General features: G+C 39.4%; 4 protein-coding genes across 4 annotated transcripts; 3 read left to right on the top strand and 1 right to left on the bottom strand.

Moving 5' to 3' along the window:
- The first annotated feature begins 733 nt into the window (after positions 1–733).
- LOC141004828 (GTP cyclohydrolase 1 2-like) lies at positions 734–2,697 on the top strand. The gene is made up of 6 exons (XM_073476494.1): positions 734–1,007; positions 1,277–1,386; positions 1,887–1,942; positions 2,050–2,081; positions 2,185–2,269; positions 2,568–2,697. The coding sequence occupies exons 1-6, from the start codon at positions 734–736 to the stop codon at positions 2,695–2,697; spliced, it is 687 nt and encodes a 228-aa protein (XP_073332595.1).
- Positions 2,698–10,242: 7,545 nt separating this feature from the next.
- Positions 10,243–19,375, top strand: LOC141004827 (phosphatidylinositol 3-kinase regulatory subunit gamma-like). The gene is made up of 11 exons (XM_073476493.1): positions 10,243–10,480; positions 12,705–12,845; positions 13,764–13,869; positions 13,970–14,068; positions 15,282–15,462; positions 15,816–15,938; positions 16,088–16,230; positions 16,372–16,548; positions 17,937–18,008; positions 18,510–18,671; positions 19,186–19,375. The coding sequence occupies exons 1-11, from the start codon at positions 10,243–10,245 to the stop codon at positions 19,373–19,375; spliced, it is 1,632 nt and encodes a 543-aa protein (XP_073332594.1).
- Positions 19,376–28,464: 9,089 nt separating this feature from the next.
- ifi30b (IFI30 lysosomal thiol reductase b) lies at positions 28,465–34,031 on the top strand. The gene is made up of 7 exons (XM_073477032.1): positions 28,465–28,780; positions 30,611–30,799; positions 30,923–30,994; positions 31,079–31,168; positions 32,055–32,207; positions 33,357–33,425; positions 33,764–34,031. The coding sequence occupies exons 1-7, from the start codon at positions 28,643–28,645 to the stop codon at positions 33,821–33,823; spliced, it is 771 nt and encodes a 256-aa protein (XP_073333133.1). The 5' UTR covers positions 28,465–28,642; the 3' UTR covers positions 33,824–34,031.
- Positions 34,032–34,040: 9 nt separating this feature from the next.
- Positions 34,041–75,173, bottom strand: LOC141005230 (3',5'-cyclic-AMP phosphodiesterase 4C-like). The gene is made up of 15 exons (XM_073477031.1): positions 74,735–75,173; positions 56,377–56,568; positions 54,251–54,287; positions 49,078–49,151; positions 48,945–48,994; positions 48,440–48,552; positions 45,020–45,113; positions 42,073–42,245; positions 41,888–41,986; positions 41,410–41,574; positions 41,105–41,204; positions 40,645–40,799; positions 39,839–39,961; positions 39,143–39,325; positions 34,041–38,845 (listed from the first exon to the last, which is right to left on the bottom strand). Exons 1-15 carry the CDS (start codon positions 74,866–74,868, stop codon positions 38,288–38,290), a joined length of 2,250 nt encoding a protein of 749 aa, XP_073333132.1. The 5' UTR covers positions 74,869–75,173; the 3' UTR covers positions 34,041–38,287.
- Positions 75,174–131,887: the final 56,714 nt, after the last annotated feature.

Here is a 131,887-nt window from a genome sequence, read left to right as displayed (position 1 = left end):
TTTTGGCTGGTGAGTGAATCAAATCTACCACCACCTTGCATATCTGAGCAGCACTACACTGGTGGCCGGTGCTATTTTCGTTCCTTAATTATGACCAAGATATTTGCTAAGTGGGACATTTTACAGCTGTAATTACATGTAAACACTGTATCTAAATGACACATGATATTTCTTTTGTCACTCAGTGGCCAGTATGAATACCGTTTTCTGTGACATAATATGCAGAACATTTGTTGGCTGAGATCGGCCTGGCCAAGTAATCAGTGTAGCTCTCCATCACCCGTTTCTATTAGAATTAGGCTTTTTATGTTTTTTTGTCTGTATTCCTTATATTTCATCTTATTCCTATTATATCCAATAACCCTTTATTTCCATGAGTGCCCCCCTCTTTCGTATAGTTTTAAATGTGGGATAGTCCAGGCACATCAAGGCTTGCACACGAGTGGTGGTTATTCCAAGCATTCAAGCCTTCTGTGACATCACATCAGAGCAACTGACTTCAAGGTATTTAAACTCAAATCACAGGATCAGTCAAATGCTGCTCCATGGCAGTTAACGCAAGGGGATCTGAAATTGATTTATGTGGTCAGTTGCTCCTGTGATGCTGTTCCCTGAGGGCCCCACATCAAGCTTTAAAAACAGGGGATGTCCTCACTGAGATCACTGAGCCAACGGCTGACTGTTTTATTGTATCCTGCAGCATCTCTGACTGAAAGTACAGCAAAGAGCCAGAATGGAGTACCACAATGCTTCAGCAAAGAACGGAGCAGCTGCTGAGTATCAGAACATGTGCATCGAGTCTAAACATAACGATTTGCACAAAGAGGACTCCAAGGACTCCAAGGACTCTGCAGGCGCAGACAAGCTTGCTCATATTGAGAAAGCCTATACCACCGTATTGAGTGAGCTTGGAGAAGACGTCAAGCGGGAGGGCCTTCTACGTACACCACTACGTGCTGCCAAAGCCATGCAGTTCCTCACTAAAGGCTACAAAGAAACAACCCAAGGTAAGGATACTTTTTTTCTTTTTGAAACTGAAAACTACTTAAAACTTTCAATAGTGCTGACACTTTCCATATTAATTTTGAAAATAAAAAGGACAAAGTTCATTTTGATGACTATAATACATTTTGTGACTACCCTACAGCACTGCCATATGTTTAAAGCTTGTCTTGGGTCTCATTTCTGATTTGTAAAACGAAACAGTCCGTCATTCTGTCACTTTCTATATCATCCTTTGCTCCAGTATGACATAGAATGAATATCTAATCCACAGATATCTTAAACGATGCTATATTTGATGAAAACCATGACGAGATGGTGATTGTCAAGGATATCGACCTGTTTTCTCTCTGTGAACATCACCTGGTGCCCTTCTTTGGCAAGGTAATTATTTGAGGTCATTGGATTCAAGTCAAGTCATTTTTATTTATTATAGCCTAATATCACAAATCACATTGCTATGTGACACCCTCTGTCCTTAGACCCTAGATGCCAGTCATTTTATTAGGCCAATATGGATATTTGATAAAAATGTACTGGATAATATTAAATTGTTAAGATAAAGATATACGAATCCCCTAAATTTGTTTTTTATATAAAACATAAGTTTGTCAGTGACAAATCAGTGATCTCTTTTAAATAAAAGTCATGGTGGCACTTTTTCTTCAAACATACCGTCGGGATGTTTGTACTGCAAATTCCTGTTAATCATCAGCTGACATCTACACAATACCAATTTATCTGTGATCAGCTTGAATAAATTGATGATTTTCATGTCTACTACTTACAGATACTTTTATTCTGATCTATCATGTATTATAGACCATATTGAAATATATATTAGATAACAAATACATTGATCATACTTTGTTTGAATGTTCCAGGCTCACATAGCATACCTCCCAAACAAGAAAGTGGTTGGACTCAGTAAGCTTGCTAGGTGGGTGATTGGAAGACACGCGCACACGCACACGCACATGCACACAGACACACAGACACAGACACACACACACAGACATTACATTCTCTTTGTTTTTATTTTTTCAGAATTGTCGAGATCTACAGCAGAAGGCTTCAAGGTAAAAATGACTTTAATGCTTTAATACTGAATACTATTATGTATTTCTTTGTAATCATATGTTCAATTTAATTTTGTGACATTTAATATGCGACTCTCTACAGTTCAGGAGCGTCTAACCAAACAGATTGCCTCAGCCATCTCTGAGGCATTGGAGCCTGCTGGAGTGGCAGTGGTTATTGAGGCTGTGTGAGTATTTTGCTTTTATTTCCTCCACATTAGACAGAAAAATATTTGAACTTGTTTTTTTTCCTAATCTCTTTAAATTGAAGTATTTAACTTTATCATAGCTACTTAGGTATTGTCAGACATATTTGTAAGCAAGACACTAAAAGAACGTGAAACTGGGAACACAGTTTAGACAGCACCTACATTTATCCTGCGTCTTACCTCCTATTTCTTAAATCTAATAGGTTCAGTGCAAATCACTGACTTGCTCTTTGAAGATTCACAGTGATTTCCGCATTTTCCTTGTTGTGTCTTTCAGCCACATGTGCATGGTGATGAGAGGAGTGCAGAAGATGAACGCCAGTACTGTTACAAGTGTCATGTTGGGATCATTTAATGATAATTCCGAAACCAGGAAGGAGTTTCTTGCCCTCACAATGCGGAAGTGAAGAGTTTTTTACGTCAGCAGAAAGTTCAACTGTGATAAAAGAACAGATGAGACACTATATTTGTCATTGTGGGCATACAAAGAAATTATGTTTGGTATCTCTCAGCCAGCAGCCATAGCAACAAGATAAATATGATGAGGTAGTGTCCTCTCTATATGTAGAACAAACACAGAAACTTGGATACTTGCATGATGAATGAGTCGATATCATAACCTTACAATATGTAGTATAAAAATGTTATATTACAGATGTAATATGGATTTTATGAAATGAAGAGTTTGAAGTACATTAGCAGCTGTTTTGGGGGATGTGTAACGTACATACCATACTGACTAAATGTATTCTGGACTGTGAAATCAATTAATGTAATGGTGCTTCAAGTACAATTTCCAATGCAAATTTACATTGAAAATAAAAACATGAATCTATTCTTATTCCTGTCTATGCTTGTCCTTGATATAATGTCCACATGTACACGGGTATTTTTCAAAACAGTTTTCTTTTTTTTTTTAAAAATGGATCTCCACCCAAACAAATGTTTCGGATGTAATCTCTGTCTTTACAAACACACCTGAAAACGCATATCCCATGGCTGTATGGCCTCGTACACTGGGCACGCGTGTGCAACTGTAAACAGGAGCAGATTGTAAACTGTGGTTGGTTGCTTAGTCACAGAAAATACTATAAGCAAGGCAGTGAAACCTGACATCTCTTTACAGAATCTTCCTGAATAATGCTATTTTGTCAGCAAAACATTATAAGCAGCCGTTATTGTCTCAATTCCACCACTGTATTATCAATGTCCGTTTGTGTCTTTCTAAATATAAACATATAACATCCATTCCGTCGACGTACAAACTCAAACAATCCAATATCATAACACATACACTACTCAAAATGAGTTAGGCATATATGGATATTTTACTGTTTCACTTGATTGTTTATTCTGTCACATATTGAATTTTTATTTTGTGATATTTTTTTTTTGTTCCCTAAAAATAATGAAACACATTTCATTTGACTCTTATCCCATGCACAGGTATATTTGCACCCATATCCCAATATCCCTAACGTGTGTTCCTGCGTCATCATTTCCAAAAATCTCTGTTTCATAGTTTCTATATATACAGTATTTATCCTCGGAGGAGTTTTGCAAAAGGTCTGTTTTCAGTGACCAAAAACATTGTTTCCCTGTGTATAAAATGCCAAGATGCAGACAAAAATGTTTGTTTTCAGAAATACCCATGTACGTGTGGACAGGTCCTAAAATCTCTCATATAGCTGCACCTATACAGGCAGTTACTGTGTAACAGCCCCACCATCAGCTGAACATGTAAAACGTATTTACAAGCTTGGTAAGCAGATTTGTGGAAACATCACATTTCTAACCTCTTTACATCTAATTAACATACCATTAAATTTGATGCCTCAGTCACCACCGCATCAGGAGCACTTACTCAACAGCTGTTTGAGACCATCACTGCAGAGAGATAACCAAATCATCTGTAAATAAAGTCAGTAATTATGAGATTATCAAAAACATAATCTGTTATATATGTAAACAAAACCTTAAGTATAATCTCCGTTTTAAAATAACAGATAAGAAATGGTATATTTTCATGACATCGTAAGACCGGATGATGCATCCATACGACGGTGGGAGATGAGAGGATCTGTGTATACTGTGAGCTTAATGAGGTGAAAAATGTGATTCCCTGCTTTCCTCTTTATGTTTTACAAGAAATGTTTACAAATTCTCAAGCTCCAGATTTAGATGTGATAAGAAATAAGGATGCAGCTTTCAACATTATCTAATATCTAACTGTCATTTTAATAATGTTGTCATGATTTCTTAATGTTTTAACATAACATTGAAATAGAACAAAAATAAGCTATTCATTTACCAAGACTTCTTATACATACTGATTAATGTCTCAGTTATTGTATAATTGAGCAATAAAATAGGATACAAAACAAAATTCACCAGCCCAGATAAGTCATCCATACAACATCAGAACCATCCCAAACATCTAATCTGCATCTCCTTACAAATATAACATCATACAAGCGTTATGAGTAGATATTTAAGAAATGTATTATGCCTGATTCCCATAAGAGCCATAGAAGAATAAAAGCTGCACATATCTACAGGGCTCTATAATATCACATGTTGGTATCCTGTGAAATCCATTTATATGACATAATCAAGTTTGTCAATGTGTTTTAAAAAATGTACAAACAAATAATTAACAGATAAATACATGATGATGAATGTGTTGGACATGTACTGCCAGAAGCTATGACCTCAAATTAAAGAGATGGAACTACATGTAAAATCAGTTGATCTGAAGACAGCTTAATGTGCGGAAAATGTATAACAAATGCAAAGTATGAGGGAAAATAGCATCAAGCATGCTTTAAAAATGCATTTTTTCGCTGCTCACTCGTCGCAATTTGTTTAAATTTTAATGCAGGGACCTACTTTATTACAGCAGAACCTGCAAGACCACAAGAAATAGGCGGGTTTCATGAGCTAAATTTCACCTTAATAACAAAATCTATTTCACAAGCTGTATGTCCAGAAAACCAAAATGCAGAGAAACCACAACATGCATCGGAATTTCATGAATATCAGAAACCCGATCACAAGATGAATCTGTTTTCTCCATCTCTGTCTGTTTGTAACTCTACTGGCTGGGATATCACGGAGGCAGTTGTGGTGGTGGTGGTGGGAGGCTGTGTCTGCGGTTTTGTCTACAGTGGCGTAACATTTTTTTTAACCAGTTACTTCCACACCACTTCTTTCATTATGCTGATCTGTGAAGTGGAACGTAACGCTGGCGGAGTTGAGAGGTCAGGGGCTCCCGCTGCCTAGATACATACAGTCTAATATTAGAACATTTCCTTGATTTGTTAGCAGCATCTCTGCTGACTCCCGAGCACATGGCAACAGGCCGGCCAATCGGATTTCAGGAGACCACTAAGCCCCCTGCTCTGTATAGCAACAGTGGCATCCCTTATTTATTTATATAAGAGTTTTTTTTCCCACCGACTCATTCTCATGCCTCTGTCCCCCCACTGTGCAGCCACACTGAGCTCTCAAACTGTGAAAAAGAGTTACGGTGCGAAGAGTAGTGCTGCTCTTTTACTTTTGCTTTTCCTTCACCTGCTTAAGCTCTTAAACCTACACCATTTTTATGGATTTTTTTCATACTTATATATGTTTTTATAGATTTGTTTTATACTGCACCGCACAGATGACTGGAGTTGTTTTTTTTCTTGAACATAGCATGTGAAAGTAAAAACAAAGTGGATATTGTCTTGGAAAAAGCTTTATTTTTCATGAAGACATGAGGTGTATCGAAGATGAAGAGAGGAAATACCCGCAGGAATGGCATCGTGGGAAAATGTGGCACTCGGAGGAGACGGACAACCACCAAATTGAGAGGATCTTTAAAAGATGGAGGACACAGGGGGAGAGACAGTACGGGATAGGAGGAGTGGGGGGGTGGAGGGACACAGGATGGCGTGAGGACCGAGGCCTGTGGTTGGTTTGAGCTGAGCCACGTGTGCGTCCAGCCACGTCTCCTCACCGCTTCATGGATGTGGATGAAACGTTGGCTTCCCCTGCCGTCCGGTCCCTTCTGTCTTGGCCCAGGTAGGTGCGTACTGTCCCATCCTGCTGAGTTTCCTGATGATGTTTAATTTTTTCAGGCTGTTATCTACATCAGAAGTTGCCATTTTGAAAGTTCTGTGCATGTTCAGCCTTCATATCTCTTCGTCATTACAAGCTTAGGTATGGGACGATGGAAAGCTTAAAGGCGTTGGGGAAATATGGCGTACATCAGCCATCCTGTTTTTGGGATGCAACGCTGATTGATAACAGAATACAACCGAATTAACGAAGATATGTTTATAGGACAGTCATCATTGGCAAACTTAATACTTTCAGCATTATCTGTTGTATGGTGGATTGACGTTTTCAATTGCCAAACACTCGTTGAAAGTATGTGACATTTTCAGCTGAGCGCTGCTGCTCAGTACAACGTACGTAATAGATTTGGAGGTTCAAGATTTTTATGTTCCAACTTCGCTTTTCGTAATAGATCCACCATCCAATAACGGTGCATGACATCAGAGCAAACACCATTGACATTGTTTGGATCAATAAAAACACAACGTAGTTTGGGACGGCACTTTTATTTTTTTACTTTTTTAAATTTTTTTACAAACATACATAGCAGCATTAATTGATACCAAAAATGTTATAAATGAGTTGAGGGATAACCTAGCTATGTGTCGTCCAATGGGTACTGGACACAAGTATACAAGGCACAAGGCTAATCAGATAAAGATCACAGGTCTTTGTTTTAAATTGTTTATTATTTTGTTTCACCTTAACAAGAACTGGACACAATGTACCGTGAACATCGAGCCGTGAAGACTTGATGGCTGCGTACCATTCTAAGTATTTTGATGCCGACGCCATTTCCAACGCCTAGACTTTTGGTCTGCAGTGTTGCATCACTCAGTAAAATTTGATACAACCGCTTTGTTTATTGAAACGGAACGCAACACCAACTATAATCAGTATTTTTTAAACATTTCAATACCTCTGGCATTTTAGATTGACACTGAAAGTATAAAGTTTTCCAGATTTAGAAGTAAAAAATTGCATGTCAGTGAAACCAAAAGAGATTACCGTTTTTTTTTTCTATCTCAGTTGAGCGTTCCAACAACTATGAACTCTTTTTTTTCTGTTTCCTTATCCATTGTGATAGGATCAGATCAATCATGTTAACAAAAAAATCTGATCTTTCATTACAATAAATTTTGATAAAGTTTCCTCTTGTAAAGCAGCTGGATGATACCCCTACTTCACATCCCTTCAATAGGATATCATATTGTAAAGGGTATAGGAGGATAATAAACCGCTGACTAATCCCAAATGCTTAGGAGAGGAAGAGGATTTATCCGCAGTCCCCCTAAATTCGTTACCATGTAATGGGCTTCATGATATAACCACACAGTCATTATATAAAAAATAGTTTACACAGACTTCTCAAAAAGGTAAAATCCCATGAAATCCATGATATCATAAATGGTAATATCCCACACCCTCTTGGACTTGACATGACCTTTTTTTCTTCTACATTCTAGGGCAACACTCGTAAAAATGAATGTGTTCAGGGAAAGATATACTTGAGTCTTCTTGTGAGAGAATTTATTTTAGTGCAGATCATCACTACATGGTGAGGATGGTAAACGTTGATACTGGGACAAATAAGGTCAAGTGCTGAAGCAAAATAATTTTGAGTGTTACACTGAATCTGCTTAAACATGATTCCAGTTTTTCTGTCAGAGCAGATCTTGTCTGCTGTGCAGACAGCAGAAACTTCATTCCCAAATTAACCTTGCATTTTTAAAAAATATTTTCTGAGACTTGTTGTGGCACAGCTATTTGCTCTGATAGATGACTGTATTGGGAATTCCTCACAAGTTGGACCAAAAACTAAAAAAACACAGAATGATCATGATTATTCACATAGTCTGCATGATATAACCAGCCTCTGCATACAGCTTGGTCTGCAAATAACCTGCTCCTCTTGATCACAGTGAACATTAAGAGTGGGTGATAGTCTTCAAACACATTACAGTATGTATAATTTTAGATATAGATCAGGGCTGCAAATTAATCTAAATATTATCGAAATCGCAATGTTGTCAAGTGCAACACTAAATTCATTGGAGCTGTAATTTTTTGATTAAGGTAAAATGTGTCACAACATGCCTTTACAAATGAAGCACTGTGGTGCCACAGAGTAGCCAGGCTTATTGTATTCTCCAGATGTAAGCAATAAGAGATCATGCTTGTTTGGTACACACTCCATCAAATATCGCATCATCATCATTTTTATATTTTTCAGTGAAATTAACTTGACTTGTATCATAATATCTGTTAAAATAATGGCAATGTGATTTTGATGTGAAGGCCCAATTTGTAAGGTCGTTTGTTGAGTCTCATTCCCAACTCGTCAAACACTGATGCTTTGGGTAGGTAGGTCGGGCCGGCCATCAACTAGCAGTATTTAACAAGTTGGGACTGAGATTCAACAATCAGCTATCTTACAAACTGGACCTTTAAATATTTTTCAGCCCTAAAATAGATGTATACTGTCATGTGGTAAAATTCCTGGCAAATCAATTGAGAAACTATTTATGGAACACAAACCCCTACAGGAATGTTACTTATTAATTAAGTGGATTACAAAGCTAAGAATTCAAAATACTTTATCCTGTAAACATAATTTAAGAAGCCAATGTTGCAATAAAGCATTCACACTGATTTATTTGAAGCATTGCCCACAATGTTCTAATACAACCAGATTTGTAAATGGATATGAAACACAATATAAAACTAATGGAAAAATCTCTGCTGGGACTTTTTACTTTATTTAAACCTGTTTCGCAGCAAGCCCTACAAGTACTGACAATGCCAGAGGTCAAATTAAAACATTACTGAGCATCAGCATTCTGGGCAGCAAGTCTGGACCATGAAGGGATAATAGATAAATGATCCTGAATAACAAAATAACAGCCATGTATCAGCATAGGGGATAGAGTTGTCAAACAGTGCATATTGGGGCTGCACAATATTGGAAAAAAAATGACATTGCAATATTTTGGTTTTCTGCAATATATATTGCCATATGATAAAATAGAGGAATTTTCATTAGACAACTTGATTTGGAAATTATTAATCATAGGCCCTGCTTTGTTTCATAAATTGATCAATAATGATCAATGAATGTTTCTCACAAGCAACCATCTCCCATGTATCCAATTATCTAATATCTTACTTGATATTACACTTTCTGGGAAAGTCGATGCTAAAACGATTCTGTGCAGCCCTAGTGCAGATATATTACACTATTATATGGCCAGATGTTCGCATTCAAAAAAAACACCAAAAAAAAGCAAAAAAGTGCATATTTTCCCATTTCTACAGTACTGAATCTGAAACTTTGTGCCTTTTTTGTTTTAGGTTTTCTGATATGAAATGAAGCGTGAGTCCTTGAGGAAGAAATCCGACAGTCGTGCTCCGGTTTGTCACTCTCCAGTGGGTTTACAGCTCAATAAATAATGTCAGGGTGTCTATGAGGGAGGCACTCAGCTGTTCAGTAACCAACTGTGGTTGTTCTGGGTAGCTCCCAGGTATGAAGCCCTTTAAGCGAATGACTGTGAAGCAGAAAAGTGCTCGACTATAGAGAATTCTGAGTATATAAAAGTAAAAACTCAGGATCTACTGGCAATGTCATCGCTCTGCTCTGTGATGAGGTTAAACCGTGGGTTCCGGCTGAGGAACATGCTCTACCTCCACAACACAGGGCAACCTTGAACTCTGTACCGTCACCCTCTCTATCCTCAGCCATGAGTATAACTATAAGCTGATAGTATGTGATCATCAGCACCGTGGCACCTACCATCCTGCTACTTCAGCACCTTAACAAAACTTAGCAGGACAATTCAGTCAATGTTGTGAAAATGGCAGAGGAGGGTTTCGAGCTCAGAGCGGAGGACAACGATCTCCCAACATCATCACTTGCATGCCTCCATCTCAGGGACGAGGCTGTGGTCATCAACGAGGGCACCAACCATATGGTGGATAATCCTGAGCCCCAATCTGTATTTCCTGTGATGATGTCATCACCGCTTAACCAATCACGACAGCAGATGGACATATCCATGGCTACTAGGCCTGAGCATTCACCAGCAGTTCAAGGTACGAATCATTTTTAAACATCGATACTGATATTTTGGTGATAACACTTATTCTGATGCATTTGATCAATTATAATAAACAGATGAAAATGATGATGTAGAAATATTGTCACAGAGGTGCTGGCTTTGCGTAATTTCATCCTTTTTTGTGCAAAACATTTTCAAACCAAACTACTGTTTAGTCTTCAGACATGCTGAATACTGCAAATGTATCTGATGCTAATATATCCAAAACAATATGTGTAACTGTTTCTGCACGTTAAGCATCGAGTATTAGTTGACCAGCAGTTAGAACCATTTCAAGGCCTAGATTATCATTTGATTCTCATGAAACATAATGAGTGTGTATGAAAATAATACAGTTCATTGATTAAAAAAAAAAGATAAAAGAAAAAAGGAGATACAATGACTGCGTACATAAAAAATTAATGAGTAAGTCAACTAAAATACCCAAGAAGCATTGCTGTCAGACACATCCAGTCAGTGGGAAATTAAAACTTTGTAGAATCCAGTTAAGACGTCCAGCAGTTTGAATTTGTGATTTTGGTCAATTTTTAAATAAATTAATTGATTATGAGGCATAACATTGCTTTTAGACTGTAAAGCGGAAGTTTTCTCAGGTTGTCACAGGTCTGATATGCATCTTCTGCTGGCACTGTTGCATTGTTGATTTCTCAGAAACACAGTCAAACCTTTTCTAATTAATGACTACAATAGAAGACTACTACAGGAGACCATTATGATGTAATTAACTGCTTTCATGATCATGATTAATCTGCTGGTTACCATCTTGATTTGCCTATTAATCATTTAGAGTTTAAAATATTAGATGCCATCAATTGTGGCATCTTCAAAACAAATATTCAGTTTAAATATCAAATACTCACAATTGAGAGGTTAGGACTATGGAATGTTTAAACAACTAGAGTGTAGAGTGCATACCTCCACCAAGGCCCAACTGTCACCTTTACTTGAATCAAGCCTAACCACTGTTGTTACCTTTCTGAATCCCCATTATTTACATTGTAGGTAGCTGCAGGTTTCTACCCCTATTTGTTACCTATAGCGACTGGAGAAAGACCCCCCTTTATAAAAAAAAAATGTTTAAATCCCCTAGATGCATAGATACCAGCCACCTAAATACGCCTAATGTTAACGAAGTCTATTCTGGGCCAAGACCCATCCTCAGCCCAGCTTTGTGGAAATGCTGCCTGTTGACAAACCCACAAACTAACCAACGGAAACAGTTGAAAAAATAAACTACTTGGCAGATGTATTACATAAATTATTGCAATATTTGCAAATACATTTTGTGATGACTTAAAAATTCATCGACAAATTGTTTCTGCTCTAGACAACAATACTTTCACAAACTCAAAGAGAAATGCTAATAGTTGGGATCACATGGGTTAAGGGCTTAGTGAGTTGAACGATTCACCTTCACTCAAGATTTACTGCAGCCTTTATTAGGTTTTTATACCAGGCAAGTTTTGACAGAGCTTCAATGTTTGTGGGACCTGGGTTAATGAGTTTACGCCCTTTCTAATTTTACAACAGCATACATATGATTCCTTGAACATGCAGCACTGTCTGCTGCAGCAATTTAATGCATCTCCAGGCATGCCATCACAAGTGCTGAAGGGATGATTTACATCACCTGCTAACAGCACGCCCCTTACAACACACATGCAACGGCACATTTGTGCATAGCCACATACTGGTAAACGCAACAACTTCACACATAAATGTAATGCTTTCAGGAAATGCCTGACAGGCAGGTTCTCACCTTTCCCTGCCTCCCTAATGCCACATTAACACACAGGGACAATAAACACAAACAGGCACAGTGGCATATCAGCTCGAGTCCTTCAGGCCCACATGGCATCTCGCTGCAGACAGCTGTTGTTTGTTAGGCGAGGCGAGGCGAGGCAAGGCGAGGTCGAGCACCAAGCAGCACTGACTCTGGCTGAGTGTGCCTGAGTGTTGAGGAGTGCCCGTTCTGGTATTTTAGGCAGTCAGACAGTGTCACCTGTCAGCAGACTAGTCTGGACAGAGTCTCCCACATGGTGCAAGACTAAGCAACACAAATGATATCTCCCTCTGGAGTCCTTGTCAGTGGGCCAGCAGTGTGTGCTGAACAGCCACAAAGTGCAGATAGCCACATACAGACTGGCCTCAACTGACATCAGGAGTAACACTGGGACACTGTGCAGTTGATTTTGCAGAGTTCTTGGAGCCGGAGATGGGCCAAAACGACAGCGAGGCTCAGTCTCACACCCTGACAGCGTTCCTGCAGGACCCTTCCTCCCCTGTTGATCCTGATGATGTGTTTCCTGCCCTGAGAACCAACATTGCAAAGGAAGGAGGTAATCTCCACCATCTCTTTGTTCTGCTTGTTAGATGTGAAACAGATCTTTTGTAGCATATTTAAATCGCTTTTGTTATAAAATAAGGAAAATAAGGAGTGTGAGCACAAACTGCTACTGTTTTTAATTAGTTTTCTTAATACAAGTTAGTGTTGTCATGATACTGGAAATTCTTACTTCGATACAATACCTTGAAAAATAACTATATTCTGCACCATCTTAGATTTTTATTAAAAGATAAATATAACAAGGCTATGACATAACGACATATAACTTTTCTTTTCTCTGTGGCAGTGAACAGCAAAAAAGACTTAAGTAAACATTAACTTTTGACAAACAATGATTTCTTTTTCTTTTTCTTTAGATTAGGCCTTTAGAAATACTGTGTGTGTCAAATTGTGCAGCTAAGCAAAGGGTAGTTTGCTGGAAGCTAGAAAATTTATATTGAAACTGTTTCAGATATTCAGAATCAATATGTATTTATATATCTATCGTTCACAACACTAATGCAAGCATCCTTCATATTTGTAGCTCAATTACCTGTTTTGTAATCTTATCATTTTAGAAATCAAAACTTGAACGCTGGGAATTATTTGCCGTTGATCAATAAGAAGATGACGTTATGTAATGAGTGTAAAAAGGATGGAGAATATGATGAATCATCTTTTATGGATGTAGTTTTTTATACTTAAAAATGGATAGAAGCAACAGGGATTTTTGACATAGAAAATAAGCCCTGATATCTAAATTCAGTTAAGTTCAATTCAGAACATGCACGGTTTTATTAATAATAATAAGAGTGAGGATAACAATAAAAAACGACATACAATAATGCTTGGTAATCCTGCTAATCTCTGTATTTTTGTGTTTGTAACTCTATGTTAGTAACCAAAAGTTCTAATATCCCTTTGTGGTCAGAACTTCAACCCAAGAACAACATAACCAAAGCGATGGCAGCATGTGGCACCGGCTCTGATGACAACCATTTGTCTGATGCAGAGTGGTACTGGGGAAATATCTCGAGGTAATAATAATGTCACAGTACGTGTTGATGGTTTTCTATGAATTGCTTTTCCTAAAACTCCTACATGTTTAAAACCATACTGTGTTTCGTTGCTGTCCAGAGAGGAAGTAAATGAGATGATGAGAAACACTCCTGATGGCACATTCCTGGTCCGAGATGCTTCCAGTAAGGCTAAGGGGGAATACACCCTCACACTAAGGTAACTACTTTTAGAGTCCATTTTGTGACATGTACACAAACTGTATACACAGTTTTCATGTGGACTCTGCATGACTTATAAAGTGTTCTTATCCTTTGAGCCGCTGTTAACATAATAATTATCTGTGCTCTGTATGGAAAGGTTGTGATCGACCCAACTTGCATACATGTGGTCAGAGATCAGTTAATAGTTCCTGGTTTCAAAGTCTTAATTTAGTTTTACTGGTTTAAAAAGGTAACTTTAGACATGGCCTGGTTTCTGGCCAATTTTAGCTGAATAAGGGCAGTCTGGGTTTCTGATTCAAAGCTTTGTTGATTAGCATCTGGCGCAGACACCAGCGGTCAGCAACATAACACCCTCCTGTCTACAGACGGTTTCTTTCAGTCGTGTTTTTCTAGTCACCCCTCTCACATTTGTCTGAAGGAAGGGACACGCTCCAACTTCAGTCAACGCTGTCTACACTGTCTTCTTTACACTTGGCACCTGCTTTATACACAGTCTGTATGCGACCCAAAGCTCCTATTAGATTTTAAGTCTATATAATTTGAGCGTCCACTGGTCTGTTAAATTTAAAACTTCCTTTCTGAGAGCACAATAAGACTGTTGTTGAACAGACCCAGTTTAGACAGTAATGGAAAACTTATTTGCTGCTTTCAGTCCACAGTCAATGTAGAAAAGGTGTTAATTTGGATTATGAGATGAAACTGTGTTGTATGGATGTTAGTATCCAGGTATAGGTCTGTGCAGGACTATGGTTGGGTGTTGAAGACAAAGCATTTACATCAGTAGGTTAAGCTCAATAAGAAGTGCGTACCATACTTCCATATCTGAAATTCATCCCACACTGATCCCACAAGTTTGATGCTGACCGGCTGCTCCTGTCCGCATTAGAGTAAATATATCTCACACCAGCAACACTTGTGCTAGAGTTCTGCAGGGCCCGTAAAATTTTTGGATCACACACCAGGCACGTGAAATGTCCACTTGCCAAAGTATTTAACTTAAAAGGAATCCAAAGTATTTGTGAAGCTCCATTTTTTTTCTTCTTTTATTCTAAAGAGGAAACAAATTTTACTGTTACTTGCTTCACCATCAGATATTCAATTTGAAGTAAACAGAGAGTGGGAAGTGTTAACAGAGGGGTATTTTTTTCTTTGTGCTTCAATGGGAGTATTGGCAGTTTGGTGTGACAGTTATACTCTCACTTTTGCAGAAAAGACAGCTCCAACAGACTGATAAAAATTTTCCATCAAGAAGGGAAGTACGGTTTCTCTGAGCCACTGGCCTTTCCCTCTATGGTGGACCTGATCCAGTATTACCAGAACAAGTCATTGGCCCAGTACAACTCTAAACTGGACACGCGGTTACTGTACCCCATATCAAGATACCAGCAGGTGGGTTTATGAGGCCTTGAGCTGTGAATGTGCACTGTCTTATATTACAACAATTATTCTGCACTTTTATTAATTTACTTGTACAATTACTAAATACAAAGACGTAATTCTTTTTATCTATTTATTATAGAGGTTTATTGTTATTGTTCTGGTTTTACTTGAATTTCTGTTGGCTTATATGTGGTTTTGTCTGCATTAGAACTGGATGGATATTGAACATGGAAGCAATTTTACATTGTCAAATGGTTCTCCAACCTTTTGTTATGGTCATTTAGATCAGACTAACTGAATTATAGGAGCTTTAAAAATGGACCTGGTCCTAAATATATTTTACATTCTTGTCTGTAAAGCAGCAGGTTGTGATGGAAGTTGACATTGATGCAGTTGGACAGCAGCTGAGGATATTCCAGGATCAATACAAAGAGAAGAGCAAAGAGTATGACCATCTGTATGAGATGTTTAACCAAACTGCCCAGGTACAACAGCATCCTTATCACTCAGAATTCATTTTACTACACAAATCTGTGGTTTTATTGGATTAGAGTTATATATTTTTACTTCTAAATGCTTTACCACAACACAACCTTGACAGTAAAAGTAAAGATTTGTGTCCTCTCCTCTCCAGGAACTGCAGAGCAAGCGGACAGCCATAGAGGCTTTCAGTGAAATCATTCGGATCTTTGAGGAGGAGTGTGAAACTCAAGAACGCTACAGCAAGGAGTACATCGACATGTTTCTCACATTAGACAGCAGTACAGAGACTGACAGGTATGCTTCCTAATGCCAACCCCTTTTTCCGATTCCAAAATGTCACTTTTTGTGTATTTTATAATGGAAAAAAAAAAAATCATGCTCACAACAAGCTAGCATAATTGTTCACTGAAATTGCTCCTCGTATTCCTCCTCCAGGATTCAAAACAATTCAGATGAGCTACAGTCAAGGGTGGAGGAGATCCACAGCAGCAAGAAGAAATTGGAGGAGGAGCTGAGGACGAAGGCTCTGGCTCACCTGGAGGTCGACAAAAAAATGAACAGCATGAAGCCCGACCTTGTGCAGCTCAGGAAGATCAGAGATCAATACCTGCTGTAAGTTCAACCCTTTAGCAAATGATCATGATCTAGATTTCATACTGATGGAGAAAGATTCTTGTCCTTTACTGGCCTGTGTTTTCATGTTTGCTCCTAAAAAACTCTTTTCTACTAAGTATATATTGAAATATATATCAAGTACATGATAAAGGGCGAAAAAGGCAAAAAAAAAAAAAAGAAGCTTTGTGCGCAGCGTACACTGCAGAGCAAGAGGTGCTAGCAACCATAGAAATAAAAATATATTCAGAATAAATTAAAAACGAGTTAAATTGACCGTACTTTTCTGTATCAAGCAGGTACATCAGTCGTCATCACTGTCGCACAAATCTGTCTGCATATCAGGTGACCCCACATGTGGTCCCAAACCCCAGTGCAAATTTGGTGTGTTAACACAACTCTGTTTAGTTAGCTGACAGGCTAACATGAGATGAAATCCATCTGAGATATCACTGATAAAATGTTTGGTTCAGAACAGTCTGTCACATACCAATGACACAGCTGAGTTGTAAACATAGAAAAAGCAATCAGCTGTTCTCATTGCGCTCATTGCCACAGCTGTGGATCTCCAGTATGCTCAGTATGGGGCGTTATTATGACCCTGATGGGAAGAGCTGACTCCTACTCATTTCTTTCTTCAGTAAATTCAAAGAAGCAGATGTAGCCTATTCATGTTTTGACTATGACTGAAAAGTTTACACTCTCAGCCTTGAGTCTTTACACAGACAGGTGCTGTCACTTTATAGAAATACAACAGGACTCGAGGTCTGATAAAGCTGATGACATTATTACTATCCATTACCAACTCTTTAATGTAGGAAAATTCATCTTTCTTTGGATGGTGCCCCACAGATGTGTTGTGGAAATACAAAAACACTACAATCAAAACACTACACTGGACACTAATATAAACTGCCTTTTGTGAAGCTCTCTTGTCTTGTGACAAGAGCCTGCTGTCTCATCTTCAGGATTATATTTAATATAATAAAAAGAGAAGAACTGATAGGGTACTAGGAGTGACATTGCCATGATATCGGATGTCCAAATCAGTTTTAGAGTGTTTTTTGTTGTTGTACACGTAACAACGCAACATCAAAAAAGAGGCAAAAGACTGGTAAAGAGCAAGAAACAGAACTCTGGCGTTTAATTATTCTCAAAACCCACACAGATAAAAACCTGGTGCATGCACGTGATCAGAGAACAGGTTCTGCAAGCTGAAAAAGTGTCCTTGCAAGCACGTGTCAAGCTGTGACTTTAAATATTCACGGGAAATTCTCAGTGAAGCTTCGAAGCCCAAAATATTGCGTGGTTGAGTCCCATAGGGTACATCTTTCAGAATGCTTCGCACATACTGCAGCCTGTTTTACTAAGTTTTGTTTATGTTTCAGCTGGCTCACCCAGCAAGGCACTAGACAGAGCCAGATTAATGACTGGCTGGGCATCAGGAACGAAGAAGAAGAGTGAGTATCTTCATCTATCCAGGTCAACTGAGCTTATAGTTTTTAAATCAAAACAAAAAAGGATTTTTTTTCCATATCATACAATCTGCCACTCACAAGAACCTGAATCATGCTTCTACTATAGATGTAAATGTTTTTAAATATCCGTACCATGAACCATAGAGTACGTCAGCAAAGAAAATACACAGCACACAAACAATATGGTTCAACAATACATATTACAAAATGGCCTAAATGCATCTGTCCAACAGTGCTTGTATGCAACTCTTCTGTTGGTAAGATCAATTGGCACAGGTAAGTGGCAAAGAACCCAGGTTCAGTTGGCCACGTTTGTATGAAGGACAGGTCAAGACATTCACCTGCTAAAGCTTTAGATAAGAAATTAGTACTGATAGCTGTGAGAGGCATTGCATCTTAATAGAATTGTATGTATTGTATTGTATGTTTTAAAAATCTATTTCCTAACTAATCTAACTCTTCTACCTCCCTATCATTCCCAAGCCCATACACCCTGGCAGATGATACCCACCAGGAGGAGAGGAGCTGGTATGTTGGCGGTATGAGACGAAAGGAGGCCGAGGAGCTGCTAAGGGGGAAGAGGGATGGGACCTTCCTCATCAGAGACAGCCAGACTCAGAGAGGCTCCTTTGCCTGCTCTGTTGTGTGAGTACATTCCACTTTGCATCTTTTAGGCATTCAAAATTCAATTAATCAGGGCTCCTGACTTTTTCATTTAGGTACACTAGCACATAGGTGCAACCAATAAATGTTAATGGGTTTGTTGAGTTGTGTACTTACAATAGCCCAAATATTTCCAACAATGTTCAAACCCAGAGAAATCCATGAGCGTACTCAAGTTAATGGTGCGTTTCAATAGCTCGCCGCTGCTTCTTCCGTGATAGGGAAGTCGGCGAACAAGACTACATTTAAGGTGAATAAAACTTAAAAACATTATCTCATTCTGCCACGCACACGCGCTGCTCACGCAGGCAGTGTGTTCAGCCAGTTACAGTACATTAACACCCGAAAACAGAGTTCAGTATTAAATTCTCTGCAAATGTCTTTTGTTTTGATAGAAAGTTAGATATTGCACAATTCCAAAACTACCCTAAAAATATCCATATTATTATCACTTGTTGTGTTGTGCATAGAAAGTGACAAATTTCCTCTCATGCAGTGTGGATGGGGAGGTGAAGCACTGTGTGATCTACAGGACGTCCACAGGTTATGGCTTCGCTGAGCCCTACAACCTGTACTCATCGCTGAGAGAGCTGGTCCTCCACTATCGACACACATCCCTGATCCAGCACAACCAGCAGCTGAATGTAACCCTGGCCTGGCCCGCTCTCAGCCAGCAGCCCAGCTGAGACACACCAGCATGCCACCCTGATGGCACTTTCCCAAAGCTTCACTGTATTAGCACTGAGGACGCACCAATATGGACACAGTTACCACCAGGCTCTAACAGAGCACCGGTTAGTGTTGTCACCATACGAGAAAAACAATACTCACATTTAGATGTCTAAAAATCCTACACTGGTAAAAACTTTCCTGAGTAACAATCACTGAAATTGCTTAGCAAAGTTACTTGGAACAGATTTTGAACAACAGCAGTTTTAAAGACGTTTAGGTCAATGTCAGCTTTATCAGTAAACTACAATAGAGGAATATGTAGCTCCTAGCATCTGCCAGACAGCTGTTACCTTCTAATCTACTTTCTTTATTACAGCTATTATTACAAATATTAAAAACCCCATTTACTTGCCATTTGCACAAACAGCTTGCACAACAAAATTGGGATTAAGTACTTAGCAATTACAGCATTAAACGTTGAATTAAATCTTTTGCAGCAGTACTGAGGTAGTACTGACAACAATAGTACTGGTATCAGTGAGTTTTCCAAATTAATGGAAGTTATCCACTATTCCAGACACTAAATGTCTCAAGATTTTTTTCCTGAAAGGCAGGCACAAGAAATTCAAGAAAATCAAGTTTCATACCGTTCAGTTCCAGTCAAAGTCATTCTTGCCTTCTCTTAAATATTTCAAAACAATTTTGTCCAACAATCCAAATGAATGCTCCATATTGTGCTGTACCTGACATCAGACAGTACGTAGTACTCCATGTCTAATTCACTTCTTAGGAATTTGTTCAATCCCTCCAGCTGTACATTTCTTAAATCCATATGTAATCAGTGCAGTTGCAGTGTTTAGGTGCTTCTGGGAAACTGAGCTCAGGATGGGACTCTGTACTACCCAGCAGCACATATGCATTATGGGTAGTAGAGAAACACAAGCACTTTATCCAAAACAAGACACACACAGACACAGAGATGGGAACTGTGCACCGAAATACTGACTTCACATATGATGTTGCTGGTTTAGAAAAAGGTGAAAGTATTTATTTTAGTGATCAGGAATATAAAAGTTATTTTCTTACTGACATAAGTGTTCACTCAGTGGTAATTAAACTCATGTCCAGTCTTCATTCTGCACATTTATCTTCAGGACATAAAAAATGAATTTGTGAATTCTACCTCTGGGGTGTATTTATGCTTTACAGCATTGCCATTATAGCAACTTTATTCAACATTATTCTAATGGCAGATGTTGATTTTGTTTGTAGAAAAATTGGACAATCACTGTAAAGTTTGAGGAATCTGTGTTGCTTTAAGCTCACTCGTTAATATCTCAAGTGTTAGTAAAACTATATGAGCGTGTATTTACTGTGAAGTAGCACAAGGCAAATACTGAAAGCATTTCTGTGTGTTGTGTACATACAAATCCAAAAAAAAGCACAGTTTCTTAGGTATATGTGAGATTTCAGTCTGGTTCAGATCGGTCTTTGATGAGTCAGACAGGTGTTTGTAATGATTCTGTTTTGTTCTTAGGATTTTGGTTGGAGTCAGTGATCCAAGAGCTTTGATAAAATCCTGGATTTGTAGTGATAATAGAAAGTATTTTCAGATTTCGGGTTCTGGTTGAAAAGTGCCCTTAAGTGTTCTTGTTCCAGCCAGTATAATTTCCTTTGTGTTACCCTCAGGACAGGTGTCTCGTCCCGTACATAAGACAATGTTGTATTTAACCAAACACTGATGTTGTGTCTAGCTGGACACAAGGCAACAACAGCACAAGTACAACGAGAGTATAATTAACAAAGATGGTTGCTTTCATTTAACTCACTGCTTTTAAGCATCAGATTTAAATCAATATATTTAATCATTTTGTGAAAGTGAGTGTCAAACAGACCTTATTCCCCCCGCAGTTGCCAACTGAATTTACATCACACTTGGTATGAGAGGCTGCTGACATGACATAGGCCTGTATACCCATTGTTTATAATGTTTGTACTCCAAACTAATCAGGAAAACAAAGAATTTAGATCGATGTTACATTTTAGCCCCAACCAAGTACCGCTAGAAACTTGAAAAATAAAGACACAGACACTAAAAATGTATATCAGAATTATACATAGTATTTAAAAAAATACTGTTACTTCAACTTCTTCACATAAAGACTTATGATTGACCAAACAGGTGTAAAATTATTAATATGACTGCTTGAATTATGCAGCCATTTTAACTAGCTTTGCTGGCAAATGAGCTACCAGCTAACAAGCTGTGATTCCAGCTATAGTGGACCAAATAAGAGTATATTACCATAAAATGTGAGAAAATTATGATATTTCATTTCACTTGTTAGATAAGTGTTGGTACATAGCCTTCTGTGTTAGGTATAATCAAAATGGTTTTGGAAAATTACATTTATAATGATAAATATCATTTTGAAATGAAAATTGTTTACATTTCAGCCTGGAGGGACTAACAAGGACCCCTTTGATAGTGCACTTTGTGAGCAGAAATGAAGTGGCGCTTGTGGGTTACAGTGATTCATTCAAATTATTTTTATAGGAAAAAAATACATTGGTGATTAAATATAGCCAGTATAGGTTGCCCATTAATTTGATAAGCATCTATGAATCGTTGCTTTAAATTTTGTCACTGGTTTGATAACAATTTTTTCCTAGTTCAAGTATTTTTTCTGTTCAATGGGTTTCCTAAAATGCACTTCTATCTTCGGTCATTATTACGCGTATGTACACTTGAAGTTATGAGTTTAATGCCATTAAGGGAGTTGGAAAAAATGAGTCAAGTTCCTACTTTGTGGCAGTGAAAAGGTGTAAATGTTTGATTTTGCATGCCACTGTTGTGTAAAGGATTACCTAGGTATTAGATGTATTACTAATCACATTATGGACATCATGGGTGGGTACTGTTTTGATATCGGTTCTGGTACTATAAGTTCACCACCAGCTATAAAAGATATGTTTTGTTACCCTTCCTTGATTTGGTTAGCCGTAATATGTGATATACTCAACTTTTTCCTCTCATTTTTGTTGTGTTTTTGTTTTGTTTTTTGCTTTGTCTCCATCATTGGTGCTAAGCACTCATTGCTGTAGTTTTCCTAAAACACACCTCTCCAAGGTCACGTGTCAGTCATACAGTACGAGTGATACTGCAAATGGAAAAGCTTTCTTGTGGGGTTGTGATCTGTTGTACTTGTAAACCCAAAAATCTGAGATAAAGTATTGCACCTTAGTAACATGTCAGGCGTTACCTTGCACAGAATGTGGACACAGCGTGCCACAACCACTAGATGGCGGTGCAAGCCGGACTTAACCTTTGTTACGTTACTCCTTAAAGCAAAGAAGCAAATTTTGAAATTGTGATCAGCAGTTCATGCTGTTTTGTAATACTCAGTGCTTATGTTCAAGCAGTACTACACTTTGTGTATGTGTAGAAATTAGGACTCTGTAACAGTGGTGTAGTCTAAAATAAAATAGAGGGAATACTGGTAAGGGACACATCACTCACATCGACTGAGCTTTATTTTTTGTTAATCTAAATGTATTAATTTAAAACACTTTTTAAAAAAAAATCTTATTGTAAATTGTTACACAGTAGACATGGGTGGATGCACCTAAATGACTATTATTATATAAATGGTGCACGTCTGGCATGTGAAACCTAATCTTAGGCATCTGTTCCTCTGTCATTTAGGATATCTGTATATTTTTTACTTTTTGCACACTGAACAACTTAATTGGGTGTCAATTAAGTCCATAACTTGGAATATACTATAAATGTGAATTTGAAAAGAAACTTTACAAATCCCAGTTAATTATGTAGCAGGAATACAGAAAAAGCTTTTATGTGCACAAACATAGACTACACCACTGCTCTAGATTTAAAGCATAGCATTTGCACACAAGTATCTCATATGAGGTGGAGATACTATGACTATCTTCATGTACATCCACCCTGTTACTGAAACAGGTGGACATGTGGTGCTGCTAACTATGGACAAGTTGCTGATGAGATTGATATGTCATAGCACTGATAAAGCACTGATGAGTTTTTATGGGTTTTCAAAAAAATTCTGTCTCTAATAGGCTGACCACTTAGTAGTATTTAGTTCTGTAAAGTCATACATTTGTCACAGTGTGTGCACAATCTGGGTCTTTTTCTGTTTATACTGTCTCTTTTTGTAACCTTACTGTTTTATCATTGTGCAAACTAAAATGAATTAGAGACATACCGAAAACACACTACAAAATGATCACTGTAGGAGAATAACTGGTGTCTCATATCATAAAATGTGTCATGAAGTACTTGCAGATGCAATCATGTTAAGTCATTCTCTGTCAAATTAATATTTATATTATAGGTTTCCAGGTGCTAGCTATCTTGGTAAGCTATCAGGCTAGCTTGCTGATCTTTCAACATCGTAAATGCCATGTTTATGAATAACGAGAGGAAAAATTAGTGTTTGCTTTTTATGTTTTTATTTTTAGAGTCCTGTTTTCTTTATTTAAATTTGCCAGTTTCGTAGCATCTCACCAAGGAGGTTTAAAATCAATGAGATCTGTTCTTATTTCAGATTTCTTTTGTGCCGGATACAGTGGTTTATGGCATGGAAGATTGAGTCAGCCAAACTGGTGTATGATGCTGACTTCAAATAATTAAGACCCACTTGGATGTCCTTAGGAAGGACTTCCAGTTTTGTTAATCAAGTCCATTAACCTGGGTTGCTGGAATTGATTGAAGATGGAATTGATTGATGAGCTTGATATGAGGAGATGCAGAAAAGACATGACAGCTATGGTGTACGTGTTGAAAGCTCTGTGGTGTAATGAAATGGTGATGGTTTTATCTGTAATAATGCTAGGTTTAATTTGTAAGGAAGTTAATTTCTAGATTCTGTAGGACTACAGGAAGTAGAGTGTCACAGGTAGAGAAGCAGAGGGTGTGGGCGTGAAAGCTGGGATTGTGGATGGACATGTAAATGTTTGATACGGATACTGTTTAGGTACAACGTTAGACATAGTTAAGTGAAGGAACTGGTAATGTAGGTACAGTATAAGAGGTATATAGATGGGTTTGGTATTATGTTGGAGATAGATAAAGTTAATACGTATTGGAACAGGGAAGGTTAAGGGTTTTTTGTGGTTATGTGTACGGTAAGAGGAGGGAAGTCGTATGTGCATTCACACTAGGGCTGCACAATTAAATCGCAAAATAATTAAAATGTGTCACAAAACAGTGTTTAAATTACATTTTGTAGTGCTGCAGAGATGCTCTGGCCTACAGATGCTTGTTCTCCAGATGTAATAAAATATGTTTGTTTGGCAGAGACTGGAAGAAATGCCACATCATCATGATTTTACTAGTTTTTCAATGACAATGAAAATCGTGATGTAAAATTAAATAATCCATAATTATCATGAATTATATCAGAATATCTGTATAAATAATCGCAATATGACTTTTTGACCATATCGTGCAGCACTAATTCATACACTCCTCAGCTGTCATTCTCCATCAACTCTCTTCCATGCCATAGACACGGTGGGATCTAGCAGTCGAATTTGTCAAACAGAAAACACAACATTTCGGGGGATCAGATTGTTTTAAGGTGGGAAGATCATGAAGGTTTTTTAATGTTTGAAATCCAGTGAACTAATATATTTAGACAGGTTTTGTTTCACTTTGAGATGTGCATATGATCAAATACCTCGACTTGTCTCTGCATCACATAGTCAACATAGAACTTGTTGAAAATGTTGTTTCTGTAACTTTGACTTTTAATTTTCCCAATGTGGCTATATGGACTTGTCTTTCTGCTTTAATCTGAAGCATTTAGCTGCCCTTCGTTTATAGCCTGTTGCTGTGAGAAAATACTGTTATTGTAAATGTTCATTTACTGTACCGATTATGCAACAACATTCAACTTTTTGGAAATAGCTTGTGTTTTCTTTAGGAGTCATATCTGAGGAAAAGTGATGGTTTCAAAAAAATTTTTTGTTGGTGTGAAACCTGACTTGACCCACTTCAGAACATCATTGTTCATGTATGCACTTTCAGATCCCCAAATAAATTTGAGATGATGGTTGAATGAAAAGTTGTGAGTATATTTTGATAACCTGAGGATTTCAACACACTCCCTTAGCGGTGGTGTTTGATTAAACAGGAGGGGCCTGGATTAACAATGTATATACACACATCACAAACACCATTTACTAATAACATAATAAACCCAGAGCAAAACTGCTAGATTACACACTACAAAGACTGGAGACACCATGTACTGTGCCACTGTGCCACATGCTGTGCTTTACAAGCATCAGAGCATTTAATGCACATAGATTTACTGTTTGTAGTAGTAATACTCCTAGACCCTGCTCTTCGTATGTGGAAAACCGAATTATCCAGATTATAAAGTTGATGATTTGACATTAATCTGGATTTTTTTGGGATCTTTAAAGCTGGTTTAAAACCCATCTGGAACTGCTGTTAGAGCAAAAAATCCTACGGCCCAAACCTGCAAAAGTGCAGGTTTATTAACAGATCGCCATGAAGAGAGTGAACCACATACGCACATTAAATAATTTTCAAATAGGAATGGCATGCTGTCTTAGATTAACAACAAGTGTTGATATGAATCTGATTTTACATGGAACATGCTGGTAACTACACTTTCTATACAACTCATACAGTATACAACAAAATAAAAATTTGTACACTAAAAAGACAAAAACATGACTTCCCATTGATTGTTTTGCTTTAGGGTGTTTTAGTCTGGTTTGGTTCAATAATGAAAGTTTGGTTAAATAATGAATTTATTATAGGTCTTCTGAAAATGTGACCAAATCTGCTGGCTCAGCAGAAGGATTGGAGATAATCCTCCTTCTTCATTATTCCATTTACTTTCTTTAGAGCAGCAGATCCACTGGCCATCAAAACAGCCCCACAGCATAATACTACCACCACCATGCTTGACAGTAGGTACGGTGTTCTTAGAGTTAAAGGCCTCCCCTTCTCTCCTCCAAAAAACACTGCTGCTCATTGTGGCGAAACAACAAAATTTTTGTTTCAAACGACCACAGAGTTTTCCTCCAGAAGGTTTTTTCTTTGTCCATGTGATCAGCAGCAAACTTCAGTCGAGCTTTAAGGTGAGTCGAGCTTTATTTTGGAGCAAGGGCTTCTTTCTTGCACAGCAGCCTCTAAGCCCATGTTGATGCAAAACACACTTGACTGTGGACACTGACATCTGTCGTCCAGCAGCTTCTAATTCATTGCAGACTTGCTTTTTGGTCGACTCTTGACCATCCTGACCAATTTTCTCCCAGCAGCAGGTGATAGTTCGTGTTTTCTTCCTGATTATGGCAGTGACACAGCTGTGCCATGCCTTGCAATCTGCAAAGTAACTAGTAACTAAAGTAATCAAATAAATGTAGTGGAGTAAAAGTAGCTACAATACTTGCATAGAAGTATAAAGTAGCAGAAAATGGAAATACTCAAGTAAAGTACAAGTATCTCAAAATTGTACTTAAGTACAGTACTTGAGTAAATGTGATTAGTTACATTTCATCACTGCAGATCTATGTAGGTAACATAAAAAAACTGCCTGATTGAGGTTCACACTACAGTTTTATCTTTTTTCTCATTTTTTGTCAACTTGAAATCCTTTGTTGTCACTGGGGCTGAGACAAAATCAAAGTCAAAGAGCAGGACACCAACCACTGACATCAGAATATAAGAGGTACAACCATGTGGTCAAAGATGAAAACTGAAGAGAAGTTGGACTGGTAGAAGCACGTTGTGCCTGGAAAACACACTGACAATCACCAAACACAGCACAGACATGGTCAACAGAGTGAGTCTTACCTTTGAATGAAGCTCTCCTCAGGCCATCAGGCAACTACATCTGTTCATGTTGGTCATGTTCCCAGGCTCAGGGAGCATTTCATGTTCCACCTGCTAATGCCGAGTTAATAATCCATTATTTTTGAAGCATTTTGTCCCGGAAATGGCAGTGAAACAGGTTTTTAATCAGAGAACACGAGTTCACATGGTGAATTAATATGTTGACAGCCGGGCTGAAGCTGCTGAGTTGCCGTTCGCCTTCTCCTCGTAGCTTTCCTCCCGCCATTTTAGTTACGTGAATTAGCATAGAGCTGCTCAGCTTGTCGTCCTGACCCACCGAGCCCCGGTCTCATTTACTGCCTGATATCGTCCACCAGCATCCAGAGGAAATACTTGCTTCAGAGGTTGTCCGTGTCCCAGTGTTTTCACCGAATAACAAGTAAACATATGGGGACTTTTCGAGCTCTGTTGAGGAGACATTTAGCTAGGTTACAGACTCTGAGCGGCCCAACCATTAGACAGTGGTGGTATTTAAAAAAAGTTGCATATTTGGTGAAAATAAAAAAAGGACAGGGCAGGTGAGCGTCTCGGAAACAGTTTAAGAGATTTTACATCAATGTCGGACGTTTGTAAAGTAATAAACTCCGGCCTGAACCTGAGCGCAGGTGAATTCAGGTTGAATCCGAAATCCAAGAGAGCCAGTTTCCTCCTCGTGCATTAGCGGCTGTTTTTCCATTTAATTCTGCAAAATGTTGAAATATTGTGGGTTTGTGTCCTTATTTTTTAATTAAATAGATATCTACTGTTGAACTGGCTTATACATTTTAAGCTAATCATTGTTTAAACAAAAAAATAACAAGATTTTTCATTAACATACAAGAACTACACTTCCCATGAGACTTTGCTCAACTTCAGTTTGGAGTTTCTGTACCGTTCAGACGATTCTTTGTTTTTTATGCCTTTTAAAAAATAGTATTTCATCTAATGATGAATAAGGGTAGTTGCTTGTAAACCATGTTCTGCTCGTCTGGGACCACAAGAGGGAGGCCACTTACAACAACCCCAATAATACCCAGTACTTCAGTTGGAGATTTGATCAAAGAGTTGTCATAACATTTGCGAATCTTTTTTTTTCTTTTTTCGTGTTTCATCATGCATATTTGTCACTAACATCAAGACTTAATTCTACAGGATTAAAGTGCTCCAATTAATCCTAATTTGGAACAGCCACAAACTATTTATTGTCGTTTTCCTCCTATTCATGGAGCGAGAAGTAGGAGTGTCCGAGGATCCTTGAAGGCAGCAGCGGTCAGTCACACCTGGTGTTGATCGTGTGGTGATGGCGCTGGTTTATTAGAGACGGTCCTGTGGAGGAGGAGCAGCTTCAGACATCTCCCCTCAGTCACTGTGTGGACAGCTGATCTCAAACATGAAGCAGTCAGGACTGTTTGTGGTGTTTCTGCTCCTCTGTGTTGACCGGAGAAGCTCCGGCTCTCATCCCAAACCTTCCTGCCGGTACCCTCCATCTCAGTGGTGTCGATCTCTGGAGATAGCGATAGAGTGCAGGGTGAGTAGAAGAAACACACTGGGGCACATCTACAGTCAGTGGAGGCATGTCGGTCATTAAACATGTTGGGTCACTACAAAAAATGCTTAAATATTCACTTTAATGGTGAACACAAACAAAACTCAAGACAATAACTTTATTTTTTGTTACTGGGTGAAAATGTGGAACAAAACGAATGAAATAAAAGTTTAAAATTTGAAAAGGATTCTATCCTTTACCAGATTATTTGCAGGTATTTCTTAATTATTGCTTCAAATGTTATTGAAATGGTAGAAATATTAAGTGTGCAACTGCAAAATATTAAAATATGTTTTTATTGTTATTTTCCATTTTGTCAGCTGTGGCCTACTTTTCAGATGCATTTTGACATATTAATCTTAAATCTTATCTTATTTTCAATATCTGAAATCACCTAAACAGTTTACCAACTCTTCCAGAAGAAATGGGGAAACACTGATTGTTGTTTAATATTAATGAGTGCAATAATGTTAATATAATTGAGCATCCTAGTCCGAAAACAGGAAATGTTGAGTTCAAGGTCTCCCTGGGTTTAAATGAGAGTCATGCTTCAGAAATTGAACGCCAGTGGTTCTTCATGTGACCGGCGGAGTGGCTCTAAGGTCAAACACTGAATCAGTTTAAACTGAAAGGCTGGAAAATAAACGGTACACAGAGTGCTTTATGTTCATTGTTGAGCTCCAGACTTTATAATCAGGCTTTTATTGATTAATTAGGTGTCATGCTGCAACTCCGCATGTACGTGAACTATACTTAAGTCTGCTTTTATCTGAAGAGTAAAAATGTAGAAAATGCCTGCAGTGATATCTTTAAAAAAGCCTATTTTACACCCACAAAACTCAGTTTACAAGAGAAAGAAACAAAGAGAAAGCTGTAATCAGTCAATCTTTTCTTTTGTAGACTAACCTGTTGGATTCATCATCCCCCTAAACAGGATCTACTCCACTCTTACTTTCATTAGTGTGTGGGAAAAAAATTGCCCCCCTTCTTAATGGCATACTTGTAAAATGAGTCAGTATTATGTTTTCATCTGTGACATTATTTCACAAATTTTAACCAGTTAACTAATTTAAATGTCATTTTCTATTTTCTTTTTTACCAAACTTTTAAAATGTAACTACACTAACAATAAAACTAAGAGAATTTACCATTTTTTTTTTTTTTTTTTTTTTTGACAAACTGGGTCATAGGTACACCAGTGCTTATGTTTTTATTAAATATGTATTCTTTTAGTAATTTTCATTGATTAAAAGTCATGACTGAATAAACAAACTGACCTTTAAGGACGACACAGGTTCATACTGTTTTACTTTGTTTGTATGTGGCAGACCCTGCCACCTTTTTCTAGCTTCAAACAGTGTTCTGGGGAACTTATTTTCCTCTGAGAACAGCTTGTTTATTCAGTTATGGAAAAAATAAATATTTCTGAGTTTTATTATTACCTCATTAATATTGTAAATATTAAAATTGATATTAAAAAGAGTTTGAATCTCTTCTTAAAAACTACATTGGGCCCCTTTTTTAAGAAGATACACAGGTTGTGCAAAGGTAGAAACTGCAGTCGAAATGCAGAAACAAAAGGTTTTTGGTTTTATTAATGTTTTTGATTTAACTTGGAAAGAAGTGTCTCTTTTTCTAAAGTTGTGGCCAACACAGCGAGCACGGTTGCAGGCGTAAAACAAACATATGCAGGGCACTTTAGTTTTTTAAGGGCAGCATGCAGGGCTCATATATCTGTATTTCTTTTTTTATAAACTTGAATTTTAACATATTTTGGCACAAGTTACTGTCTTGTTTTGGGTTTTGTTTCAGGTTCAGAAGCAGTGTATGGAGGTGAATGCCACTGGACCGAACAAGTCTGTTCCTCCAGTTTCTGTCACTCTGTACTATGAGAGTCTGTGTCCAGCCTGCAGAGTCTTCATCAGCCAGCAGCTCTTCCCCACCTGGACCATTCTGAACGACATCATGACCGTCACTCTGGTCCCCTACGGCAACGCTAAGGTACACTGAACCTCGTTAAAGTGTCTGAAAGTGGAGAGAAGATTTCATGTTATCATTTCAACAGGAATATTGCTCTCCAGTTAATTATATAAATATCACAATATCACCTTCCTTCTGTTGTAGGAGCTTCCATCAGCAAACTCTCCCTTCACCTGTCAGCACGGAGAGCCTGAATGCAGAGGAAACATGATCGAGGTTTGATCACCTGTTCTGCAGCTCTGTCACGTTTTATTAACACAGAAACACAATGACTTTAGATTGACTGCTGCTGTTCCTCAGGCCTGTATCATCCATCTCACGGGACACTCAGCATTTCAGATCATCCACTGCATGGAGTCTGCTGCAAATGTTCTCAACGCTGCGCAACCTGTGAGTATCTACAGAAAAAACAATAGATTGTATCTCATCTGCATAGTTTTGGCCGTGAATCTCATTTTCATAATGAAGCAGAAATGGATAAAGAAAATACAGAAAGAAAATAAGTTTGAGATAACTGATGGAAGAAAATGCAAAGGGAGATGAGAAAAATACATTTAACACAGAAAAAAATTATAAATGAAAAGGAAAATTAAATGGGAAAATAAACACTTGAGTTGATACAAAGGTAAATAAAAACAGAGGCAAGTGACAACAGAAATATTAATTTGTCACATTTTATATATTAAATAATGCCTACACTCATTTCCAATATTGTTTTTGTTGTATTTAATGGCATTAATTTATTCATTAACCATTTATTTCTTTGATTTTTGGAAGTTTGTCCTCCATAAAAGACTCCTGTTATGACTTGAGTCAAAAGTATTCAGGAGGAAAACCAGTCGTATGAGCTGTGTGAAGTGGAAAGTGTTTGGTATAAATTCCGATGATTTAAAGAAAGTCAATGTTCCACTAAATGGCCCCCAAAAAAAAAGCAAAAAAATTCTTGCCTTCAGATGAGTAAAAAGTGTTTAATTTGTACTTTTACGTATTTTAACTTTGTCACAAAGTCTGAAAAAAAGTCAGATAGATTACCGTATTGATTATTTATTCAAATTTTTCCAGCGCTTTTTAAAATTTTTTTTTTTTTTTTTTTACTTTTTAAGCAACACAAAACATACCAAAAATGCAGGAGCAGTAGGTAAAACTTAAAAAAGCATCAGGACAAACATCTGAGGTGTAACCGTGAACCAACAGTTATGAGGTGTGCAGAGTTAAACGATTTTAAAAACAGACTCTGGATGTGTTTTGTTGCTGACGTCCTGTCCTGTCATCTCAGTGTCTCCAGCTGTACGCTCCCTCTGTCTCCTGGTCCACTGTTGACTCCTGTGTGAGGGGAGGTCTAGGAAAACAGCTGATGCACGACAACGCCGCCATGACCAGAGCCCTGAAGCCCGCCCACACACACGTGCCCTGGGTCACCTTCAATGGGGTAAACACTGAAGGCACTCTGGATAAACGGTGTTACAAAGAAGTGATAAAGAGTTCTAATTATGGCTTTTTTTTTTTTTTTTTTTTTTTTTATGAAAAAGGCCAAATTATGAATTTGTAAAGTCCAAAGCCTTGCAGCAGTGGAGGAAGTATTGAGATCTTTTAGCCAAGTAAAATTACTAATACCACTCTGTAAAAATACTTTGTTACAAGTCTTGCATTGAAAATGTTACTTTAGTAAAAGTATATAAGTATTATCAGGATAATGTACTTAAAGTATTAAAAGTGAAAAGTTAAACGTCCCCAGTGACTGTTTTACCATTATATCATCAGATTATCAATACTTGCATGATTTTTCTTTAAAACATTTTTTTGGACTGCACCTAATTATCATCATTATCGATGAATCTGCTGATTGTTTTCTCCATTCATTTTAGTTTTTGGTTTGTAAAAATTCCCCAAAAAGTGAGAAATGCAATAGGACACCTTCATGATGCTTCTTTTGTTAAACAACTAGTACAAAATTATTAGAAAACAATACAATTATTAAAATAATTTAGAGGAAAAACAGCAGATCCTCAGATTTGAGAAGCTGGAAGCAAGAAATGTTTTACATGAGAAAAAATTGCTTAACGGATTATTAAAATATTTGCCAAAAAATTGTCGTTTCAGCGCTACCTGTTTATTTTCTATATATTTATGTGCAGAACTCTTAATTTATCAAGTAACTAAAGCTGTTGAATAAATGTAGTGCCGTTAAAAACAGACGGTGTTTGCATGAGAAGAAAGGACTCGAGTACAAGTACCTTAAATCTGTACAGCACTTGAGTAAATGAATTTAGTGACATTACACCACTGTTGAGTTGTACAGAGACCATTTTAACCATTTCCACTACATTTTCAAAGAAAATCTTGTTGCTAAAATTGTGATTAATTAACTGAACAAATATTTGGACTCAGCTATGATATATTTTGGGGTGAGCTGAAAAACAGTCTTGATGGTGCTGATTAAAAGTTGAAAAGTAAAGAAGAAACTAAATGTAAATGATCTCGGGTTCATCATGAAAAATGTAGTTTGGGATTAAACTCTCCGTCTGACATGATGTTGAATAAACGCTGTTACTGATCAAAAATCAAACTGTTGTTTCAGGAATACACAGAAGAGAAGGAGGACAAGGCGATGTCGTCTCTTTTCCATTTGGTTTGCCAACTTTACAAGGTGACCACTTCAATGTTTCTTCTTTTCTTTCTTGTTACTGAAACTCTACTTTGGGATATTTGAGTAATCAGTAATGGTATAAATACAGGTGAAGGACTTTGGAGAATCCCAAAATAATATTATTTAATTAAAGGAAGGAAGCCTGGGGGAGAGGAAACTTATATCAGAATCTCAACATAATAGTTAAAAAAAAAAATAGATCATATATGTATATTGTGTATATTTGTCACTTAGTCTGATGTTTCAGTACAGTAACATCATCTTCACCTGTGACTGAAGTGATTGTGTTTCTGAATATGTGTGATGTGACTGTTTCTGTGTGTTTTTTGTGTTTTCAGGGGGTGAAGCCTCCAGCCTGCACTGGAGCCCCGGTCAGACTGAACAGAGGCTTCTGCTGAACAACTTTAACCTGCAGGAAAACAACTAAATATAACATACATACAATAGTGTACCAAATATCTCCATAAAAACCATACTAACATGCATGTGAAATCATACAGTAAATGTTTGTGTCTTTTGAAGTGTAATAAATCCGTCTTGTCTTGCATAAAAAATTTTGATTGGGTTTTTAAAATGTAAATAAAGTCAAAGAAAGAACAAACACAACCAGTCTGATAAATTTCCATATAATTTATTGGCATTTTCCACTTAAAACACCCTGAACTCCCAAGACTCTTTTGGCTTAAAATAAGGAACAAAAATATAGTTATTTTCTTTGACAAAACATTGGAGTGGCAGATGTATACATACTCGTAAAGTATACTTGATTTTTAGGCTCCAGAACATAAAATCAAATGTCCTATGTTACAGTACTTTGTCTCAACAGACACGTTTTAAAGAATAAATATCCTTTATAGAAGTTCGCACAACACAGAGAGGCTGAGAAAACGAGACAGCGTGAACATTAATGGTGGCAGTATCAGCGCGACACGATAACGGAGCGAGAGCAGGAACTCTGCTGCTCGTTAACACATTTAACACTGTATGGCACTGATGTCTTCCTGTAAAGAGCCACAGCTCTGTGTTTAACATGCTGCTGTGACGCCTCAGATCACCGAGCTGCAGACGGTATATTCAGCTGACTGGAAACTGTTAAATCGACTGTTAAAGTGACGCGTTTTCTTATTTCAAGTTTTATTCATGTTAAGCTTAGTCGTGTTCATGGTCTTCCTTCCTCACTGACTCTCACCATTACCTCAAATTAAATTACGTTTGAAAATCTTTGAAACATTGGGGATAATGTAAGTACACAGCTCAACAAAATTTTTAACAAGGTTACTACTGTAAGATGTTTTCATGGTGGCTGTCGCTGCTAGTGGGCTTTGGTGTTTTCCAGACTAACTGGAAATGTATGAAGTCATCACTCGATCAAAACTAACAGATTGTGTTTACAATGGAGTGGATCACTGCTGTGTTTTAGCTATCACTCAGAGGGAAGCACAGAGTTTGATTTAGATAAAACATTTTTAAAGATTTTTACTTTTTAGTTTGCTTTTTTTGCTTTAAATTGTACTGTACTGTTGTATTGTTAAGAACATACTTTCTGAAAACATTGATAATTCAAACAACTATTGGACATACGACTAGGAACTTTGACTGGCTGTTTCTGTTATAGTTATTAATGCCTGTCGCCAGGTGGGATAAATCATTAAATTAAAACACTATTTATGGCAGAGTATGAGGAGAGAAGCAATTCTGTATTCTGGTGGTATGGCACTAAAATAAGGTTTCACCATTGTCATCTACATCCTGCAAACGGTATTAAATGTCAGATCAAGATCTTTATTACAGGACGTGTTGGTGCTCGTACCACTTTTGTCTACAGGGGGCGCCACAATCAACACAAAGTGAAAATTACTTGTAGCAGCATTAAGAAGCCGAAGGTGTAATGATTTTTTAATGACTGTTGCTTCATATTTTTTAATATAATACAAAGTCCAGCTGTATGAACTCCTTTATCTCAATTCTAGTCAAACTAATGTGAAGAAATGTGCTTTTTAACCAGTGTTAAGCAAGTATTATAACAGCAGACAGCAGCAGGGTTATTGGGTCCATGGGACTGGTAGTTGAACAGGCGGTGAAATATTCAGAGACATTTGGTACCAAAACCTAAATAATAAAAGTTTAAATCTAGCTAGGCTGCTTTCTTAACAATACAATAAAAAAAAGTGTTTAATGTAAAACAAAAATAACAGTGATGGTTTTGCTGTTTTTAGACCTTAAGGTTTGTTGCTGGAGTGATGCTGAAGAAAAGGCCACAAGGGTCAGAAAACAGAAGGGATCATCAGCTTTCAAGGCAATCTGCCCTCTAGATTCTGACATTTCTTCTTTTTAACTTCTACTTTTGCCTGTTGAAAGAGGTAACGTCTCAACACGTCTGAATAAACAACACATTAGAAAACTCAAGCTGCTGAGGATTACATGGCGTTTTCATCGTGGGGTTTTGAGGGATTTTGACACTAGAAATCTCAACATAACGCGTAATCAACAAAACTCGGCGTCATGTTTAACATTTAACTTAATCTCTCAGATTATCACAACAAATATTTCTATAGTCAAAATGACCACAGAATGATTACGAGGACAGAACCAGAATATTGCCCCTGTCTTTAAGAATAGTTTTCTATTTGTATCCGGATTCTTTGTGATTCCTACTTTTCCAGTTTTCCAGAACTGCAGCTCAAACGATTCTCTGAGTCTCTGCATGTTAAAAACAGCGTAATGGTCCTTTAACATTCGGCTCCAACCACTCCTATCACATGTAAGGCTGATCAATAAAGCTTACTAGCTGAGTTAATGAAATACTGTTAGACTAGTGTTTTCTACAACTGCCTGACCAGGAAGTGCATTGTTTCTTGTGTAGTGCTCGTTTGCTTCCTGGTCTTTCTACCTCGGTGACGGCGACATTAAACATTGCTCTACACTGAATGTGGACAGAAAGAGTCCTGAACTCCTGAAACTACACACATTCTCAAGTCTCAGCTGTCTGATTAGGAAAGAGCTGAACAGACTGATCATAAGTTGCACAAAATCTAGTAAATTGTCTGCTTTAAATACTGTTTACATGTATCATTCGTAAAAACTAACACTATAAAGTCAATGACTCTGATACAATCATCAGGTTAAAATCTCTAGTGTAAAAATGTACAGCATCGTAGGCTGGCAGGTGTTTGTGTGTTTTCAACACTTATGGCACACAGTTATCCCCGTCGAGCACTAACTACCAAATAAGACTGAAAACCTGATGGGACACAATCTGTTGAGTCTGAACTACAGGTGATTCATTTCTGTCAGAAACTGTGCTCCTTCTGATCTTCTGATCTGGAATTATAAGAAAAAGGATATAACTTTACATTTAAAATAACAAAATCAGCCTTAGACATCATCAAAATTGTTATTTTAAACATCAGTATCAGCCCAGAATCTCTTTCTTCTACAACTGCTTAATAGTGTTGCTTAAAGCCTCTGCGCTACTTTGAGCCTTTGGACATAAAAACTGATTGTAGCCAACATTTGCAGTTATAAATCTGACTTTAAAAAGAAAGTGCAGCCCAGGTGGATCCATTTTTAAGTTGACAGAGTTGTTTGTTTTTTTTACTGGTTAACAATAAAAACTTTGAACTCATACCTCATGAAAGGGAGGTGCAAATACTTCACTAAAGAAGTCAGAAGGAGTCTTATAATTCCAACAGTATCTGACCACCAGGAGGTTGTGAATTTTGGTGTCCGTCTAATCCTCTGAAGTTATTTTCCTGCCTGGCCTTCTGGTACCTCGAGTCAGATGTCCTGTGCTGTGTTGGTGTGATCAGTAGGCCTACAGCGGGTGAAGCCCTTTGTGTGACTGAATAGAAGAGCTGAAGGGCAGAGACGGTAAAGTGCTACTGCGGACCGGAGGCACCCTGATAATAAAAAATGCTTTTCAAGCACATAAACACAGACGAGACCAGCAAATGTACAACAACAGAACAATGACACCGTTTCAAATCATCTCAGGTAAAAAAATAAACTCATTATACAGGTGGTGTCTTTTTGTATATTCAACAGGTGAGACTGGGCTACAGTCTTCTTCAGTGTTCAATCTCTGCGCTGCTACAAGCTGGTTTAAATATATATTATTTCATTGCTTCAGTTGCCAAATTTTCTCTTAAAGGGATTTAATTAACTGTAGAGACACGCAGGTTAAACAAAGTCTCAGGTGTCTCTGGTTTGGAGGTAAATCAAACAGGACAAACAGTTTGGGGTCGGGGGTATCCACTACATCCATGCTACATTAGATTTATGTTTCTCTTCATACCCTGAGGTTTAGGTCCATCGATTCTCTTGCTTCAAATCTACATTGTGTATTTGGTAAAATGATTCATCTCTCACATCATTCTTAAGCAAAGAAATCATTCGCACTTATTCCAACCGGACTCTATCTCTATCTAAAATGAAAACTATGGTGCAAAATAATTTCCAAGACCCTGTCGAACCACAGCGATCCTCGCTCGCTGCTCATGTCTGAATGTCTCAAACAGTTATTTTGGAGGAAGACATTTCCTTTACCTTTTGTTCTCGTTAAGTGCTTCACGCCTTCACTCCACTCTTCTTCCCAGTTAAAATGCAGCAGTCTTTGTCTGGGACGCTCCGAACTGAAGCTACAACGAAGCAGGACGGGACATGAAGGCCAATCAGGCACCCAAAGAGAGGCTAAAACAATTTGTCTCGTTAATATAGAAAATAAAACAGTTCTCCAGAGAGGGTGTCTCCAGTGTAAAGGGACTGTAGTGACTTTACAGACTTTATTGGTGAAGGCCTGCCCTGCCTCCGTCTCACTACATTCAGCACTCGTGTCTCTCAGGCAGGGCAGGTTGTGCTGGTTGTTACGTGCCCATACGCAGGCAGGCCACCCCGTCGCCCTCCTGGCTCAGTTCTGTGTCCCTGTCGGCGCCCTCCAGCGTCCTGTGGGGGCTCCGCACCGACATGGCAGCCAGATTCAGGGTCCGAGACGGGTGAGGCGAGGGTGGACGGTACCTGCTGGTGCTGCGGCGGGGGTCTGGAGACAAGGAGGGGGAGGAGGAATCCTGGTGTCGCTCCCCGCCTGAATGGGGCTCCTCCTCTAGGGGGCTCTCCAGGTCCGACTCCACCTCCAACTCCTCCTCATCCTCCTCTTCCTCCTCCAGAGTGAGTTCAAACTGGAACTTGTCCCCTCCTCCTCCTCCTCCTGAAGGGATGGCTCCTCCTGCTCCAACAGCTTCTCCTCCTGAACCAAGCTCTGCATGGTGCTCCTCCGGGCTGGAGGGCGACGGACTGCGGGGGATCATGCTTTGGTACCACTCCCTGTTGTCCTCCAGCGTGTCCAGGATGTCCTGGGCATCAGGGTGCACCAAGTCGGCCCAGGTCTCCCACAGAGGGTGGACAATGTAGTCGATAAAGCCCACCTAGTCATAGAAACAACATAAATAAATAGTATGAGAGGAGTGAAATATGAAACTTGATAATAAGGGTATCACAATTTCGATTATAAAATCGGAAATTGATCGAAATGAGACTTCAATTGCAACAATCGAAATCAAGTGCAGCAACGACCCTGTCAACCTTCCTGCTGGATTTTGGTGTCGTTTATCTCTGTAGATTTATCTGCTTCTGTCCTCTGCTGTCTGTCCTTGCTGGAGTTTGTCACATTAAGAGGGGCTTCATGGTGCATTCAGGTGCATGTCTTAAACTCTGGGCCTTACCTGGGTTTTCTCTATAGAGGCGTTGTGTTTGTCACACATGGGACTAATCTCCATGCCCTTGTCCCGCTCTCGGTCTCCCTGGGTGAAGAACTCCACCATGATGCGGTCCGTCCACTGTCGGTAAAGCTCCAGCGGTTTGGTCGGGTTGCTCAGGTCGGCACAGTGGACCATGTTCTGCAGAACCTGGAGGAGAGATAATCAGTCAGACACACTTCAGGCTGGTTTTCCTTTGTCAGATATGCCCTGTTTTCAAAAACTCACCAACAATAACTTAGAAAAGGTGGCAATAACTTGAGGAATGTAAGTAGAATTCCATTTATTACAGATATAACTTGACCCAGTTCTGATTCTGCTAAAACACAGTGAAGAATAGTCCACAACTCTGTCGAGGTGCAGTTACTGCTAAATGTCCAGCAGGCAGCAGCACCTTTACACTAACTGACTCAGTTTGTTGTGAATGAAAAAAAAACATGCTGCTGCCAATGCCCGAGATCTGCTGCTTACTAAATACTGCTCACTTTTAATTCAAAAGACTTGAAGTTTAAAACTGACTCCATTCACTGATGGTGCACCTTAAAATCAGACTGAACTGCATAAGTGAACAGAGATTGTACACATACAATATTTTTTGTAACACCATGGACTTTGATGTAATATGTATATTCTGATATTCAGTACCAGCTGGGGCATTCTCACCTGGATGCGGTCAGAGTAGTTGTCCAGCAGCAGAACTCCCAGACTAGTCACCTTCTTGGTCTCAACCATCGTCTTCATGTCAGCCAAGAAGTTCATGTGTTTGGACATATCTGTGGCTAGCACCTGATGAGGACGACAACCGCACAAACAGAGACTCAACATCTTCAGTAACTCTGTTTCAATGACACATTATTCTGTCTTCTTTTCTATATTTCTAAAGACAATTGTGGCCTAACGGTTCTGCAGGCTTTTTAATGGTTATTGGCGCGTTGTGAAAGATGAAGTAAATGTCGATATGAAACAATATACTGTATTTCTTTTAGAGTTTCTATGAGATGGTGTGGGCCGACAGTTTGTGTTTATTAGTCCTTGCGCCTGTGTAAAAGTTTTAACCATTGCAGTCTTTTTTTGGTCTGAGGTTATTCAGTTTCTTTCTTTTTAAATCATGCAGATTTTAAAACACACTACACACAAGCTACAAGAAGAGCAATTAAAAAAATCCTGTCTAGTTTAGGAATTACAATTATTCTGAAAGATCTTGAACTCATAATGTAGTTACTTTTATATACTTTATATTGCTGCAGGGAATCCTATTTTTCCTATTTTGTTTGCTCCATCCAGGTGTAAATGACCATCAACTGTAACTGTTTTCTAATGGATATACTGCATGGTGACCAGCCCTTTCAAAGTAGGCCATGACTAGATACTTAACTAAACCATAATGGGAAACCACACTGTAACGCGACAGCTCAGGTACAGTATGGCTGGATATCAATACAGGGTTTAAAAAATGTAGCAGTTCTCACCATATCGATCACCATCTTGCGGAGGGAGTCTTTCTGTTTCTTGCTGAGGTTTTGGAAGATGTCACAGTTGTCTTCTTGGAGCAGTTTGAAGCCCACAGCGAGGTGGTGATTCTCCAGCACCGAGGCATCGTTGTACATCAGCGCCAGCTCTGAACCTGCACAGATGTAGGATGAAATTCCTTATACTGTACAACTGGAAAACTCAAACAAAATTCTAGGTAATTAGTATCCTAAATAATTGCTGCTCACTCTAATAAAATGACTCAGACCAAGCTCAGGTGCAGCTTAGTAAAAAGAGACAACATTTAGATTTTTAGAATGTACTTAGGTAATCTGTATTTTCTCATTTTATTTAAAAAACAGCATTTTTCTTCAGATTATTCCTCAGGTCTACATATGTTGATGTTTTTGTTCTGAAGCCTGTTGTGGTATTTGTACACAGAGACAAAGAGGAACTTACTGGTGTTTATTAGGAACTGGTTGGTGACTCCTGGGTGGTCGACATCATGGATGGCACTAGCAAACAGAGCAGCCATAATCTCCAGGTCTGTGAACACTGCCTGGGATAAACAAAGAACAGGAAACAATTTAACTCAACCAACACAGTGATATTATATTGTATCTGTGACTTATTTTGAACAAAAAGTATCTCTCTAAGTGCTCTAACCACTCTGAGACCTGACTACTGAAGCTGCATATCAAAATCTATGAAACTTATCATGTGTAATGTAACCATAAGCTACAACAGCAGTTTCCTCGGCTCACCTCCAAAGCAGGGGTGGACAGGAGGACGTGGGTGGACTGCACCACATCAGCTGCATGAAGGTTGTTGTGATAAGCTACGTCTGCATGGTAGTGGTCCTCCAAGGTCATCATGAAGGTGACAAAGGTGTCGTTTGGGATCTTAAAGGTTTTTAGAAGGTCTCGCTCCTGGCAGGGTGAGGATGATGAAGAGCAGGGAAACAGAGTCACATCAATCACAAATTACAGTTTGTCTCTTCTGTGGTGTTGATTTAAATGACACAACCAGCAGATTCATCTTTAATCCAAACTGGGCGGTCAAAGCGTAAAATGCAGAAGCACTTCACAGTGACAGGAACTTCATTACTGCAATTACTACTTTTTTATAATGATGTCTTATTTGTTTGTGGATGTTCAAACTTCTCATGTGAAAAAGTGAATTCATAACTTCAATTTTTTTATTTGTGAGGTAAGCAGACTTTCATCGGAGGGATCTTCCTACCTGGAAGACAGAGTACATGATCACCGTCAGAGGTCGGTTTCCGGAAAATTCTGCTATCTTGAATATATCCAGACCCCAACGGTTAATGTCCTCAATCTCCTGGAGAAGCAAAACAGAACATCTATAAGACACAGTGTGTTAATGTGTGTGTGTTTCTGTCTGTGTTTGACTGTGTGTGGACCCACCTTGGCCAACATACTCTCTTGTGGCGTGCTGACTCCAAAGCGAGGGATGCAGGCGGGTGCTAAGCTGGGGCTCTGTATCACCTTTTTCACACCACTGATCTGTGACATCGGCCTCTTCTTCTTCTCCTTCTCCTTAGGAGCCTGAGACAGGATCTCCACGTCATGTTGTTTCTCTGCAATGTGTACAAACAGACGTGGACGCATACTGTGAAATGTCTGTCTTCAAGTGATTTCAAACATTCAGACTTGATATTTTACTTGATTACTCTAACTTTGCTGCATTGTCAACGTGATCGTGTCAGAGTCAAGCTGTTATCCACAAGGTTCTAATTCTCTGTCCATCACTTATTATCAGTTATCCTTTATTTTTACACTATATTCATTTATTTTTACTAAAAAGAACCTGAAAGCACCATGTCAACTGATGTTACCAAACCTGACCCACACCCAAACAACTAACTATTTTTCCGAATGGGTTAAAGTTAAATCATATATCACATAAAGCATATGAGGATTTATAGTTATTAAACACATAGTATGGTACGATTCTTCTCTAGCAATTGAACAACCTGAAACAATATCTTGCCTCAATGTTCTTCAGCTTCAGTGGACAACGATTTTAAAGCTTATGTCATGTCTGGCTGCTAACATGACAGGATTACAATTAATACTTTCTAACTCTAACCAGTATCAGAAAACTTTCATGGAGAAGACATACAGCTCGTAAACTGTGTGTAACAACAAGAAACCTGTCTTCTCCAAACGTACATTATGGAGGAATCAAATGACAAAAAGCACAAGCTATAAATGAGTAACTGGACTCATCTCACACCAACTGATCACATCTGAAACTGTCTATTTGTACATCATTTCAGCTGAGCTAAGACAATCTAAAGGCTAAATGTAAATCTGTTCACAAGTAAAAACAGGTGTCACATGTAGATCCCGTCTGTAAAACACGAATCCATCTAAATGTTACATATATACGAAAATAGATACAGAAAATAAGTCGTGTTCACTGTATTAACACAACAATGCTTCTGGGTGAGAGTGCATTTTTGCTTCTTCTCAGTCAGAATCTGTGTTAAGGACCTTGTGAATGACTAAACTTTGATTTGCTCCTGTAGATCATCATTTTTTGATCACTAAATAAGGGAGATCATGCCTATTGAGGTAGTGTATAAAGTATGTAATCTAACTGCCAAGTAAAACAGGAATGTATTCAGGTATAATTAAATAAGCCAATAAGTATACTGTAAAGCTATATCGTCACAGCACACTGGACTATATACATGAACGGACTGTATAGCAGTAGGTACAGAATACCAGTAGTAGAACGCTAAGGATGATGGGTAAAACCAGGTTGTCAGCCTTGTCTTGAGCACAATGACAAAGTGCTTCTCATGTTTTTCCAAATGTGAGTTTGAAAAGGCTTCATCACATCTACAGGTTAACCCTCAGTGGAGCTTTTAAACAAAAAACAAGACAGCATCGACATCATCTCCATATGATCTGTTGACACAAAGGTGCTGCCCCAGCAGAAACGATAGTGTTGAAAATGACTCATCCGTATTTGTACAAACCAAGGAAATAATGATCCCATTGTGACATCACAGACTGTCTGCTTCACTTCACGTCCACAGATCATCCTCAGTATTTTACATCCACGTTTTCTATTCGAACAGCAGGAATGATTTCCTCAACAACATCCAGATCTGAGCCCAGATACAAACACATGCCACCATAAGGATGTAGAGCGGCGACCTGAGTGGCAGCATCACACGAAGAGCTGTCTGGCCTTCCTCACCTCTCTCACAGTGCCTCCTCTTCCTCACACCCAAAACCATGGTGTTCATTTCCAAACGCAGCCGGGCTCAACGCCGAGGCACTCATATCAAAACGGCATCCGATTGACAGCTCCATCCTCGTTGGGCTGGACCTCCATCCCCCCGGCAGGGCTGTTGAAGACTGAGCCTCCTATTGATGCAACACGCCGTCTAATAATATTGCACCCTGTTGCTACGACAACACCACACAATGTGTCCGGGAATGCTGTCGCCGCGCCTCCTTCTAGTTTAGGGAAGGAAAAATCCTCACCTTCTCCATCCATCCCTATTAACAAACAGTCCTCCCCTAGTCTCTTCATATTTTCTCTTAAATATTCCTCCCTCTTTATTTCAAATACTGAAATTCTCCTCTTCCTCTTTCTTTATAAATCAGCCAGTTTCACTTTCTTTCCTGCAAAAACAACCTCTTCCCACTCCCTTTAAAAAAAGCTTCTATTTAACTTCTCCTTCTTTCTTTATCATCCATTTTTCAGTTTTTTTAACTTTCAATCCTCTTCAGTCTCATCCTTTTAAATATTCTTCTGCTAAAAACTTCTCCCCTTCTCTGCTCCAATAATACAGAATCATTCAAGACTTCCTTTCCTTTCCCCATCTCATATACACCATGCCGGATGACACATATCATTCACATTAGTTGAACAGCAGCTTATTGTTTAAAACTCATGTAATACGACTGACAGCAGAACAGTCAATAAAGCCTGATGATGGAATTATGCAAGCTGTCATGCAGCACCAGAGATACAGACTTCACCGACATGTTTGAGATATTACTAAATATATTTGAAGATATTTTGTCATCCACACCATTTACATTAATGTGCGTAAACTAAATATAACATACCTCTCAGTATATGGCAATATAATACAACAGCACCATAAAGTTAACATCTTTCTGAAACAGTTTCAACAAAAACTGAAAATCATTACTTCTATGAATGCACAATTATTTTGCAAGACTGTTGTATTAGTCCACATCAGTTTTAGCAAAGAAATGGTTTAAATAATTTTTCATTTAATGCAGAGGTCTTCTGTGTTCAATAGCTGTCCCTTCCACAAAGTGGGGGTTGTTTCATTCATTTACTTCAGGTTTTGAAACTCACCTAGGAAGGTGTTGGCGATGAACTCTGACACCTGATTCCCTGAGCGGCTTGTCTCTGAGAGCTGCGTCAGCTCACGGTTTAGCATCCTCTTAAACTGTGTAGACACAACAAAAACACAGACAGAAGTGTCGTTATTCCTGGGGCCTGTTTCAGAAAGCAGGTTTAACAACAGTGAGTTTAATCCTGAACTCTGAGTTGACTAAGCCTGAGATGAGATGGGAAACTCAAAGATTTTTGGTTCCAGAAAAGCTGATCCAAATTAGTTCTTAAATCTTATCAAAGTCACTGAAATGCTGTTAAAACATGCGCAGACTGCACAGCCTATTTCAAAAACTCGCTTTCAGACATTCTGCAGCTGCACCATGATCAGGCTCACGCAGAGATGTTAACATATCTCTAATATTAGGAATCATGTTCCATCTGTGTGACATATATATATAAACACAGATGAAATGGTCTGGAATGTCATGTCTCCATCATTCTCTGTGGTATATTCAGTGGTTCATTCCCTAATCTTGTCATTGATATGTAAACATTGTTCTCATCCTATGAGTTAACTGTTCCATATCATAGATTTCAGTCAGAATTTTTAGCCATTCGTCTTGTGTTGGAGGCCCTAGGGAGTATTACTACAAAACATGTGTGTATTACAATTATAAGTGCAGTTATCCTGTGCAATTGTCCTTCCCGCACATACCTGTATGAGAAAAGTGAATAGAGTGTATATATTTATCATTATTTTTTCTACTTTATTTTTTATTTCAGTCTTGTTTTGTATTGTTTCATTTTTCATTTTTCATCATTCAATCAATTTCCCCCTCTGTGTTTGACTCAGCTGCTGTGGTTTGAAAGTTAAAAAACATTTGGGGGCACTCCGCACTTTTATTTCTGTCTATAAAGCCTACAGTCCATGTTCACCCCTTTTGAAATGCAATAATGTTTTTCTAATATGTACTTTCTTTGCTTAAAATACAAGAAGACAAGTTTTAATAGCTAACTGTGTTGTCTGTTTGCAGACACCAGGGAGAAATCTGCACTGCTGGTTGTAAAGAAAAACACTGATGCCAAAAAGTTTTCAAAAAACAAAAGTGTTCCCCCACTCATTCGAGTTTTATCGCAGCGGTAGCTTCCACACTGATTATGTAACAGCTCTGGCATGAGGTGGCTGAGGGAGGAGGGAGGGGGTCGGTGAGAGAGAGAGAGTGATGCTGCAGTGGTCACACGGTTACTATGTGACACACATATGGACACACAAAAACAACATCAACTGAAATGTGTCTGTTCATCAACTGTTTACTTCTCCTGTAGCTTCCCAACACCTCCCTCTATCATGCTTTTACTCAGGTCTTCTACACACACACACACTCAAATGTTTACAAATGACGTGCAAGATATACCTGCTGCTGTAAACCAACCTCTTAGAAATCTGTTATATGTGAAAAAAACACGACACCTTTTTTTCTCTATTTCTCATACACACACACACTCATACATATACATGGAAAGAGACACAGAATCTCAACATTCAGCCTGTTTGAAGATCAAGTCCTGAGTCAGATCCGACAGGCAGCCTCACTCAGCATTCAGCCCCCTGCAAAGCCTGGACTGCTGATCAATACATCCCAGTGTAAACAAGACAAGCCAGCAGTGCTCCCCGTCGCTCACCTGTCTGAGTCTCCAGCAGAGACAAGCGCAGAGAGCCGACACGCGCATGTCAACCCACGCATGTTGATGTTAGAGGTAAATCCAAACCGACAAGGAGACAAGTTTGCTTGCTTAGTGACGGGCTGAAATCTGCTCACTCAGCTCTGATCCACGCTTGAAGATGAAAGGAGTCCGTTTGGAAATAAAAGTTCCCACAGTCCCATGTGCTGTCCTTGAGGTGAAGGGGAGGGGGTGGGTTGGAGGGGAAGGGTGAGGTGGGTTGAGGTGGGGGAGGCTGGGGATGTGGTCTACCATCGGGGGAGAAAGGGTGTGACTGCAGTCGCCAATCCAACTACTGTCACGCACTGTCAATGAGAAACATAAAGAGGGAGAGGGAGCGGGAGAGCGAGAGCGAGAGGCTGTGAGGAACCCCCCCTCCCCCGCCCTGCATGCAGTTCCCCCTTCTCTGTCCAATCAGATTCATCTGCCTTCAGGGGCTGGGTGGAGGACAGGGATTTGATTGGATGGAGGCAGGCTGAGTTTAGCCGCCAGACGGTGAAAAGAAGCAGGAAAGAGGGAGGTGAGGAGGCGCTGATTAACTCTTTCAGTGGAGGAAGACGCCATTCATGAACCCGAGCAGTCACACTGCAGCTGCCTGGGTCCCAACATCTGAGTAGTTCCCCTCATATGTGACTCAGATCTGATGTTTTCCAACAAGGAGAAAGCTGAGAGGAATTGCAATTTGTCGGCGCTGCTCTGGACACCAGACAGGAGCTACAAATGTGACCTGCTTAACATTCATACTTGAAAGCTAAAATGAAAATTACTCCCAAAACATTTGACACTGATTCTGTCCCCTGCTGCTAAAGCAAATGCAGTTTTGTTTCTGTGATTTCCTGTTTTATTTTGAAGTTTTGCCCTCATGCCTCATGTATTGCTTTTCAGTTCCTCCTTTTGTGTGATTTCTCGCCCCTTTTCTGTGTTCACCTGTGTCTTGTTTGTCAATCAGCACTGTGTGTATATAGTTTGTGTGCTCCCTGGTGTCTCTGTCAGTTTGTCCTGTGTGATTTACCTGAGCTGTGTCTTCCTGTGTCACCCAGTGTCACCCGGTGTCACCCTGTGGAATATTTCTCTTTTTTCGCTCCTTGTATTTTTACTGATTTGTACTTTGCTTTTGGTTATACTTTGTTAAGCGTTTGTTTTAAGTCTTCGTATTTTTTGGTGTTTGCACTTCTTGATTTTAGATTATTCAGCTTTTTGTTAAATAAAGCTTGCCTTTTTTTTGTTCTTAATCCTGCCTGCCTCCTGGTGTTTATGCATTTGGATCAACAATATTTTTGCCTGAAACGTAATAACAGCTTCAATATAACTTCAAATTTAAATGATTTCTTTTTTAATTTACAGCTGCCTTGACAGTTATTCAGCTATATAAATAAAAAATAAAAGTATGTACTGTATGTGTGTGGGTGTCTGATGAGAGGAAGGGAGAGGAAGTGTCGATTACTAGAGAAAGACAGAATGTGTGGCATCTGAAAAGAAGTCTTTTGGAGCCAAGCCAGGCACTCAAAGAAAATGTATCAAAAGAGGAAGGAAATATTTATAAACATTTTATTATAGGGGCTAAATTATTTAAACTCCAGTCATTAAAGAAGCCAAGATGTCCTGGCCACCAAGTCTTCAGTGGTGCTCCAAAGTTCTCTTTTTCCTGTATTCCAAGAACACCTGACACTGTACGACAGAGATCAACCACTCTTCTTCTTTTTTCTGTCATCTCACCTTATTGGATGCCATCTCGCTGACTGAGTGTCTCGTCTGCAGCGTCTCCAGCTGGTCCAGACACCAGTCCAGCTCCTCCAGCGTCTCCACTGCCAGCTTCTGGTAGGGCTCCTCTGAATGGTCAGAGGTTACAAATACATATGTTAGAGGTCTGTTGTGGGACTGCTATGAAAACAGCCACATGTCAAATTTTGAAGAGCGATTCAGAGGAGTGGGATTGCTCTTGTTAATCGCTGTTTCTTGGGGTACTAACTGAGAAGTTTTGGAAGAGCTTGTCATGGTGCGAATGTTGAAGTGATCTGTTTAACACCATGTTTGTATTTTCACTCATCAATATCATCTTTTACATAGCATTTCATATTTGGTAATGGCTGATTTAAAAAAAAAACACTTAAACTTGCACCATTTTCACAATATTTTCATGGAAAAAAAAACATGAAAGTATTTGCAGTTATGATGTGATATATCTCAGACTGTCCCAGCATAAAGTAATGGTAACACTGACCTGTAAGACATGGTTTACACATGGATGGCTGGTTGCTGCTCGCTGGCCGCCTGGAACAGGGAACAGATGAGGTTGTTAGTAGAATGAGAAGAACACAGACAGTTAGTCACCCAGTCTGTTTTCTTGTTCTTACTTGTTTCCCACACGATCTTGCAGATGTGTCAGAGCAGCAAAGTTACTCCTCACTGTTCTGAGACTGGCAAGAACCTGAAAGGGGGAAAAGAGAGGGGTGAGTTTTGTAGTCGTATGAATAGGTCTGGATGGAGACACCTGAGACATGCAGGGGCAGAAGCCTCACCTTGAACTATTTATGCTTTGATTTGCTCAGCTGACCCTTTTGGAAGTTTCACTGAATCACATTTTGAAATTTTTTGAGCAGAGGAACAGACACCACTTTGCCTTGAAAACATAAAAAGCTACTCCCCAGTTAATTGAACATTTTTTAACTTCAAGTCTGATGGCAGTAATACAGCTGTTCAAGGTGGGGTTTGTTATTTGGAGAAAGATGGGCGTTCAAGTTCAACGTGATTTCTCTCATGGATGTGCTCTGCTGCAGATTGAACATGCTCAATCAGCTGAAAAGCTGCCGATAAGTAGTATATAGACAATAGTGCCAATGGTGTGGGACACAAGGCAACCAGAGGGTCCACGGATACCGACAGCCCCAACATCGGCCCAAAAACGTTAAGCTTGGGACAAACCTGAAGAGTTGGCATGTGGTCTTGTTCTGCTTTTGAATGCCAATAAATATTATAGCTGTTTCTACTGTTTCATTATAGGAAATGATTTTTAAATGTCTTACTACAGTTTTTGGTCTTGCCTGATCTCAAGCATGCTGTGATAATATGGCAGGTAAATGAGTTTAATATCCAACTGCAGGTAGACCAAACGAAACTGTAGACATTAGTTTGGATATATAACATGTACACAGACTGTGCTAACGGACAAATGCTAAAGAGCACACATACAGTACACACACCAAGCTGTTTGGTACAAAGAGAATGTGTGTGGGTGTTTTCTGTGAAAACTGAACCATCACCCTATTTCTCAAAGTGGTGAGTAAGGGCCAGTGAGGAGCAATGTGAGTTGTCTGGACGAACCAGACACTTTTAGTTTGATTGGAAATACTGAACATTTGAATGTAATCTGTCCCTGAAAAAGACAAGTGCTCGATGGTGCTACCCACTGCTACTGAACAATATGGTACAGTAGAAAACTCAGAGAACCAGGGTTACACAAGTAACCTAAAACTTGCGTAACCCTGGTTCTCCGAGTAGCATGAGTGAGTGTCTCACAACCGGAACGACTTCGGCATGACCTCCTCAGAAGCTCCTACTGCATTCTGCCAGCCAGGATTGGATGGAGCAAGGCACATCAGTCATGGAGGGTGGAGCCCCCCCCTATAAAAAGAGCTTGACACTGCGCTGCCAGTCATTTAAAAACATTCACCTCTTCCTCGCTACGAAAGAGCAAGGAGGGTGGTCTGGTGAGACACTCATATTGGGAAAATACTGACTCCCAGCATGTTGATGAAGGTTCTCAGTCATCCAGATCATGGTAATTCAATCATTGGTAAGTGCTGTATCTTAGGCAACTAGACTTGTTTCAGTTTCTTGAAGATGTTGAAGATGTGAGCCCGGGTGTGAATGGTTGTTAAACTGTCTGGGGAGGGAACTCAGTACTGCATTGTAGGTGGGTGATAAGTAATGTCTTAGGCCACCTCCTCTGTTTCAAAGATCACCATTCCAGTTTGACATAGATGGATTCCTTTACTCCTCTTTCAAACCATCTGTCTTCTCTGGCTAAGATGTTTACATTGTTGTCCTCAAAGGAATGATTTCTCTGGATCTTTTAGAGGTTTTGACAAAGGTCCAGTTTCGTTAGCCACAGGCTTTAAGTGCTCCCCTGATGTGTTTCGGTTCCTTTCTCCTTCCCCTCTGACTTAGTGGGCACGGTCTCAGCCCGATGGTTTAGGGTTCTGATGACCCCCAGCTTGTGCTCCAGTGGGAGATGAGAGTCAAACAGCAAGTATTGATCTGTGTGTGTAGGTTTTCTGTACACCTCAATGTTGAGCCTTCCATCTCCTTCAATGTGTACTGCACAGTCCAAGAAGGGCAGACTGTCTCCTCTGACATCTTACCATGTGAACTTTCACTTCCATTGCTCTGATTTTGACCCAGGTGTTGTCCACATACCTGAACCAGTGGCTAGGAGCAGTTCCTGCGAAGGTAATCACGGCTCTGCTCTCAACTTCTTCCATGAGGAGTACTGATTACTATGTAGAGTACCCAGATTGCTGGGCAGAGGTTACCTGGTGACCAACTGTCCTGAGAGTTAGACATACTCTGGTCTAGCCACACTAAGCACCGAATGGGCTAATGGAGGGGCTGAAACATCAAGCTTGTAGAGTTTAGCAAAGGTGTGTGGCTGCAGCACAAATCTCCTGAATGGAGATCCCCTTAAAAAGGGCCCACGAGGTGGCGAGGCCCCTGGTAGACTGTGCATGCAGTCACTCTGGAGTCTGCAAACCCTTAGAGCTATAGCCTAAAGCAATCCACAATCCAGTGAGAGCGATTCTTTGCCCAAGACACATAAAGTTGGTGACTTTTCCCACAGCACTTAGTTTTGTCAATGTAGATGCCTAACGCCCGCACTGGACACAACATAAGACATAAGTAATGTAATATGTAACCGCTGATGCTCCTCTGAGGAGAACGGCAGGGGATAAAAGGACACCAGGTCAACTAAGGAACATGACCCCAACACCTTAGGCATAAAGGCAGGGTTAGGCTGTAGACTAACTCTTGCATTCCCAGAAGAGAACTTTGTGCACGCTAAAAGAGCATGAATCTTACCCACTCATTTAGCTGAAGCGAGAGACAGCAACAAGGATGTCTTTAAAGTCACCATTTTCAGCTTTACCTGCTCCAGTGGCTCAAAAGGTGGGGCCAAAAGGGCATCCAAAACAGTGGGTAGGTCCCAGGACGGATCGAAGGGTTAAGAAGACCGGAAGCCTATGGTGTGTGCCCCTCATGAAGCAGCAAACCAAGGGATGCTGCCCTGTGGCTTTTACCTCAAAACCAATGTGTCTGAGGGAGAGCCTTTCTCTGCCACAGACCCTATTGGAGCCAATGCCCTGGGTGGAGCCTGGGGGGCTGACCAGAGACCTTGTTTCTCCATATCCTCGCAGTCACGCATGGAGCTGCCAGCCACAAGATGCTTCTCTCTGTATGGCTTGTTACGCCAAGAGACAACAAATTCCTCCAGCAGTTCTGGAGAAATCGGGAGTTGTTTGCCTGTCCTCTTCACTTTAGGCAGCTTTTTCCCGTCATAACGAGACCTCGTAGCTTCAGCCTAGCCTCCAGCCATTGGATTTTGAGCTTGGCAGCTGGTTGCACACATTCTGCAAGTCCTAGTCCAATATTGGGGAAGACTATTCTTCGTCACCCGCCGTAACTGCCATTGAGGGATGACGTTCTGCAACTCGGCCCAAAAGTGCAAGTGAAGAGTCGTTGTCATCATCCTCATCTGAAATGAGGAGACCATCCGAAACCCCACCCACCATTACATCCAGATATTCCACCGAGCCCATTGCTAAGTCAGGACCGGCTTAGTCCTGAGGCAGTGGGTCGATGAGGTCAAGTTGATCCCCCCAGCTAGGCAACGTTGCTGTTCCAGCTTCGAGTGTCACTGGCTCAGCCAGCCCCATCGGCTCCTGAGCTGTTACAGTGGAAGTCATAACTGGGTCCCCGCTGGACAAATTCGTCTGACGAGCCAGATGGCAATGGAGCACTTTGAGGGAGAACCAGCTACAATGTGAGCACTCCTCCGTGGACTCAAAGGCACCTTGGGCATGTTTCAGGCTGAGACACATCACACACATTTGGTGAGTATCCCTGCTTGAAATTTTATTCCCACAAGGACCTCTGTTTTCGTGGGGACATTAGCAGCAGCCATGGTCACTAGCAGAGCTAATTAGCTATGAAGCTAATGGTATGCTGTACCTGTTAATGTTCTTATGCTAATCTGGTGTGGTTAACTAAAAGCGTGCAACGACTGGGAGCGTTGTGATTTCCAGGTAGAATTAAGGTTATACAGCGGAGTATTGCTACTCGAGCTGTGTTAGCTCCGTGAAGCTAACTTCAGTTCGGGAAAGTATTTGTACTTGGCGGGGTATTGCTACCGGGGAGTGTTGCCACTCGGCTTTAGCTAGCTGTTGAAAGTATTTATACTCCCACAGTAAGCAATCCAAACTACTGTTTGGTGACAGGCTAGTGTGAGTGTTAGCTCGCGAACAACTATCTGCTCCAAGGACAAAGCCCCCGTTGACCATGTTTTCACAAGTGTCGGATGGACAGTTTAGCTAGGTCTCGGAAGGGCAGTCGGCTTGAGTGGGGTTTGGAACTTCTGCTCATAGCAGGAAGAGGTTTTTGAATAACTGGCAGCGCAGTGTCAAGCCCTTTTTATAGGGGGAGGGTCACCACCCTCCATGACACTGACATGCCTTGCTGCAGAATGCAATAAGAGCTTTTGATGAGGTCAAGCCGAAGGCGTTCCCAATGTGAGACGAAACGAATGCTATGAAAGAGAACAGCAAGTGACACTACATAAGACAAATCTGGCATTTTTCATAAATCTTTCTATATAACTACAGTACTGCCTTAATCAAAATCCTTGGGGACCTCCTCAGTTTGTCCGAACAGGACCTACAGGAGGTTACAGCCTTGTACATTACAATTTAAATATAGTCTGTATATAGTAAATCCTAGTTAAAATGGCCCTCATGTTACCACGTAATGAGCAATATGCTCTATGTGGAGAGAGGCTTGCACACCTGCAGTACACAACTCCTTTTTGTGCCACATGCCAGGCCATCATTGGCAAACATTTCCATGATATGGAGAGATATCTTTATTAGCAAGGTCCTTACGTTGATTGTATCCTCGATTAGTGGTTGGACAAAAAATCATTAAATGAATAATTTTCAGAAATACTGTAGGTTGATCTCTGTACAGTTCTGCTAAAATTAGCTTCTCTGCTGGCCAGGACTCCACTGGCCCATCACTGACAAGATAAGCTCAAACAACTTTAGTATCACTATTCACAAATACTAAAAACACTTGTAGTGGTGCTGTGTTTCTACAACACCTGTAAAACTGTGTTGTAAAAACTGGCCCCAGTGCTCAACCAAATTTTTGAAACCAGGGGTGGCACCACAGCCACTGGGTTTGGATTCTGCATTTCTGTACCATGAGGTATTATGAGAGTGGCCCATAAATTCTGGAAACTCACAAAATGCTACTAACCTGTGCAAACGGAGTCACTATCATGTCTTCTCCATGCCTGCAAAAACCACAGACAAACACACACAGACATCGAGTGAAAAAGCCAAGTGAGATGGGACAGAAGGGAAAAGTTTTCAAAATCCTCAAAACACAACTAATAACAACAAATATGTTTCCTTGTTTGTTTGTTGTCATCATCTTAATGTGAGGGGTGTATAGGGATGCTACAGTTAGCTGTAACCCATAGCTGGTCTCAAATCCAGAACTGAATAAAACAAGTAGAGAGGAGGTTCTTTTAGTTTTACAAATATTTCTTAAAGGCAAAGATGCAGATTAGAATTAAACCTCAGTGGGCAGAGCCATAGAGTCACTGCTCCAAATAGTATTGAAACCAAGTGGAAATGACAATAAGTGAGAAAGGAGGGAAGAAAATAGCCCAACACTGGTTACTGACAAGTAAACAATTATCAATTTTGCTTCTACCCATTGAGGTTTAACCTTAACAGTCAATAGACACCTGCATTAAGTGATGTTTCTTTGAATCAAATGACTCAAATGACAAATTTTAGCTAATTGTTTTGGTTCTTTGACAAATTAATCCAAGTGATTGGCAGAATTGTAGCATTTAGCAGCTAAAATGCCAGATATTTGTTTGCAAGAGAATACTGAATTTACCTTCATTGGGTGGCTATAAACTAATGCGACAGTCAAAACAGCTAAATAACCCAAAATCACGTGTGTGTCTGTACTAGGATTTAAAACCAGTTTACGCAGATTTAATAACTCTTAAACAAGGAATGCCTCCAAAACACATATTTGTTTAACAAGAACTTTGTGCAGGTGAGGAGCAGTGTTCATGCAGTGGGCGCTGGAAAAGCAAACTTTTGGGGAGACAGTGCTTTCTGGAAGCTTTGGGGTCACAACATGCATTTCATAACCATTCAGACTTTAAATCCATGCTGCCAGTGAAAAGTACAGTGTCAACTCAGCCTGTACATCGCTGTCCAGCAAACATTTTGACGTTGTGAAACCAAGGCTTAAGTATCAAAAAGCCATTCTAATGTGATTCTTAATATGCTTTTTTTTTAATCAAATTGGCAGACATTTGCACTCCCTTGGGTTAACTTCAAACGTGTCAAATCTGTCAAATGTTTGCTAGGACTGTTTCAAATACTTTGATTCGTTCTTCAGGTTGTGGCCGGGAAAAGATGACGTGTAAGCCAGGGAACGAGGGGTGGGGTGGGTGGAAGAGGTAGCAGGTTTGACTTATGACGACATTGCACAGCACAAAGAGATAGGCAGAGAAATCACAGCAGTCTTCACACTTTGTCTCACCGAGGTAGCCAATTGACTTCCCAATGCTTCAATCCCTCCTCCCTTCAAAACAAAGGAGCGACAGCTATTGATGGTCGAGGCCCCATTTACACTCTGGCTTCAAACAGACTGCTAGCTGCACAGAGAAATCTTAACTGTATAAACAGGCAGAAACTGGAGGAAAATCTAGCCCTGAGATCAGATCATAGTTTTGGCTTTAGTTGTACATCTTGACTAAATTTGATTGTTATATGCTGTTTACACTGACAAACATGAGCTCTGCTTTAAAAAGCCTCTTAAAAGCCAGATGTCAAACTGTAAATTGGACTTTGGGTGGGTTTATATAAAAACAGTGACAAAATATTCTCTACTGTAACTCTACTGTAACAGTGGTGATACAATCCATGTGACCTGATATTTATACAGCATACAGTATATATGGATCCCAAATGAAAGAGTCACAATATTTTAAAATATGTTCTAAAAATGTATTGTGTATCTCATTTTGTTACAATAATGAAATTATTTATTAAATCATTTATTACTGACAATTATTGTTTACTGTGGAAGCACACCTCTAATGAGTGACTTGGGAAACATGGAGATTAAGTGATTTGTTGGTATCCAGCAACTAATCTGGACCCGAATAACAAAACGAATAAATAGACTTCCAGAAATGTCTTGAACAACAAACACCAACACGTCCCTGACCAAATGACTAAATTTCCCTCCAAATCCAGCTCAGCAGTCCCACAATATAAAATGCAGCATGTAGTCGAGGTCGATGGCTGGGTGGTTTATTGGTGTTTGTATTTTGAGAGTAAAATACTTACAGGTCGCTGGCAGTGGACGAGTTGCGGGACATGGTTTTTGGCGAGAGGTCGAAGTCTGAGTCGGAGCGGTATAGGAAAGACTCGCGCCGCTGACTGTGGGGGAAATTGGCCTGAAGTACCAGACCAGAACCCGGGCTAGTCTGAGAGTCCAGTGGACTGCGACCCACCGACAGGCCATTCTCCACATCAAAACTACAGAGAGAGAGAGAGCGAGAGAGAAACATATACTTATGTTACAGTTTCTGTTAGTTCCACTGGATAATGAGCTCGATACTCAGAGTCAAACTGACTCTGACTGCAAGCACTTGCTCAACCATGGTTCTTAGTACTTGCTACTTCTACTGCTGTGCCACATTTACGTGAACAGTTACTACTTTAATACTGCCAATAATAATACACTTAATTTGCATACTACAAATATTATTATAGGGTTACAATGTGCCACAACGAAAGCAGCAACACATTAGATCAAAGCAGTGTAAAGACAACAAATGTTAAAATACCTTTAATCAAAGGATTATCAAGGATCCTAATACATTCTACAATGAAACAGCATTGCAAACCCTATGACACTCAATTAATCTGATATACTTCACCTAAATAATCCTATGTGCCTCTGTACATGTAGAAAAGAAAAAACAGAAAGCTAAAATAAGGCTACGATAAGATATGTATGATAAACCCTCAGCAAGTGAGTGGAGCTGGAGGTTGCATGTCTGAATATCAAATGTTTTCCAAATACAGTAGCATGTTTCTTACAGCAAAGCATCCCAAACAAAAAAAATCATCATAATGACAAAAACAATTTCTATGTGATAATCTTAGCAGGATAAAGAGGCTACATTCAAATTTTCTATCCTGAATGTGACCGTCTTTTTTAACAGGTGACCTTGTTACTCGCTTTTTGCAATCAAATGCACACTCACACATCTTTCTCTCCTCTACCTCTGTGTGACGTAAGCACTGACTTCATGCATGGTACGTCAGTAGAGCTACTTACCAGTCCAGCCCCCCCTCCCCCCCTCCCACTATCATCCCATCGCAACCACCACAATGAAAGGTACCCCTTTTCATGAACAAAGCACTTTTTCTACTTAATGTCTATAAGCGTCATTTTAAAAAATTGGATTTTATTGGTATGATCAAAACGTCCCTTTTTGCCAGCTGGATTCAGTCCAACTCATGTAACCAAACAGTATCACAGCTCGACTTGGACCTGGTTTAATCCTTTTGAAATCCTTCCAATCAAGGGGTTCAATATCGGAAACATCCAATCAACAAATTCCCTTTTACATAAAATGTCCTTTGAAACAAACTAGATTTTTTTGTGCAGCCAGGAAAGAGCTAAATACAGAGAGATGAACAAAGGGGGGCAGAGGAGAAGCTGACATTGAGTTTGGTCTGAGCACACAGAAAGGGTTCGTGCAGTAGTGGAGGGAAAACATGGACATTTTTCTTCTTTGCTGCATTTTTTCAGCCTCACTGTGGTCCACATTCCCTCCATGGGGCTGTGCCTTGCTCAAGGACACGGTGGCACGACTGATCAGGGAGTAAAGTACATTCTTCATTCCCCTAACGAGTCTGAAGATTGAAACCAGCAACTATTCACTTCTTGTCTGCGCATAAATAAACTATAAGATATGAATGTTCCATGATTTAAATTAGATTTTTGAGGATATCTGAGAGGAAATTTTGAGGAAATTTATCAATTCAATTTATTGTGACCTGTTCTAGCACCCCCTCTTCCTTCCCTTCTTATAAAAATAGCAAACAGAGCACCAACAGAGCAACGGCAGGTTGCTTGGGTCTATTTTTAGCTCAGTGTGCCTGCAGCGCTCCAGCAATAGCAGTGCCTGATAAATGAACGATGGCTATTATGCAATCGATGTTGAATGAAAGACCCAATTCACAGAAGCAGAGAGAGAGAGAGGGAGAGACAGACAGACAGACACGGAGGAGGTGATCAGAAGGCTGTATCCAGCACAGTGATGTGGTTCAGCATCTCACACATGATTGGTGTGACGTGGCAGAGAGGGGCCGGGCTGCAGCAGGGCTTACCTCAATGATAATACCCCCACCCCACCGACACCATCACTACACCTCACCCAACCCCATTCTACACCCTACCCTCCCCCCGGCTCGGTGTAGTCGGCCATGACAAGGCTCCATCAGAGGAGACCAGTGACGACAGAAGCTAAAAATAGATCGGCCTGCCAGGAAATAGGGGAACGGGGAGACTTGTGATGGAGCTGACGTAGATACCCCCCGCCCCCAGACTGGGTGTAGATGATTTCTCCCCTCCTCAGAAACACATTTTTTATAGGTTGATGGTTAAGTGCCTCTCAATGAAGTAAAAATACACTATTTGCTATTTATACTCCATATTCTATTTTTATTTTTTATTCCCTGAGTGTGCAGGTAGGAGGTTGAAGTGTGTTGCTCAAGGACACTTTGACAACTGCTACTCAGGTAAAGCAAATCATTGGATTACATGACACAGTGGGAGTCGTGATTGTATTCAGCTGTGATTTTACTGTCTGACCTCACTTTTCCTTCAGATTTTTTGCTCATCAGTGTGGAAAAGCCAATTTGACACTTTATCTTTCTGATGAAACCCAGACTTATGGTATCTTTTGCTGTTCAGGTTTTTACAACAATGTGACCTACCACCTCCATTTACAGTGATCCACGAGCTGATTTTGACTGAGAATAAACCTAAAATCTATTGTCAAACAATAAAATTATGTTTGTTCACACCAGTCATATCAGAAACGGATGACACTGACTGGATCATACTGATATTTAATCAAACATTAGCTCAATATATTGGTTTTGACCTGCTCTTGAAAGTAAGAAAAACAGATAAACTTGATTTTTAATATTTTTAGTGGCAGAAAGAAGAATTTACATCCTACAGACTCACCATTGAGCTTTTCAGCTGCTGCAACTCACCAGAGCTTGCTGCTAGTCAATGGCATTCGTTCTCATTCAGAAGAAGGAGAAGCCAACAGGCAACAGATAGGGAGGCAGCTCCCACTACTGAGGAAAATATGGTACTGCATTATCTTTCACTATAAGGCAACATTTTCTCACCACTGTGGCCAAGTGCCTGCTGATGGGGGGAAAAGTTGGGTCGCTGTAAATTAATTAATTAAAGAGTATGGTCTAGACCTGCTCCATTGAAAAATGTACCTTTTTCTTAATAAAAGAATCAAATGTGTATGTTACATAAGATAATGTGTCTCAATCCCAACTAATTTCCAGATATGTGCAGTAAACATATGACCTCATAAAACTGTTAACCTAACTTTTTCTAAAACCTCTAAAATTAGGACTTTTACATAACTTCCCACAAACAAAGCTCAGTTCAAATCTTGTCTTTTGTATCCTGATCTGATCTTAATTGTGTCAAGACCTGTGAGAGGAGTAAAAATGATTCCTCCTGATATTTTGTTTGAAATGATAATTTCTGGGTCAGTAGGGCTGTAAACTAGCCAATGCATAATAGGTTGGAACATGCATTTCATTGTGTGATTTAATTTCCTCCCATCACTCGTAAAGTAAATATATATACATATGTATTGCACAGACAGTGGATGATATGGCTCCTTAAGGGCGTATTATGTTTCTGCTTTAGGAAGGGAAAATAATTGAAGTTGTTAAACAAATGTCAAAGATATTAAGCAAACAGCTATAAAGGACAGGAACAGTTGGAACATTACAGTTCATGTTATTTACAGGCTGTTATAAAGAGAATAAACTGTAAAGTAAGAGGGCCCGACCAGTCTGAGTTTATAAGGCCAATAGTATTTACAGATTGAAGCTCAAGTTTTTGTAGAATACTCTTTGTGTTTGAGTATTTTTCAGTGTTTCACCTGGTCAGGCTGGAAAAATCCTATATTATGTAACATTTAGACAACCATGAGTCTGTAAAGGTGCAAATATCAAGGTTTTAAAGCTACTACCTGTTGCAATAGAACTTCTACTACCAAATTATTATTTTTATTACTACTACAACTACACGTACCACCTCTAGAGCTGTTACTACATTTTATACTACTGCTCCTGCAACAGGGTAAGACATGCATCCTCTTTTAAACAGACAGACAGACAGACAGACAGACTGCTTGGCTGGCGTCTTGTTCAGTTGCAGCATACATAACAAGTTGACCTTGGTCTGCCTCCTGCCTGCAGCATTGTTCTCCATTGCTCTGACGTAAATGACAGCTCCCTTTTCTCTCTTTAACTCTGTTTTACCAAACTTTTCTCACACTCACACACATCACTCAACACCCACATCCTAACCTCTGCGTTTGTTCCCAGGAAATTTAGTTTTAACCTCATCGACATATTGAAGAAAAGGAATCCTTTTTCTTGAAACAAACAAAAAAAACCCTGCATGTTAAAGTTTTATTTTATTATCACTCAGGATACATGTTGCTTTTTTCCTTACTGGAAGTTTAGTGATTAGACGGGAATGGGATGGAAGCAATTAGCATATCAATTAATCGTTCAATCGACAGATTATTTATCACAATCTATTTTTTGCTTAATTAATCATTTAGGTTCTCTTTCTCTTTCAACTGTCAAACATGTCTGATTTTGGGCTTTTCAGGATTTGTTGCATTTCTTTACATTATGTGACGTTTTAGGGTTTTGGGCTGTTGGTTAGATAAAACAAGCTTTTTCATGAGTCACCTTCGGCTTCAGAAAATTGTGATGGACATATTTTTAATTGACAAATTACTAATAAAGTAAAATAATAAGTTGCACGCCCACTTTTTTCACTTTGTCTTCACTTTTGACTAAAAATGAACTTTTACAGCTACAGACACTATGTTCATCTAAACACTAAAGCTCATCACTGAACAACTTGCTGATCAAGGAACTGTAATGATTTAAGTTAAGTTAGGTTAAGTTAAGTTGAAGTCACTTTGATGTTCAGCATTACCCAGAGACATCTTAATTTAATAAAACAACCACATTTTTTTTTATACAAGTCAGACATTATATGAACCTTAAAAGGCCTTTTCTTTGGATTAGCCTCTGTAGCTGCAGTAACCTCAGGATGTATAATGCCAAGTACGACCAGTTCCAGTGCCTATGTGCTTGTGATGTACTCATGGGAACCAGTGCCGAGGGGTTTTAGGAACTTCTTTTGTATGTGAGAGAGCGATACACAAAACAACTGCCAGATGTTATGAAATGGGCTATGACACAGGCCCAGGGTCAAAGGTCAAATTGCACACATATACACAAACGCTCCCTCCTGTTTTCTTTCCTCGCAGCGTGGGAATAGGCCGAGGGGCCTAAAACATCACACCAGGAAGGAGGCGAGAGGTGAGGAGGAGAGGAGGAAAACAGAGCATGGAAAATGAGTGTGTGGTGAGTGCTTGTGTGTGTGTGTGTGCATGTGTGTGCATGTCTGTGTGTGTGTGAGAGAGAGAAAATGGCTAAGCTATAGTAAAGATTTGATATGATTTAAAATGATAAAAACAGCACAAGTTTAAAGGGCTGTGTGTGTGTGTGTGTGTGTGTGTGTGTGTGTGTGCGTATGTCTCTGTGTTGGCTGGTAAAAAAGTTGAGGGAGTAAAAAGGGTTTGTTTGCTTTACACCTCAACCCTATTGTACATTTGATCTGAAAGCAGCAGAAAAACAACCCGCTTCCCCCTCATTCAGCCCCCTGCCAAACAGTCCTTTCATTTCACTGTCACTGTGTGTGTCCGTGTGTGTGTTTATATACTCATGACATTACACTCAGGGGATGTTCAGCAGCAGGGCAGGAGAAAAAAGAAACAGGCACGTTATTAATCAGGATCTGTACATATCAAAGCAGGAAATTAAAGATTCAAAGTCCCAAAGTCCACAAACACTTTCCTCTTCATTGAGGAAGCATTATCTTTCATCAACTTTACATAACTAAGCTTGTGCTGATATATACATTTGTAGACTTTCTGTTGTTTCACATTTGTAGCATCTGAGTTGATGAGCTGATGCTCTGACTGGCAGCCATATAATAAAGTACATTAGACAAATTTAAACAGCTGCTATTGTTTAAGGGCCCAGACACTAGGGTTGACCAATATGGCTTTTTCAGAGCTGATACCAATACCGATCATTCAAAATAAAGGAGACTGAAAACAAATATTTGGGACCGATATTCATCTGCAGTCAAAATTAAACTCTTTGTGTCAAATTTTGAACAACCAGTGATGGAATATACCTAAGTACTGTTCTTCAGTAAAATGTGGGGGGCATTACTTGAGTATTTCCATTTTCTGTTACTGTATACTTCCTCCCCACTACATTTATTTGATAAATGTAGTTACTAGTTACTTTGCAGATTCAGATTATTCAGTGTTATAGGCTATTAATTGTGATGTGTTCAATCAGATATTGTTGTGGGCCACACTAAATGGGTGAAATCACAGATTCTACAGCGACAGGCTCAAGGGGCTTTCCCTTTCTTCTCCCACTCTATTGTCATGCACTAATTCACTTAGCCAAACAGTCAATAAGAGTGATTTCTTATACCAACTTTCTCTGCCACAGATTCAACATGCTTAATTGGCCAAAGAGCCGCTGACAAGGGGTGACTAGTGCCAATGGTGCAGGACACAGTTCAACAACCAGGGCCACAGAAGCTCACCGATTGCCTCGACATTGGCGTGCCCTGTGTGTCAGGGCCCTCAGATGCCAACCATGAATGGCAACTTCCCAGCTCAAGTCCAGCCAGGGATCTTTGTTGCATCTCTTTCATCCTCATTTGCAGTTTGACTGAAATATAATCAAATGTGTCTGCTTTTGACACACAATCTTGTACACAAGGTACATTGGTGAAAGTGCCATGAATACTGTAAGTCATAAATTGATTTTTTACCATTACAGTTTCACAACTCACAGTGCTAACATCAGTAGAACATTTTGAAAAAGCTTAACAAAGTCAGAAAATCGCTCTTGGGCAAGTACTTTGGTAAAGGCAATCAGCTGCTTCACTGTGGTCTATAGCCAGCTGAGCAGCAGGACAAAATGTACCCAAAAATTATTGAATACAGTGAGTTCAGCACAGCATCACTGGATTAAGCTTGACCAATGAAATACTATAATATAGTATTTCATTTTCTGAATATTATGTCCTGTATTATCACATAATATGTGATAATACAGGACATAATATTCAGAGAAACTGTTAGACATGGTAAATATCTGGAGAAAATATCCCTGAAATCACAAAGGCCTCAAGATGCTGTCAATAATGCTGACAACCTGAAACACATGAAATGAAATAAATATAGACATAGGCTACACATTTCAGTTTCAGTGAAAACTGAAGAGAACAGATAAAAGTTGCTTGTTTTAGCACATTACATCAAAGATGTCTATGATCTGCTCACTGCGCTCTCACCTCTTGTATGCTATTTTTAGCAAAAAAGGAAAGACAGCAAAAGACAACCAAAAATTGTTGAGAGTTTATCATACTGTAGGAGTGCACAAACTTCCCTTCAGAGAGCCAACATTGGCACTTAAGGTAGGACATGGGCCAAAAGCAGGCACTTATTGTACTGTTTTATATTGGTAAAATGTAAAATGGATACTTAGATCTCAAGTTCCCTTAATTAACGAGCATTTTAAAATTACAATCATTTGTTTGTTTGTTTGTTTTTTTCCTTGCTAGATTGAGTTGCAATTGTGTTGAGGACATCAATGGCTTTTGAATTCAGTTACTGAGTATTATGTATTATCATGCATCTGCTGTTGGCTACTGTTTAAATTGAATTACTGCAGTCCTACTGTATGTCAGTCTGACTGTTGAATTACCTTCTTCTTAAAAAACTATTTCTACTGTTGTATACTGGAATGAAACTCAGTGCCACACCTCCATAAAGAGCCAGTTGCTCTTTTCCATCCACCTGACTGGCCACTGTGGATCGCTGTCCAAACAGAGCCAATGCTCGGTGTCCAACATCAACATCTGATCTCAGAGCAGCTCATGTCTCTCTAAATATAGCCAAGGGGAGGGGAAGGTTGCGCCGAGTCAAGCCAGCTGCTGTGTTTATTATTTTTCTGTGTGACCTTTGACCTATAGGCAGAGGAAGGACTCTTGCCTTTGAAGGCAGCACATCTTTGTTTGGATTGCGGTCAAGAGAGCGAGAGGAAGAGAGCAAGTGAGAAAAAAGGGGCTAAAAGTTACAGGACTTCATTCACATCAGATTTTATGTGCAACCTGTGCATGATTTTCATTTCAGACAGAAGACTGTAGAAGATCCAACTTTTGTGTGTCTGCTGTATTTTTACAGATCAAGGCTTCTTTATCTTGCATTATCTTAACATCTCATCTTATCAAATGAACTACAATACTTTGACATTACTACAGTACATTAATGAGAGATTGGAGTGAGGGGTAATAGTCTTTATCACACCAGCAGTATTCCGAATATTCAGTCTGATGATATCCTAGTGTAAAACTGTGAATCTAAAAACCCTACAGTCTAACCATTACTGTTTATTTTTTAAGTAGGATTGTTTACTCTATGAATCGTTGTTAGAAAATGATCTTTATATTTGTCTCAGGGGTTTAGAGGTTGGCCAGAGCTAGCAGAGAGTCATTGTTGACTTAAACAGGGCAGTGGTTCGCTGTCATAAACTGTGCTGTTGCGGTTAAAGGATGTTCTGCCTATGTGACAAACTTACTAGAACAACAGAGGCCTTTTTAGCAGACTTGACCTTTAAATATGAATGTAAGCGGTGTAGTGCCTAAGTGGTTAAATTTTTGGAGTGCAGGGCACCTCAAAGGTTGATTAACTCCTCCGGACGGGTATTGATCGTGGAGTCTGTGTGCAGTGATTAGCTCTGTCCGTCCAGCCAGGGAGAAATCCATACAGTGGCTGATCAGCATTAACATCATTAGAAACTGGTTAGGAAGGTAACACACTGGGCCAGAACCACTCAGAACCACACACACACACACACACACACATACACACACACAGAGGCAGTGTGATTACAGCCGCAGCAGTAGAGATCTAGATTTGGCTCCAGAATCGACCTGAAAATCGAACAACCTTACATCACACTGGTGCGCAACTGGACAGACTGGTTCAGGGCACGAACACACACACACACACACACACACACAGAGTTTGTTTGTCTTTGCTCAGCAACAGGCCATGCCGAGTGCTCCCCTAATCATGTTCATATGGCACTAATTGGCACCTTTCGGTATACAGTGATTGAGTCCGGTGGTAAGGCAGGAGTTTGTCACTTCCTCCACTAATTAGCCGAGGACAACCCAGGAGCAGCCAATCACATCGCTGATAAGAGGGACACGAAAAGATGGAGACAACAGGGAGAGAGTATTTTCTCCTCTATTTTTCTCTGCCTTTTTTTTTATTGATTGTATTTGGGTGCTTAGTTCATGTAAAACACTCAACACAACACAATCTTTCTTGTTGATTATAGTACTATTCACGCATGCAAATAAATTTGTACGGTAACGCATAATAAGGCCCTTGTAAGTCTTTATAAGATGCTTATTAGCATTAATAAGACTATATAAGTGTTAATTATAGCATCAAAAAGATGTTTATTGTTACATTATAAAACATTAATAAGGATATATAGGAAACCTGTTAACAGTTTGCTTAATTACGTTAATAAAGTTTCTTATAATTGTTAATAACACAATAAAAAACACATTTCATGAGTTCAACTAACTTACTTATTACTGTTTGTCATTTTTAAAATTGCCCTAAACTTTTTTGTTGCTTAATTAAAAATAATACATTCTGCATTATGCAATTATTAACAGTTAACTATGGGTTTTGCAGCTACCAGATCTAGAGCAAGAACAATTCCTTAGTGAAGTGAATAATTTCTCTTTTTTTTCAAAGATTACAAGACATGCTGCAAGGGCTCCAGATTCCTTGTAATTATACAAATATAAGAAACTCATAAGGCATTCATTAACGTTCTTCAGTGTCTATAAACTGTTGACAGGTTTCTTGTAAGTGCTTATAAATGCCTTATAATCTAACAATAAACGTGGTTACCATACTATTATTAACACTTATATAGTCTTAATAATGCATCTTATGAGGATTTACCTATCAATTAAAGCTTATTACAAGGACCTTGAGATAAAGCGTATCTCACTGGTATCGGAACATTACTTTCCGATTTGAGGTATCAGAATTGGTACTGGAAGATAGAATGTTGGATCAGCATGTTCCTATTTTTAGCATAAACAAGATGGAATAAGTTTTACAAACGAAGAACTTAAACGATATCAGGTGTCATAGGTATTCATTGCATCAGTACTTTTAATATTGCAGATACTTGCAACAGTATCTATTTTAAAAATCTTGTCAAACTAAACATCCTGCAAGAACCAGAGCTTTAACATGACCCTCAGTTATTTTCCGTGTTCATACTTTATATTTGTATATTTCCTTTTTTTACATCTCTCTGCATAAACTGATGACAGCATCTATGAAGAACTTGCACAAAAACTCACCATATTGTCAAGTCTTTTCTCACACAAAATTAAGCTGTTGAAAGTCCCCTCCAACCCACAGCCTTTCCCTACCTGGTATCCCGCCGTGCCGGCAGAGCCCTCAAGTCTAGACAGGTGATCAAGTTCACCTGTGATAAACATGAGGATGCCTTATTTCCTCAGTCCATCAAACACACTATTGTCTAATCCTGCGAGGAATAATGTAACAGAGCCTCTTTGTGAAGTTGATCATCATTCCAGGAGTCACGGAGATGTCAGGATAACACTCACTCCACTATTCCAGCAGTGACACAAGTACACACACAACAGTCACACTTGTCTGCTGACGTCAGTTGTGGTTTCATGGCCGTCACTGCGATGCCGATCGACCAGCTCTCAGGCCTGCAATTATTCTCGGCCTGACACTCTGCATGTTCTGTTTTTCCACCAAATAAGAGACTACAACACAAAGGATGCTATGAAACACGCTAAAAAGATACAGGCCGGAAAACAGCTGGTTGAGCTTGTGGACACAGTGGGATTTCTGTTGAGACGTGTTTGTTGTAGGAACGGAGAGGAGTGACTCAAGAGACGTGGAGGAGAGGCATCCTGCGGTTCAGCACGTTGACGCGTCAGCCGTGAATATGGCAATGATTTGGGATCCAGTCCAGTAAACAGACACTGTCACGTCAATATTTCCCTCAGTCCTCAGCAGGGGTCAAAAATGGTTTGCCAAAAAAATCCAGATGCCTTTAAAATGTATTGTAATGAATGTATGAAATTAAAGAATTAAAGGTGTATGATATCATCATGACATCACATGCAACAGCTGTGGGGAACAGTACAGTACATCTGTGAAATGGCGAGGACCCTAGACAACAAAATCTGTCTGTGAACATCAGGACAAAACAAGTCACAGCACCAACCATATAACATTCTTTTTAGGGAGGCATGATATGGATTTTTTTTCGGCCAATTCTGATCGCCGATAATTATCTGGTTCTCATTGTCGATACCATTCAAATAACTGATAATTTCACATTTTTGTACTTTAAAATAAAGGTTTCTGACCTGTAATTTAAGCAAACCTGATGGTAAGAAAGGCTAAGATGAAGTGATCAAAGATGGATGATTTGTTGTGTTAAAGCGTGTCAACTTTTTCACTCCTTTCTGAACCCTTGTGGAACGTATTGCAAATCACAGTTGCCTTCTCATTCCTCTGAAACTGCAAAAACACATCAACACCGGCAACAACATGCTTGGTTAGTCTACACTGCGTGGCTCTAGTCATGTGCAGCAGGTTTAAGTAAAGAGCACAATGGGCTGCACTTCTTCTTCTTCTTCCTGTTCTTTTTCTTCTTCTTCTTCCCCTCTGTGTTTATTGGTGGATTGCGAATCAACTTCTAATGGTGCATCTGGAGCTTTACGGCTTATTTTTTGTTCTTTCAGGGGCAGAATATGTAGTGCTCTCGAGACTGATTAGCCGACTAAATAATTGAAGTGCAGAATTCAGTGTGGAGAGTGACAACCACCTTAAATAAACCCACCAGATCACACCACGGAGATATGAGCTACACATGGCAAGAGATGCCTCTGAAATCCATCATCACCGTCAGTACAGGTGCAGTGGCATAATGAGAGCGCTGATCGTGCCTCAAAGCTGACTCATGCTCACAGTGAGCACGACTTCAGTGCTCTGCCAGAACTAACGTGACTATTTGTTTACATTATGTCGCAACATACTGGCAGTTCACAGTGACCTTTGACCTCATGTAGAGTGAGCTGTGCGTCATGTCGCAGTGTGTTGACATGGGCTGAGGCCTGGAGGGCTGGCAAACCTGCTGTGACACTGCCAAAGGTCAGATCTCATTTTTGAACAGTTGAAAGAAGGTGTATTCAGCACGAAGTCAGGCGATACCTTGCACAGAGACTACAAACGTCTCTCCTTTTATAGAGGGCTCAGTATTCATATAGTAAGATGCACCTTCATAGGCAGGTTCACAATGCATGTACACTGTGCTTTAATGATTATAGAGGCTGCTTTCAGTCATTTAAAGGTTTCCTTCCCCTGCACGTAGTAATGTCACTGTAGCAAACATCACAGCTCATTTAAGCAGCAAAACTAAAATCTGTAGGACAGTAGAGAGGATACTCTCCGGAGGAAACAGCAGTGATGTTGGAGCTCAGGAGTCAGGAGATTCCAGTAACCAATGAAGTTAAACTCTGTCTCCTGCGTAAACACGCACATTGTATCTCTTAAGGGAGAGACGCACTGCATGTTTCTGCTGCTGGAGTCCATTGCAGGTTATGTTATCAATATGTTCCTCATCAAAGATGAATTATTTCACCCACCCATACCCCATCCCCTATTAATCAGAATGATAGTTCTTATGACCTGTCCGATTAGATGACTGAGATCTGCGCACCACATTAAACACACAGAGACGCACCATAGCGTTCCTCCTGCTTCAGTTAAATAGAGCATTTCTTACAATGTATACTGTTTAAAGATTTCCATGTCCTTCATTGGTCAACAATATGTAAAAATAGAATAAGAATCAAAGACATAATACACAAGTAAGACTAAAACTAAGAATTGTTTGAGCTTGTGAAATGGAGTAAGTTTCCCGGGACAGGGACACAGTCAAATAAAATCACAGGTTTTATTTCTTCACATTCTCTGTGTGTGTAGCAGACAGCAGCAGTAGGGCCGGGCCAGGATTGCTACTGTGACTACATACCTAATTAGCATTACAGTGGACCTTTTTGTTCATCGTCCACCAGGTCATCCAGCCCCCACAAGGTGCATTGAGAGCAAGAGCCGTGCATACTGTGCTGAATACGAGGGATCTTATGGCAACAAGTGGCAACTGCCGTTAGCACATTTTAGCTACTTTAGCTGCATCGTCTGAAGAACAATAACCCATAAAATTACAATTTGGCGTATTTGAACAAAATCAACAGCTACCAACAGCCATAGTCCTTACAACCTTAACTAATGTGTTGTCACAGGTTAGATTGTCAAAATAAAAAAAAAACAGCTTAAATACCTGAGGTGCTACATTAGCATTAGTGACAGTCACAGTTAGTGACCCTAAACTAATTTTATCAGTATGATTTTGACTTTTTGTGGTTTGAGGCTGTGAGAATGTTATTGTCCTAACAAGAGTCTCCCTGCATATCTAAGTCTTAAAAAAGCATCAAACAGAATGAGAGCTGATAAAGTAACTCCTGCTACTGACTAACTTTATCAGCTCTTACTCTGTGTTGTCGGCTACAGCTGGAAACTATACTGACACTACCATGCATGCAGTAGTAGTATATTAACTTAACCTACTCATCACTTCCTTTAGTGAAAAATGTAAGCTTTTATAATGAAGCAGCTGCACAAACCAGCTTTATTTCTACAGTTATTCATTTTTGTCTTCATATTTGTTATAGGATCAGTTTGACACAAGAAGACCGAATGAAGAGCTGCACTTTTGCATTGTGGCCAAACCTCAGACCTCCAACACACGATCAGGGTTAACAAGATGTTCCCCGAGCCTTTCTTTATGAAGAAAAACCTGTGTATCAAACAGTATTTCCACTTTGACAAAAGCCTAATAAACTAAATTTCCGATTTAGTACAGCTCAAAGCCTCGTTTACACACCGGTCAGAAACAAGAGTGACAACTAAAGAATGAGAACAAAGTCAGTCTGAGGCACTGAATACAATTGTGTCAAATGTGAAGATATTGAGTAACAGCAGAAAACATCTCCTATCAACATTCAGACTCAGTGAAGTCTTGTAGAAGCACTATGAACTGCAACGTGTCAAGTGTGTCGTTTCACAAGCGGTGAAGAGGTTTCACATACACAAGACATTTCATCATGACTGTCACCAACACGCTAAGAGCTAAATGCATCTGACCTCAGCAACTAAATCGTGTCTGCTACCATCTTCAAGAAATATCACAGCAGAGATCTAATTTATTGTTTTATATTAATCTACAAATGTTACTTCAAATGCACCGAAGAAGAGCTATTAATGGAGTCAAAAACTTTATTCTAGCACAGGTCAAATTTGAGGTTTACTCTGTCTCCCAGAGTCCAAAGTGATGTCTTCAAATGTCTTTTTGACCAACAATCAAAATGTTTTCAGTTTACAATTATTATTTTAAATATGACAGGACAAGTCCAGGTGAGGGAGGACAAAAAATAATAGGTCATCGGGAGGTTAGGGGATAGGGGGGAGAATGAGCAGGACAGGACAGACAGTGAAAAGACAAGACAATATGGCAGTCTAGGGCTGCCCGATAAATCGAATTTTCATCGTCATCGCGATATGAACATGTGCGATAAACACATCGCAAAAGACTGCCTGACACGTGATGAATAAGAAAAATCATTTTGTTTACATGCGCCATGCATGCACCGTGAGCATGCCAACATTTAGCCTATCAGACAGAGCCCTGTTTACAAAGGCCAATCAGATGAAGCCCCAGCTAGCCGTTAGCTACCCTGACAAAATTAATCGGCATCAGTTTAGTGGTGATTGCCAGGTTATGATGGCTGAGGGAGGAGAAAAAAGCGATGAAAATGGTCGACGAAGGCCTTGTGGTGAAAAGAAACAGCACTTCTGCTATATGAACTTATTTTGGATTCAGGAGAGACGACGTTGTAACGTGGGCTGGTGAAGGGGAAGGTGATGGTCCACTTTAGTGCGGTTGCTCCGGTTACTCAAGAGACGGCAGGCAACATGTGGGGGTTTCCGCACGGCACTTTTATTCATAACACTGACCGCACCATGCCAGGTCTCTACGGCACTAATGTTACAGGCATACATGCAAATGAACACAGGCCGAGGTTCTTCTACCAACACTTCACAAAATAAAAAGGGAAGTCTTCGCTCTGTTAGCGGTATCCTTTCTCATGAGGAGCAGAAGTACACCTGCTCTTCTTCATCGTACAGGTTACATTACCCACTAAACAAAAGGAGGCGCCACCTAGTGCTGCTACATTAAATAACTGACTGTTACAACGTGTTACAATGACAGGTACTGTGTGAGCACATCAGCACATCTGGGAATGTGGTAACAACCTAACAAAATTAACATGCTGGTTTTCTTGGCCAAGAACTTGTGTTAAGGGAATAACTAAGGTTGTAACTTGCCCTAACGGGTAGATATTTTTTCCTGATTTTATTTTTTCTTGATTTAGTGGGCTGGCCCTACTCTATTTCAGTTTTGTCCCTCATACTACAGATCTCTGCACCTTGTTAGGCAGAGTCAAGGGCCTTGATGATTGTGATGAGAGACATTACAGTTAATTTAAAGTGCCATGTTTAATTTATATTTATTTAATTATTTAAGTTGTTTCCCCCTGGATTTTTTATTCATTTCAACTCTGCATGGTAAGAGATGTTTTGGTTGAGTTTACAAGAAAATAGTTTAAAGGGAGCAGGGGAAATTAAACTTTTATTTCATATAGTTATAATGTCTTTTTTAAATTAATGTTCTGCTTAATTGGTTGGGTATTCATGTGCAGTTTGTTCAATAAAAGCATGTTCGAAATAATTTATTTCATTCTTTATTCAGTGGGCATTGGCTATTCAATGTTTCGGGTCTATGTTAGCAGTGTACCTGCGGAAACACTATTGTTAACTGTATAGTTAATAATATGCAAACTTCAATATTTGTTTATTTATCGCAAGTTATATCGTCATCGCAATATTGAACAGTGTTATCGCACATCGCAGATTTTCCTCATATCGTGCAGGCCTATATGGCACCATGAGTAACAGAATAGTGTGAGATAACTGAACTTGTAAGAGATATAGTAGCTATATCAGAAAGTAAGTAGAAGGCAGGCGACTCAAACCTCACTAAAGCCATTTCACACACAGTAAACTCCTGCCTCATCATAACACTAAAAGCAGATGCTAACTGTCTGTGCTGATATACACGACTCTCTGTTTGCCAAAACTAACTGTAAAAGCTCAAACTTTACGAGGTAATGACGATGACAGCAGTATGTTTTCCGTCTAGGAATTAATGGAAACTACACACGGTGCAGGGTTAAAGGGATTTGGACGATAACACTGTGCACTCTAGTTTTCTCCGCTGCCTCTTGACTGTGTTATTACACACATGTGGTCGATCCATCAGGTCTATAAATATGTCCGACTCTGCCTTCATTAGTAATTTCCCTTTGAAGGTTTTTTATTTGTGGGTTGACATTTTAAAGACACTTTGATCCCCCTCCTCGCCTGACATGGCTGATGTCGTCATGACTTTCTGAGAGGCCGGCTGCAAAATTAGTCACATTTCCTTCTGTGACTCTTAAGGCAGCAGGCACTTTCAAGTATACTCATCTGGTGACAATTGAAATGTGTGTCTGTAGTATGTTTTAATGTATGAGGGTGAGTAAACTGTATTGGTCTGTCATCATATGCTTTAAAAAACTGAGTGATATACATATGTGCTGTAGTTCTGTCAAAAATATGTTGATTGGTATTTGATAATAAAATTTGTTAAGAAATTAACATCTTTTTTGCTCATTTTTATATATAATATTGAGATTATTATTGCAACATACTGGTTACAATCCATCATTAGAAAACACTGTGAATTTCCTTTTGTAATCTTTTTTTAATAATACAAGCTAAAATAAAGGGGGGTAAGGCAAGTTTAGGTATCTTTGTGTATGTGTGTATTCACACAAGCAGAGATATACAGCGTACTCTGTATAAAGATGTAATGAGTTTTTCAGGTGCATGTGTTTTAGTGGTAATAGGGGGATAAATATGAACAAATGATTAAGTAATTGATGATATTAAAGGTCTGATCTCAACTCATTTCCTGATAACGCTGACTATGAATATTATTTTGACGCACTGGATTTAAACAATTTAGTTCTGAGAAGTAAAGAGCAGATATATTGTTCAATCCATTACCTGCAAGTGGCCTACTCAGACCGTTGACCCTCTTACACCACACTGTTTTTACCCAAAAAAAGAGAAAAAAGGGTTTTATCTACAACAAACTAGATAAAAATACTCTTACCATAAAGAAAAACATATCAAATATGTCCCCATCAACCCACTGCTGAGGAGCACAGAGAAATGATGACTATAGGGACATTATGATGATGTTTAAGAGATTAAATGAAATACCCTTAAGTACTGACGTCAATTTAAACTCTGAGTAGCATAGACTCATCGTACTGTGAGTCAAGTACAAATGATAGGAATATCAAGAGATACAAATGCAAGGTCACTATAATTTACATACTAAGCAACACTGAAACAGTGTGAAACTCATTACAAAGACAACCAGATTCCAGACAACCCGCAACATCTGGAATGAGTCACTTCAAGAATATTATAGCACAATCAAACTGTAGAAGTCCGACATTTCTTTTGAATAATACAATAAAAATAATATCTATAATTTAGCTAAGATCAGTACAAGTACTGAGTAGCCCGGACACAATACATTCCCTGGTAGAAATACTTCAAAACTAACTTTATTTACAAGGACAACCAAGTGACTTTATTTAAATATTTTTACATGATGTGCTTCATAGTAAAATATGTAAAAGGGAAATATTAATATATAACAGGAAATAAGGATAGGATTAAATTAGGGTTGATGGGGATTCATGATGTTGTGGCCACTAATCTTATAGAGCAGAAATAAAAAAAAAATAATAATAATGAGATCAGGACGACCTCCAACACTAACTCACTATTGGATGCCACACAAGAAAGTCCCTATAAGAGTTTGTGAGTGTTTGTCCCTCAACAATGTGTGCAACTTTAGACAGCAGGGCATTTAGAATTGTGTAACTACAACATCTGGATTAAAACCACATCTGGCCTACCGCCTGCGTTTCTGCACGATGTCGATGGGCCGGTTGACAGCGCACGGCGACCCACAGATATTCCCATTCCTCACTGTGAAGTAGCGATCCTGGACCGAGGGGGCCAGATACACACAGTTAGTTGGTAGACTCATGTTTGTGGTTGTTTTTGTCTCCCTTCTGCTTTGTTTTCCACTAATCTTCCTCTTCCTCCTCCTCTAGGCACTCCTCTACTCTTCTGCTGTTGTGCGCTCTCTCCTCTCCCTCCACACCACACCAGGTTTCCATTGACGCGCAGACAGGCGGAGGAAAGCCCTCCTCAGTGTGTTTCAGCATCATGTCTCCTGTCCGAAATGAGTCGAGGGTGAAGAAAGGAAGGGGGATCAAAGCAGCGTGGCTTCTAGAGTCATTTCCTCAGCGACACTCCTGTTTCATGCGGTTTGGGGAGCTCAACACGGCGAGCTGAAGTTGTTGGTTGCAAATCCACATTGAGGAGTTCAGAGCTGAGCTCTCTCTCTTCTCTGGAGATACACTCCTCCCTCCTTCCCTCCCTCTGTCTCTCTATGGCTCTCTCTGTCTGTCTCGTCCAGCACATGTGGGCTTTAAAAAAGACATGAACTCTGTGCGTATGTATGTGCAGTATGTGTGTGAGTGAGAGAGACTGAGGGGGATCTGTGGTTGTAGTAGTTGCATCACGTGTTTGTGCGCACGCATGTGGATGTGGTAATGTATATGCACAGTATGTGGTAAATGTGCACCGCATGTGTGCAGCACTCTGAAGAGGGAAACTCTCTGAGGCAGCGTGCCTCCTGTGGATATTTTAACTGTTTACAGGCTCAGCAAACACACACACACACACACACACACACACACACACACACACACACACACACACACACACACACACACACACACACACACACACACACCACAATGAATGAATTTCTTGCCAGAATAAAAAAAAAACTCAATGGTTCAAACCATTTCAACCAAATCTTTGACCACAATTCAACCCTCTTATATTCCTTCAGCTTTTTAAAGTCCTAATCCAAAGATTTACTACAGTGTTATCTCTTGGGCTGGGCAACGTTGATACTTTTATGGCAACGACTGAATTGCCTCGATACTATCAAGTATCAAAAAATGTCTTGTCATTCAATACCAAATTTCAATACCTAAGGAGTTAATCTCATCAGTGTCAGTGAGCCAATAAGCATGCAGCATGCTTGTTGTGCCATGTTCTAATAGAGCTGGTGATTGGCTGTCTTGAGGCGTGCAGGAAAAAGACAAGGTTACGCCAGGCCACTATTTTGACTTATACGCTAGGCAAGCGATTCTTATCGGTTTAAATGGGCACTATCTGGTATCTAGTTCTTCTATATACAGTAAATCTCTGGGTTATGTCCAGAGACTTTGTTAAGTCAAGTTATCAGTCTCAAAATTTTTTGGATGTTACCCTGCTGTATCTCACTGTCACTGTCAAAAAATGTTATAGAATATCAATATTTTTCAAAGTATTATATTGAAGTAGGGCGGTATGGCCTTAAAATAATATTGCGATATTTTTAGGCCATATTGCAATAAACGATATATTTAAAATATATTTAAATCTTATATAAATATATTATATAAATCTTCTCAAAAGCATTTCATAAATGTTCGGACTGGGCAACAAAATCAAATATCACAATATTTTTGACCAAAAAGGCTCTGCTTCAATAATAATGTTGCAACAACATTGTAAGGATGGCTATTGTTACTTCCACAAAATACTAACACAATGAGATTTCTGACCAATAATCTAAGTAATGTGGATATAATGACAAAGAGGGTAAAGGCTAAAGAATGAGTAAAACAGCATGGTAAATTCAGAAAATTACATCACTTTGCTGTAATGCAGCCTTTGAACCAGGAAAAGACAACACTTATGACATACCACAACATAACGATCTCCACAATCTAAGACATAGATATTGTATATATTGCCCAGCTCTGTACTGAAGTAAAAAATGCCTGTAGCTTTAACTTATTTTGCATCTGCTAACTAAGAGGTGTTAAAACTGATTCATGCATTTCTATTGTTCTATATGGTTTTATTTGTGTTTTCTTGATTGTAGGATTAAAGCTAGGGTCAGTACATTTTCACCTACATCAGTGGGTGTAACTGTATAATTCAATGGACAAATCTGAGCTCCAGCAAATGAGAACCAGCCAATCTCACCACAGGGAGTGATGGACTTACTGGACCTGATGATGTCACCACCTGACCGGCTCACTGCTGTCGACATTGCGGGCAAATATTTGTCTTTTGAGACACAGGGCAGGCAGCCGAGTCGGACGTGTCGGCAGGCACACAGGAGCTGAGGTGGAGTGCGGGGGGCTTTAAAACATGAGACATTTAAAAGACTGAGTTGGCTAAAAAGCAGTGACGTGGTGAGGATTAAGTGGCAGAGTCAGATGTTGTCTCGACCTGCAAGAGTTGATCAGGTTCAACTGAAAGCTGCTGCATGAAGTTTCTTTTCTCTAGCTTGAGGTCAGTCTGAATAATAAAAGTGGGTATGTAAAATTCATATGCAGCTCCATCTGCTCAATGATACAGTAAAATTCTGTTTCATTTAATTCCAACAGAAAGTTTTGATTATATGTCTGATTATAAATTCAGGCCTTTACCCTACATCCCACATACAGATTTGCCTCAATTTGATTTAAACTGCAATCTGCTATTGGCTGATTTTTATACCAGCAGCGTGATATTAGATGATACCAGCTGTAGGCTCATAATTTAATTTCAACACTGGATGAGGTTGAGTGCCAGACCAGGGAAGACACTGATAGCTCAGTTGTTCAGAAATATGAAAACAATGCGAGGCCATCAGACAAAGATTCCCCTGAATTTATAAGGACAAATGAAGCTCCCTGTCTAACTCAAATTAAATTAAGGGGCCAGTATGCTTATTGGATGGTCAAATAGCTTTGGAGCCCCCTCCTCACATGCCTTTCTGAAGTCTGATTTGTGGTTTTGTCTAACCATTCACCCTCATTTCATGTATTATTTGGCCAGCTGTGCAAAGGTGAGAAACAAGCCAGGGGTTAAACTTCTCACTCAAGCTTGTTATTTTAGTCTTTGCATGATTATTTCTGTCTTTTTTCATGGGAACAACCAAGTGCAGCTGCACAAATTCACTGCATTACCCTCATTCATAAACAAAACCCTGAGATACCCAAACATCTTTTGCATCCCATGCATGCTGTCAGTCATGTCCCAAGTACCCCATATACCTGCAACACAGTGAACAAAACACCCTGAAGGACATGATAGCAAAGCTTGTCCAAATCCACAAAACAAATACTCTCTTCTTGCATCTTGCTACGACTTGTGTGATGCGTTGATGTAAATACATCGATTTACGTAAAGTGTGTCAACGCATCGGATGTAAGCAGTACTACCGAGTACAAGGACGTCAACGGAACTGCATCCATCTCCCTCCAAACACTGGTCAGACCACACGCCCCAGCGTGAGTACTTCGCTCTACTACATTAGCTGGCCGGCTGGTACCGCCATCGCTAAGAGCAAACAAAGGCCGCTTAACGAAGTCGCGACTCTTCTCTGTTCTGGCACCCCAGTGGTGAAACAAACTCCCGACCAATGTCAGGACAGCAGAGTCACTCGCCATCTTCCGCAAAAGACTCACTTGTTCAGACTTCACCTCGACCCCGCATAGCATGACTCCCTCCCCACCCCCCACCCCCAAAAAAAGGAAAAGAAAAAAAAAATGCACTTGTATGTTCTTACCCTTAGCACTTAAATCATAGCACTTAGGTACTTAAGGTATCCTTGATAAATAGCAGCTACTTTGCTCAGATGAGGGCTTGAAAATTGTTTCTATTTTTTCTTTTCTACTTTATCAACGGTGAGATGTTGTGGTTTCTTTCTTGTGACAAATGTACTTATTGTAAGTCGCTTTGGAAAAAAGCGTCTGCTAAGTGCCATAAATGTAAATGTAAATTTAAATGTACTACCGGCATGCTCGAGCACTTGAAGCTGAAGCATCCCAGAGTGGCTGGATTCACATTGGATCCGGCGGTACAGCGAAACGTCGCAGGTTGGTGCAGCGGTGTGGGAGTCACTCACTGGTCCACGTGTGTGACGTGTTGGGAACCCCCGCTGATCAGTTTGCCTAAAGACGAAGCTGCTATGTTGTCTTGCTACTGGCAGGCTGGTCCTACTAGTGATTATTTGTCCTCATCGACGGATTAAAAAATAAGAGTAAACAACCAGGATGAGGCAGATCATTAGCCGAAGTGAAAGTGAAACTTGACGCTGCACAGAGAAATGTCTGTAGTGTTCCCTCTGTAGTATCTATCCATGCTAAATAACATGCCCTGCTACTGACCCGTTCTACTCTGCTTAATATCTCCGGTCATGCCTCTGCCACAGTAGGTTAAGCATACTGGTTACTAGTTACTACTACTACTAGTTACTTTTTGACCCCACCCAAACATAAAATATATTAGGATTACACACAGACTGGGCTATTTTTTTGTTGGGGAATAATGCCCTGCAGTGCATGCTTTGTCATATTTGTTTGTTGATGATTGAAGATGAAAAAATAATAGTTGGATTAATCCAAGAAATAATAGATTAATCGATTAATCCAAAAACTAATTGAAAGATTAATCAATAAAAAAATAATCGTTAGTTGCAGCCCTACATCTTGCACAGGTAAAGAGCTGCCCCCTCCACAGCAAAGACGGGGTCAGCATGACCCCTGTAGAATCTGCTTCGTAGCAGCCTGACATCAGCTTTCAGAGGGAGACTAAACAGTATAATACCCATATAATTGTAGCAAACCCTCCAGACCAGTAAGGACTCTACCATGGGCTAATGTTTCTCTGCTCTCTCCCAATGACATTGGGATGACACTCCAAAGGACTGAACACTGACAGACAGAGGAAGCATCAGCTTAAGTTCAATTGCATCCAAAATCAATGGATTACTTCTCAGTTACTAACTAGTTTTAGTTATGTTTACCATGTTTTGATGTTGTCTGAATTAAACTAAAACTAAAATCCCTCCCACCAATTCTCTCATCCCTCAGTGTGCAACGTGCTTGTGAATCATGTTGGACCTTGAAGCAGATGCAGGGGTGGAGGTTTGCTGAGAATGAGGTGTTTGTGAGGCCGCTGTGTAACCAAATCCACCAGCCAAATGACTTCTACAGTCCAGCTGGCTGCTGGCTCCTATGACAACATTACCACTGGTAATGAGAATAAGCTGCGAGGGGGGAGTGTCATGTATCTGTGTTTGGGAGTGTGAGAGAGTGCACATGTAAATGTTTGTGTGTGTCATGCAGTATTAATTATTAGTTCTGAGTTATAATGACCTTTATGTAAAATATCAGCCATTAATTTTACATTAACTTACTCAGAATTTAATTACGTAAATCTTTTCTATGCCTGTATTACACAACTTCACAGCGTCAGTATTGATAAATGTAGCTTTCTGTTACAGCTTCACAGAGAGCATACACAGTCCAATGAGGCAGATAGGGCTCCAGGCTCTGCGTTTTAAAAGGCATTACAGATCTTCTTTTTGGAAATTGCAAGCTCATAGTAAAGTTAGACAAATGTATGTTATATTTTAAAAACAGACCCTGCTCCCAGTCACGCTTTCTCACTTTCTTTCCCCTGGCTAATGAACAGAACATTCATTTTAGAACCAGAGTCATATGCAAAATAATATCAATAAAATCTGACAGAGTAGTGCTTGTGACTAGCGTTGGGTTCATTTTAATAATAGGACGTGATTGACTACACTGGGACTTTCTTGTTGCTAAAAAAATACTCGCTTCTTGTTTTTTCAGGTTTAAATGAAAGTCTTACACAAGTTTATGAAACCTGAAAATTGTTCATCTGAAAACAGTGAATCTATCCTGTCCTGATGTTCCACAAGAATTAAGCTAAATGTAAATTTAAAGAGAGCAATGTATCTTAGACAGGTATGGTGGTTATGGCTGTAGACCTTGTAAAACTTTGTCTGCACATGCATGTGTTGTATTTACCACAGTGAAATTGTGACAGCAGAGCAGAGAAGGACTTGCACCACCTTGTGGAATATTTTTAAAGTGACACATCAAACCATGCAGTGCAGTATTCATTCAGAGTAAAAATCTGTCACACAATCATGTCACAGAGTTTGTAATAACATGGCCATAGCATCTGTGAGGTCAGCAACTAAAATCATTGTGAACAAAAACAATCACACTGAATCTGACTTTGGTTATTATGATTTGTGCTGCTTTTTTAGTGCACATTCTGATACATGTCTGATTTAATGTGACCCCAGTCTGATCCTATTTATCAGAACTTGTTAATCTTTAACTTTTTAATTAGTTTAATTCATCAAATGCAGCGTTTGTGATGATTGAGGCCCAGTGTTAACATAGCCTCAGAGTCAATCAGAGAGCATGTAGTGGCTATCAGATATTGTGGCGTCAACTATCAGTCATGGTGGTTGCTGCTTAGCAAATACTTATATTTACATCCTCCTGCAGTACTGAAGTAATGCTGCTTCTCCTGCACCTCCCACAAAAAACACAGCCTGCAGCTGCAGTTGAACAGAATTAGTTATTTCAGTGGGCAGCGTCCTTTTCATTTTGTTCTTTTTTTACTCTTTATTTGTCCAATATAAGCTTTACTTGTAATTCCAACACCACCCAGATTAATATTCACCAAATTGACACAAAATGTATCTGGAATATCAGAGAATGTTGTTAGCCATTATGTGAGTAAAGTGCTGACAGTGGACTGACTATCCAGCAGAGGTCACTCTTTGCCTGGAAGAAACTACAGTATGTTCACACATGGGAGCAAAAGAAATAAACACAGACACAGACACACTCTAAGCAGTAAGCACAACTACAGAAACAAGGCAACAGGGCAAGCCACTTATTACCACAGTTAACAATAGAAACTGCAAGAATTTTAAAGGGTCAGTGTCATAACAGCTGCTATTTACTTGTGTGATTTTTCCAGTGCTGGTACCACAACAACTCTCTGGTGGAACAATCAATATGAATTTTAGGATGGGTGGCAGTGGCAGGATGCAGTGTGTGTGTGTGTGTGTGTGTGTGTGTGTGTGTGTGTGTGTGTGTGTGTGTGTGTGTGTGTGTGTGTGTGTGTGTGAGTGTGTGATACACGAGAAACACATGTCACATTCACGTGTCGTGTGCAGCCAAGCTGGCGGGGCTGGGGAACTATTTCAGGCTCGGGGTTTTATTTTGGGGGTCTGTTGTGTTATTGTTGGGGGGGTGATGGGGGGGCTTATCACTAGTGCTTCTGCTGGGACTGTACTGGGTCAGAAGCAAGTAATGAGCCCGTCTGGCACAGCAGGTTGTATCTGTAAATAATCTGGCTATTTGAAATGTTTCTGTTGTGTTAACAGGAGCTCACATGAGTCATGTACCCAGGGAAGTCTCTCTGACAACTTGCCAAATCATGACTTAGTAACATTTCCAAATTCCCCCAATTTCCCTAACTCATGAGTAAATTAGAATAACAAATCTAACATTGACAGATCACTCTATCTTTACCTGTTTGACAGATAAACAAAGTTGACATAAGAGATTGTTAAAATTTTACACACCCTAACATCTTTTAATTGCAATCTGTAAACCCAAAAATCACTCAATTCAAGAAAAATTAGAAGGTACGGGCCGTGGTTAGGTGGCTGCTGCTGCCTGTCATTTATAATAATATTAGGTCAGGCAAGATTCAAGAGGAGACAGTATTTCAAACGAGTCAGCTTACAGCTGTAAAGCAAACTCTTTGACTTTGACCGTCTTTTTGACATCAAGAGCAAAGACATTTCTTTTTTGACATTTGAAGTAAATGTTACATGTGGGGTTCAGTTTGACTCAGCACATCAGCCCAGCGTGGTGGGGTTTTGCATTTCCATTACAACAGGGCTAACTGCTTGAAGGTATGTCTTTAACTAATGATGTGCTTGTCTCGAATAGAGAGGAGTTGAAGGACAGGTTTATTTAGTTATTTAATTGCTTTAATGGTGAAGCAACAAAATCAGGAACAGTTAGGTTTTCATCAAAAATAACTGATATCTGAAAGTGCAAACAGGGATGCAGGAGATAAACTAAAGTCCAAACCACAAAGATTCAGTGAGAATCTACAAAAGTACTGAGAGCTGAACTTGGGTCCCCTGGACAGACATGAGTTGAGAAGGGGATCGTGGCAGGTTCACCGTGGTTGTGAGATGTCAACGTAACCTGCTTGGAGGCAGAGCAGGCTCTGCAGGGAGAGCAGGACCGACTGGACAAGGTCTTTCTCGTGGGCGGCTCAGCACAAATCGGTGCGGTAAAACTAGTAATGGAAAAGCAAATCAGTGCAGCACAGGTTGACTTGGTGCGGCCAAAAGTGCGAGTGGGAAAGCCCCAGTGGTAAACAACACGTCCAGCACTAATAAATGTTTGACAGTAAAACAAAAAATCGTTTTTTTATATCATCCTTTTAGCTGGCAGGTTTGAGTTTGAATGTGAACAGCAACATTCCCAAATAAAGCAGATACAAACTTATGATATTCTTTGACATAAAATTGTGCAAACCTAAGCAGCCTTAACGCTAACAGGAGATAGCATATGGCTCAAGGTGTAATAAAATAATAACTTAAAAAAATAAAATCTGTAATCATTAATTTGCTTATTTTTGCTTTTTGTTGTCTTTTAACAATAACATATATGTTTTTTCTAAATGTCTTACTTTAACTGTATTTCTGAGCCCCTGTAAAACATTGTGAGTTAACTTATGTCTGAATGGCACTATATAAATAAACTTGCTTTGCCTTTGACCTTTCAAATTCATACCTACTGTGCTTTGTCTTTGTTAGACAAAATATTCTACTGCACAATTGAAAGCAGCAGTTATTATATTTGTGGTTTTTCAAAGTAACATTTTTTTTTTTTTCTGAAGTTTGCATTTCACTTTAAAAAACAACAACACATACAGTAAAGTCTACTTCTGCGCCAAGGACAGTTCTGTCAGAGAAGAAGATAAATAAGTTACTATTCTTAGTTTCCCTCGTATTTAACTATACAGTTCTGGCTCCGGGTGACAGCAGTGAAGGTGTGGCATGTGTTTGTGGTCATGCTGCGATATGATATGTGAGGCTGAGTCAACCACTGACCCAGCAGCAGAGCGGAGAGCTAGGCGGTGCCCACCAATCCCAGCCCAGCTTAATGCTTACCAGGACTGAGCACAGGAACGGGCATGAACACACAAGCAACACACAAACACTGGAACGCATACACACAGCAGGCAGTGTGTGTTTGTCATCAGTGTAACATGAGTATGTTCCTCATAGCAGATCAGAAACAACAGGCAGGACTTTCTATCCCCCAACACCTCTGCTCACAGACTAACAATGTAGCAGGCAGACTGACAACACACACTCATTAACATACACAAGGTGTCAGAGAAAAATGCATTATTCACAAAATGAAACACATGCACTCATAAAAATGTAAACTGTAGTGCCCATGCAACTGCTTTTAAACTGCTTGAACACAAGCATCTGTAGATGGTCAAACAGTCACTTCTGTGTTAGTCAGAAACATTTGTTTCAGGGTCATTGAGCTACAAAAATGTCTCTGGAAGACTTTCAGCAAAAACAGGAAGTCTGTTGAATGAAACTTGCCACAAACAAAATTAGCTTCCTTTAAAAAGCTGTTGGGTAAAATGCCAGCAAATAGAAAAACAGTGCAGCTTAAAACCATAAAGTCACACACAGTCCTCAGTTCTCAGAACATCACACAACCCCACTATATGAACCAGTCAACCCTTTACACAGGTCACAGACTTGCATTAGCATTATCTATACAATATGAGCTCTCATAAATTCCTATGTGGAAGGGTTTCTTCTTCTTCTTCTTGTTCTGAATACATGCTGCAGCTACATTACAAAAGAAAGTTACTTTAATTATCCTGTAATTAGTTTCCAAATAGCGTTCACTCAACATTGAAGCCATGACCATGTGAATAAGAGCTGTCACAATATCACAGTATGATTTATTATCTTGCCTAAAGAATTCACAATAATGGTATTATCAAGATATCTTATTACTTATATCATATTAAATTCACAATGTGAGTGTAGGGAGGTGAAGAGAGAGTCTGTAACCATAACTATACAAAAATGTACAAAAAGAACAAATTATACTTCATGCATGAATTTTTCCTAATGTTAATCTTCCCTGTCTCTAACACACATCTCACATGACGTGATCATGGCATCAGTAATGACATGAAGAGAATGTAAACAATAGTGATACTCAGCGCAAAGTTGACTGGATGAGCAGAAATGATAGTTTCAAAACCTTTACTGCAAACTCAACCTGTGCTGTTGCTCCAGTTTATTCTGGTCCATTTTCTACCACTGAGTGTGCAGAAATTGGTTCAACTTCACACTAAACCACTTGCTCTTTGATTCTGTGAACTGACACCAAAACTACAGTCTATTTAGACCTTAAAGTAACACCTGCAAAATCAGCAGCAGCTATCATCACTGCAAAAGTTAGCAAAAATAATAATTCACTTGTTCATAAATCACTAAATGTACAGCGTGTTCTGTTTAAAAATAACCTTATCTATTGTTGTAGCTCGGACAGTGAAACTTTCACAACAGGTCTGTGAATCAGGCATGTAGCTGTACTCTGCAGCTTCTATGAATACTCCCACTCATGAATATAAGCAGTGAACAGATGCAGGATGTATAGTTTAGGAACATACCCTAAGCACGAGTGTCTCCGACCGTGTCCGAAACCAGTCGGCACCCCTTTCCTTGCAAACCGGAGGTCTTTGTTCATTGTCCCTTGAGCTCCTGACTCATATGAATTGAGTCTCTTGTGGAGATTCTTGAACTTCACGACTCAGTCTGCTACTTTCCTCCCATGAACCACTGGGTGGTTCGGGATAGACACCATGAGGTTTTGTACTGCGATAAACCAAAACACAAGTAGATTCCAGGTGAGAGATAAAAACAAAACTGATGCAGTCAAATAGAGGACAAATCTGATTAATCGTCTGTGCCTCAGGTTGCTGGTTTCAGAGTTCTTCCACTGAGGTCCCAGGCAAGCCTCAACAAGGCTGACTGGAGTGTGATATTCACTTAGTCTCTCCAGAAGGAAGAAGCAGAAAGGGAGCTGTTGTAACTGAGGACTCGGCTGCATTGAAGGAGTCTCCACAGTTCTTCTTTCAGTAGTTTGTTGTAACAACAACAAACATTGTGGCTCTGACTACATTCCTGAACGGTCTTTAGTAGCAGGGCTCCAAATTGTCCAGCAGAGAACAGGAGATCAGAACAGAAGAATACTGAAGTAGCTTTGTGACTCTGCTTCTCTGTCAGTCACTCACTCTGTTTGCAGGAAAGGGGAAGGGTTGAGCTGTTGCTGAGAGCAATGACACTGCAGGGTAGCGTCAGCGCCGGTTGACCTCTTCCTCCAGCAGTGTGAGAGCTTGTGGAGTCCCCTGAGGTCGCTGTAGGGGCTGAGGACATCTCAGGAGCTGTCAAGTAGTCTGCCTTGTGCAGGATATCCAATGCCGAGACAAATATGCAAGAACTCACTTTAAAAGATTTGGTATGAAGTTAGAGGTTGAAACTTTTTTAAGCAACATTTCCAAAGAAAAGCCAAAACAGTAAGTGTTGACCCTTTCTGAACTTGGAGAGACTAAAAAATTTTCTCTTCCCTACATTTAGACAGAGGAACATTTTCGTGTGTCCCAACTTGTAAAAGAGAGCTCTGACTCCACTGTGTGGCCGGCGGGTGATTTTGTGTCTGGCAGAGCTGGCTTGGCTCAGCCTTCATTGACACGTGAGATCAACGGGCCGCCTGACCCGACACCCCCCTTCAGCTGCCCTGCAGCTACATAATTACAGGGGGATATTGTTAGAGTTGGTGCTGAGCAGGGTGGCAAGAGGGGTGGGGGGTGGCGGTTGGGCATAAACTTGTTTAACAGAAGTACCAAACAAACACAATCTCATACTTTCAAAGAAGTATACATGGTAGACTGATATTTATGTTTTGGAGAGTTTTAGTGTCAGTGTGAGTTTTTTTTTTTTTTTTTTTTTGATTACTTAATAATAAAATTAAGTCTATGAAATAAGAAAAATAGTTAAATAAAGAATATTACAACTTCCCAGAGTCCAGGATGACTTCTTTACATGTCTTACTTTGCTCTACCAAAAGCCCAAAACACAAAGGTATGCAATTAAAAAAGGATACAACAAAGAAAAGCAACAAACCTTCAGAAAATGTTTGGTATTTTTTCACTATTTTTGCTTTGAGAATGATGAAAACAATGAATCACCTGTCAAAATACAATATTTTTCTGTCAGTCAGTTTGATTAATTGACAAATCATCTCAGCTCGATGTTGTGAAGGAAAACCTGAATACTAAAGACTAAATTTTGGCACCATTCCCAATACACTACTAGGCAGTTTATAAAGATACTGCTCACAGGGGAACCTCCTGCTGACTTTTCAAACCCTAGATGAAAAAGACAAATCGGGAAGGAAAGCTGAATAACGTCTTGAAAAGTCTGCAAGAGTGAAAGAGGTGGTAAAAAAAAAAGGGGGGGGTGAACATAAATGTCACAACTTCTCTACACTCATTAACTTTTCACACATTATATGACAGTAGGTTGGAAGCTAAAACACGAGACAGTGCTTTAATCAATAGGCCATTGACTCAGAGGTAAGGTTACACCCCTGCCTTACACACATACACATCAACACACCTGAAAAACAGATTACTAGCAATAACGTTTTAATCGACTGGAGACCGCAGCGAGATCTCACCAATAGAGTTGTTAAAATTATGTGCTTGAAATAAAGTCTTTGAAATATTTTATGGTGTTACAGTTAATGATTATGTCTGCGTGTGCCATCCTGCAAAGAGAATGTGATTTTTTTCATTCTAGACATTTTTAATGTTTGAATCTCTGTAGTGTCTTTTCTGAGTAATTAAATTAAGGAGGGGAAGGGAGTATAACTGCCTAAATGGCACACTAGTAAAGATATGAGCCATGATACAGCAAACTGGCAAACAGCTTTAGATCAATCATGAAAGTGACTCATCAGAACAGAGCTCCCACAATATATATTTTATTTTTTCCCCTGCCAAGGACAACTTCTCCATCTTTTTTAGTCCCACGTTGCTTTTAACAGAGATGACTGGTCATTGACAGCTTTAGCTGCTAGCACTGAAAGTTTAGAACATTCAAGCTTTAGATTGAGGGACATATGTTGCATGGCAACAGTAAATGCCACCACAACCACTTCCCTACACACAAACTAAAAAAGGATGATGCACAGACTTACATTATTATCTTCTAAGTGTGGTATAATTTATTTGTCATGAGATGTGCCTGGTAATATTAACAATATACTAAGGTAATGCTAGAATGAATAAACTGACTTACAAGCATGAATTAACATAATAAATAATGGTCCACGCAACCTTGGTCTTCCAAAAACACATGGGGAATAAAACATACTTCTATCTTTATATTACTCATGGATAGTTTTTCCTTCCTAAACTGTTTCATTGTACACATTTTTTTTATCTTAAATGTTTTATTTTTAATAAAGAGGTTGTACCACACTTCAGCATATCAAAGGTCTAAACTAAACATAAACTAAGTTTGCATGATTTCCTGGTGGCCTGGAGGTTTATATATTTATATATTTATAACTAAATGCAGGTGAAGTAATTGGCCAAAACCAAACCAAAAAAATCATCTAAATTGTTATCACAGGTGAGGCCTCCATCACCAGAGAGATTACAATCCAATAAAGAAGGCTGAAGCAAGAGACACAGGTAATGTGAGAAAACAGGCGAAGGCCAAGCTAATGTCATCATTGATTGATTAGGACTGGAGTGACAGTTGTGTTAGTGTGTTAGGAGGTGAGAGGATGGTGGACACTGAGGCCAGATCAGCTGAGAAGGCTGAAGAGTCTTAACATTGGGTGTTGCAGCAAATGTGAGCAGCAGATGACAACACTATAACAATGTTACGAGCTGTTTCCTCCACAGTTACAGGCAGACAGCCAGGTAGGCAAACAGTTACAGTGTAGAGTGGGTTTCATGTTTAGCTGATACGTTTTAATGATGTATTGCATAAGCTAGCACAAAGTCTAATGTAAAACTTAATTCCTTTATAGTTTTTGTAAAAAAAACTTTAAAAAAAAACATTTACTCGGAGTGTAATTATATTTTTCGTAACTCAATTTTTTCTGTCCATCATTTAGTGTTGCTCTTCTTACTGTGATGGCTTATTTTACATTTTTTTTATTGAATATTGTATTTATTATAGTGCATTGATATATTGTGGAATCTCCCCTGAAGAACTGAACTCCTAACCATGGGGGTGTTACTCAAAGCTTCGCTCCACTCTGGTCATCGCTCTTATTTATTGCACTCCAGGGAGATTTCCAGTTGTAAAATAATTGCTTAATTTTACTATGTGACACACCTGGTGGACTTGATTTACTTTTCTCTAAAAAACTGGTCATCAGTTTGATTAGCAAGGGAGCTTTTCTCATCCGATTTTAATAAGCAATGTGTTGGTCGAACAGGCTTAAATATTAACTGGATTAATGAAGAGTAATGAGAGGAAGCAAAGGTACTGAGGTAGGGGAATGTAACCAAAATAATTCTAATGCAAACGTCACACTACATCACATTATAATATCAATATTACTTTGGAATTATTTCTAGATTAGATTTCCTTTAGCAGTAATCTTGTGTGTTTAGGTGAAATGGGAGGGTTAAAATGAAAACCACAGGAAATACAAAAACACTGTTGTTGCACGCAGCTTGTAGCCACATGAAGGAGATCTCCTCCGCCTCATGGGGCCACCTTGTTAAAAATATCAAATGATTATATTTTGAGATAGCTGTGGGAAACGCAGTAATCTATCAGTATTAAAGTCCTCTTAGGATGAAGCAGCGCTCTATATGAGAAGATCATCATAATGCAAATGTTACTAAAGCTTATTTAAATATTTTGTATTTACAAATAATTGAATTAAACAGTTAACATCAACACTTGTAAATTTAAGAATTGTTTTGACAGACGAGACTGAATAATGAGGGCTTCAGACAGCAGGGTGATTTTCCTTCCATGCAGCTCCCCCCAAGTTTCCTCAGCTGCCCTACAGGTCATGGTTGTGTACATGGAAAATCTATTTCCTACGTCATTACCCAACAGCACTGCTTTTTCCCGCACTACCATGTTTAGTTTCTCTTTTAATAATCAGACAATTACTTCATAATGTCACTCTGACATCTATACTTGACATGCTGTTCTGAAATGACTAATAACCCACACTATACTATGCCATTCTGCAGTTGTTTTTTTTTAACATTTATGTTATTTAAGACAGGAAATACCAATCTAAGAAGTTCAGCAAGGCAATGAAATCGGCTCAATCTGTCTTCGACGTAAAAGAGACACATGCTGCCTGTTTTCAGTCATGAGGAATGAGTGAATACATAACTGAACAGCATTGAGCGTCAGCCTTGTGTCACTACAGTGAGGTGGCCCTAATCCCTTTAAGGGTGCACTCACAATTGGCCCAGTTGCTCTGTATCGATTGTCCCTCCTGCCCAGTCCCCCGCTGGCCTGCACTCACAATGCTTGGACCGCAACCAGGCCTGAGCACGGTTACCTCTTGATCATACAACATCACGTCGGAGCGCGGTCGCAGCACATTGGAAAACAACAGAAAGAACATGACTAACTTTACTGACTTTTTTGTGGCGTTTTTTGTGTCATTTTGGCCATAGACAACTCTCTCACATTCCAGGATTTCTTGATTATGCAAGGCGGCTTAATACACATGATTATACTTCATACTACTTGCCCACCTGTACTTGTGCTCGTGCATGAGCAACTGTACCGTGCAGAAAAGCATCTCTTCCAACCGTGCCAGGGCCAAGAAAGCATACTGTGCAGTACGGAGCCCTCACACTAGTCAAACAAACTGGACTTTGGGGGTCAAACATGCTTGGGCACGGTACGGATTGCCTAGTCTGAGTGCATCCTAAACCTCAGGTCAAACCAACGCAGTCTATTTGCTTCAACTGGATCTCTTATCCTCACTATTTGACCTGTGTCAGGCCTGCTGAATGCAGCTCATAGCACCTTAGGCACAAAACAAGACACCCTCTTTCATTGCAAGAACAATGAGGTCCATTGAGATGACCCCAATCACGACGTCAACAAAATCATGGTTTCCCCAGTTACCTTCTGATTGGACAATGGGGCTTTATTTGCCACAGCAAACCCATGACACACATTTTGATGACGTGTAAAACAACCCTATTACCTATCAGCCCCTGAAACAAATGTGTGTACTTGAGTTTACTCAAGTACAGCTGGGTCACATTGATACAAAGACCCTAAAGATGATCTCTGAATCTTTCAAAATGAATTTATCTCATCCATGTGCAATTACAACTTCTGAAGTCTTGTAAATCCTGACAACAATCAGCCTCTATTCACACAATTCACAATTATTACCTGGGTGTGTGTGCCAAGGTGAAGCGCCTCTGCAGAGCGATGTTACGGTTCATGAGGAGCTTGCGGAATAGCTGAGGAGAGTGGCGGGGGGAGTTTCGAGGAGAGCCACAGGGGGACATCCTTGGTGATCCACAGGGCGAGCCAGACGTTGACCGTGGTTTCAGCTGGATGGGTTGAGGGCTGCTGAGTGGGAAAGAATCAGCCTCCCCAGAGCTTTGCCACAGGGCCTCACTCATGCTTCCGTCTGAGGGTTAAACAAAACCCGATCTCTTATGCTGATCTCTTGTGCAGCCTTCTCAGTCCTGACAGGTAGTCCTGGTCATCCATCTCAAGGCAGCAGCATTCTTCCGAGGAAATCATTAAACAACTGTCGAGTCTGTCTTGTAATGATGCACTTCATACTCTGAGACGCTTGTTGGAGTCTCTAATTTCTTCAGATCCACTGTTTCTGTTCATCTTCATTACCTTTTCTCAACTGAGCTATGTGCAAGCAAAGTTGATGGACACGGACATGAGTGCAGGAGTGAGCCCTCCCCTCAGCAGTAAGCTCTGTTTACATAGCACTGAGCCCTGCCTAAATATGGCCAGGCCTGAATTATAGCGTTGTTAGCTCGTACCACAGCTACACTAGCTGTGTCCGGCACTGGCAACTACCAAGAGCACCAGTTTACATCTGTTTCTTTCCTCAGCCCACCAGTGCACAAACATTAACCAATGATTACGGCTCTGCCTGTGTAGACACATGCCAGAGCTGTGTAGCATTGAGAGGCTGCAGCCTGGATAGATTTTCATTGTACTGGTCAGTGGGGCCCCTCTCTGTCTAAAAACAGAGCCTGCTTGAGATAAAAGATAACAGGAACCCTGCGAATGTCACTTAAACTTTTGGTCGTATCTCAAGTGAATAGAGCTTTCCCAAAGGGGCCGAGGGGTGATGGAAAAACAGATCAAGCAGAGTTTCATCTTTGACCCAGAGACAGCCAGTGACCCGAACCTCCTCTACCCAAAACAAAACCTTGTGAATTCAGCCAAAACACACAAACTGAAGTCTGCTTGTACCTAAACATTTCCCCTGATAAGTAGCATCCTGTAAATACGTGTCGCTTCTACCTGACATTCATAACGTTCAGTTCATTCAGTCAATACCAGTACATTCTTTGTCTCTTCCAACAAAAACACTGATATAAAACACTCACAATAAGTTGATCTTGGTAAATATTCATTATCAGGATACTCGTAATACAAGATAAATGTGAATATTCTCACTACTTGATTCCACTGGGTATGTCTTTGTAACCTGGCGTGTTTGCCGTTATTTTTGTTCCGTCCTCTACACAAGTTTATATTCCACTGAGATCATTTCAGAAGCAAAGCGTCATGCCTGCCTGATGTTGTTGACTTGCGCAGATTGTGTTTATTTCATCATTTCTCCTTGATTTTTGTGTTTCTACTGTGGTTGAGTAGGCTACATAGTTGAATCGTTTTGTTATTTGTCCGTTTTAAGAGTGCTTATTGGTAATATTTACAACTTCATTGTGCTGTAGAGCCCGAGTCGGCGCCAGGTGTTAAAAATTTGATCGGATGCACTATGCGGTTCCGTTGTCTTCCTTCCTGTCTGGCTTGATCTGCTCTATGCTAATTGACGTGGCTGCGGTGCTCTTCCATCGAAAATAGACTTGGTGCCTATTCTCCACGGAACAGAGCCAAGAGCCGCCTCTGGGATGCGGCTGAGACGTGCAGTGGCGTAGCTGGCGGAAAAACAGGCATTGTCTAGAGAGGCCACGATACGATCGCTGTAGCTGATTGTGGCCCGATGGAAAATTGGGGTCACACAAATTACTTGAAAAAGCTGTCCAGCTCACTGACGTGCAGTCCTTTATTGGTTTTCCTGGTTTATTTTGAATGGCCTAAGCCTGTCACCATGGCTGAAGACATGGCTTGCACACTATATTTCATTCTAAAAATTGCAAACAGAAAAACGACATAGAGATGAGGTCACCACCATTTATCTAGCCTTCAGTTATTGAGGAAATACCTAAAGATTTCTTGATTGATTGTTTGTCAAAAAAAAAATATGTATGTCCCATCTGTGACACAATAAGAGTATTTGTTTCATGATAACTGTAAGGTTAAAGTGATTCCAATATGTTTTAGCACATTTTAATTCTATTTTAAAGATTTCAGAATATTTGATGATAATTGTTAAATTATCATCCCATGCCTAGATTAAACTATTCTCAGTTTCATGGATTCAGAGATTATAAAGTTTGACAATGGTCTGCTGTGTGTCAGAGTTCAGCTATAAATGAGTGAGAGTATTGTCCTGATGCTTATCACTGATAAGCTTAAGACGGCAGCAGACAAAAGCATATATGACCTTTACACTGGAATATTTGACAGCAATTGTGATCTGGGAACACATGCCCTCTTAAGAGCTGGTTATATCAACACATTTCTGTCTCAGTTTTACGACTCCCACGTCAGAATATACATCAAGATAATAAAACTGCAAATCATACGCTGAATTTCAAATCTTTTTATAGCTGCTTCATCCATTATTCAATCTGGAACTACTTTTATGCAACATCCACTTTCTTTTCTACACACTGTTTAGCCTTCTTTGTTAGTAAAATGTTCATCGATGTACTGTATTTGCACTGCAATTATCATAGATCAATTGTCAATCAAACAGTATGACTACAATGTCTTTATACTAAGGCTTTATGTGGATGAAGTCTGAGTTTCTGTGGGTTGTGCTCTTTCCTTTGTCTTTTCAATCATAGGAACATGAGAGCTACACATCAAGTGTACATAGCAGCAAATGTTTAAGGTCTTGTTAACTATCTGTAGATCAAATCATTGTTATTAATAGTAATGTGCCATGAGTAATGTGATTAATTTGTTTAATATACTATTATTGCTATTTAAAGTATCTAGAGAGCCATCTTCAAGGTAAAACGGGAAATGAGTCCAACATGTATTATTCACTTCATTATGTCTCTTTGTCACTCATCCATTTTAATGTAGCAATAAAGTTGAGATTGAAGGGCTCTTGAGCCTGAGGGGCCGACTGCCAAAGTACTGATTTAACTGGGGAGGGGTCAGGAGGGGTCACAGCAATGAGCTCACCAACAAAAACACAGCTGTTGTATGAAGTGCTGCCAAATATGACCAGCAGATGGTGCCCACGCACAAACGCACACAAATGCAGCAACATGGAAAAACCCAGAGGACATGAACTCAGGAGTACAAAATGTCAAATCATCCAGTGGGGTTTTGACTTGGACAAATTCAACTTATTTAATGTTTCCTGGCATTCGGTGAAACGTTTACCCGAGGCACCTTACAGCATCCTAATTGTATCTCCAGCATAGGAGGCTCCACTGCGTTTTGAACCCCTAACCTTGGAAGCAGTCCACATCATTAGCTAACACAGTCTAACATTACGCCTGACTGAGTGAGGCGTTGACTGAGTGGGAGAAAATATTTCAAAACATAAAAAAATTCAGACAACGTGGGCTCAGTCAATCAAATGGTTGTCATTATGAGTCAATGGGGAGAAAAGACGAAGGAGCTGAATCCTATTTCTTTTCTTAAAGTGACTAATGACGGGATATGTGGAACTATTTATTCGACTGAGTCACATAACCTTCCTCCTCCCACCGCCAACACCAGATCAAACACACAAGCACATAACCAGGAAACACACACACAACCAGATTCATTTTAAAAACACAGACAAACATGATTGGATACCTGAAAAGCCTTTGGAGTTACCAGTGGACACACTGCTTTATCCCTGTAGTATTAACTACATCATACCTCAACCTCAAGGAAACAACCAAACTACATAAACATAATTTCATTTAATTGACAAATTAAAGCAGCTCCTATGGAAAGCTTCTCTCTCAAGGCTATGTTTTCCATAAAAATTACTCCTCGGGTGCTTTGTGGTGGCAGGGTGATGGAGCGAAACAGAGACCCACTCTCTCACAGATGGTGACAGGGGATTTAGGCATTATTTGGATCCAAGTGGATGCAGAAGTAGGCAACAGCTCCACACAGAAACAATAACATATCCAAAAAGTATTTCCGGGGACCAAACTTTATCTGATACGGACATGACAAAAAGAGATGTAAGAGTAGACCTATAATATGCACCCCTTTCAGAAGAATTGCATATCTTTCTTGTGCTCCTTTAGTGATTTATAGGATAAAAAAACATTTCAAATGAGTGAGGCACATGAGTGTGGTGAGCAGCTGAGTATGATTATCATGTTGATTACTCTTTCTGTCTGTGGATTTGCTACAGGGATAAAAGTGACCTCCATCAAACGATGCAGCTACAGTGCACAGCCAGTGTTAGTTGCACTTCAACAAGCATGATTTTCCAAAGGAAAGAGCAATGTTGTTGAGCCTCATGGCGGCTAGTGTTGTCAATTTTTCTTTTTTTAATACATATCGAGTCTGACTATTGAAACTGATCCAATATTCATTTTCGAGTTGACACACGCACATCAGAGTTTGCGCCAGTTTATTGCAAGACCTGCGGCACCTAAGCATTATGGAATTTTTTTAACATTTATTTTTAAAATATTTTTTGCACTGTAAGTTTTTATACAAGAGCTTTTTTCAGCGATCATTCAGCAATTTAGCGAGTGTGCAGTCAAGAGAGAGTGAGAGCGATTGTAACAGTGAGAATGACACTTATAGTAACATTACAGGGCTGAACGTAGCATTGCAGTGTGTGTACAATTTAGCCTGTTTGCCAGTGAGAGCTACATGTCCTCCAGATCACAGCCAAACCATGTCTTGTTTGTAACCTACTGATAAAAGTAAATACGTTTTTTCTTTCAACTTTTGACCCTGGCTCTCTGAAGGTGCACTGACCTTTAAGGTATTCTATCGAAATTAGTATTATGAGGACACTAATGGCAGCTATACTGTGGTCATAACACCGCTCTACATTAACCATGTTTTCTGCCTTTCAAAGTGCATCCAATCAGTCTGAAGCTGACTGCAATGCTTAAACATGGAGAATGCATCTCTACCGAAAGTTTCCAATTCCTTTCTAATTTTTAAATTGTTGGTATTGTGTGCAGCTCAAACTAAATTGCAGTGCTGTGTGTGTAGGCAGTCTTATGACTGATGATAGTTCATCAAGGTGACTGACAAGTGTTAGAGTGGGAAGTTGACAAATTGAAACGGAATGAGGGCTGAGCGACTTATACTTTCACTCCATCAAGCCGAAAGATTGCATACTGTAACTTGTACAAAACAGTAACTTGTTTTCAGCATCCTGCTGTTGCCGACACAATTAAATGTAATTTTTCAGCTCAATGATCAAATTCAGCCTTTTCGATGTGAAGATTTTTCTTCAGTATTATTTATTAATGTTTACTCCAGGGCAGAATTTTTCATTACTGGTGGCATTTAGAAAAATTTGATTATCTGAACATTCGTGAGAGTGTTTCTAAAAACTAGGGACACACAAAGTACAACCTTGAAAGTTGGAAAACTACATTATATAAAATAGTATGTCCTAAAACACACACACACACACACACACACACACACACACACACACACACACACACACACACACACACCTGTTCCCTTTACCGATTCCTGGGTTAAAAAAGGAGTATGTTCCAAATATCAACTATTTCTTGTATGACCATGTAGAATAGCAATGCCCATATGAACAACTTACAACAGAGCTTACAATATATAGACTTTCATACCAAATATTTGCTGTTCTACCAATGCTAATAAAAGATAACAGACAAAAAATACTCAGATATGAGTATTAATTGGATACACAGCACTGAAACTGGCCCGTTGCTGCTTTAAAAGGACTTCCTTTAGCTACCACTGGCAGGTTTTTCTCTTGCTGCCTGTCACCTCTCTTTGGCAGGCACTGTGAATGAAAACTATGTGAAACTCCAAATATGAAGTTTTAACATTAACCTTGGTTTCTCACAGTCAACAATTCGAAGAATGAGCCTAGATATAGATATGAGAAATCACAATCACTGGACATTTCCCCAAATCTCATTGTAAGCACACAAGGCTGCCACTTTCAACATACTGGCTGCATAAACATAAGACACTCAACAGAAATGAACTGATTAAGGAGAATTCAAAAACAAAACGATTAAGTACTGTAAACATGTAAACCAAGATTAACAATTAGATATCCTATAAAAAGACTGAGAACAACCTGCGTAACAAAGAAAAAAAGTTGTAGAGATAAAAGTGCAGAGTTCTCTCTCAACACTTCACACTTGAAAGAAATCAGTGCTCACTCGAATGATAATGGCTTTAAAGGCAGCACCAACAATAACACCAGTAGTAATAATAATGATGAAAATAAATGTTCAGGGAGGCAACCTCAGCCAAAGCTGGTAGAGCAACTAGAGCCACGAACCATTATACCCTTCAAATTATTGTCAAAAGTGGGGTTGGGCAGATCAATGATCAATGACCAACCCTCCACTATCGTTACCATCGTCATTTACGTATCGTCATTTAAAGAGTCTTTAAAAAAAAAAAAAAGGAACAAATACATAGTTTCATTTTTAAAAAGGCTGAATAATTTACCAAAACACATGGCACTGTCCAGTTATGCTGGGGACTACTACTACAATGCTGACTTCTTCAAGTATTCAAAACAGCAGAACAGTGTGTGTGGGATAGACGTAAAATAAACTTAAGTCTGCACATTCATTGCAAAGAGGAAACATTTATTTAATTGATTTGTTTTAGTCCGATGGTGCTCTATGGTACCAAAAGTATGTTAGTAGAATAAAATCGTTGCTGGTTTTGGTCTTTTCCTGTGGTATGTTGACAGGAAGACAATTACAGAATATAATTTATACTTTAACTAGCACATAATTTTTTCACATACATATTTTTGTATCACAAATTTTAATTTTCACTTTAAAAATGTTTTAAAATCATGAAGAATAAGATTTGTAGGCCAGGACATCTCTGCAGCACTACAGTACTTTATCATAATGCTTTTTTGTCACACACTTCTATCAAGAAATTGCTTCTGCGACGCACATTGCCATAATTCAATTAACTGTGCAGCTCTAATAAGTATGCATGTTAAATTGCTAAATGCAAAGCAAAGGTAAAAAGGGAAAAACTGATATGGCAACAGAGTGAGGAGAGAGGCACAGAGCGGTGTCGTAAGCTTGTCCAGATGGAATCATCGAGTCCGGGCCAGCTCCTGGGGAGAAAGAGCCAGGAACATGAAGAGGCTCATTCTGGACAACTTCCTCTGTGAAAGGCCAAGAGCTGGGGCCAACGCCAGCATTGCGTGTTAGAGAGACTCTCACCAGGTTTTAACACATTCCTGCTGATCAAATGACCACAGATCACATCACATCAATTTCCATGTCTAATGTAAAATAGTATGACCCATCTGTAACTGTGAATAACCATAAAATTCCCACACATAAGCATTTCTTTCCCACAGCCTGATTATTTGTATTATAACAGTGCTCAACCATATTTAAAGGCAATTTAATTGTTTTTGTGTAAATATCCTTAAATTAACTTAAAGAAATAGCCAAATCAAATAAAATTAAATCTAAAAGCTGTACATTAATTACAGAAAATCACTGTTTTTATAAGGTTGGTATTTTCTTTTATATAGCAGTATTTTTAGGGCCCTTGCTGCTGCAATATCACCATTTTTGTACAGGTTTTTTTTTTTTTTTGCAGTGTAAAATAACAATATTCTAAAAATATTTCAAGAAGTTATTCCTCACGACAGACCTAGATAGTAAAAAAAAATGTTTTTTTAGTCTTTCATACCTTTAATCTGAGCACTAATATTTTGAGTTGAATGTTTGTTAAAAATACAAATTGTAATGTATTCAAGTTAAAGGTCAGTCACTCATCAATTTAAGACAGTTGTTGCTTACGGCTGCTGTTTATTCAAAATGACTAATTCATCATATTTCTCAGTTGACGCTCCATGTTGACAGGCAATTATGATGCTGAAGATGATAAAATACCAACAAACACACATTCCTGAATGTTCAGTGTTGGTACAATGGTGATCCAAACAAAACCCTTCTATCACCTTGCAGTATTTCCTATTGAAGGTTGAGTGTGCTCTGAGGATCTATGAGGTAAAGTATAAACAAACAAGTTGACATTATACTATACCATACTGTGCTGTACTATATGCTATACCATACTACTACCATAAAAGAGTGTGGCAGCACAGAAAATGTTTGATGTTTGAAAACACGCTTCGGCAAAAAGGAAAGTTTGATATGCATTCTTCACATATAAAACTAAACATGAGGTCTGCAAAGATGGTCCCCCTATCATTAGCTGGCCAAATTAATATAATCAAGATGACCATCCTCCCTAAGTTCAGTACTAACTGATGTTGAATATCACTACTTACGTTACATTATCACATTTTCCAAAAGGTAAAACTTTTTCTGAATAGCTCTTGACATATGTAATCCAATGGACAAAAACAAATAATATATTAGTGGTCAAGTAGGAACAGTGGAAATTGAAAATGATATAATATTATTTTTGACCCAATGTATACTATATATAAATGTGTACTAGGACCATTCTCTCCCTCTTTTTCTCACTGTCTTTTATTATTTTGTGGTGTTTTATGTACTGTACATATACATGCATATATGGGTGTAGATGTTTGTTGGAGTTGTGTTGTACTGTGTTATTGCATTTTATTTGTTAAAAAGACAATAAATACAGTTAAAAAATAAATCATGAGAGGTTGACTGTGGAACTACTGCTGAAAGGATTAGTTGATTAAGAAGAGAAAATTATTCAACAACAATTTTTGTAAATGATTATTATTAATGCATAACTAAATGATAGTTTATCAAGCATTATAGCCATTGGGTAAGTCATCATGGTCTTTTTGATTGTCCATGAAAGTGACATAAATGATTAATTGAACAATCAACAGGTTAATGACCAATAAGAGGACTGTATCATGCTGTTTCAGCGATAGGAAGACAAAACAGCAATGTGGCTCATGTATGATGGCAAACATTATTAGAGTTAATTAAACTAATTGCTTCAGCTTTATCTGGTAGGTATTAGAACACAATAACGTTAAAACACAAGTCTTGCCTAATATGACAAGCACTTCCAGGATAGTATATATTCTCAGTCATGTGAAACTAATCTATAGTTTATCAATAGTCCACAACATGACAGCATCTATCACATCTACGAGCTGTCCATATTACTAATTAATTGGCATCTTTGATGGGAGCTTCAAAGCACTGTTGTCGCAGTGCTGTTCAAGTTGAGCAGATATCATCTTATACAGTACTAGCATAAGGTTCAAAAAATGCCATTCATTCATGAAAGGCATGGCTATACTCAGCTCAATGAAATAAAACTGCCCATATCAAATATGATGCAATGCACTACCCTACAATGATATACTGTCTTAGCTCATGTCTATTTGAACAAAGATTGTCAATGTTTCTCTTCTATCAGTTTATCTGACCTTAACTTTTGATTAAGGTGAGGTGGCTCTGATGATGAATGCCCAGACCAGACCGTTGCTAGAGAAAGACTCAACCATCGCATCTTTTATCACACAGCAACAGATCAAGCTGTCTGTCACGGTCTGCTGTATCTCCTAGGCAACTGGGAGCTCCTCAATGGCAAACAGTGTGTCGTTATTCAAACAAGACATCTGCTAAGGCTCCATCCCCACTTGGTGACCTTGCAGGCGCCTGGGGGCTGCAGCCACAGACCTTGTGTAGTTAAACACTGTGAATGTTTTTTTGATTGTCCAGGTGAAAAAAAGTATTGTTAAAGGTATTGTTAATGTCATTATCATGTCACTGATGATATGAACGACAAATACTGACACGGCTTCAAGAAGGTTTTTGAAGTTTGTCAGATTTCAATCAGAGGAAGACTTTAAATGATTCCTTGATGAAGAAAAGAAAAGAAAAAAAAACAGCGAGAGAATTTGAAGATGGAAAGTGTTTTTACTCTAAATGGTTCAATTTGCTGCTAAAAGAAAAGATTAGAACAAAGGCAACAAACAGGAAAAACGCCCATATGGCACTTAGTTTGTTCCACAAACACTAAGTTCTTTTTACATGAAATTGTTACTGCTTTGGTTTTATTCGCAAACACTCTTTGGTAGCACAGCTAAAGCAACCAAAGGGAAAAAGTCAATAGTCACAGAAGGTCTGAGGAAAACAAAGTGCAAGGAGGATGCGATGTGATTACAAAAAGAAGAAAGGAGGTGAGATATCAGACAACTTTGAAGTTTGTGATTTTTTTTTTATCAGTTGTCTCTGCTGCCAACAGTCGTGAGCCTGAGAGGAGTAGGGATTTAGCATGTGAGGGATTGTAATCTGACATACAATCTTCCAGTGAAACTAAAAACTGGAATAAATGTCCTGGATAAAATCATAAACGTAATCATTTTGTCCTGTCCTTTATTATAAAAAGTCACAATATACTTCTGATCCTGTCATTAGGGGTGTGATATTGTCAGCCTGCCTTGTTAAATAGGCATCATGAAAGTTATAATACTCAAGTCAAATTCAGGATATTATTGCAATAAGAAGTTGCACCAATGTTAACACCCCATGTCCTAACTGTCTGTCAGCCATGTAGCAGTTCTGCTCTACAAAGGCAGTGCTAAGAGTGTTAAAATTAATTTTCTTGCGCAGTTTTCCAACTTGTCAATTTAATTTTCTGTTGCCTTAGTAATCGAATCAGTTTTTCTTTCCTCTTATCTATCTCTTTCCTAACCTGTTTCATTTTAAACCACAAATTCACATACAGTGTTTCCCCTAGGTTGACGGGTTTGGGGGGGGGGGGGGGGAGCAGCAGGCCAAACAGGCTGACAGTTAACAAACAGGAATTACTCTAATAACAATACTTTAGAACACTCTTTGACAATATTTTTCTCTTTTCTCTCCAACAATTACAACTACTTTTGCAATATCTTTCTTTTTTGTACAAATTACAGATACAATTACTTACAACTATTTACAACTATTAATCTACTTTTGTTTATTTATCCATCTATCTGTGTTTTATTTGTTTCTCTTTTTTTGCGTACTTACCAATATCAGTTTTGTACAGCCAGGAGGAATACTTCCTCTCTGACAGCCAAGTTGGGTCGAACCCTGTCAACCTATGGTGACTGGACTTGTGCTGCTTGTCGGGGGGAGGGGGTGAAGCAGGTGGGCTACTGCTCTGCTCCATGGATGTACTCTGCTCTGTGCTTGAACCAGCAGCGGCAGAGATACTCTCGCTACTACTAGCAGCAGAGCTAACGTTTGCCTCGCCAGAGTCACTTTGAGTGCGCTTAAAAAACGTGGATATTTTCGCCTGTTTTTCAGGCAGTGGGGGTCGACGCGACATGTTGTCCTCTTCTCTCCGTGTCTGTCTGTAGGTGTGTGTTCACGTGTTTGTTTGTGTGTACGCCGGTGCGAAGCTCCGCCCATCGTAAAACAGAGAGCGGAGGAGAAGCGTAGATGTGCGACGATGAAGAAAATGAAATATCCTTGCTTAAATTAGATCCATAACATCATTATTTATTAAAAGAACACGGTCCAGACCTGTTCTATAGGAAAAGTGACCTGAAATGACTTCTGTTGTGATTTGGTGATATAAATGAAATTAACTTGACTTTCGGGGGGGGCGGGGCGGGGCGCCCCCCCTATACAACGGTAGGGGAAACACTGACATAGCTGCTCCCTTGTTTTTCATGGCAGTCAAAATATCCATCTGTGAATCACAGATAGGGGATTGACTTCCCCCTACCAGCATCTCCTAAGCCCTCAGGCAGCTTTACAGCTCCACTCAGCTGAAGAGGGACACGTGGCTCCACAAAAACACATCACCTGGTGAGAAAAGACAGGCAGGGCTCCAAAAGAAACAAGATTCAAGATTCAAGATTCAAGTTTTTTATTGTAAATTTCTCCACATGTACCAGACATACAGAGGAAAGGAAGGATGGCCTGCACTGAAAACCTCTTCATCAATAATGCTCACAATGCTTTGGTTACCTCATCCCAGCTCAGCACTGGGACAGATTAAATGGCCCAGCAGGCAGAATTTATTATTCTTGTGGCCATTTCTGAGTGTTTACTCACATAGGGATTTTCGAAATATTTAAGTATAATGGTTTATGTTATTGTCAATCGTCCTATCCTGTCTTGTACTATGTGAAGAGAAGTTATTTAAACAATGGCTGTTTTATGTGCAATCAAAAGATAAAATTCAAAGCAAAAATTATTTCAAATGTGGGTAAAGAAAAACTCAGAAACATACATTAATTGTAAACAAATTAAATAACTAAGAACAGTCAAGCATTAAGCATTGTCAAGGCTTTTTTGCCCTACACCTCAGGACCATAAAGTCATAGAATATTATACTATGTAAAGATAAAGCAACATTAAGTCATTATTTATGTGAAGGAAAAAACAAACTTCAGGCACTCGTACGTGGAGCAGGAACAAAAAAATACTCCACAGTAAAACATGCCAATAGGAAGATGACACGCCTCCCTAAGTGTTAAAAAACACCATGATTATTTATGATACTTTTATTACAGCCCACCCTCATAAGGAAAACAATCATACAGGTTGACTTTGCAAGCAGCTTATTATGACCCATACAGTAGTTACGTTTATTGTTAGACGACCACTAGTGGCAGGAGTAATTACTATGGCAGCAAAGGAGGAAGACAGGTAATGGAGTTTAAAGAATGACAAAGTCCGCATTGAAAGGAGGACAGGGTGGAGGCATCGGTCAAACAAATGCAGGACTTTCACCTGGGAGACCACTGTTCCTGTCCCAACCCAAAAGTCAATAGTGAGTTAATTTCAACTTAAAAACATAGTTAACCGACGTAATGTTCATAACGTAACGTAAGTTAGATATGTAACATTTTTTACAAATGAAAGTTTAGTTAAGTTACATATTTAGTTGAACCTAAACCACAATCATTTTCAAACCTAACCAAGTTTTAGTGCCTAAACCTAACCAAACTGTGACTGTATGACGAAGGTCCGGTACACCTGTCGATGATGATGATAATGATACACTGCATCAGTCACATCTGTATACTGCCATAATGACGTATGTTGTTATGGGAGTCTTTAGCAACTGACCAATTCAGTTGTTTAGGTATGAGGATTTGTTGTCAATTCTTAAGACAAGAATTGTAACAATTGTAAGATTCTGTAGTTCTATCAGCAGTGAGACCACTTTGGGGCACTGGCTTTACTTAGAAACTGCATATGTTCTGCTGGGAGGTGGAATGTTTCAACACTGGATGGTGAGAAACACCGGATGGTGAGGAAAGTAGCACCAGAATGTGTTACTAAAGCTGAGGAGTTTCATTTACACGTGTCCAATCTGCTTCTGTCACCACTCCATTACATTGCTTTATTTACACTACATGTTTGCTAATCAGCCGCACTAACAGGTTGTCATACTTCAAGTTATCAAGGTGTCTTATACAGTACAGTAGACAGAATAAAATTGATTCTTAAAATGAAAGTTTATCTTCTGTAATCCTTATGTTGAAGTAGTTATGAAGATAGAGAACAGAAGGTAGGACCAGCGTAAATCCAGGGGAACATGGCAAAAACTGTTTGAGGAGATAGTAAATAAAAAACAAGGTATTTAACTCAAAACTGTGTCATTGGAGTTGCCAGGATCCAACAAAAAGGAAATTAAAGCATTGCTGAGAAAATTACTGAAGTAGTTTCCTTTGAGTGAGCTGTGCTGGTATCTTGTTTATTCGGCTCATCGTCTCAGTCATATGTGATGTTTTCCCATTCATCAAATTTCACCATTTATTATATTTTCAGTGCCAAAATATTATAAACTGCAGTAACGGTTAAGCATCAATTCACAAGACACTGCGGGGAGGAAGAGCTAATCCAAGACAGAGAGAAACTCATGGATGAGCAAACCTTTAGATAGTCCCAAGGATGTTGGTTCATTGATAATATTTCAACCAGAAGGTCACACGTTATGTATCCCATTCTAGACAAGGACCCTGGATGAGACTATGAGGCTAACGCTCATCAAAAGGTCAGAACATTAGGGGGTTCTCAGCCTTTTGGAAACATCATTTTTATTCCATCTGCAATTTATTTTGCTTGAAAGTAGAGAAATACCATGACATTTGGAGGCTTCTGCTATTTTCTTCACTTGACATCTGTAACATTAACAGGAAAAGGTTTCTGCATTAATCTTATTTTTTAATAGATATGAAACTACTTTATCAGCATTGTTTTCTATATTCAAACCATGACAGATGGATTTAACATTGAAGTGAAGGATTTTAACACACCTCACTTCTCAATTGATACAGTTTTCCTTTTTCTTCCCATTTCAGTGTTTGATAAGTTAATTTTAAGTTAACCAAAAGTCAAACGTTTTAATGTTAATGTAACTATATCGTACTAATTAACTAACCACAGTTTTATTGCCAAAATATGCTGGTGATGAAGTCAAATTAGTCCAGTTCATGAAAAACACTGTAAGCACAAAATCTACATACAAGACAGAAGACTCTGCATTACATGAAATACATCTATGAGCTTCACTTTAAGTAGTTTTCCAAAGATTAATTTAAAGTGTGGCCTGAATATTGTTTTAACTGAAGCCTACACCCTTTATAATACAAACTATTTAGTTTACTCAATTGTGAGCAATACATTGAGATTTCAGACACTTACTAATCATTTTCACTGAGAGATTAAACACAGCCCAAAGATTTAAAAGTCAAGTAGGTGTAGGTACTGTAACAACTACACTATCGCTGCCAAGTCACAATTAGTTTGGAAAGTCTGAACTGCTGCAAAGCAGTGAAACCAGGACTACATATTGTTTATCAGCCCAGTTTGTTTCTGTAATAAATCCTGACTGTAATGCACACTTTACTTCTCTTCACTTGCAATAGATCTGGAGGGTTTATGCTGAAAATTCAGGCAAATGAACATATTTTTCTTTTTTTCATTTATTTCTAGGTTTTGCTTTGTTTATCCCAAATCTGTAGGTTTTCTTTTTTGTGACAATTCTCGGTTCTGACAGTTCCTTCCCCAAGACTTTAACGACGGCTTTGAACAGGGTGATAGAGATGATAAAATTGACATAAAAGAACAGGACTAGGAAATGATTTTTGGGTGTACAGCAGCTGATGCTCTACCTGATATTTAACATTTCCAAGCACTGCATGCTACAGCCATGCAAGAGTGGTTATGCATATGTAACAAGATGCATAACCACAGCTTCTGCCACACCACCTGCCAATGTTTGCTCATCATGTGTTAGATATTAAGCCATGGATTCAACATACTAGCTGATGGCACTCCAGCTGAACAATTTTCCACGCCTTTGCCACTGTTTAACATGCTGCATGCTGGCACTGCCAAATGGAAGACACCCAATGTTTTTCAGGTTTTGTGATTCAAAGAAGTGTCAGGACTTTACTGAAAAAGAGGGCGTAAAGGACTGAAGATCTGTGCAAGTGTTCACCAGGTCCACCTAATGTCTGAAAGGTGTTGTTCTGTCATCGTAATTTCAGTCAAGTGTGTGTGCCCGATTTGTATGGGAGAGGTGTCACAACTGAAATCCTGAAAGTGTAAATAAGTGACAGGAAAAGCGAGAGACTTCCCTCAAAAAGACCCTAAGAATAAAAAAATTCCATGAGACACAAATTGCCAAATATAGGTTAGAAACTGGAGCTCCATGCTCCATTAGCTACCTGAGCATGAGGTAAAAAATGTTTACACGGTTTGTATTTTTAAAATTATTGTAAAATAATTTCCTGAAACCTAACATGTGTATCTGGTCAGGAGATTTAACAATGTACAACTTGAAAATACATCCAATTTGCCATCCATGTATGAGCTGATGACGGAATTTGGAGATTAAACTTAACATTAAGAAATGTCTGAAGGATTTATAGCACACAGAACATCAAAAAGCTTACCAATGCAAAAGAAACACCTACATCATAAGAACTAACAAGGTAACTTCTGGAAGGCTTGCATTTAAGAGCTATGCTTTTGTAAACTCAGAACATAAATAAGAAGAAAAAATGAAGACACTGAAAAGGATTGTGTGATCATTCCTTGCGAGAGATTACTGATACTATGCTTGTATGATTTAAAAATGACTGCAAGTCACAGTTGTCTCAATATGTCAGACCATAATTTAATGAGATCTGATCAACATCATCTCAACCAGAGGATAAGGCCCAGCCATCTCTTTACAGCATCAGCTTGTGATTAAGGCTGTTTAAGTGGGTATATGTAGCATATAAATCTTGCCTAATGCAGCTTTAATTCTGTTAGGAATAAATGAAAACCCAAATTATTACTTTAATCAAATTAAAGTACTCTCTTGAGGCAAAGGGTGCCAATTTGATTACTGTTAGTGCAAAGCTTAAAATATTCCACATCTTTCATACATGATTGGTATTATTACAATTTTTAAAGCCAGCAATGCCCATTCAGCGCCAGCTTTTCAACAGCCAGGATTCATAATAGTGATGTCTTCTGAAATTGCCTTCTCTAGTTGCTTTGAGTGTTTGAGTAACATTTCCAGTCATTACTATAAAGTGGAACATGACAGCCACACTTTATACATTTTATAGGATAGCAACACTGTAAATTGTTCGAAACTCGACAACAAGACATGAGACTGAGGCTATTCATTATTTCCACCATGTTTCCTTTTGTTTCTGACAATCAATGTGATGTATTACAGTTAATTTAGCAATGATATGATGATAATTAACCTGCTCTATCAGTATCATGTTTATAACAGCGACATGGAGATGACTGTTTGTGATTTTCCCAGCAAGATGGCCAGGCCTTCCTGCTTAAATAGGAAGATAAATCCCATCCTCTGCCTGTGTCTGAGTAATCGGCACAGAGATACCCCTTGACTCAACACACAAACAGATCTGCTTCGATGTGATGAATCAGAGTCATTATGCCTACCGCCTCCTGTTTGCTTCTGGGTTGGATCTGCTGTCTTTGCTGCTCATATTACCGGTCAAACTAAAGCAATTACAGACATTACAGATTTATTGTTTCTGTATGAGGTGGCAGGGAGGGGGGCATAGGAGGGGATGAGGGTGACTAAGCTGTTGCCAACAAGCAATCAGCAGGTGAAGTGGCAAGTATCTCCAAAATAGCTGCATTTACATAAATAGCTGAAACAGATGTTGCTGTCAATGTGAAGAATAATGTCAGTGGTTCTTTTTCTTTTTGTGCTATTTTTTGTGTAGTCTTCTTTCTATGTGTTCTCTTGACTGGTACCCAACAAATGTTGTGTCATTTAGACAATGTCAAAATAAATGCAAAGAAATCAGGAGTAAAATATCCTTCTGCTATCAGGTTACAGAATTAAACCACTGCAGATTTTGAGGGAATTTGTTTTTTGCCACAGTTTTATGTTGTTCGGGTAAAAAATAATGGTCACCTCTTGCACATGACAAACAATCAATGTCTTTATATTGCCCAGTCTACAGTGATACAGTCATGCACCAGCGTTTTCTTCCAGGGTCCACTCACCTACTGGTAATAGAGCAACCAGTAAGTGACCCAGGCTGGGCAGAGTCCAAGTTGTATTCAGTCTAATTGGGTCAAGTAAGATCAAATTCTGTTGCGCAGCTCTGTCACTGAATATTTCCAATACCTGAATATATCCAAGCGGTCTACATGTCAGCTCTGATCACATGGCGTATAAAACTAAAATCACTGCAGGTAAACATGCATTACACTGCTGCCAGTGTTTGTGTTCTGGCTCTATTTGGGTCTAGGATCAGGATCATCCTTGGGTCTATTTCAGTATCATGCAGGTTTTCCATAGGCCTCTAGTCTGGACATAACCTTAGAATAGTTTAGAAGTTCCTGTTTTTAACTGTACCAATATTTACTGCTCTGTACTTTTGAATTTATTCTTTAAATATTTCTTCCTTTTAATTCTACAATCAAAGAAGAACTGTCTGCTGTTAGGGAAGGTGGTGATCTATGAATTATCTTTAAAGTAGAGTTGTACAATATAGTCAAAAAATTATATTGCGATATGATTCAAGATTAGTGAAAGTCAACATTTTTGAATCACGATTTTCATTTTCACTGAGAGGAAAAAAAAAAAAAAAGTAAAATCATGATGATGTGACGTGTTGGGGTCTGTACCAAATAAACATGTTCTCTTAGGCTTGGACATCTCTGCAGCACTACAGTACTTCATTATAATGGGTTTGTGAGGGATATTCTATTTGAAGCTGCATCTACAAAACTAACAGATTCAGGTGCCTAATCTAAAACTCAAGGGATGATCCTTGCATGATAATGAAATCTATTTTCCTGTAATAAAAATAATAATTTTGAAATAACCAGAGCAAAGTGTGATTTTTCTCCAAGCCTGGCACACACAAGGAGCAGTAAAACAAATGAAAAAAGGACTCATACATCCTCTCATAAGAGTGAGGTCAGTGCAAGGGCAGAGATACAAATCTCTATTCTATTCACTGACTGTTGTTTGGTAATTCATCAAGGCTTATCAAGAGCAACTGCATTCATTTCTCTCTCTGATCATTTCTCTTGTGCCTTCAGTGGGCATTGTTTACACATGGACAAGTGCTTTACTCATCTCCTGTAGTGCTCACCAAGCTATTGCTGTGCTGCTGAGAGATGTATCACAAACCCTATTCGTGGATGTTTTTACTTGCTCCTCAGAAATACATGGCATGTCACCCCAAAACCCCTACTACTGCAGATGAAGAAAAAAAAAACTGCTTGTAGACTTTTCAAAAATAATAACAATAAACTCTGCTGAGATTAGAGGCTTACCCTTCCTCAAATCATTCTGTGTCCATTATACACACAGAAAGTCATTTCAGTTTATTATCAAAAGTACAGGACTTGCTATTTTCTGAACTATAGGCTAGGTTTGATTAGTCAAATTAAAATTTTTTAATCCCCTATAATCCCTTAACCTACCCTTTGATTTAAATGCAGTAAATGCCAGAGGCATTCAAAATTAATTGTTACAGGCTGCATGGGAAGCAGTTCACTGTGGGACTGTACGCAGCAATGTTTCTATATTGTTTATCTACATTATACACTTGAATGCTGAAAGCTGCACAAGCAGATTAAGCCTGGTTGACAATGCTTAGTCTGTTCTGCTAACAAAACAAACATCTAGTGGAATTGGTCACAAAAATGTTTTTGAAACATTTTGTAGAGATGCTGGGTGTGTTGTCTATCAGTATGACGACTTCTTTATGATGCCTGCGGAGATGTCCTGCCACATTTGTCATGTTGCCTGTGGACACGTATGCTACACGCGCCTTGCATGCCAACAGTGGTGCGGCATAATGCCACAGGTTGGTGCAGCGGTGTGGGAGTGTCACTCTATGGTCCGTGTGCGTGACATGTAGGGAACCCCTGCTGACCAGTTTGCCAAAAGGCGAAGCTGCTATGTTGTTCTGCCTCTAGCATGCTGGACCTACTAGTGATTGTTTGTCCTCATCTACAGATTAAAAATAACTAAAATAACTTCACTGTGTGTTTTAAACAGGGGCACAAGACTGAACCGAAGCGAAAGTGAAACTTAACGCTACACAGAGAAATGTCTGTAACATAACATGCCCTGCTACTGACCTGTTCTACTCTGCTTATGATCTCCAGTCATGCCTCTGCCACAGTGGGTTAAACATGGCGTCCTACAGTGATCGTCGGCATCCACAGACGTGTTTTAAACTGGTGCACAAAGCCAAACTGAATGAATATGCACAACACATTACGTTACACTCCACTGTGGCTTCAGTCATAGTCTGATTGCCAGCTTATGTGACGTCGGGCTGCATTTCTCCAAAAGTTGACTCCGTCTCAACTTTTTTTGGCAAGCAACGCCACAGCCAAAACGAACTACCCTCATTAAAATGAATGGGAAGACGTGCATTTTCGCTGCAACGCTGGATCCAATGTGAATCCACTCGCCGTGCTACGACATGCTGTGTGTGTGTGTGTTGTTTTTCCCTCTTGGCACGCCTGCAGGACATAACACTGGGGGCATGGCTAGATCCTTGATTCCACCTTTAATTTTGAAGGTCGAAATCGTGACGTCATTTCAATTGATATCAAACTTACAATCGAGATTGTCTCATCCCAAAATGTAATGTTTTCATTTCCAGATATTTTTGGTGATTTATATCAACGCTACACCCATGCTGAGGTCTGAAGTGTCATTTATTGTTCTTTTGCAGGAAGGCAGTGACAAATGTATTCAATGAAAGCATAACAAGGCATCAAAGCACCATTAAGCATCACATCCTTAGTAAAATCAACAAACAAATTTATCAAGCAGGCAGCAACTGCAGTTTCCAAGAAACGCCTGACCGATTTTTGCCACGGGCGACTGGACTGCCTTGAAAATAAGTAAACAATGTCAATTTTGTTCTACCACCAGCCGTTGGCAAATGCACAGAGAGCAGGAAGGCAATAAAAGCTTTTTAAATTGATGTGCCTTTGCATCACAGTTAGGGATCTAGTTTTCAACTATTTATTATTTATGTCAGTTTGAAAGTTGTTCTACATAAAACAAAATCATAGAAGGCTCAGTGCAAGACGTACACAGTATTTTTAACAAAATCCAAGGAAGAAAACGGCTGCACATTCATCTTTGTCACAGCACAATCACTATGAAATCTATGAAGTCCAGAAACACGTAACAAAACATACAACAGATTTCCGTAACATTAGTTATTTGTAGTTATTTATGAGTCCTCACTGAAATAATATGATAATGCAGTTTAAAAATAAACTTGTTTGTTTTATTGTCACAACAGAACAGAGGAACAACAAAATTACTAGCTAATTCCGTTTCACTCTCAGCTTACACCTAACAGCAGCAAAACTGGACATGGTAGTCACAAATTTTGTCATGCTTATTTGAGTTAAGAGAACTGATGGGGATGTTCTTTTAATTGTTATTCAAGCAATGTATTTCTCGTGACAGTTGCCAACTTACCATATGCACACTTCACCAATGATCTCAGTTGTGAATAACTGGTTCGCTCTGCCTGACTCCGGCTGGATCAGCTGGTTGTAGGGTTTGTGGCGTTCTAAACACGAGTGTTGCCAACAGGGACGTTGTAGAGTGTCCTCTGGTGGACAAACTATGCAACGCCAACACTCATAACATGGTTGAAGGGTGTTTCGTCCGTTTTTATTTTATTTTTTAAATATTAATTTATCAGCCATTATAAATGCCGATACCGATAGTTTGGAAAATGCCTAATATCGGCCGATAATACCAGCCAGCCGATATATCGGTCGGGCTCTACGTAACATTACAGAGAGGAGAGGGGAAAAGATGAGAGAACCGGAGTCTGTAAGAGTTGACCTAAATCTAAACACACACACAACCTTGTTGCATGGTCATAGCTTACATCGTTACAGGTAGCAAGCAAGCAACAGCTCACTAGCTGTAAGCAAGTGAGCTAGTGGTAGTTGCTTCGTGGGTGGTGAACACACAATTTAACAGCTACCATTGCTGATGAAAATCTCTCTGACATGATCTGGGCAAAAATGTCCACGATTGGTTTTAAAGTTTTATTCATGTTACATTTAAGTCACATTCACCAACTTCCTTCCTCACTCTTTGACTCTCCCTGCAGTTATAGCAACAGGCAACCAGATGGGACACGCTGTAAACTTGAGTAATCTTCATCAGAAACATTTGTCAAAATGTAAGTACACAATTCAACAAAATATATAACAAAAGTCAGACATTTTAATGCAGACATTTACACATTATATCTTTAAATACGGAACAATATTTGACAATAAATAAGGAAATTTACAACTATGTTTTAATAATAATAATAATGACACTTTAAAGACATTGAATATTGGCATTTAATATGGTGGCAGCCTTCATAAATCTATTCTGACCTACCACAAAAATAATTAACAGAGCTATCCCCTACTAAAGTATGAGCCCTGTCAGAAAAAGAGGTTTTTTTTAGCTTGTCTTCCGCCTGTCATTGTTGGAAAGCAGTCTCCAGTGCCATGACTAATTGTTACTGGCTAACAGCCCTGAAACAAACTTGAGACTGAACAGTGTCTCTCTGGACCACTGTGATTGTCTTCAGCTGACAGTGTGGAGGAGGGGTGCAGGCTGCTTCGTGTTTCCTCTGTCAACTTTTCAATACGACAATGATAATAAATCAATGCCCTGGCCACTAGACGCTCATCTCCACCTTTAACAATAACAAGCTCTTTTTCAGACCTCTCAAAGGGAGTACCTGGCTGCTTGGAGCAGAAGAACTATTGACTATAAATTTGTGATCAGGGCAGGAGGAAGTGACCATAACACTGGCTGTACTGATTTTTCAGGAACTGAAGGCAAATGTACATCTAATTTAGCAAATTGTGAAACTAAGGACAGAATAGGTGTAAACTCATAGTTCCAATGCAATCAAATTGAGTTTAGCCCTGTACTGATTTCATAAACAGGAATTTTATTAGAGACATCAGGAGAATAATCATCTCCTGAAGCTCTGTATGAATGAAAACAAAATTATTTAATAATACTAAAATCTTGGGTAACAAAGCACTGCGATGACTAACTTTTATGATAGATTTTGTGAGTATTTTAATGCTGAGTTGAGAATCATATACTAATGAACAACTTGAATTGTGCTTCTTATAGAGAAAACATTATCACAACTACTAGACCACAGAAAAACTTTTATTTTACGTTCCTCAAAAATAATAAAGACCCATAACACAGTGGCTGTTGTTTGAGGTTTAAACATTTTGAAACTAAATAGGCAGAATCCATCGGCAGCTTTAAATTTCACTGGAAATGTTTACCTTGCAATGACCACAGTGTCATTAAATGGTTTCTACTGAGTAATGCAACTTGATAACAGCACCACCCACAAAGCAACTGACATGTGCAGGTCAGGTAAATGCATTAAACACAACTACATTAGCCTTCAGTAAATTGACAATCTGTACATGTGTCTTTTGTGAACATGAGATTTGTTAAATAACATTCAGTTTCTCCATCTTGATTGTGGCTGCTCTCACCTCCTCTGATAACCTAGTGGGGAACCCTTTATGCTATTATCCCTGGAAAACAGATGGGCTCCATAGCAACGGGTATAATTTTTCACCATGTCTTCATAAGAAGTGCTTTCGAAGCAGGCCGTTCCTGTTTCAAGTTGACCATTGGTCCAGATCACAGTTTTCTTTCTCACTACTCATGGCCTGGGAGTGCTTCCACTTTGAATGCACGAAGACACTGCAGACCTAACAGCATGAGAACAACCCATAGCCAAAAGGCCACCAGTTCGTTCCCTTTGAGAGCTGACATTTGTTTCTGTAGTGTCCTTGAGTAAGACAGTGAATCTCTACTTGATAATTCATTATTATTCAGCCTGGAGACCAGCCTTCAGCTTAAACCCAAACCTAAAAGGCAATTCATCTTCTAGTGTGCATCTGCCCTGTTGGCTTTGCTGGCAAATTGTGACATTTAAGAGCCCATCAGCGTGCCCAAGGTTACAAATATTAGCATGCAGAAATCAATGCCATTAAAGTGAAGTGGACATTAGAATTAGGCAAACTAAATTTACATTGTGCTCTCTAATGAACTTACTCGACTGAACTGACATTATCATACCTGCCAACATTAGGCTGTGAAAAAGAGGGAAATGAATAGCAACTCTACAAATAGCAAAAACAGAGTCTTTCAATCTTAAAAGTCCAATGTGAATGATGGATGGAAGTGTATAAGCACCTGAATATAAGACTTGTTGTGTTTTCGTTACCTTAGGGCCTGTGTCCCCAAAATGTTTTTTTTCTGAGCACCAGCGTTGATTTTAAATTGTTTCTAATGACAAGCCAGTGTCTGTGGCAGCAGGGGCCGTTTTTTTGTGTGGCCACTCTCAGCACTTAGAGTTAGGGGAGTTTGATTTGAGGGTTTTCAGTTGGTTGCAATCTGCAACCTCACTGCTAGATGCCAGTAAACACTCCTACACATCGACCCTTATGGGGTCTCACTGGGCAGGGCTGGCTTAAAAAAATCAAATTTTCATTTGAATGATCACATATTGTTTCATAAAAGGTGGGTGACAGGGTCCAAAATTAACACCTGACAAGAGTCAAATGTGGGTAGGTCTTCCGTTTGGTGAGTAAATGTTTGAGACTGTCCCCTGGCAGATAAATGTTTGAACCAGAACAGTTATTAACAGTTATTGAGCGAGTAATCAGCTTAAATGAGTATCTGGTAAAAAATAATGTTTTTTTTTGTAAGAGTGAAATCGTGAATATCCAAACTGATGAGGGACGATGGTAAGTTTATAAAAACTTCTTCTGTAAATAGTTCCCTCACTCTGAAGTGCAATTTCTACAGACAGAGGTGGCTTCATATCTATTCATATTTCATATCTTGTCTTACATAAATCTCCATCCCAAGTGGACTGAGGGTGTTTTATATTTAAAACTGATCTGACGCATGTGTAATGATACGCAATCTAGTTATTCTGGTACAAAAACAGAAAGATGTATTCTGTGAGGGAAAAAAAGCAATGCCAGTGGTGATATTGGTGGCTATAGTAGTCAGCCAGCTTGACTCATTGCTCTTACTCCTACCTACAGCTCAATGTGTATGCATTTCCACCGTCATCATTCAATGTTGGATAGTCGGCGCAGACTGCATTCACACCGGGAGGTCTCAAGATATTGTTTGGAAATAACTGACATAAGGCAGCACACTGTCTGTGAGCGCAACTGAAAGCCTTTGACATGGCAGCTGAGGTAACATGACAGCAACTTTTAATGGTCATTTAACAGAGGATGATGTCAGTGAACTGAGACCATCCATTTACATTTATAATTTGATTTCACACACACACACACACACACACACACACACACACACACACACACACACACACACACACGGACGGACAGACGGACGGACACTGCATTTTATTAATGAAATCTGAGGTCTGATACATATCAAGTTGATGTGGCTGCAGAGAGAGCAGTCTATTGAATTGTTATTGAGTTTTTATTAACTTTATCATGTTTCCCTCACTTCTGAATTTTAGTATTTAACACTAACTACTGTCTAAACATCAACACTCAAAAGCTTTTATTCTCTACATTTTCATCTTTTACCTCATCATGATGAGTAAACTAGGTTTAGGCTTTGCACACATTTCAGACTGTTTACATCATGTTAGGAAGTGAGTCATGTGTAACCTCAGATCTTAAGCGATTTTAAATTGAAAGTTGATTGTGAATCGAATCGGACACAAATTCACAAATTGGATCGAATTGTGTGATTGCCAAATTTGCCATTCAAGTGATTGATTGCCAAATTGTTGACCTTTGACCTTTTGAATATTAACTGTCAATACTTAATAACTTTATCCTAATAGACATTTGTGTAAGATTTTGTCATAATATGCTTGTGAATTCTTCAGTTATGAATGTTTTCTAAGGTTACAGTGAAATGGATCTTTGACCTCTGACCACCAAATGCTAATCAGCTCATTCTGGAGTCCAAGTGGATGTTTGAGCCGTATTTAAAGACATTTCTTCAAGGCATTTCTGAGCTGTCACGTTCATGACAATGGGACAGGCAGAGGGATGGACAAATTGAAATTTTACGCCTCTGGCAACACCTATCGCCAGGCATAAAAATCCTTTCCCTTTTACAATGTCCAGCATAATAGAAAGCTTAAATTGAAACAATTTTTTGGTGGTAATTTTCTCAGTGTAATATCAAGAGGGAAAAACAGCACTTCAGCTTGTGTGTTAAAAGCCTCTGAGGTGCAGCAAGCCCCGGCATTGCTTGTTGACAGCAAGCAGTGTCTGGGGAGCAGAGCTGAACTGACAGCGGTTTTCATGCCTGTTCAGTTCTGCTGCAGCCAATCACAGAGATGTTTTATTGGCTTTTTTTTTTATTCATCCATTGCTCTTTTTCAAAAGGAAACAAACAGACACAGCCTAAATGTGGAGGGTCAGTGTTCGCAGCTAGTCTGTACTGGACTATAGAAAACATAAAAAATATGATGCAAAGTGATGATGGGCAGTGTTTCCCTGGAGTCTTAAGACTGAAAGAGACTGAATAAGAATTAAATCTCTACTTAGAAAACTAGATTATAATGTGTCACAAAATTAGTTTTCACAAAACCCATATGAAAAAAATACATTTTTGACTTATGTCACTACAATAAAAAGTCAATTCATGGCTGTCTCCTTTTATCTATTACTTTCTCTTTTCCATATTTTCAAAACAACCACTGCCAAAAGCATGGCTGTTCTCTCAAACTGAAAAATTGCAAAATAATGCACAAGATGTGAGGCACAAATACTTGTCATCAATGTCTTCCCCTGTAGTGCTTGGGTAAGAAGGAGTACGGAATGAAATACTGAAGTCAGAGCCCTTCATCAGCCTGACTGGTGAGGTTTACAGAGCGGTGTACTGTTAGCTAAACCATCGCTCACATCTCTCCCATCATCCTTTAAAGTACATGCAATACAACCTAAAGCCCTGAAGAATAGGTAGACAGCCTCTGCAGGAGACATCCAATTAATCAAAGTGTGCTATTTCATGGACTTTTAATCCTGCCAGTACCATGATTAAAAATTTCTTCCAAAACAAAGCCTGCTTTATTTTGGCCTGCTTCATTTTGTTACGTGTTGAGAATATGATTATTTTTCATCAATCAGAGAACGCGTTATACTGTAACTGCATTATTCTGAACTTGCAATAACATGTAATTGCTTGAAATTGCATAATTTCCAGCAACGCTCATTACTGTAGATGCAATACAATCTTCACAAGAAAAATGTCAATACTTAATCAAGGCACCTGGTCAAGAAGCACAAATAAGTACTGGACTCAAAATACATAAATGAAAGTAGATAAAATAGATATGTACCCTAAAATACAATAAATAATGCTTTCATTCATCATCCATTTGTCCTCACTCATACTCTCATTCATGCCAGCTTATTTACCATGCATACCTTGCCAGCGTATGCAAATCATATGTTCCATGAAGGTAAGGTGCATTGTGTGATAATAAATTATTGCATATTAGTGTTGACGTGTGTTTGGGGGGTGTGTTTTTAGTTCAGGTACGCTAAACAGGGCTCCATACTAACTTTTTGCATTGGTTGCACTGGTGCGCCTAACTTTTTTATTTAGGTGCAACAGCACAAAAGTTAGGTGCACCCAAATTTTTCATCGTGTCGCCTTTGACGCTACAAGTTCACGTTTTTATCGCTTTCCACATACATTCATATATTGTGTAAATGATTTTAAACAAGAATAAGGTGTAAGTAAATGCCAGTCTTTATTTGAAGCACAATTATATATAAAAGGAAAAAAATAAAGTGTTTAAAGTGCTACACTGAGCTGAAATTGAACAAACTAAAACATTTTAAGCAAAATAAAACATTTCCAAATAAAAAGTGCTAGTGTTTAAAGTGTGCATGACCATGCTCCACCTCGATGTGTCCAATTAAAATATTGACGGGCCTCCCATTCCGCAATATCCGACTGTAGACGATCACACACTCCTTGGTTGAGATGTCCGTGTCACCGTTGATCATAAAAGACATGTAGGTGCAATTCCCAATTTCAACAGCTGTCTCTTCAAAGTGTCGGCTATAACCCCAATAAATTGGGCACACGCAACATCATTACTGTATGTCAGGTTGACGTCTAATCCATTTTTCTTCATTAGTAGGCTATAATCTCCAATTTAAATTTAGTGAAGAGCAGCTCCTCTTTTGCGATGTTGTAGGCAACATTGAATTTAATTAACATTTCTGATTCCTCAGAGGACCTGAGGGTTGCTGCCTGCCGCTGAAATGCAGCCGGGAGAGAAACTTTATTAACACACTTGTCCAGGCATGAAGTGTGTTTTTGCGAGACGTTATGTTTCTTCAACGTTTCGATACGAAATGTTGTCGAGCTGCTTACGAAGGCACTGTTACCAGCCATGTCTGGACCGCACTCCTTACAATAAATGCAGTGCATCGAGTTATCTATTTTATTGTATCTCTGCCAGGGAAATTCTTCTAGCCAGTCCTTCCTGAAAGTATACATTTTTGGCTTTTTAGTCTGACTACTCTTGGGCTCTATGATCTCAGACTCGATAGGCCTACACTCCATCTCTGTCTCATCAGATGCCATCTCCGCTGAAGGGCTTGGCACCTTAGGGACTGAGGAGACCGGTGGCTGAACTACCTTCTTGTCTGGGCATGGACTGGGAATGACAGTAGGCCTACTCGTACTGGGCGGAACAATAGGCTTACTTTTCTTGATGAAAAAGCTATGTGTCTAACCCTCTTCATTTTTCGTTGTCCGTTTCCTTTATCTGTTTACCGCGGGTGGTCAGGTTGCAATTTTGAACACACACAGCCCGGAGCAGTGGACAGGAATATCTGGACCACAGCCAATCAGAAGCAAAGACCCACCCCATCTCTGTCTCTGATTGGTTTAGACCACGATATGAGCCTACCATTACTGTAAGTTCAGTCAAATGAGATCAAACGCTTCGTTCGCAGAGAGGCAACAGATGCGATGGAAGTTTAGGCGTTCGCACTCTAGAGCCCTGCTAAAAGGAAAGCACTCTGAATGTAGTCTAACTGTTTAGCTTAGCTTGTAACGTACTGGCGAACTCTCTACCTGCCGGCAATTAATCACAAAAGCAGCGGAGGGAGGAGGATAGAGGAGATACTGATATCTGTGTCCTTCATCCTTTCTAAACTTTGATTTAAGGAATATTATTGGTTTTATTGACATTTTATGTTTGTTTTCAGTGAGATATTATTAAGTTTATAGGCATTCTGCTGTTGTAAACATTACTGGCACTGCTCTTGAAACAATATAGATGTATGTAAAATATTAAATTTCATTCCTGCTCAAAATGTATTATTTTTTAAATAATATATTTTTAAAAAGCAATTATTTCTAAATGAGAAAGAATCTTTAGGAGTATTGAAAGAACCAAACCCATAAGGAGTTTCAATAAAAGTAGTAGTATCAATTAAAATCCTAACGATATCCATCCCTAATAATGACAGTGTCTGTTTTTTCCTTCGACCCATGTTACAAAGAACTGCGAAACAGGTCAGTAACTGCATGAAAATTAAAAGTCTTGTAAAGCTGTTTTCCTTAAAAAGCCTTCTGCCACATTGACAAAACATATTTAGTGATTAAATATCCCCAAGTTATGTTATTGGGTGCAAGATATCCAAAATGTCCTCATCAGCCACTGCCATCTCAGTTTTTTTCAATATCTGCCAAGGGCTTGTATTGGAGCGTGGGCAAACAAACTGACTGAGTTGACAGGCATAGAGAAGTCACTGAAAATGAATAACTCATCAACACCACAGACACTTATGCTGGTTCATCAATGGAAAATCTATTATGTAGACAAGCTTGCTCTCTGTTCCACATTTTAGCAAAATAAGAATGTCAGTATATAACACATTTTCACAAACACCAAAAAGAGACGTGTAAAAATGATAAACAGAGCATTTATAATTTAATATTGGAAGGACTAGTTCAGACATGCAACAGCACAGTGAGAGACAGAATATATAGCCTACTGTATGTGATGATGTTAACATCAATATAAAGACGCCGGTGAAGAAATGCATTTCACTGTAAAACAGTGGTTCACACATTTAAACGGTATGAATAAGAAAACAGATTCATCACCATCTGAAATAATTTGTATTCTTCTACAGAGATGAATCTCAACTGATATGGTCTAATTTGCTGTATTTCCAGAAATTCAGCAGAAAAAAAAAACAGGGCAGAAAAGTGCGAATGAAAGATTTTAACAAACTTAACTGAGGATTTAGTGATTCAGTATCCAAACACAATAGGGGCGATTTCAGAATTGTGTGACTTAGCCTAACTAATAATGAACTATCCTGACATACAGTGCTTCAATAACCCTCTGATATTCACCATATCTTTATGCAGGCAGGGTTAGAGGTTTTGGTAGTAAGAAGGATATGTCATAGCCATGTCATAACCACAGCCAGCCAGCACATATTAATAACCCAGGTTACATCTTGTACTTAACTATGAAATAATAACATCATCGATCATTGCTCCAGTTGGTCGCCTGGGAGGTTTAGTGTATGTCCAGAGTGTATGGAGGTAGATTATGGACTGTTGGTCGTTATTTATACAGTTTTTGAGTGGGGATTGGTGTACATTCAGTACAAATCACGGGTCATTTCAAAATCCTCGTCACGTTAATTAAATAGACTAAAAGACTTAAATATATCTATGTCTTGCCACAGCTTTGGTTTATAGAAACACACCCTAATACCCTAATTATCAAACTAATGCACCTACCTTCATACTGAACATACAAACTGTCAGCCAGCAATCATTGCTCCAGTTAGAAGTTAAGCTAACAGTTATTCATATAGTTAGCTGTCTGTATCTTTAGAGAGCTGACTTATCTTGAGTGAACAACAAAGCGGATTTAACGTGGCCACTTTAGACACTTTTTGAGAGGGGGAAGAGGTTACCGTTTCAATGAGGAGGGCCAGGACATGCGGGGTTTTCTCAGCCCGGGTCGCAGTTTCTCCAGAGTCCGGTTGCGGCACAGGTAGCGCTCGGTGTCCGAGTTGAAGCGCTGTTTGATCCGTATGTGAGTCCTGGGTTGCCGCCACAGATGTTTGGGCGGCTTGGCGAGCCCCGCTCCCTCTCTGCTCAGCGTGGTACACTCCATTTTGTCCTGAAGTTGTTGTTGAGTAGTTGTTTTCTGCTTGTTTTTGAACGTTGATCTTTGAAGACGGCCCAGAGAGGAAGCTGCTGTGGAAGCCCCGCGCGTCAAACCCTTTTAACGGACAGAGAGCAGCGCGCGCGGCATGATGGTGTGCTGCTGTCCACGAGCCAGAGTGCTGAACGAGTCTGAGCCTCTCTCTCTCTCTCTCTCTCTCTCTCTCTCTCTCTCTCTCTCTCTCTCTCTCTCTCCCTCCCTCCTTTACTCTTTAGGTCTCTCTCTCTCTCTCGCCTCCTTTTTTACACTTTAGGTCTCTCTCTCTCCCTCTCCCTCCTCCTTTACTCTTTAGGTCTCTCTCTCTGTGTGTCTGTCTGTCTCTCTCTTTCTCTCTCTCTCTCTCTCTCTCTCTCTCTCTTTTTCTTCTGCTTCAATGTGATAGAAAAAGTACTGCAAATCTATACTCAAGTACGAGTACAGTTACATTACTGAAATATTACTCAATTACAAGTAAAACTACTGATATTAAAATAATACGTAAGTAAAAGTGCAAAGTATTCTTCTCAAATACTACTCAGAGTATTAGTTACTTTTTAACCATGGATGTTTATTGCATCATAGCACAGGACCAGGACAGGTCGGGGCTAGCTCGTTAGCATGCTAGCTTCAGTAGATATCTCTGCAACACTATACATACATGTCATAACGCCAAAGCTGTTATTTCTTCACATTCTGTTGATAAATTAGATTATGATTTTAGGCTAAGTTTTTAATGTTTCCCACTTAAATTCTTACATATTGCACCTTAAACCGACAATCAGAGGTGGGCGCAAATACATAAAAACTTATCAGGATTAAAATGAAGTCATTATTTTGTCTTATTTAGTTTATTATTCTAGTTATGTGGTGTTTACTTTATCTGTTCTTTTAACTCCTAACGTAGCCTTCTCTGGTTTTGCATCAAACACAGATCATGTCAGTGGGTAAAACATTTTTTTCTGATGGAAAAACAATCAGTATATTTCATATATTTGTAATGATTAACTGATAATCGATTGTTAAGGCAGCCAACTATCAAAAGGAAGTTGACGGCACCAGGGAGTAGTCAATATAATAAAAACAAACAATTATAAAACAGTAGAAACTGTCCGTCTTGTACTTGTGCCCAGAATTACATTTATATCAAAGCTTGTGGGCTCGTTTGTTCCCTTTTAAAGTTAAAGTTTGACATTTCTGTCATGCTTTGAACGGCAGATTGTATGAATAGCTTGATTATTCATAAAATGTCAATAATCATTAGTTGCAGCCCTAACTGTAACGTCTGCACATAAACAGTGTAAAAATGACAGCTTTTTTAACATTCAGTCATCATTACGAATAGTTTAATATTCTGTACAGCTTTAACAGGCTACTATAAGTTTTATTGAATTGGTAGCCTACAGCTCTTTCATTGCTTCACGGGAAACTTGGCTACATGCGGTACATTCAAATATATTCAGCTTTATTAGCATGATAGGAAAGCAACATAGTTCAAATTATTGGCCTCTATCATTAATGTCATGCAGAGCACACACACACACACACACACACACACACACACACACACACACACACACACACAATGTCTCTAAATGTTTAAGATTGTAGAAAGAGGAGATACAGTAATGTGAGGAAAATATAACAACACACTCACACCTCTGTTACTGCAATTACCAGACACTTTGCAAAGAGAAGAGGGCTGTCATTATCACCTGAAACCACAAAATATATTCCAGCCTACTCCCTGTGTGTGTATGCATGAGTGTGCGTGGCGTGTGTGTGTTTGTGTTTGTGTTTGTGTGTGTGTGTGTGTGTGTGTGTGTGTGTGTGTGTGTGTGTGTGTGTGTGTGTGTGTGTGTGTATGCAGTGCTGTTCTCCGCCGTCACTCAGAGAGCTTCAGTTGCTCAGACAGACACACTGCTGTTTCCTCAGTGCCCAGCTGGACTCAACCCAACACTGACACACACACGAAAGAGACTCAGAGCTAATGAGCACAGGTAACATTTCCAGCTAACCTTAGAGAGAGGGAAGGGAAGCAAAGGTGAGGGAGGAAGGAAAGAAAGAAGGAAGGAAAGTCAGAAAGTGTAACTACTGGGTTTTCAACCATTTCATTTATTTTCTATCACACTGACACGTCTTAAAAAATGCATAATCAGCATCATTGAGCAGGATACACATCAGTAGCCTTCGTGACACAGAACAACAGATCAAAACCAAAACACACCAGAACAACAACATCCCCCCCACCCCCCCAAAAAACGATCCTTTTCAGAAAAAATATGCTGCATGAATCTCAGGAGGCAATAAAACATGATTCTCTATCTATACCAACCTGCGCTACTAAACACAGAAAGAAAAGGGCATCTGTACTCAAAAACAAGCGTAATTATTGTTTTTTAATGGCTTTCCATCTAAAATTTTCACTTCTTTTCCCTCACACTAATAAATATCTTGGCAATTGCATCACCATTGAGCAGGATACATATCATTAGCCTTGGTGATACAGAATAACAGATCAAAACCAAAACACTCCAGAACAACAACTCCCAAAAGAATATGCTGCATGAATTTCAAAAAGCTGCTTTGAAAAAGACATCAATCACTGATCTGCATAGTATGTGTGATACAGTATGTAGGCTATACCAACCTGCAAGAAAGCAAGAAAGAAAGAAAGCAAGAAAGAAAGAAAGAAAAGGGGCGTCTATGTTCCCAAAAAAAGAAAAAAGTAAAAGGCAATCTGTACTCAAAAACAAATGTAATTATTGGGTTTTAATGGCTTTCCAACCCACATTTTTAGGGCACACATCATTAGCCCTTGTGACACGGAACAACAGATCAAAACCAAAACACACCAGAACAACAACTCCCTGAAAAACATCTATCCTTTTCTGAAAAAATATGCTGCATGAATTTCAAAAAGCAGCATTGAAAAAGGCATCAATTACTGAAGATCAATTTTTGAGGGTTCCTCTCTTGAACAATGTAGGAGTGGTAACAACAGTCAGCAGTGTTATAAAAGCAGAAAGACCAACAGCGTTGGAGTGTGTAATCTGCATAGTATGATATGTAGGCTACACCAACAAAAGAAAGAAAGAAAGAAAGAGAGAGAGAAGTGTTTGTGTGTTACTGACCGGTGCTCATCATGACTGGCCAGTGCTCGGCTGTACAACACCTCCAGTCGGTCCAGCGGCAGAGTGTGTGCTGTAGACGCCCGCCGGGTGTCACATGGGTGGTCCTGACAGGAGTGTCTCCTCCACAGAGGAGGCAGCATCAGCGTTCCAGAGAAACGCCGCCGCACCGCCTGCCGGACCGCAGGCAGAGACTCCCGACGATCCTGCACACAGAGAGACAGGGGAGACAGAACATAAAGTCCAGAACGTCAACATCTTCAATTTAATGCTAAATTTACAAGTTCCCATCCTCAAAATGCTCACATTTTCCACAATTTTTTTGTCTGCACACAAAAGAACACCTTGATATTAAACAACATGATAAGTGCACAGGTGTGCCACTCTAAGATGTACAGCTTTAAGTTGAATCAACACCTCTTTAAACTAGATTTCACACCACTTGTAATGAAAATTGAAAGTTCAAATGAGGTCTCCCTGGTGCACATGCTGTTTTACACTATCCAGCTGGAAGTCAGAGGAACAGATACGGGCAGTCAGAAAAGAGCCGTCTAGGGAAGAGTCGAAAGCCAACGCCAGGGATGCTCCTCCATCCTCTAGCACCTCTAAACCAAAACTGACCGCTCCAACCACGGCCCTGGGACACGATCCTGCTGTAACCATGACAAATCTATCAGCAATGTTTGTTGAGTAGACAACAGATGTACTTCAATGTTATTGGGCAATTTATTGCTGCATTGAAGTTGCAGCTCGACTCACATGTTGCCAAAACATCTGGTAACAAAACCAGTACCCTGCTGCTGACGCAGTGTATTAAACTGATGCAGAACAGTAGCAGGCACATACTCTGAATAAGGTTTTATTGAGATCATAAAATAAAGAGTAAAATAACTGTAAGGGTTGATCTACATATCACTTTTTGCTTTGGTTATAGCACACCTTATATGCCAACTAAATTATTATTTTCTATAATTCTGTCTCTCAGTATAATGTAAAAAAAATTCAGCAGCATTACTAACAAACTGCAGCTGCCAATAGACCATTAAGGTGACTCAACACCTCTCTAAAGCAGATAATAGCAGAATGACGAAGAGTCTGTGGGCCGTTGGATATTTTGCACAGACATTAAAGCTTCCCAGACGATGAATCCTAAAGACTATACAATGCTCCCCTGACATTTACTTTGGTGCCAAAATGAGGTCAAAATTTTATTTTGCTGATGCTCCTTCACCACTTGACCAATCTTACACAATGCATATGAATTGTACATATTATGACTTAATGCTCATCATTACAGATGTGTTTCATACAATTTGATGCACAATGTACCGACTAAATATGTTGCGCACTCTGTCATTTCAATTGAGTGACTCCGTTAATAAGACATTAGAAATGAGACCTGATGAAATTATGATCCATCATCTAATCAGTGACAATTACCATATGCTTGCAAGCATCACTGTTGATGCATGAACATATTAATATCAAATATAATGTAATAATCCAAATGAGATTCAGAAGAGCCCTGCCATGACAAACTAATAATTTCACCGTCTCAATTAGAAGCAGTTCAACAAATAACTCACTGAATCAATAATGAATCTACACATATCAGTCCGGGGTGCATGGCATCCGTCTCGTCTGCCCTGAGGGTGCTGCAGGCGAAGCACAAACACTTTTCACATCTGACACTAAGTAAGTAGTTTGTTGTCTTCCTCCCTGACCATTATATTGGCTTTTTTTTTTCTTTTTTTTTTGCATTTTCTCTCTGCTCATCAATCTAATATCCACTGAGAGCCTTTAATGGATAGCAGCAATGAAAGACATCAGGAGGAGAGATAGCAGTTTGTGTGTGTGTGTGCGTGTGTGTGTGTGTAAAAAGTATATAACCAAGAGGACTTCTCCCCATTAAAAAGGTGTGTAATGTGATCGAGCCAGCCACAACAACACATAAACCAAAAAATCCATGCCCATTTTGGCCGAGCCTCGGGCAGCTCTCAGCCTCTGTTTCTCTGTAATTTGTGCTTCAGACGAGTTGGCAGAGTCGTCCCTGGTGGGTCAAAAGGAGGTGATGAATATCGATCCGCCACCCTAGAAGCTGCAACACCAGGTATCATTTTCCTGCTCGGTGCTGCCAGGCGTCAAAACTCCAACATGACATGACAGGCCTGCTGTCATCTCAGGCTACAATACACACCCGTCATCTCAGACACTCTTTGTCTCTATTCTTATTGGATATCAATTGACTTTTTCCTGTTGATGAAATATCTGGTTGCCTCCACCTGTTTCAACCTTAGTTGTTTTCTCCCAGTCAACACAAATGATTTTAAGAAGTGTGTTTGACACAAAACTCCACAAACTTGCAGTGGAGCCAACAGCCTATCTCCACCAAATGTCTCAAAGAGGTTTTTGACACAGTTGGACTGAGTATTTCATTGATTATCAACAGCTCACTCACAAATAGTCATTTTCCATCTATTTCTAAACATGCTGTTGTCCAACCACTTTCAAAGAAAACCCCAACCTTGAGCCCACTGTTCTTAATAATCTTAGGCCAATTTAACAAACTTCCACAATTTCTAAGGTTTTAGAGAAAGTGGTTTCAACTCTGCTTTTAGCTTTTATGTGTCACAATCACATCTTTGAAAAGTTCCAGTCAGGTTTTAGAGCTCTACACAGCACATAAACTGCCCTCCTCAAGGTAACTTAAACCTCAAATTGGTTTTCTTTATTGGAATAAATCCTGCCTAACAATGCTTAATAGAAAGAAAATTGAGCAGGCATCAGTATTTCCAGTATTGGACTATGGAGACTGTTTATTCTCATGTGCTCGTCTCAGTCAACACACCACTGTGTTATGTATAGCACTGTTGGTTGGCCCTCTCTGGGTCAGCGCAGGAAGCAACACAGCATGCTTTTTATTTATAAATTGGTAAACCGCCCATGTACCTGAAGAATCTTTTGTCAACAGACAACCTCAGACATACAACCAGATCTCAAGACTGGATCACGCTAAAAACGCCAAGGTATATGACAGAACATAGGAAGCCTGCAATCAGTTTTGCTCCACCCATTATGTGGAATAACTTTCGAACTAAAGCTAAGCGTTCCTCTCATGTGTAATATGGTGTTTTTAAAAAGCTAGTGGCTGAACTACTCAAAAAAAAATGCTTGCAGTTGTTTTTAATGGTACGCACATGTGTTGAGTTATGGGCTTGTATGTATGTGTGTACATAAGTGTGTATGTAAATATGCATTATTCTTATATTTGTAGATTTTCTTTTTGTATGTTGTTGCAGGGCCCCGCTGGAAAAGAGACTTCGGTCTCAGTGGGTCCTTCCCGCTAAAATAGCAGGTAATTAAAATAGATAGATAAAATGCTGACAGAGAGAGCACGATTTTAATTATTTAAGATGTAAGTGTTGCTTTTGATTGATTTTGATTAGATCATGCCATTTAAATTAACCGTCCTGAAACCTGGGTGGCCATCAAAGGCTCTGCGCTTAGTTGGTTTTATGCTTACCAGTCACAACTGGATTAAGGTTAATGTTCTCTGTTTGGCCCCCCGCTGCCGTTTTCTAAGCAGACGCACTGATCTGATATTTTCTCTAAAGTTGACATTTTGCAGCTATGAATTTTTCACCTGACAACAGCCTAATATAACCTAATTAACAACAGCACTGTGCGCTGGTTTGCCTCAAGTTCTCGCTGTCTTTTTTAGCTGAATGACACATTTTCTTCCAGAAAGGCAGCAGCTGTCTGCGTTATCACCTGTCTAACCTCCTGCCATGCAACACACAGCGAGTGAGAATGAGATGAAGGCAGTGCGGCTGGTGTGTGATCAGATGGGACGGTGGGTGTTCTGCCTCTGCGGTGGGACTCGTCCTCGTCACGTTTCTCCGTTAATCAACAGCACAGCGCTGCATCAATGCTCGTGACTCACATGGAGTGGCTGCACACAGTGGGAGTCAAACCCATAACCTCAGCTCTGTCTGTGCAATCTGTAATATACTTTTACAACTGCAAAGTAACAGAGAAACAGCTGATCACTGCTCAGCTCAGTAGTGATGAATGTGGAGTGTACGACCATACAAGCTAAATACTTAAGATACTTGAGATAGCCTACATTGTGTTGTACTTTGATTTTATCATCCTATAGTGGAGCATTATGACGGTTACGGCTGCAACTAACTATAATAGCATTTGATTCTGGTGTGCTTCTCTGCCAGGAGGTGAGTAAAAATATTCTCTGTGAGTCTTCTATGATTAATTTCTCCCTTTATGAGTTTTGAAAGGATATTATGTATTATTATGTTCAATTTCAGGTTCATAATTTTATTTTAGCTTACTTCTAGAATAGGTTTACATGCTTTAGTGCTCAAAAACACATCAGTTTTCTCATACTGTCCAGTGCAGCAGCACTGCATTCCCCCTCTGTCTAAAACACTCTGTTTTAGCTCCTGTCTCTTTAAGGCCCCGTAGTCTGCTCCGATTGGTCAGCTCACACACACCTAAGCCAGCACCGCTCACCGTGTCTCCAGTCAGCTCTGTTGTGTTCTCAGCTTCCAGTAAGTAAGTAATCACATCTACCGTGGATATAGACAAAAATTATGCAAATATGTGACATGGTCACGTAGTGTGATGTCACAAAGTCACGGAATCAAAGGCGGGACTACTGACGAGGTGTTTCTGGAACAGTGTTTTCTGTGGGAGAGAGGAGCTCCTGTTGATGCGGACTTTGAGCTTTTTCACTTTCAAGACCTTTTACATGCACAAGAACCTACAAAACACTGAAGGAAAGGAAAAAACAAAAAACATAATACGCCTCCTTTAATTTTATTTCCATTACAACAGTTTGTTTAATTATTCATAGGGAAGTTCTGATCTGATAAATCGTTTCTGTCTGCTGATACAGTCTCTCTATCTCCTGCTCGGTCTCACCTTTGCTAATCAGTTGATTAGCCTGTTGTGTAAATGTTTCGATTGCCCTCGACTGCAGTTAATCAAAGCTCTTCCGTCACTAAACAGACCCTTCACACCTTCCACTAATCATCTTTTGCAGATAAACACAGAAAATGGCTTTCATAATTCAGCCTTTTATGCTCAGAATAAACAACTTGATGGGTATCAGGAGAGCGGAGTGCTTAATATTTAGGATCTTTATGTTTTTTTCCACTAGACGTCCTGCTCAAAATACAAAGGGAACTCAATCTCAATCACAAGTGGACTGCTCTAAGTCCAGGTGTGAACAGCTCTAAAACGCATTGAGGACGCATCTGAGATTCGTTCACTAAGACCACATTCTAAGGTGGTCTGGGACGCATGTGATCAGCAGCGTGTGAGGTGAGCCACACTGGAGGACCTCCTTCTCAACTGACATCCTCAATGAAACAAGGGGAGGAAGAAGAAGAGGCAACAACAGGCATAATGGATTACACACTGTCTGATTTCCATGTGGTTCATTGTAATGTAAATTACATGTGTGGGCTCGCTTAACCTGCCAGTGTTCAGGCATTAGATGTTTCAACTAAATATTCAACTAGCAACTGCAATATACCCAGACTCCCTTAAGAAATTGCTTATTTTTGAGAGTTGTTGGGTGAGGAGAAATGTAACAAACTTTGTGAAACTTTGCAATGACAAATTCAAACTTATCAATGCCTTCTTGTAAATTCGGCAATAAATGCAATACATTAGGTTGTTTCTCTCCTTGTCAAAAAGAGGCTGGTGCAGCGATACTGTGACAAACTGCCGGTCTGCAGTGTGTCTTACCTCCCAACATTTAGCTTCATTTACACAAATTTATGATAGAAGACAACATTTTATTGACGGCAAACATGTCAAATTCACAAATGTAGTAGACAGTAACCAATATAGGCAACTTCTTTGACGCCTGTGGAGAAAGTCCCCAGGCTCCATTTAAAAATTGTTCAATTTTGTGAGTTGTAGAGTTAGGAGAAACTTAATCAACTTTGTGAAACGCTATCTACAACAAATTCTGAACTATTTGGGCTTTCCTCTAAATTCATCAAATGTTATACATGAAGATCCTCCTTCCTTTGTTTGAAAAAACATAAGAACTGTTTGTTCCAGTGTTGTACGTGTTCATTTATATAGAGAGTGAAGACATGAGATCCAATCACAAGTGGTCACTCAACCAAATGCAAAAAGTCTCACTGTGGCTGAAATGCAGGAGCTCGAAGATCTTACTTTTCTGAAGTTTAATGCTGTCAGTATCCCACAATCCACTGGGCTGCCATCTGCCCCCTACAACATGTACACACTCATCTTTACACTCTGTTCCCTTGCATTAACTACAGGTACACATATGCTTAATCACAAAGACATTACACACAAAAAGTACATAATTACTCCACTGCAGACACACTTATCCTTGCACAAACAAGTACACACAGAGACAAGCTCTGACTCTTTGATGATGTAATCACAGGTGATAAGAGCTTTTCATTACAACACAATGATCCTCCATGAGAGCAATCAAAGCTGCCACTGTTTCCCTAATGTAGAAAATTAATATGAATTCATCATAATGTCGACAGGAACAGAGCTGGATCAACCTTCCCACAGCGTGAGTGAT

This window comes from Pagrus major, chromosome 11, assembly GCF_040436345.1.
Source record: "Pagrus major chromosome 11, Pma_NU_1.0".
Classification (NCBI taxonomy): domain Eukaryota; kingdom Metazoa; phylum Chordata; class Actinopteri; order Spariformes; family Sparidae; genus Pagrus; species Pagrus major.
The sequence above is the reverse complement of the archived record's forward strand: the minus strand, read 5'-3'. Positions and strand labels throughout refer to the sequence as shown.

Coding starts and splice junctions, on each gene's coding strand:
- LOC141004827 (XM_073476493.1), top strand. CDS start 10,243: ATGGCAGAGGAGGGTTTCGAGCTCAGAGCGGAGGACAACGATCTCCCA. Junction 14,069..15,281: donor GAATACACCCTCACACTAAG/GTAACTACTTTT, acceptor TCACTTTTGCAG/AAAAGACAGCTCCAACAGAC. Junction 16,231..16,371: donor AGCAGTACAGAGACTGACAG/GTATGCTTCCTA, acceptor TTCCTCCTCCAG/GATTCAAAACAATTCAGATG.
- LOC141005230 (XM_073477031.1), bottom strand. CDS start 74,868: ATGAGTCTACCAACTAACTGTGTGTATCTGGCCCCCTCGGTCCAGGAT. Junction 49,152..54,250: donor TAGTGACTCCGTTTGCACAG/GTTAGTAGCATT, acceptor TCCCCCTTTCAG/GTTCTTGCCAGTCTCAGAAC. Junction 39,962..40,644: donor GCAAGATGGTGATCGATATG/GTGAGAACTGCT, acceptor CGTCCTCATCAG/GTGCTAGCCACAGATATGTC.
- ifi30b (XM_073477032.1), top strand. CDS start 28,643: ATGAAGCAGTCAGGACTGTTTGTGGTGTTTCTGCTCCTCTGTGTTGAC. Junction 28,781..30,610: donor AGATAGCGATAGAGTGCAGG/GTGAGTAGAAGA, acceptor GTTTTGTTTCAG/GTTCAGAAGCAGTGTATGGA. Junction 30,995..31,078: donor GCAGAGGAAACATGATCGAG/GTTTGATCACCT, acceptor GCTGTTCCTCAG/GCCTGTATCATCCATCTCAC.
- LOC141004828 (XM_073476494.1), top strand. CDS start 734: ATGGAGTACCACAATGCTTCAGCAAAGAACGGAGCAGCTGCTGAGTAT. Junction 1,008..1,276: donor CTACAAAGAAACAACCCAAG/GTAAGGATACTT, acceptor TCTAATCCACAG/ATATCTTAAACGATGCTATA. Junction 2,082..2,184: donor CTACAGCAGAAGGCTTCAAG/GTAAAAATGACT, acceptor GACTCTCTACAG/TTCAGGAGCGTCTAACCAAA.